Source organism: Chiloscyllium plagiosum, unplaced genomic scaffold (genome assembly GCF_037043375.1).
Source record: "Chiloscyllium plagiosum isolate Xiang-an unplaced genomic scaffold, Cpla_swu_hap1 HiC_scaffold_48, whole genome shotgun sequence".
NCBI classification, from domain to species: domain Eukaryota; kingdom Metazoa; phylum Chordata; class Chondrichthyes; order Orectolobiformes; family Hemiscylliidae; genus Chiloscyllium; species Chiloscyllium plagiosum.
Window position 1 is genome coordinate 27,687,421 of NW_028270186.1, and position 143,281 is coordinate 27,830,701.

Genomic DNA, 143,281 nt, shown 5'->3' on the forward strand with positions numbered 1-143,281 from the left:
CAGTTTTGGTCTCCTTACCTAATAAAGGACAAACCGGACATTGATGGAGAGCAGTGAAGGATGACCAGACTGATCTCTGGGATGACGGGCTTGTTGTGGGAGCAGAGTTTGGGGAGACTGGGCCTGTATTCCATGGGGTTTAGAAAAATGAGTGGAGATCTCAGTGAAATATATAAAACTCTGACAGGGTGAGACAGATTGGAATCAGGGATGATAATTCCCCTGGGACTTCTAAAACAAGGCCACAGTATTCGGTCCAGGCAGGCAACTCTGCATTGAGATGAGAATAAGTGTCTGCTCTCACTGACTGGTGAACCCGGGGAATTCGCTCGCACCTGGAAACCGAGACACTGATTATAAATAAGGATTTAGAGACAGTAAAGGGATGGTGGGAGAGCAGGAGTACGGTATGGAAATGAAGGGCCAACCATCATTATTTTGAATTGGTTAGCAAACTCGATGGACCAAACGTACGACTGCACTGCCTATTTTATAGCTTCCCAAGGTTACTAACATTAACGGATATGTATATCTGTGGGGTAAGTGTATTGAGAAGATTTTTTCCATGAACTAGAATGGGGAGGCGAAATGTGTTTTCCATTCCCGATGTTTCTGTGCAGTCCGTGGGAAAGCTCTGTAAATGTTGTCACAAGCTCTCAGATGTTAGGAATGAGGTTTCTGCAGGGTCGACAGGACTGTGTTCCCATTCCCTTTTCCGACATTGATTCTTGAGGCCGGGTGTTCTGTCCGGTTTCATCCTTTCAGACCTCGGAGTAGTTTGATACAAATGAGTGCCTTGCTTGGCAATTTCAGAGACCATTGAAATGTTTATCACATGTCAGGGTCTTTGGAGTCACTATTAGGCCAGCCCAGGAAATCACGGGAGATTCACTTCCTAAAAGTACATTGGAGAAGGAAATTTTGTTTATAATCCATATTGGCTTCAAGGTCTCTGTTACTGACCCCAGATTTTAGATCTCGATATTTTATTAATTGTCTTTAACTTCCACCCGCTGCCAGAGCATTAGCCTGGTCTGGATTAGTAATCCAGTGACATTTCCACAGCACCATCTCCACATGGGGACCTGTCAAAAATCACACTGAGCAGCTTATTTCTGTGCTGCTTGACAGCTCTGTCAAAAAGAACTCCCACCAATTTGACTGTCATAATGGGAATGAGGAGGTGGTAATTGGTCAGATTGTAATTATTCCCGTCTTAATGAACGGGACATAGCTGAGTAATTTTCCACATTGCCAGGGAGTTGTCAGAGTTTGAGCTGGAATGGAAAAGCTTCCCTAGGGACACGGCTTGTTGTGCAGCACAAGTCTGCAGTCCTATTGCAGGAATGGAGTCAGGACCCATTGTCTGTGTCGTATCTCCTGTGTTCAGCTGTTTCTTCATGTCACGGGCAGCGAATCAAATTGGTTGAAGACTGGCATCTGTGATTTTGTGGGCATCCTGATGAGGGTGAGGTGTATCATCGACTCAACACTTCTGGCAGAAGATGGTGCAGATAAAACATCTTTCTCTTTTACACTGATGTGCAGGTCTGTTCCAATATTTAGGATGGGGATGTTTGTGGAGCCCTCTCCTCCAGTCATTTGTTTAATCGTCCATCACCATTTATGACTGAATGTGGCAGAACTGCAGGGCTTCGATCAGATCTGTTGGTCATGTCTGGTAGCTTTAATGAGTTAGCATCAGTTGTTGTGGTTCTGTTCGCTGAGCTGGAAGTTTTTGTTGCAAACGTTTCGTCCCCTGTCTCGGTGACATCCTCAGTGCTTGGGTGTCTCCTGTGAAGCGGTTCTGTGGTGTTTCCTCCGGCATTTATAGTGGCCTGTCCCTGCCGCTTCTGGTTGTCAGTTTCAGCTGTCCGCTGTAGTGGTCCGTATATTGGGTCCAGGTCTATGTGTTTGTTGATGGAGTTTGTGGATGAGTGCCATGCTTCTAGGAATTCCCTGGCTGTTCTTTGTTTGGCTTGCCCTATAATGGTAGTGTTGTCCCAGTCGAATTCATGTTGCTTGTCGTCTGCGTGTGTGGCTCTTAAGGATAGCTGATCGTGTCGTTTCATGGCTAGTTGATGTTCATGGATGCGGATCGTTATCTGTCTTCCTGTTTGTCCTATATAGTGTTTTGTGCAGTCCTTGCATGGGATTTTGTACAAATCTTCACCCAAACATTGAGTTAGCATCAAATTAAGGTTCATGTGATTCTGACTCTGACATGTTCACCCACACTCGTCACTGAGCCATAGATGGTGTTGATGGTAATGACAGACTGAGGTGTTATCCTGGGCAAAACGTTACAGGTTGTGGTTGAATGCAGGTCTGCCTCTCCTGCTGCTGTGGTCTGCAGCACTACATGAATACGCAGTTTCGAGCTGAAATACCTGCAATGCAATTCTGCTGTCTGTTCCCCAATTCTCACTGACACCCATTCACCCATCAGCCCTGCAGTCAGTGACCTAACCTGGTTTCTGATTTGGAAATACTTCCATTTTCATACTCTCATCCTGCTGAGGGTCTGTCTCCCCGGGTCATGCTTCCAAACTGACACAATCCGCAAAAGCATTTAACTGATCTTAATTCAAATGTTTAATTCACCTGAATCTTTTTCCTTGAGATTTACCATCTTCTGTGTTTAAAGTCAATGTGTTTCCTCTGTTTCTTTCCCTGACCATGATTAAGAGCTTTGTAGTGTGAGTGATGCCAGCATTATTTAGTTGCAGAGCCAATAAATTCTCTGGATTCCCAATCATCTTCACCACATTGTATATTTTCTCGTTTGGTTTGATGCCTTATCACTCATGGCTGCCTTGTTCTCCCATGAGTATGTTTCAATTTCTTGGGGTTGTATTTCTTGTATTATCTTCCGAATTATCCCCCTAACCTCCTCTCATTGCTGCTCCATGGTCTTACCTGCTCAGCTCCCCTTCCAATTAACTCTGGCCAGCTCCACCCGCATGTCTTTGTAGTTACATTGCTTAATTATAACCACATTACATCTTGACGAGAGCATTAGATATAAACTGAAAGAAGCAGTTTTTGGAGATGGGACACGAAGAATAATTCGTGGATTTCTTAACTAGATACAAAGGGACAATGAGAGAGAGGATATAGATATGGAGATGTGGAAAATGAGAAAACTACATTATCGAAAGAAGTAGATGAACATCCCCCAATGTTTTGGCAATGCCTGTGTGCTGTGGTTCTTTGTACAGTGCATGTACAACAGAGTAATATGTTCAAATGCTGGGTCTGATGCCAGAATATTTATCTCCAATAATATGACAGACACTAGCTTTGGAAAGAACACAGCAGGCCAACATATTGAAATCCCGGAAGAAAGGGGATTAACTGAAATAAGTTGGGATACCAGAATCAAGAATTTGGAGCACACTTCCTGGTAAGAATGAGAGACTAGAATTGGGAGTCGCAGAAAAGGAGGGAACGTTGAGAGGATCAAATCATGTTTTAATATTTTATCAATTTTATACTTCATATGCATCATTTTTCGTTAACTGTGTCTCTGTTGTTCATTGAGAATGTGTTGTGCACATATGAAAAATGCGACTTATCTGCACACACACATTGATTAAACAGTGCATATAAAATCATTTTTCCACCATTGAAACTGTCCTGTTGTCGTGTTACGAGGATACATGAACACCAACTAGCCACCAAAAGACATGACGCACTATCACTATGGTCCATAAATACAGACAAAGAAGGGCACCACTTTGACTGAGACAAAGCACACACACATACTAAGACACGCAAGGACCTTCTTAAAGGAATGGTATTCTAACCAGAATTCTGACTCTGACATGTTCACCCACACTCGTCACTGAGCCATAGATGGTGTTGATGGTAATGACAGACTGAGGTGTTATCCTGGGCAAAACGTTACAGGTTGTGGTTGAATGCAGGTATGCATTCTCTTGTTAAAGTAACCCATTTTAAGAAACCAAGACCCAGAAATAGAGAGGCGGGACATACCACCAGAGCTTCAGCAGATACTCTCACTGATGATGTCACCTAGTCATGTGTACGAAACTTCTGAAAACAAACCTTGAAGCTCAGCGAGCTAACGTGCACACATATAAATTGTTATTTTTTGTTTATTAGTGGAATTTATGAGTTCTCTGTCTCTCACGTTTTGACAGATTATGATGTGAGGTGAGCTTTTCTGGGTGTGTGGTTTTAATTTACAGAGGGGTTCGACATTGATGTCATAACAGTTTGGGGCCTTGCCGTGTGGCACTTAGACCAACGTGAACAGATTTGAGATACAACAGGCCCCAGAAAATTCCAACTCATTGCAATTAGTGACTTTGATCTTCAAATAAAACCAGTGTGAAAATTGGTTTTATTTTGTTACTTGTGGTTGGTTAAATGAAAAGTGAGGGAAATGGCTTTAAACATTACTAAAGAGGTTCCCAAATTTTCCAAGGAAGTTTAGAAAGACAGAAGGAGGACATTTTTTAGAATTAGCAAATAGGTTGGAATTGTGTTTAACCAGGGATAAAAGAGAAGTTGAAATTGTATTGGAGTTGGTCAAGCAATTTGATTTATCAGAGAAATAGGCAACTGCAGTAGAGTTATAAAAACTTAAATTGCAAATGTGGCAACTGGAGTTAGAAGATAAATAAAGGGACGGAAACAGAGAGAGAGACGAAAGTGAAAGAGAGGAAAAAGAAAGAGAGAGGGGATTTGAAATTCAGAAGTTGGGAATTAGACAAGAAAGTTAAATTAACAGGATAGAGATGAAGGGAGAACGTAGGGATGAATACAACTAGGTTAGTAACTTGCCATATTTCGGTGAGAAAAATGTCAAAATCTTTTTTATTTCATTTGAAAAAATGGCTAGGCAGATGACGTGCCCAGTGAACTTGTGGGTAATGCTAGTTCAGACTAAGCTGGTGGGCACAGCTGGTGAGGTATGTGCAGCACTGTCAGATGGGGGGTCAAGAGATTATCAAGATGTCAACTTGGCAATTTTGATTGGTTATGAATTGGTACTAGAAGCATATAGACAGAAGTTCAGAAAAATAGAGACGGAACCAGGTCAGACTTATATTGAGTTTGAAAGAATTAACCAGTCATTTTGACAGGTGGGTACTGGCCTTAAAAATGGATAAGACCTGTGAGGCTTGAAGGGAGATTATTCTGCTGGAGAAGGTAAAAGACTCACTTCCAGAGATAGTAAGAATTCATGTGAATGAATAGAAAGTTCAAGTGAGAAGCGCGGCAGAAATGGCAGGTAAATATGCATTGTGGCATGTGATGAAATTTAGCATCTGGCAGGAATTTCATCCTGTGAGGGATAGACATTGGGAGAATGGACGATCACACACTACAAAGCGAACAGTAGCTCACAATAGTTTACCACAGGTGAAGAAAGAATCCCAAGAGGTTTGAAAGGTGGTGAAAGGCCTCCGGTGCTCTCACTACAACGGAGTGGAACACATAAACTTACAGTGCTGGTGGTTTAAAAAGGGCACAGGGAAAAAGTTGTTTTCACTGCAGTAAGTTGGGACACACCGTGCTGGGCGTTAAAGGAAGACACTTTGGGGAAAGATGCGGTAGAAGAGGCTAAGCCCAGTGGCATTAGTGAAACTGGTAAAGGAGACGCCAAGTGGAGCCGAGGAGCTGCAGGAAATTGCACAGCCTAGGCAAGGGCTGGGCATGGAGGCAGTGCCTGATCTCTCTAAAGAATTCACCTCTGTAGATAAAGTTTACACAGAAAGAACGGGGAAGTTGGACAAGAAGTTATAATTTTGAGAGATATGGGATCTACTCAGTCTCTAATAGTTGAGAAGTGAGACGCCGGAAAAGCACAACAGATCAGGCAGCATCCAAACAGCAGGACAATCGAATCTCAGGCAGAAACCCATCGTCAGGAACATGGTGGGGGGACAATGGGGCTGAAAGATAAATACGAGGGTAGTAGCTGAGCTGGTGCGAGGGTCACTGAGAAGGCAATAAGAAGATGTAGGTGGGAGTGATAGTGATATGTCGGAGAGTAAGGTGGAGTCGATAGGTGGAAAGGAAGATGGCTACTTAGGGCAGGTCAAGAGGGCAGTGCTAGGTTGAACGGTTGGATCTGGGAGAGGTTGGTGGAGGGGAAATTTGGAATTTGGCGAAGTTAACGTTGATGCAATACAGTTTGAGGGTTCCAGCTGTCCTATCACCCTCCTCTCCGACCTACCACTATCACACCCCACTTGCATCTATCTATCGCTTTCCAAGCTCCCTTCCACCCAGCTCCACCCCCACCATCCCATTTATTTCTCAACCTCCTTCCCCCTCCCTTACCCCCCTTTCCTGATGAAGGATTTATGCCTGCAACGTAACGCTCCTGCCCCTCGGATGCTGCCGACGTGCTGTGCTTTTCCAGCCCCACACTTTTCAACTCTCATCTCCAGCATCTGCAGCCCTCACTTTCTCTCACCCTCTAATAGTAAGAGATGAAAGTTTGTTTCACTCTTTCTGGCATGTTAATCAGGAGCGTGATAATTTGTAGAATGGGGACAGAAATTAAGCATTCCCTTGTGTAACATCAGGATGGAATGCCAAATCAATATTCGGGAAGTAACAGTGACAGTGAGTAACAGAGTGTCAGTTCCAGGAATACAGTTTGTTCTTGGCAACGATTTAGCAGGAGGCGAGGTGGAAGAGGCACCCCTTGTGGTGGAGAAGCCAAAGGAAGACGAGGGAATTGGTGAGTTAAAGAAAATTACCCAGGATTTTTTCCAGACTGTGTAGTAACAAGATCCCAGTGTCATAAGTTACAGCAGGAAGGAAAAACGAATGAAAAATACAAATGAATTGATGCTCAGTGAACTGACACCCTGTTTGATGTAACGTTGCAGGAAAACCCTGAACAAGCAGAGGATCAGGCAGAGGTGTTTAGTCCTGAAAGGCTAATGGACTTACATCAGATATATACACACACATACACATGCACACACACAGAAAAGGAATCAGAATATATTGTTGAACGTTATTAACTTAAAGATAGAATCATAAAATTAAAATGGAGACCCCGATAGGTTACTGCAGAAGGGAAATGGGCCGAAGTGCATCAGATTATGTTAGCAGTAATGTACAGTGTTACGGGTAGCTCATAAACTAACTGCAGGCGGCCACCTAGGTTTACAGAAGACTCAGGCTAAGGTACAGAAGCATTTCTAGTGGCCTGGAATGCACAAGGACGCTGTTAATTTTTGTTATACATGAAATACATACCAAATGGCAGGTAAGTAACAGGCAGTAATAAAACCAGCACCTTTGTTACCAATTCCTGCATTCGAAGAACCTTGCGCGTGGGTTATGATTAATTGTGGAGCTCCCCTTTCTAAAGTAAAAGTGGAAACCAATATTTGCTGATCATAATGGATGTGTCTACCAGATTTCGAGAGGCAATTCCATTATTGGAGTGTCAAGGCAAAAAGGGAGGTGGAGGAGTTGGTAGCTTTCTTTACTCGCTGTGGACTGCCCAGCGAGATTCAGTCAGACCAAGGGTCTCATTTTACCGCTCAGCTGTTTAAGGAAGTCATCGACGGCTTAGGCATACAGCACTTCAAATCAAGGGCGTTCCATCCTGAATCCCAGGGACCCTAGAAAGTTAGCATCAGACGCTGAAGACTATGTTAACAGCGTACTGTCAGGGTTGGCCAAATGATTGGGATAAAGGTGCCCCATTAAATTGTTTGCCATTAGAGATGCCCCAAATAAATCTACTCACTTTACTTCCTTTGAGTTAGTATCCGTGTACGAAGTGAGAGGTCCTTTGAAATTAATTAAATATAAATTGACAGGACCAAATTCGGAAATCTCACACCTGGATTATGTGTATGAGGTGAAGCAGAGAGTAGATGGAGTCGGTGAGTCTGATAAACAGTATCTGAAGAGCACAGCATGGAGTGAAGCAGGTGGCAGATAAAAACACTGAAACTTTGAAGATTTCCCGTGGGGATGACGTATTAGGATTGCCACTAGTGGTAAGAAATCTCTTCAAAGCCAGGTTTAGTGGCCCTTTTCAATTAAAAAAATGTGAAGTCAGTTAAACTATCTAGTAAAGATACCATAGATGACAAAAACCCTTATCAAGTATTTCATATGGATGAATAATGCACCAGCCACATTTAAGACTCAGAAACTGGGCTGAGGAGTGGCAGATGGAGTTCAACCCTGCCAAGTGTGAGGTTGTCCATTTTGGAAGAACAAATAAGAATGCGGAATACAGGGTTAATGGTAGGGTTCTTAGTCAGGTGGAGGAACAGAGGGATCTTGGGGTCTATGTACATAGATCTTTGAAGGTTGCCACTCAGGTGGATAGAGTTTGTAAGAAGGCCTATGGAGTATTATCGTTCATTAGCAGAGGGATTGAATTCAAGAGTCGTGAAGTGATGTTGCAGCTGTACAGGACTTTGGTTAGGCCACAGTTGGAGTACTGTGTGCAGTTCTGGTCGCCTCACTTTAGGAAAGATGTGGAAGCTTTGGAGAGGGTGCAGAGAAGATTTACCAGGATGTTGCCTGGAATGGAGAGGAAGTCGTACGAGGATAGGTTGAGAGTTCTCGGCCTTTTCTCGTTGGAACGGCGAAGGATGAGGGGTGACTTGATAGAGGTTTATAAGATGATCAGAGGAATAGATAGAGTAGACAGTCAGAAACTTTTTCCCCGGGTACAACAGAGTGTTACAAGGGGACATAAATTTAAGGTGAAGGGTGGAAGGTATAGGGGAGATGTCAGGGGTGGGTTCTTTACCCAGAGAGTGGTGGGGGCATGGAATGCGCTGCCCGTGGGTGTGGTAGAGTCGGAATCATTGGCGACCTTTAAGCGGCATTTGGATAGGTACATGGATGGGTACTTAATCTAGGTTAGAAGTTCGGCACAACATCGTGGGCCGAAGGGCCTGTTCTGTGCTGTATTGTTCTATGTTCTATGTTCTATGTTCTAAACAGAGTTGTGCCCATATGAACAAATTGTGCAGCTTATCTGTATGGTGTAGTGATCTGTAGCAAGTGATTGAAAGCTCCCATGTTACAGTTGGCAGAGCATGTTGAACGATTACAAGAAGCAAACTTGGTAATAAACTTAAAGAAAACAGAATTCGCAAAAGCAGAGGTGACGTTATTGGGACATTACATTGGACATGGAAGATTGACCCCATGGAACACAAAGACGAAGGGCTTTGAGGAATTTCCACGACCATCCTCGAAGAAAGAGGTGCTTCGATTTTTGGAACTGAGTGGATTCTATCAGAAGATTGTTCCAACCTTCAGCAGCGTGTTGGCACCACTGCTGGATTTATTATAGAAGGAAACAGAATTGTGGTGGACGGAACAATTCCAGGAAGCATTTGAGAATTTTAAAGCAGGATTAATCACCGCACCAGCTTTAGCTACACCAAATATTCTGAAACCCTTTGAAAATTGTGTTTGATGCTCGGGATATAGGGGACGGAGATGTATTGATACAGAAAGAGGATGATGGAATTGAATGGCTAATTGGCTACTTATCGAAAAAATCTCAATAACAACCAGAAAAAAAAAAACAAAATCTCCATTATTGAACAAGAATGATTAAGTTTCACACTGGCCTGACAATATTTTAATGTATATATGACAAACAATTGGCGGAGGTGGTTATGGACAACGACAAATCTCTCACATTTTTGGAATATTTAAAGACCAGAATATGAGACTATTTTATTGGAGTCTTATATTACCGACTTTAAACTCACAAAATGTACATGCTGTGACTCCTACAATGTGATAGCAGATGTGTTTTCGCTGATTTAAAGGAAAGCAGTGTAGATAAGATTTGACTTATTCCAGTGTTGCATTGGTGTGCAGAATTAATATGAATGATATAACCGAGATTAATACTTTTATATTTCATATAATTGGGATTAACAATTAGAGGAAAAGAAATGTAGCCATCTTTTCATTCTGCTAGTTCATTTCATTTTCTGAAGCAGGAAGATGTTATGAAGCCAAAAACATGTATGGACACTTCAAGACATATCGGGTTTTGTTGAATAGAAATTAAAGCCACAGATGCCAGCTAAAGGTCACACTGTTCCGCATGTCACCTTTAGCTGAGAAATGGATACCTGAGTTTTGGTTGCTGTTTTGACAGCCATTCAAATGCAACCAAAGAGTTTAAATAACGCTCAGGATACCAGAAACCAAAAGAATTTGAATATTATTGTTTGGACACCTGGACAGCAATCAAATTATGAGAATTATTTTATCATGGGGAGCATATAAACACAACATTTTGAACACTGGAGGAAGAGCTACTGCCATCCAACAGTAGAGCAACAGCTGTAGAGCAGGAGTGCTAACTGGCCATCTCAAATACACTCCATCAAAGACAAATGTTCATGTAAACCTACTTGCAATATAAAAAAAATGACCCAGGGAGATCAGCAGCTGAAAGAGTGAACACAGCGGGGAAAATAGAGACTGTTTGGTCTTGAGATTTTAATGTTTAATATGTGGATTGGTCGAACAGCATATTTTTACAGAGTTGGAGTCAGATAATAAGTAGCTAAGAAAAGAGGGGCTTGTATTTGTGAATAGTTGTTGTTTAGTGTTCACTACTAAAGTTAAGAAACTAACTTGATAACTTTTGTTTAAATCGTGGAATGTAGGAGATCTGTGTCGCTCATATTTTAACAGATTACAAGGTGGGGCGAGATTTTCTGGGTGTTTGGGTTTAATTAACAGAGGGGTTCGAGTCCACCTTGTAAATGTCCATCCACGCTAACCCCATTTCCCTGCAGTTGGCCCATATGCTTCCAGTCCTTTCCTATCCACATATTTATCCAAATGTTTTTGAAATGTTATTAATGTATCCCCTCAACCACTTCTGCTGGCAACTCATCCACGTACCAGCCCTCTGTATAAAGAAGTGGCCCCTCAGGTTCCCTTTTATTCCTTCCCCTTTAACCTTAACCTGATCCCCTCTAATCCTCGATTCTCTACACCTTGAAAAAAGACTGAGAGCATTAACCCTATCCATACCCCTCGTGATTTTATACAGCTCTTTAAGGACTCCCTCAGTCTCTTACACGCTAAAGAAAAGGTCCTAGCTTGTCCAACCTCTCCCTATAACTCAGACCATTGGGTCCTGGCAACATCTTTGTAAATTTCTTCTGCACTCTTTTTAATTTAATAACATCCTCCCCATAACAAGGTGACAAAATTGAACACAATACTCCAAGTGCGGCCTTACCAAAGCCCTGTGTAACTGCAACATAAGGTCCCAACTTCTATACTCAATATCCTGCCTGATGAAGGCCAATGTGCCAAAAGCCTTCTTCACTGCCCTGTCTACCTGTGACTCCACTCTTAGAGAACCATGCACCTGAACACCAAGGTCCCTCTGCCCACTGCACCCCTGAAGACCCTCCCATTCACCATGAAACTCCTATCTTGATTTGAGTTTCCAAAATGCAAGACCTCACGTTTCTATATTAAATTGTATTTGCCATTTCTTGGCCCATTTCCCACCTGATTAAGGTCCTGCTGCAATTTCTGATAAACTTCCTCACTGATCATGCTCCCACTTACATACTTTAATGTCCTCTGCAAGCTTACTAATCATACCTTGTACATTCTCAACCAAATCATCGATAACAAACAGCAATGGACCCAGCCTCCGGTCTGACAAGCATCCTTCCACTAAACCTTCTGCTTCCTACCATCAAGCCAACTGTGTATCCAATTGGCCAGTTCCCTCCGCATTCTACGAGGTGTAACCTTCCTGAGCAGCCTGCTACGTGGAACCTTATCAAAGGCTTTACTGATATCCATAGAGACTACGTCTATCAGTCTGCCCTCATCAAACGTCCTGGTAACTTCATCAAAGAACTCTAACAAATTTGGGAAGCATGATCTCCCACTCACAAGTCTATGCTGACTGCTCCGAATCAAACACTGTGTACGTAATGAGTGCAGTCAATGGGATGCTGTCCTTCATTGTAAGATGATTCGAGTACATATGTAAAGCCATTATCCTGCTGTTGTAGAGCCTGGCTGAGAGAGCATTTGGGGTACTCTGTACAGATTTGATGTCCTTTGTGAGGAATGATTCCCTTACCACAGAACCAGTGATGGTAACATGAAGGTAGAGTGAATAAGCTGAGTGTTTAATCTGTAGAGCTGTGAGAGACGAAGAAATTGTGATGCTGAAACACAAGGAGTAGCAGCAATCTCTTATTTCAAAAACAGACATCGACAGGGAGAGAAATTCCATACTGTATCCAGGATTGATTGGTTTGATTTATTGTCAAGTGTATCTCAGTACAGGGAAACACTTTATTTATGAGCAGTGGAGGCAGATCATAGTAAGCATGGCCAGACAGATCATAGGGTGGAAATAGACTTGGACAGAGTAAGGCATACAGGTTACACAGCATAGGACATGCACTCGACAAGGTCAACATGATCAAGATCACCATTATTCGAAATTAGAGAGTCAATTCATCAGTCTAACGTGACTTTCTTAATAGTTTATATGCCGAAATTAACTATCCCCATGTTATTGTGCAGTCGGCGTTTGAACCCTGTACTGAACGTTATGTTGTTCACAATCCCCAACAGCAGCCACAATACATTCCGTCTGAAACAGGTAGCCATTCCCACCAGCTTCCGCCTTACATAGAGAACACCAGGCTGTCTTCTTGGAAATGGAAGATGCCTTCTTGAGACTCCACACAAGACATATGGCTTCCCTGCTCACCACTAGAAAACCACATTAAAGTCCCACATGTGTATCATAAGCAACAGAGCCAAGAGTAACAACGAGAAACACTGTCTGTGCAGCCTCTGCTCCACTTGTTCATCATGTTAGAGCATCAATTAGGAGACACTTAAGACTGCCGATGCTGGAGATCAGAGTAGAGCATCAATTGCTGGAAAAGCACAGCGGGTCAGGCAGCATCCTTGAAGCAGGAGAATCGACGTTTCGGGCATTAGAAATTCATCAAGAATCAGCAAAAGTTACCTCATTCTGCCCCTGTGTCAGTGCATTGAGGTGGGAATGGCCTCCTGCTGTTCCTGTGTAAGTGACTCAAGGGACTGATTGGCTTCAACCTCGTCCGACTTGACAGGGCCAAGGGCCTGACTGGTTGCCCCTGGTTCCTGTTTGACAGCTCATTGTACTGACTAGTGTGAGGGTGCTGCAGCTTTAAGAGGTTATTTTTTCATGGTTTCTTTTAAGAGAGAGATTGGACGATCGTTACCAAGCTGGCTCGTTAAGACCACTTGAGTAACAGCTATGGAGGCCTTGTCTTTATGTTCGTGCAGCCAGATTAGGATCTCTGGGTTTTGGTTTCTCAGTAACATCAGAAACTATTGGGGTCTCCAGAGAGTTGGAAGCTTCAGTGGATGTTTCCTGGTTGATACCCTCTCTGAATTTTCTCATGGTGCTGTTTTTAAGCGTGTTCGGGGAGCTAGATGACTGAAAGTATTTGAAGAGGAAGTAGATGAAAATTGACCTGTCAGAGAGTTGAGGGCTATGAAGAATTGGATATGAAAGGATTTGAGACCAAGAGCAGAACAGTCATGATCTTAAAGAAGGGCAAGGCAGGCTTGGGGGTAAATGACCTGTCCCTGTTTCTGATGTACTCCCATTCTGTTATTAGAAAGTTAGTGTGTGTTATTTTCATGAATGTTCTGTTATTGAATGTTGCAGCCAGGGAGACCAGAGGATTTTGTGAGCCATCCCTGAGTGAGGTATGGGGGCTGTATTCGCACTGAATCTGGGTCTACAACATGACCAACAAATGAAGCACAAGTTGCAGAGAGCGGAAGCTCTGTGAAGAGAGATGAGGGGCCTCTTTCATACCCTGCCTGGGTTTTCCAATTACATTTCCCAATTCACTTCAAACCGTGTGGGACAGTACTGAGGGGCTGAATGGTCTCCTGTGTTTCTGTGCAACAGGTTATAGGAGTAGGTAGCCTCCAACTGTTCCTGTCTAGCAGGTTTGAGGGGCTGAATGGAACACAGGAACATGGGACTGAGGAGCAGGAGTGGGTCATTAGATACTTTGAGCCTTCTCCACCAGGCACTAAAATTGTAGCTGATCAGGTTGTGGTCTCAGCCCCACTTTCCTGTCTGCGTCCCATTGTGCATGACTCACTTCTTTGTCAAATATTTAACTAACGCAGCTTTCAATCAATGTGAACATAGAGACATGATAACCTTCCACTGAAGAGAATTCCGACTTCAAAGGTTCTTTCAGAACTATTCGTCATCCCTCTGATAGAATCAGAGAGTCACGCAGAACGGAAACAGACCCATTAGTCCAATCTGTTCACTCCGATCAGATATCGAATCTGATTTAGTCCCATTTGCCAGCATTTGGCCAATATTCCTCCTCTCCCCTTCAACCTATGCCCTCTTGTTCTGGACTCACCTATTCTAGGGAGCAGAACATGGCTGATCAGAATATCCATGCCCCTGATGATTTTATAAACTTCTATAATGTTGCCACTCAACCTCTGACACTCCAGGGGGAAACATCTCCACTAAATCGGCCTCTCCCTATAGCTCAAGCCTCCAGTACTGGAACATACGTGTAAGTCATTTTTGCAGAAAACCGAGTTGCATGCAGTATTCTTAAAGTGGCCTCACCAACATCCTGTACAGATGCAACATGCCACCACAACTCCTATACTCAATGCTCTGACTGATTAAGGTAAATGTGCCAAATGTGTTCTGCACCACTCTGTCTACCTGCGACTCACTGCTACAGGTAATCATGTAGGTAAACATCAGTAAGTTAACATGGTGGTAGTGCCTGCAGATAGGAGGACCAGTGATACATTGATCACTATTGAGATGAGATTGTGTTGGAACATGAGCTTAACATGTCAGGAAGTGAAATCAAATCAATGGGTTCAGGGTGGTTAATATACAAAATAACAGATAGCCCGGAGTGAGTTACAGAATGGAATCTAATCGAGGGGTGCGGGTGGTTAATATACAGAATACCAGATACCCCAGAGTGTGTTACAATCTGGAGTCTAATCAAGGGGTTCAGGGTGGTTCATATACGAATAACAGATACCCCGGAGTGAGTTACAGCCTAGAATCTAATCGAGGGGTTCAGGGTTGTTTATATACAGAATAACAGATAGCCCAGAGTGAGTTACGGCCTGGAATAAAATCGAGGGGTTCAGGGTTGTTTATATACAGAACAACAGATAGCCCAGAGTGAGTTACAACCTGGAATCTAATCGAGGGGTTCAGGGTTGTTTATATACAGAATAACAGATAGCCCAGAGTGAGTTACAGCCTGGAATCTAATCGAGGGGTTCAGGGTGGTTTATTTACAGAATAACAGATGGCCTGGAATGTGTTACAGGTTGGAACCTAATCGAGGGGTTTAGGATGGTTTATGTACATAATAACAGATGCCATGGAGTGAGTTACAGTCTGGAATCTAATCGAGGTGTTCAGGGTGGTTTATATACAGAATAACAGATAGCCTGGAGTGTGTTACAGATTGGAAACTAACCGAGGGGTTTAGAATGGTTTATGTACAGAATAACAGATACTCTGGAGTTAGTTAAAGCCTGGAATCCAATCGAGGGGTTCAGGGAGTTTTAGCTACAGATTAACAGATAGTCCGGAGTGAGTTACAGACTGGAATCTAATCGAGGAGTTCAGGGTCGTTTATATACAGAATAACAGATAGCCCGGAGTGAGTTACAGACTGGAATCTAATCGAGGGGTGCGGGTGGTTAATATACAGAATACCAGATACCCCAGAGTGTGTTACAATCTGGAGTCTAATCAAGGGGTTCAGGGTGGTTCATATACGAATAACAGATACCCCGGAGTGAGTTACAGCCGAGAATCTAATCGAGGGGTTCAGGGTTGTTTATATACAGAATAACAGATAGCCCAGAGTGAGTTACGGCCTGGAATAAAATCGAGGGGTTCAGGGTTGTTTATATACAGAACAACAGATAGCCCAGAGTGAGTTACAGCCTGGAATCTAATCGAGGGGTTCAGGGTGGTTTATTTACAGAATAACAGATGGCCTGGAATGTGTTACAGGTTGGAACCTAATCGAGGGGTTTAGGATGGTTTATGTACATAATAACAGATGCCATGGAGTGAGTTACAGTCTGGAATCTAATCGAGGTGTTCAGGGTGGTTTATATACAGAATAACAGATAGCCTGGAGTGTGTTACAGATTGGAAACTAACCGAGGGGTTTAGAATGGTTTATGTACAGAATAACAGATACTCTGGAGTTAGTTAAAGCCTGGAATCCAATCGAGGGGTTCAGGGAGTTTTAGCTACAGATTAACAGATAGTCCGGAGTGAGTTACAGACTGAAATCTAATCGAGGAGTTCAGGGTCGTTTATATACAGAATAACAGATAGCCCGGAGTGAGTTACAGCCTGGAATATAATCGAGGGATATGTTAACCTTTTTATATGAAATAACTTGTAACTGGGAGTGCTCACAAAGTGTACTATTGGCCGACTGGTTTCAAATCTTGACTCACATAAACATAATGCAGTCACAAACTACACAACTTTACTGACTCCCAACTTTCCTAGTTTGAGGACTATCCTCCTCTGTTTTCCCCTTTCACTCAAAGTATTAATATACCTTTTATACTGCACTGCCATTCTGGTTACAGTGCTACCTATCTCTCACTCTCTCATTTATCTTCAATCCTGTTGAAAGATACTTAAACCAACAGATACACAAAGTTCCAGAAAGAGTTTTGTTCAATTGCAGGTGCATTATTTTCTATTATTCGTGGACCACACACAATTTGAACCACAGAAGGTGAGTGTGGGATTTGAGAAACTCTTCACTTTGGGATAAGGCCTAGTCAGGCAGGATTCTGATCCAACGCTGCAAATCTACAATTCAGTGGCTGAGCTCTTTCAGGTTTTGTATATTATGTTTCTCTCATATATTAGGAGCTTGGAAAGTAAGGTAAGCCTTATTGGAATGTCACATTTTCTCTCCGCATTCACTGCAAACAGGTTCTGGGATTTGCATTTTAATCCCCTTCAAAGAGCTGTCTCCATTTCCTATCTCTGCGAGCATCAATGATTGGAAATGGCTTTTGACACATTGCCCCCTCTCCCTTCCTGAAAGTATTCCTGACACAAATCAGTCAGGCAGACATTTTAGATTTGTCCACAGCCACCATTTTATATCAACAAAACGATGACATTGAGTTTATAAATAAGGAAAAGCAAGAGAGACTGGTAACATCAATACAGTTCGAAATTATATGAAACATTGAACACGCACACAGAATCACACATAAACAGACATACACAGACAGACAGAATCACACACACAGATATACAGACACCTTCCATGAGCTGTCTCCATTTCCTATCTTGCATGGGAATTCATGTTTTGATGATGCATTCATGAAGGACAGTAAACAGCTTTTGAGACTTTCCCATTGTGACAGAAATTCAGGCCAAATCTGAAACTTGGAGATACGTAACAGGACAGAAATGAAACAGCAGCTTTCTGTGTTCCTGCTCCCAATGTAACATTTGACCATTTAGTTTATCTTGTCTTCAGTCTAACATCCAACAAGGATCACTTCACAGATCCAATAACACATCCCCAGGAGTGAGTTCCAGACTGGAATCTAATTGAGGGGGTTAGGGTTTACATACAGCATAATAGATACCCAGGAGTCAGGGACAGAGTGGAAACTAATCGAGAGGTTTGAGGTGGTTTACATACAGAATAACAGATAACAAGGAGTGTTGTCACAAGATCGCAGAGTCATACAGTCATAGAGATGTACAGCATGGAAACAGACCCTTTGGTCCAACCCGTCCATGCCGACCAGGTATCCTAACCTACTCTAGTCTCTTTTTTCAAGCACTTGGCCCATCTCCCTCCAAACCTTCCTGTTCATATACCCATCGAGCTGCATTTTAAATGTTGAATTGTACCAGCCTCCACCACTTCCTCTGACAGTTCATTCCATTCATGTACCACCCTCTGAGTGAACAAGTTGCCCCTTAGGTCTCTTTCATATTACCTCTCACAGTAAACCTATGCCCTCTAGTTCAGGACTCTCCACTCCAAGGAAAAGACTTTGTCTATTTATCCTATCCATGCCCGTCATGATTTTATAAACCTCGACAAGGTCATCCCTCAGCCTCTGATGCTCCAGGGAAAACAACCCCAGCTTATTTAGCCTCTCCCTGGAGCTCAAATCCTCTAACCCTGGCATCCTCCTTGTAAATCTTTTCTGAACCCTTCCAATTTACACAACATCCTTCCGACAGGAAGGAGACCAGAATTGCATGCCATATTCCAACAGTGGCCGAACCCATGTCCAGTCCAGCCACAACATGACCTCTCAATGCCTATACTCAAAACTCTGACCAATGAAGGAAAACATACCAAACGCTGCCTTCATTATCTTATCCACCTGCCACTCTACTTTCACGCAGCTACGAACCTGCACTTCAAAGTCTCTTTGTTCAGCAACTCTCTCTCGGACCTGACCATTAAGGTATTAGTCCTGCTCAAATTTGCTTTCCCAAAATGCAGCACCTCGTGTTTATCTAAGTGGAATAGAATTGAAGGTTTTGGGGTGTTTTTGAAACATGCGAGTGACACATACATGGAAGTGAGTTACACGTTGGAATCTAATAGAGAGGGTTCTGGGTGATTCATATAATCCCGACAGTGGGGAAACAAGCCCTTCAGCCCAACAAGACTACACTGACCCTCAGAAGAATAACCCATCCATTCCCATTTCCCCACATTTACCCCTGTCTAATGCACCTCGCCTACACATCCCTGAATACCATGGGCAATTTTAACAGGGTTTGGATTGGATGGTTAATATACAGAATAACATATACCCAGGAATGTGATACAGACTGGAATCTAATCAAACGCTTGAAGTGGCTAATTTACAGAGTCGCTTAAAATTGGAAGTCAGTTACAGTTGGAATTTTATCAAGGGGATTCGGGACGCTTATGTGTACAATAACAGATACCCAGGAGTGAGTTACAAACTGGAATCTAATCGAGGGTTTCAGGGTGATTTATATGCAGAATAACAGGTAGCCCGCAGTGAGTTATAGAGTCACAGAATCATAGAGATGTAAAGCATGGAAACAGACCCTTTGGTCCAACCTGTCAATGCCGACTAGAAATCCCAACCCAATCTAATTCCACCTGCCCGCACCCGGCCCATATCCCGCCAAAGCCTTCCTATTCATATACTCATCCAAATTGCTCTTAAATGTTGCAATTGTACCAGCCTCCACCACTTCCTCTGGCAGCTCACTCCATACACGTACCACCTTCTGCGTGAAAAAGTTGTCCCTTCGGTCTCTTTCATTTCTTTCCCCTCTCAAACTAAACCTATGCCCTCTGGTTCTGGACTGCCTTACCCCAGAGTAAACCTCGATAAGTTCACCCCTCAGCCTCCGACACTCCAGGGAAAACTGCCCCAGACTGTTCAGCCTCTGCCTGTAGCTCAAATCCTCCAACACTGGCAACATCCTTGTAAATCTTTTCTGAATCCTTTCAAGTTTCACAACATCTTTCCGATAGGAAGGAGACCAGAATTGCACGCAATATTCCAACTGTGGCCTAACCCATGTCCTGTATAGCCCCAACATGACCTCCCAACTCCTGTACTCAATACTCTGACCAATAAAGGAAAGCATACAAAACGCCTTCTTCGCTATCCTATCTACCTGCGACTCCACTTTCAAGGAGCTATGAACCTGCACTCCAAGGTCTCTTTGTTCAGCAACACACCCTAGGATCTTACCATTAAATGTAGAAGTCCTTCTAAGATTTGCTTTCCCAAAATGCAGCACCTCGCATTTATCTGAATTAAACTCCATCTGCCACTTCTCAGCCCATTGGCCCATCTGGTCCAGATCCTGTTGTAATCTGAGGAAACCCTCTTTGCTCTCCACTACACGTGCAATTTTGGTGTCATCTGCAAACTTACTAAGTGTCCCTCTTATGCTCGCATCCAAATCATTCATATAAATGACAAAAAGTAAAGGGCCCAACACTGATCCTTGTGGCACTCCGTTGGTCACAGGCCTCCAGTCTGAAAAACAACCCTCCACCACCACCCTCTGTCTTCTACCTTTGAGCCAGTTCTGTATCTAAATGGCTACTTCTTCCTGTATTCCATGAGAGCTAACCTTGCTAATCAGTCTCCTGTGGGGAACCTTGTCGAACGCCTTACTGAAGTTCATATGGATCACATCTACTGCTCTGCCCACATCAATGTTCTTTGTTACTTCTTCAAAAAACTCAGTCAAGTTTGTGAGATATGATTTCCCACGCACAAAGCCATGTTGACTATCCCGAATCAGTCCTTGCCTTTCCAACTTCATGTACATCCTGTCCCTCAGGATTCCCTCCAACAACTTGCCCACCGCCGAGGTCAGGCTCACCGGTATATAGTTCCCTGGCTTGTCTTTACCACCCTTCTTAAACATTGGCACCACATTTGCCAACCTCCAGTCTTCCAGCATCTCACCTGTGACTATCGATGATACAAATATCTCAGCAAGAGACCCAGCAATCACTTCTCTAGCTTCCCACAGAGTTCCCAGGTACACCTGATCAGGTCCTGGGAATTTATCCACCTTTAACCATTTCAAGACATCCAGCAATTCCTCCTTTGTATATCTGCAACATTTTGCAAGATGTCACCATCGATTTCCCTGCACTCTATATCTTCCATATCCTTTTCCACAGTAAATACTGATGCAAAATATTCATTTAATATCTCCCCCATTTTCTGTGGTTCCACACAAATGCCGCCTTGCTGATCTTTGAGGGACCCTATTCTCTCCCTAGTTACCCTTTGTCCTTAATATATTTGTAAATGCACTTTGGATTCTCCTTAATTCTATTTGCCAAAGCTATCTCATGTCCGCGTTTTGTCTTCCTGAATTCCTCTTAAGTATACTCCTACTTCCTTTATACTCTTCTAAGGATTCACTCGATCTATCCTGTCTTTTCCTGACATAGCTTCCTTCTTTCTTTCTGAACGAAACCCTCAATTTCTTTAGTCAGCCAGAATTCACTATAACTACTACTCTTCCCTTACAACACTGACAGGAAGTTACAGCCTGGAATCTAATCGCGGGGTTCAGGGTGGTTTATATACAGAATAACAGATAGCCCGGAGTGAGTTACAGCCTGGAATCGAATCGAGGTGTTCAGGGTGGGTTATATGGAGAATAACAGATAGCCCGGCGTGAGTTACAGCCTGGAATTGAATCGAGGGGTTCAGGGTATTTTATATACAGAATAACAGATAGCCCGCAGTGAGTTACAGCCCGGAATCGAATCGAGGTGTTCAGGGTGGGTTATATACAGAATAACAGATAGCCCGAAGTGAGTTGCAGGCTGGAATCTAATCGTGGGGTTCAGGGTGGTTTATATACAGAACAGCAGACACCCCGGTGTGAGTTACAGCCTGTTATCCAATCGAGGGGTTCAGGGTGGTGTATATACAGAATAAGAGATATTCTGGGGTGTGTTACAGCCTGGAATCTAACAGAGGGGTTCAGGGTTGTTTATATACAGAATAACGGATACCCTGGAGTGAGTTACAGCCTGGAATCGAATCGAGGTGTTCATGGTGGGTTATATACAGAATAACAGATAGCCCAGAATGAGTTACGGCCTGGAATCTAATCAAGGGATTCAAGGAGGTTAGTATACAGAATAACAGATAGGCCGGGGTGTGTTACTGCCTGGAATCTAATTAATGTCTGTTCACTTTAAGATAGGACGGGTTTTGCTGAATCGAAAGTACAGCCACAGATGCCAGCTAAAGGTCAGCCTGTTCCAAATGTAACAATTAGCTGGGAAATGGAAGCCTGAGTTTTGGTTGCTGTTTTGACTGCAATTCAAATGCAATCAAAGACTTTAAATAATGCTCAGGATACCAGAAGCTAATGGAATTTGAATATTTTTGTTCTTACACCTGGAAATCAATCAAAGTATGAGAATTATTGTATCATGGGAAGTAAATAAACCCAGCATTTTGAAAATAGAGGGAGAGCCACTGCCATCCAACAGCAGAGTAACTGCTGAAAGAGTGAACACAGCGGGGAAGATAGAGACTGTGTGGTCTTGAGATTGTAACGTTTAATATGTGGGTTGTTGGAATAGCATATTTTTTACAGAGTTGGAGTCAGATAGTAAGTAGCTAAGAAAAGGGGGGCTTGTATTTTTGAATAGTTGTTGTTTATTGTTCACTATTAAAGTTACGAAACTAACTTGCTAATTTTAGTTTAAATTGTCGAATGTAGGAGATCTGTGTCACTCATATGTTAACAGATTACGATGTGAGGGGAGCTTTTCTGGGTGTTTGGTTTTAATTAACAAAGGGGCTCGACTCCATTCACACTTCCCCATTTCTCTGCAGTTGGCCGATATCCTTCTGGTCCTTTCCTATCCACATATTTATCCAAATGCTTTTAAAATGTTGTTAATACACCATCCTCAGCCACATCTTCTGGTAGCTCATACACGTACCAGCCATTTATGTAAATAAGTGATCCCTCAGATTCCCTTTTATTCCTTCCCCTTTAACCTTAAACTGATCCCCTCTAGTCCTCGATTCTCTAAACTTTGGAAAAGACTGATAGCATTCACCCTATCCATATCCCTCATGATCTTATGCAGCTCTATAAGGGTCCCCCTCAGTCTCCTACACTCTAAAGAAAAGGTCCTAGCTTGTCCAACCTCTCCCTATAACTTAGACCATTGGGTCCTGACAACATCTTTGTAAATTTCTTCTGCACTCTTTCTAATTTCATTATATCCTCCCTATAACAAGTTGACAAAACTGAACACAATACTCCAAGTGCGGCCTTACCAAAGTCCTGTGTAACTGCAACATAAATTCCCAACTTCTATACTCAATGTCCTGCCTGACGAAGGCCAGTATGCCAAAAGCCTTCTTCACTGCCCTGCCTACCTGTGACTCCACTCTCAGGGAACCGTGCACCTGAATTCCAAGGTCTCTCTGCACACTACACCCCTTAAGGCCCGCCAATTCACCGTGAAACTCTTACCTTGATTTGAGATTCCAAAATGCAAGACCTCACACATCTATATTAAATTCCATTTGCCATTTCTCAGCCCACTTGCCCAACTGATTAAGGTCCTGCTGCAATTACTGATAAACCTCCTCATTGATCATGCTCCCACTTATTTTAGTGTCATCTGCAAACTTACTAATCATGCCTTGTACATTCTCAACCAAATCATAGGTAACAAAAAGCTATGGACCCAACCTCCAGTCTAACAAGCATCCTTCCACTAAACCCTCTGCTTCCTATCAACAAGCCAACTGTGTATCCAATTGGCCAGTTCCTCCAGTATCCTACGTCATGGAACCGTCCAGAGCAGCCTTCCGTGTGGAACCTTATCAAAGGCCTTACTGAAATCCATGGAGACTACGTTTACCGCTCTACCCTCTTCAACATTCTTGGTCATTTCACCAAAGGACTCTAAGAAATTTGGCAAGCATGATCTCCCCATCACAAGTCTATGCTGACCGGTCTGAATCAAACCCTGTGTAAGTAATGGGTGCAGTCTATGGTATGCTGCGCTTCATTGTAAGATGATTCGAGTACATAATAAAGCCATCTTCCTGATGATTCAGAGCCTTGCTGAGAGAGCATTTGGGGCACTCTCTACAGATTTGATCTCCTTTGTAAGGAATGTTTTCCTTACCACAGACACAGGTGATGTTAACATGAGGATAGAGTGAAGAAGCTGAGTGTTTAATCTGTAGAGCTGTGAGAGACGAAGAAATGGTGATGCTGAAACACGAGGAGTGGCAGCGAGCACTTATTTCCAAAAGAGACATTGACAGGGAGAGAAATTCCATACTTTACCCAGGATTGATTGGTTTGATTTATTGTCACGTGTATCACCGTACAGGGAAACACTTTATTTATGGGCAGTGGAGGCAGGTCATAGTAAGCATGGCCAGACAGATCATAGGGTGGAAATAGACTTGGACAGAGTAAGGCATACACGTTACACTGCACAGGACATGCACTAGACAAGATCAACATGAACAAGATCAGCTTTATTTTAAATTAGAGGGTCCATTCATCAGTCTAATGTGACTTTCCTCATAGTTTATATGCCTTAATTAACTCTCCCCACGTTATTGTGCAGTCGGCGTGTGAACCCTGTACTGAACGTCAGGTTATTCACAATCTCCAACAGCAGCCACAATACATTCCGTCTGAAACAGGTAGCCATTCCCACCAGCTTCCGATCTACATAGAGAACACCAGGCTGTCTTCTCAGAGATGAAAGATGCCTTCTTGAGACTTCACACAAGACATATCGCTTCCCTGCTCACCATTAGAAAACCACGTTAAAGTCCCACATGTGTATCATGAGCAACGGAGCCACGTTGAACAACGTCTGTCTGTGCAGCTTCTGCTCTACTTGTTCATCATGTTAGAGCATCAATTAGGAGACACTTAAGATTGGCGATGCTGGAGATCAGAGTAGAGAGTCGACTGCTGGAAAAGCACAGCAGGTCAGGCAGCATCCTTGAAGCAGGAGAATCGACGTTTTGGGCATAAGACATTCATCAGGAAGTGCATTCAGGAGGGAATGGTATCCTACTGTTCCTGTATAAGTGACTCAAGGGACTGACTGGCTTCTTCCTCGTCCTATTGGACAGGGCCAAGGGCCTGAATGGCTTACCCCTGGTTCCTGGTTGACAGCTCGATGTACTGACAAGCGTGATGGTGCTGCAGCTTTAAGAGGTTATTTTGTCCAGGTTTCTTTTATGGGAGAGATTGAACCATTGTTACCAAGCTGGTTGGGTGTGGCCAGCTCTCACAGATTAGGATATCTGATTACAATAGAGTGTGGAAACAGGCCCTTCAGCCCAACAAGTCCACACCGACCACTACGTTTACCCCTTAGCTAACACTACGGGCAATTTAGAATGTCCAATTCATCTAACCTGCACATCTTTGGACTGTGGGAGGAAACCGGAGCACCCGGAGGAAACCCACGCAGACACAGGGACAACATGCAAACTCCACACAGTCAGTCGCCTGTGGCAGGAATTGAACCCGGCTCTCAGGCGCTGTGAGGCAGCAGTGCTAACCACTGTGCCACCGTGCTGTCCACGGTGGTTTCTGAGTAACATCAGAAAATATTGGGGTCTCCACAGAGTTGGAAGCTTCAGTGGATGTCTCCTGGTTACTACTCTCTCTGAATTCTCTCTTGATGCTTTTTTTTAATTCCTGGATTGGAGAAATATTTGTGACATTCTGTGTCTGAATATTTCTTTTTGCCAAGGGCTGTGTTTATGGGATTTCCCTATATTGGAACAGTTCATTAGTAACAGTTACGTGATCTATTATTCTGTAAAGCTGTCCAATAGAATTACTTTATTCTAAATTTCTCTTTCTGTGGTGTTATTTCTTCTTTCGTGTTGAAATAGATGGTATTTTGCTTCACATCGAGTAGTTTGACCAGTCACATTGCATCTGGAACAGACACTACATTTCTTTTAAAATAAGAATACATTAGAGTTTAGGCTCCTGGTGTGGTCCATCACACTAGCCTCCTTCTTTTCCTGAATAATATGCTGGAGGCACTGAATGGGCTGTCCCTGTTCTTCTCCAATAGTGTCAATGGGCTGAACGACTTCCTCATATTGATGTGAAGCCAGCGTTAGGTGTTGAATGAACTCTTATTTTACTGTGGCAATGTGCAGTGTCAGGCAGTGCTGTTACATGAATGTTACTGATACTTTAACAGCACAAGACTTAATGGAGCCTGGGTCTGGCTGCACATGGACACAGACCAGTTCAGGAGCTGACGGGGGACAAAACGTTCTGAACATTGTGGAATCTTCAGCGACCATCACCACTCCTGATCTTATGGTGGGGAGGGGGTGAGGGTGGGGAGACATTGATGAAGCAGCTGAAGATGTTTGTGAAGAGGAAGCTACCCTGAGGATCTCCCAGAGGCGACCCAGGACTGAGATGATGAACATCTTCCTTTGTGCCATGTTTGACTCCAAACACTGGAGAGTTTACTCTGATTCCCATTAAGTCCAGCTCCTTGAGGTCAACAGAAGTCAACCACTGCCTTGATATCGGGGCCAGTCATTTTTACCTGAACCCTTGTCTCAACCTCTTTTGTTCACATCAATAGGCCATGATATAGGAGCAGCAAGTGTTTTCTTCAAACAGGCGGTATTGAATGTCAAGATTTCTCTCCTCAAGGGTGTTCGGGGAGCTAGACGACTGAAAGTATTTGAAGAGGAGGTAGATGGAAATTGACCTGTCGGAGAGTTGAGGGCTATGTAGAATTGGATATGAAAGAGGATTTGAGACGAAGAGCAGATCAGTCATGATCTTAAAGAAGGGCAAGGCAGGCTTGGGGGAGAACAACATGCCCCTGTTTTTGATGTTCTCCCATTCTGTTATGAGAAAGTTAGTGCGTGTATTTTCACAAATGTTATGTTATTGAATGTTGCAGCCAGGGAGACCAGAGAATCTTGTGAGCCATCCCTGAGTGAGGTATGGCGGCTGTATTCACAGTGAATCTGGGTCTACAACATGACCAACAAATGAAGGACAAGTTGAAGAGAGGGGACTCTCTGTGAAGAGAGATGAGAGGCCTCTTTCGTACCCAGCCTGGGTTTTCCAATTACATTTCCCAAATCACTTCAAACCGTGTGGGACATTACTGAGGGGCTGAATGGTCTCCTGTGTTTCTGTGCAACAGGTTATAGGAGTAAGTAGCCTCTAACTGCTCCTGTCTAGCCGGTTTGAGGGGCTGAATGGAACACAGGAACATGGGACAGAGGAGCAGGAGTGGGTCATTAGATACTTTGAGCCTTCTCCACCAGGCACTAAAATTGTAGCTGATCAGGTTGTGGTCTCAGTTGAAACTTTATTGCTGGAACAGCACAGCAGGTCAGGCAGCATCCAGGGAACAGGAGATTCGACGTTTCGGGCACAGGCCCTTCTTCAGGAATGAGCAGAGAGTGTTCAGCAGGAGAAGATAAAAGGTAGGGAGGAGGGACTTGGAGGAGGGGAGTTGGAAATGTGATAGGTGGAAAGAGGTCAAGGTGAGGGTGATAGGTCGGAGTAGGGTGGAGGCGGAGAGGTCAAGAAGAAGACTGCAGGTCAGGAAGGCGGTGCCGGGCTGGAAGGATCCGGCTGAGACAAGGTGGGGGGAGGGGGGATGAAGAAACTGGTGAAGTCCAAGTTCATCCCCTGCGGTTGGAGGGTTCCCAGTCGGAAGATAAGACGCTCCTCCTCCGACCGTCGGGTTGTTGTGGTTTGGCGGTGGATGAGTCCAATGACCTGCATATCCTCGGTGGAGTGGGAGGGGGAGTTGAAATGCTGTGCCACAGGTTGGTTGGGGTCCAAGGATATATTTCCCTCCCCTCCCCTCCCCTCCCCTATCAGCTTTCCGTAGAGACCACTCTCTCCGCGACTCCCTTGTCAGATCCACACCCCCCACCGACCCAACCACCACTCCCGGCACCTTCCCTTGCAACCGCAGGAGGTGCAACACTTGCGCCCACACCTCCCCCCTCACTTCTCTCCAAGGCCCCAAGGGAAACTTCCATATCCGCCACAGATTCACCTGCACCTCCACCCACATCATCTACTGCATCCGCTGCAGCCGGTGTGGCCTCCTCTATATTGGGGAGACAGGCCGCCTACTTGCGGAGCGATTCAGAGAGCACCTCTGGGCCACCCGGACGAACCAACCCAACCAACCTGTGGCACAGCATTTCAACTCCCCCTCCCACTCCACCGAGGATATGCAGGTCATTGGACTCATCCACCGCCAAACCACAACAACCCGACGGTCGGAGGAGGAGCGTCTTATCTTCCGACTGGGAACCCTCCAACCGCAGGGGATGAACTTGGACTTCACCAGTTTCTTCATCCCCCCTCCCCCCACCTTGTCTCAGCCGGATCCTTCCAGCCCGGCACCGCCTTCCTGACCTGCAGTCTTCTTCTTGACCTCTCCGCCCCCACCCTACTCCGACCTATCACCCTCACCTTGACCTCTTTCCACCTAACACATTTCCAACTCCCCTCCTCCAAGTCCCTCCTCCCTACCTTTTATCTTCTCCTGCTGAACACTCTCTGCTCATTCCTGAAGAAGGGCCTGTGCCCGAAACGTCGAATCTCCTGTTCCCTGGATGCTGCCTGACCTGCTGTGCTGTTCCAGCAATAAAGTTTCAACTTTGATCTCCAGCATCTGCAGACCTCACTTTCTCCAGGTTGTGGTCTCAGCCCCACTTTCCTGTCTGCGTCCCATTGTGCATGACTCACTTCTTTGTCAAATATTTAACTATCGCAGCTTTCAATCAATGTGAACATAGAGACACGATAACCTTCCACTGAAGAGAATTCCGATTTGAAAGGTCCTTTCAGAATTATTCATCATCCCTCTGATAGAATCAGAGAGTCACCCAGAACTGAAACAGACCCATTAGTCCAATCTGTTCACTCCGATCAGATATCAAATCTGATCCAGTCCCATTTGCCAGCATTTGGCCAATATCCCTCCTCTTTCAGATACTTTTCAAATGTGCGATTGTAACCGCCTTCACCACATCCTCTGACAGCACTTTCTGTACACACACCACTCTCTGTGTGAAACATTTATCTTCAGGACCCTTCTAAATCAATCCCCCTCGCCTTCAACCTATACCCTATTGTTCTGGACTCCCCTATCCTGGGGAGCAGAACGTGGCTGTTCAGAATATCCATGCCTCTGCTGGTTTTATAAACCCCTATAATGTCACCCTTCAGCCTCTGACACTCCAGGGGGAAACACCTCAACCTAATCAACCTCTCCCTAAAGCTCAAACTTCCAGTCCTGCAACTCTGTGTAAGTCAGTTCTGCAGAAAACCGAGTTGTACGCAGTATTGTTAAAATAGCCTCACCAACGTCCTGTACAGATACAACATGCCACCACAACTCCTATACTCAATGCTCTGACTGATTAAGGCAAGTGTGCCAAATGTGTTCTGCACCACACTGTCGACCTGCGACTCCACTTTCAAGGAACAATGCACCTGCAGCCCTATGCCCCCTTGTTTCACAACATGCCCCAGGACCTGACCATGAAGTATATAATGTTTGCCCTGATTTGCCTTCCCAAAATGAAAAGCTTCATATTTATCTAAATTAAACTTCATCTGTCACTCCTTGGCTCTTTGTCCCATCTAATTGCGGTCTTGTTTTACTCTGAGATAATCTACTACACCACCTTTCTGATGTCATCTGTATACTTACTAACTATTGCCCCTATATTCACATCTAAATCCTTTACATAAATGATGAAATACAGTGAACTCAGTACTGTACTGATTCTTACAGCACACTGCTGCTCACAAGCCTCCAGTCTGAAAAATATCCCTCTTCCTTCAAGCCAATTGTGACTAGCTTCTTCTGTATCTTATGTGATTGAAACTTACTAATCTGTCTACCAATCAGAATGAAATACTAGCTCTGAAGACAGGCTGAGTAGGTTAGATTTATTTTCACTAGATAAAAGGAGATTGAAGGGGGACCTGATTACGGTTTGCAAAATCATGAAGGGTATAGACAGGGTGCATAGAGACAAGCTTTTTCCCAGGGTGAAGGATTCAATAACGAGAGGTCGTGCTTTCAAAGTGAGAGATGGAAAGTTTAAGGGGGATACACACGGTAAGTACTTCACACAGAGGGTGGTGGGCGTTTGGAACGCGTTGCCAGCAGAGGTGGTAGAGGCAGGCAGGGAGATTCATTTAAGATGCGTCTGGACAGATGCATGAGTAGGTGGGGAGCAGAGGGAGACAGATGCTTCGGAATTGACCGACAGATTTAGATAGTACATTTGGATCGACTCAGGCTTGGAGGGCGAAGGGCCTGTTCCTGGGTTGTAAATTTTCTTTGGTCTTTGTTCTTTAAATGAACACCTTGCTGAAGTCCATATAGACAATGTCTACCAAACTGCCTTCATCGATCTTCTTTGTCACCTCTTCAAAAAACTCAACCAAATTAATGAGACATGATTTCCCATGCAGAAAGCTACGTTGTCTACTCCGATCGGCCCTTGCCTTCCCAAATGTATGTAAATGCTATCTCTGAGAATCCCCTCCAACACCTTACCCACCACCAACAGCAGGCTCACCGGTCTATAGTTCCCCGGCTGTTTGGGTCTCTGTTTCCTTTTCTAGTCCCACTCCTCCACTGCTCACAACAAATGCTAAATGTAACCAGGTTGATGATATGGCCGATCATATCGGTCTCAGACTGGGTCAGGGTTAGTTTTAGGAACAAGTCAGGCTATTTTGTTTAATCTGCTAAAACAACACGTTTATGATCCAGAGCAATGGTACTCAAACTGTGATCGAAAGATGAATGGCAAACTGTTTGGGTATTGCGATTATATAATCAATATTTCCCTTTCTAAAAATGCTGACACACACACACACACAAAATCTCTGCAGTTTTAACTTGAAAGAACTTGGTCCAAATATTATTGGAACTCATGACAAAGGAAAATTTGTGAGATTGTCCAAAACGTTATTCTGCTTCTGAAGATATTGTACTCACACAAGCTGCTAGCAATAGGATTTCATCCTGGGAGAGTTTGAATTTGGCTGAATTCCGTTTGCTTTAGGCAGTGAGTAGATTCCAGTGAATTCTGGTTAGGGATCATCCAAAGGGTAGCACGGTGGTTAGCACTGCTGCCTCACAGCACCAGGGACTTGGGATCGATTCCAGCCTCGGGTGACTGTCTGTGTGGAGTTTGCACATTCTCCCCTTGTCTGTGTGTGCTTCTAATGGGTGATCCAGTTTCCTACCACAAACTGTGTAGGTTACGTGGATTGGTCATGCTAAATTGTCTGTAGTGTTCAGGAATTTCTAGGTTATGTGCAATAGTTAGGGGTAAATATAGGGAAATGAGTTGGGAAGGTTGTATGGACTTGTTGGGTCGAAGGGCCTGTTTCAACACTGCAGGGATTCCATAAAACTAAGAATGGTAACGATGACTGTAGAGGTTTGTTTTAGCTCGCACACATTGCTGTGATGAGGAATAATGAAGGAGAGAGAGTGCAATAGGACATTCCTTCTCGGGCAGATTACATTTTCTCCCTCTCTGAGTTGAATCACATAGTAATGTCATCCTCTCCCAAACTGGATCATTTGAGGTCTCCTTGTACATTGTCCAAACTATGTCTCCATCACATTCCCTATTCCATGCAGGTGCATCATTGCTGCTGTCATACACAGAGCCATACCCTTCGCAGAAAATGGTCTCGGTCAATTTGAAGATATGTTTATATGTCCCTGAGACATTGAAAAATATAAATGTTTAATTTATTCAGAATACCTGTGTTAAACTGAATGCACTCTTTAATTAAATACAGAAATTGCTGGAAAAGCTCGCCAGGTCTCTCAGTACCCAGATGCTGTAGTTGTACCAGCCTCCACCACTTCCTCTGGCAGCTCATTCCATATGCACACCACCCTCTGTGTGAAATGGTGCCCTTCAGGCCTCCTCAAAAGCTTGCCCCTCTCACTTTCCACCAATGCCCTCTAGTTTTGGACGCCCCTAACCTGGGGAAAGACCCCTGACTACTCACCCTATCCATGGCCATTTTGATTTCATAAACCGCTACTGCTGCAAAATGTGACCCCAATCAACATGAATGGCTGTACTTTCAGTCATCCTGGGCCTAAATTCTGAAATGCAATACTGACACCTCTTCCTTCTCCATCAAGTCACAATTCTAAATCCATTTTAATCAGTTTGTTCAGATGTATCCTGAGACACTTCTGTGGGCTTTACGCCAAGACCTTTGTGCCCGGAGGTAGGGATACTCGCATCACTCAGCAATACCCATAAAGCTGTAACAGTATTCTCCTGTGTGTTTGTTCATCAGACTGTCCTGACATGCTGGGTCATACCTCTGCAACCGGCAGGACTTGAATTCAGGCCTTCTATCCCAGAGCTGGGAACACTACCACACAAGTTCAGGAATTGGAATCAAATCCAGAGCTCTGGCTCAGAGACAGGGACACTACCCACCACACTACCATACCCAGATTGTGGGTCATAGTTTAGTGCCCACTTTCAGCTTGGTGTGGTTTTATTATAATCAGGTTACCATTATTGAACTACAAACAACACTTTGTATTATTAAACAAATACAAGATATTTGTCTCAACTGTAGGATATTGAGTGTACGTGCTGTGCCATTGAAATTAACTATAAACATCTTTAATTGCTATTATCTGTAGTCTGCAATATTAAGGAAAGAAATCCTGCAGACACACTCTGCCCAATGAAGGGTCTCAAATAGATATTTATTACTGAACACCAGAGACGATGGAAGACTTAATTTCTGACCCCAAAACACGGATCACTCTTACCCAAATCTCACGTGCGACTCTCCTTTTCCAAAAACCATGAAATGACACCAGGCCGCTGATTAATGTCCAGCCTCTCCTCCCCACTGACTGTGTCTGCAATCTGTCCCTCCTCCCCCTAGCCACACAAGGCAAACCAAGCTCAGGGCCTTTGTGAAAATCAACGCCGGAGTGTGCACGCATGCTGGAGACGGATGGGCGTTTTAAAAATGAAGGGGGAGGGGGAGGTGAAAGTAATATCACTCACTGGGCTGAGTGGTGGCTGATGGAGTTTAGTTTGGATTAATGCGAGGTATTGGGTTTGGTAAAGCAAACAACAGCAGGACCTATACAATTAAAAGTAGAGCCTTTGGCAGTGCTGTATAACAGAAACCTAGGCCGTCAGGTATAATTCTTTAAAATTTGCATCTCATATAGATAGTATGGTTAAGAAGGTGTTTAACACACATGTCTTCATCGGACAGACCTTTGACATCGGAATTGGGATGTCATGTTGTGGTTGTACAGGATATTGGTGAGACCTCTTCTGGAATACTGTGTTCAGTCTGGTCACCCTGCCCGCTCATTCCATAGGCACACCACCTTCTGGGTGAAAAGGCTGCCCCTTAGGTCACTTTTAAATGTTTTCCCTCTCACCTTAAGCCTATGTCCTCTAGTTTTGGACTCCCCATACCCTTAGAAAATACCTTGACTATTCACTTTGATATTACTGACCTTGATATTATTAAGCTGGAGAGGATTGAGAAGAGATTAACCTGGATATTACTGGGAAAGGAGGGACTGAGCTATAAGGAGAGGCTGGATAGGCTGGGACTTTTTTCACTGAAGAATATGAGATTAAGCAGTAACTTTACAGAGGTTTATAAAATAATGAGGGTTACAGAGAAGCTGAAGGGCTGATGTCTTTTCTCTAGAGTTGGGAATTCAAAACTGAGGGATTTTTAAGGTGCGAGGAAAAAAGATTTACAAAAGTCATGAGAGGTAATTATGTTCGACAGAAGCTGGCATGTGTGTGGAATGAACTTCCAGAGGAAGTGGTGAAAGCAGGGACAGTTACAACGTTTACAGGACATTTAAATCAGTCCATGGATAAGACATCAGTTTGGATGGTGCTGTGAGCAGCTGCCCTCTCCCTCCCCCTCTCTGAATGAATCCCTGTTGGTCTTCACACTCTGCCAATGCCTGTGCAGTGGCGTGTGGAGGCCAGCAGAGGGTGGCATTGCATCACTTTAAGCACCACAAAGACTGCCTGACCTGCCCCACACAGAGACACACAGATACACACATGGGAATGGTGAGGACACGGCGTGAAGCTCATCTGGTAACTTAAATGTAACATAAAGAAATGCATAATTCCCCTTGTAAACTGTAAAAATATGAGGGACAGATCTGCCAAAATCCACTGTTTAAATAAAAACATCAATTTATTTTTTCACTCTTAAAGTGAACATTTTACATCAACTATGCACAACTCTGGGACCCTCTTTCTCTTAACTGCTTATTACCCGACTCCAGCTCTATAGCAATATACTATATCTGGGTCTGCCATCCTCTCATACCACAGGTGCTTGTAAGCTCTCAGTTCAGACCAGCATTCGCTCTCTCTTAAAGCTATAGCACACACTTTTAACTTCATCACATTATACCCTGATGAATATCGATAAGTGGGACCTATCCGGGTTTCTTTTGCTCTGTTGTTTGTCAATATATCATTTGCTCTGTCTGGTGTGTGTTTGAATGGTGCTGTAAGCAGCTGCCCTCTCCCTCCCCATCTCTGAATGAATCCCTGTTGGTTTTCACCCTCTGCCAATGCCTGTGCAGTGTCGTGTGGAGGCCAGCAGAGGGTGACATTGCATCACTTTAAGCACCACAGAGACTGCCACACCTGCCCCACACAGAGACTCACAGATACACACACAGCAATTGTTAGGACACAACATTGAGCTCATCTGGCAATTTAAACTAAACATAGCAGTATTGGGAATATAGCAGTATTTCACTTGCTCACACTCATGAGTGGGGCAGGATTTCAGTTGTTTCATGGGAACTGTGAAGCTATGGCAATCTCAATGTTTGTAGATGGCACCAAACCTGGAAGAATTGTGAAGTCTATGGAGGACAGTGTGGAACTCTAACAGGACAGTGACACGTTGGTGTAGTGTTCAGGTGTAAGGCAGATGGGGATCAGAGCAGAGCAGAGAATACGGTTACACGTATCCTGAAAGAGCGGGGAAGGTTATTGATGTTGTCCTGTATTGTTGCGGCATTTCTTCAGACCGCAGATACTGCACTCAGCTGGGTGGGGAGCTCAGACTATGCTCGGTGGGTCTGGTGGTGTCGCCCTCTCTGGGAAGAGAATGGTCCCCCTCTGTACTAGCCCATCCACCAGGACCTCCGTGCCCCTGTTGACAAACCGTGGTGTAATTGTCTCTTATCTGCCATGCTCGGGGTAAACTGTGCAGGGTAGCTCCAAATAGAGAAAACTTAATCGTTGCCCATTGGGCTTTTAAAGATGACATCAGTGTCAGGGATCACGGAATATCCAGGGGCATCTGGGTGATGGTGTGTAGCTCCAGCCATGAAGGACTCATTTTACAAAGCTGTAGAACAAATGCTCATCCAAAACTCTCCATCATCTGACCTCACACCAATATCACTTTTTCCCATCTTTCCTGGGAAGACAGGCTCATGTTACAGGATGTTATCGAAGTGTCTACTTTTCAGCATTCTGAAACCTGGGATCACATCCTTCCAAGACACTGTCTCTCAGTCTCCCCGTCTCTGTCTATTTCCCAAACCCCTCCCATGTGGTCATATTTAAACTGATTCCCCCGCCATCTCTCTCTGGCAGTGATGTTCACATCAACAGCACCCCCTTGTCAGGGCAACAATGGAGAGATGGAGCTGTAAATGGATAGGAGCTGCACATCCTGTCACTTCCAGCCCGGGCTGCAAGTTTCCCCACGCTGGGCAGTGATCTAACACAGTGTTACTGAGCATTGCACTGGGGTGGCGTACACAGTCCTGCATGCAAGAAGGGTAACTGCTCCTGGTTTACAGATCAATGCACTGGGGTGAGGTACACAGTCCTACATGCTGGGAGGGTAACCGCTCATGGTTTACAGATCAATGTCCTGGTTTGGTGTACACAGCCCTACATGCTGGGAGTGTAACTGCTCCTGGTTTACAGATCAATGCACTGGGGTGGGGTACGCAGCCCTACATGCTGGGAGGGTAACTGCTCCTGGTTTACAGATTAATTCCCAGGTGATCACTGCACAGGTCACTGTGCTGGTCAGTCATTCTGGTTGAGGTTTATAGATACTGCAATGATATGGTCTGTGCAGCTCCCCGTGCTGGATGGACATTTGTTTCAGGTTCACACATTGGTGCCCTGCTGTGGTCTGCACAGCTCCCAGTGCTGGACAGATATCTAGTCCGGGTTTATAGATCAATGCACTGATGTGGTCTGCACAGCTCCCAGTGCTGGACAGATACATGGTCTGGGTTTATAGATCAAATCACTGCTGTATACTGCACAGTACTCCACTCTGGATGATCGCTGGATTGCATTGATCAGTGTAATGGATGAATCTGGACAGATTGCTGGGTTGTACTGAGCAGGACACTGGCCTGATCTACACAGTGTTCCACGGTGAACAGATATCTCCTCTGGGTTGATGGTGTCTGGGCTGGTTCGGTGAGGTGGATTGATAATGTGGTATATCTAACACTTTCAGCTGATCTGGCAATGCCTTTAGTTCCCATTCCTGTGATCGGACCCTCCGTCTCTCACCCCATTAATGTTACAGTGTTCCCAGGCACAGAACATCATGTTGGTGGGGTTGGTAGGGGGAAAGGTGATGGACAGGTCAAGGAGTTCCACGGCATGTTCTGTCCCTGAAATTCTACAACTGACATTCCCCGGAATGTTCTGTCCCCAACATTCTATAACTGACATTCCCCGGAACGTTCTGTCCCTGACATTCTATAACTGACATTCCCTGGAACGTTCTGTCCCTGACATTCTATAACTGACATTCCCCGGAACGTTCTGTCCCTGACATTGTTTGTGAACGGCCGGACGTCAGTGAATTGAACAAACGATAAGATCCCGAGGGAAGAGATCCCGTTCCAGGGAGAAGGAGACACTGTTCCGAAAGCCCCTCAGGCAGTTAAAGGGGTGAACACGTTTTCCCTGCGTTTACATTTCTCCACGACACAGGATCGACCACAATTTAGACCAAAATACAGGAATTCCCAAACTCCGTTTGTCTTCAGGAAACTGGGAGAGAATCCTTCAGGACAGCAACGTTCCCACCCTCCGTATTAGGAACTAGGAAGGAGTGACCTGTGTCTGCTCTCGACTGATCGAGTGTGTGGGAATGTTCTAGAAACCATCTGTCCTTATGGATGTCTCTCTGTGTGTTTGGTGAGGGAGGGATTCTTGTGGTTTATGACCCATTTTTGTCAGTAATTCAGATCTTCCCAGTTGTTATTCCAGCTCCAATTATTTTAATAAATCCCTGAATACAGGGACACATTTGAAAATTTCACTGGGTCCCCGATCAAACGGGTCCCTTTGCCTCCAGGCTGATGGATAATGGGTTTGTTTTCTGTTAGAAACGAAAATCGCTTCTCAATAATCGCTCTAGACAAATTCACGAAAACGAAGTTTTATTAACAAGTCAAGTCTGCAGAGTCGGGCACCCTTAAAGAAAAGGCGCGCTGAGGCTTACAAAGTCTCCATTATATATAGGACAAGTCCCTCCTATCCATGGCTCCAACAAGCCATGAGGTTCACATTCTTAAAAACATCATTATTTTTATCACAAAGTCTGCAACAAAAGGCTCCAGAGTCTCCAAAGTTTGTTGTTTTTCTCACCCTGTAGTCTTATCAGTCAAAGGCTTTAATCTGAAACAGATGTCTCAAGTCGTCCTCCCATCCTGGAGTCTTATCAGCCAAGGACTCATCCTTCTCTGCTATGTGAATGGCTTCATTAATCAAGAGCCTGTTTGTTTTTACTATCGCTCACAAATTGTCAGCATTCTGCACAATTTAAACTACTCTACTTTTGAGTATATAAAATGGTTGTTAGAAAAGAAACAAAGGTTTTGTCTTTTATTATAGATCTGTCTGTGGTCCAGGCACATCTTAAAGTTTAAACCGAAATTACCTCTCACAATTCCACCCTTTTCTTTCTTTAAGATGTGCCTGACCAAGATAAGCCCCCCCTTCCCTCAAGGGCCCGGGAAATCCTTGGTCTTTCGCAGCAACATCACTTTAAGTTCCCGTGTCCCATGTTGTGGAACCACCACTGCCTGGAGTCGGGAAATATTTTTCTGAATTAAAAACTGAATACAGGGAGTTAAGCAGGGTAATACGAGAAGAAGAATCATGCCGTCTCCAACCACCAGCAACGCCGTGCGCCACCAGCTACCACCTAGGAGACCATCCCACCATCCGATGCCACTAAGAGGACGCCAAGATTGTACTGGCACATGGGCCAATCTCCGAATTTCATCGGAAATTTTCAAAACCGCTTTACCATTATCGTCAATTTCTAGACAGCAGTTTGTCAGGTTAAATTACCCGCACACACCCCCCTCCGAGGCCAACAGATAATCCAAGGCAAGTCGGTTTTGATATATAGCAGCCCTCATCTGATCCTGCTGCTGAGCCAACAGCTCTAGGGCCAGGGCAGTCCGGTTAGTAATGACCTCTACGACTGCTTGGAGCCTGATAATTCGATTTAGCATATAGATAGGAGTGCGATATCCCCATGATCCGTCCTGTGCCCAAGTAGCCGGCCCATAGTATTCAATAATCCGGGCCGGTGGCCACTCATCCCCCCAATCACCGACTTGGATATCCCTTGGCGACCTACGCAGGGAGTCAAAGAGTTTAACTCCCAAATCATCGCCTTCCTCCCGGGGTAATAGGAAGAACGCAGGTCGTATTAGACCCAGGAAGCATACCCCAGCCCATCCCATGGGCAGTTTGGAGTATGCCTGATTACCGCATATCCAAAATAGGCCATCTGGAGCAGGCCCTCCCTGCCTCACAACGTCATCCCACAACTCCTTTACCCCAGGGACGCCCTCATAAGGACCAGGACCACTGCAATTCCAGTATTCGGATTTTTGACCCCGTGGCAGAGTCTGGACAGGATTATTCCAGCATTGATTCCCCTGACAACCACCGCTCCACACTCTTTTCATGCCATCGGAAGGGTCAGCACTTAGCTCGTAAGAGGAGGAATCAGAACGTAACCGAATGCAATTTTGATGATCTCGGTTTGCAATGTACCAAGTAATATCCTCAGGCCACCATACTCGCGTGGTTGCATCCAATGTATTCTGACAGGGGCTAATCCCTACCTTCACGGTCCCCTTGCCTTCAATACAGAACTGGCCCTCAGGGCTGTTTGTCAGTCTCCACCCCTGGCTTTTTCTGTCGTTGTCATGAGTCCAAGTGGTTTGCAGCAATTCCCCTATGTCTAAGCTTTGACCAGTCCACGGCCATTGTTCCGACATATGCGGTCCCCCACAGACCCAGCAATTGCTAACATTTAAAACAGTGGCTATTCTAGAGGTGAGATCAATAAACAGGTTTTGTGTAACATCAGGGAGTTCAATCTGTCCTTCTACCTCTTCGTATGCAGATGGCACTTTAGGGAGCACGACCGTTCCCTGACGGTCTTGCTCTTTCCCCAACCCCCGATCAGGGATCTGTATCTTGGTCTCCTTGACTCTGTCAACCTGCTCCCTGAGCAACACGGAGGATAGGTCCCACCTCCCAGTTTTGCTAATACACACCCAGCGGTCATTTATAGGGCATCCATGGATTTTGCCACCGTATCCTTTATTATATACCTGATAATAGGGTCTCCCATCCTCCCAACATTCATGGCGTGCACTCACATCGTAACACCTATCGTCCACATAGGAATGGGACACAAATGATCCCGAATAGATTCGAATCCCAAGTCTTACTGTAGTGCGACATTTGTCACATCTCCCCTCACCCTCCTCCACATACAGGAGTAAACTGATCAATATCCCCACCAATACAGTCCAAGTAGAGTTCATTATTGCTGTCTTTTCAGTTTTACCGACAACGGCTTGTCCCCTTGCTCGCATGTCCAGGTGCTTTCTTCTTCAGGCGGAACGGGCCCCTTTATCCTTGATGCGTGGACCCACCCTTTTTCTTTCGTTCGAACAGCTGCCTCAGTTGTTAACAGAACCAGGAACGGTCCTTCCCACCGCGGCTGGAGCTTTTCGGCCTTCCAGGTCTTAACAAGTATCCAATCTCCGGGCTCCACCTTATGCAGGAGGAAGTCGAGCGGCGGAGTCTGAGCCAGGAGACCTTTCCTTCGGAGTTCTGCAAAAGAACGGGATAAGGCCAGTAAATAGGTTCGGATAAATACATCCCCCCCCTTGTAGAGTGGGACATCCATCAACCTTACTCCAATACGGTAATCCGAAGAGCATTTCATAGGGGGAAACCCCGACATCTCGGCGAGGTGCCGTACGTATCCTCATTAGGGCAATGGGCAGGCACTTTGGCCAGGGTAACTTAGTTTCTAACATCAGCTTAGTCAATTGGGTCTTGAGCGTGCCATTCATTCTCTCAACTCGACCCGAACTCTGAGGATGCCAGGGTGTGTAGAATTTCCATTGGATACCCAGGGCAGTACAGATCAAATGGTGTAGCTTAGAAATAAAATGCGTCCCGCAATCGGAGTCAATAGATTCCATTATGCCATATCTCGGGATTATGTTCTCTAACAACAGTCGGGCCACGGTTGGTGCATCGTCTTTGGCAGTTGGGAAAGCCTCTACCCAGTGAGTGAAATGGTCTACTATTACTAGCAGATATTTCCATCTCTGTACTGGGGGTAATTCTGTAAAGTCGACTTGGATCCTCTGAAATGGCCTAATCGCTAGGGGCTGACCACCAGCTGGCATAGAACGCATGGCTTTCTGATTAATACGCCGGCAAGTGGGGCATCCGACTACCTCTTGTTGGGCTAATGTGTATATCCCCCTGCATACATAGTCTCTCAGGATTGTGTCACACATGGCTTGCACCCCCCAGTGGGTCTGATGGTGTAATCGGTGCAGAATACCCCGGGTGATCTGTTTGTTCAGTACTTGTCTCCCATCAGGAACCGTCCACTCCCGTTAGTATCTAGCCGGGCACCCAATTGATCCATTTTATCAATCTCCCCCTGGGTGAAGACGGGTTGTTTAGCGAGGCCTTCCCTCAACGGTATTAACGTTAACAATTGGACGGATTTTTCGACCGCTGCCCGCTTGGCTTCCTCGTCTGCCAGCCGGTTTCCCACCGCTTCCGGTGTCGACCCCTTCTGGTGACCGGGTACATGGACTACTGCAAGTTCCGTAGGTAACGCCAGGGCTTCCAACGTTAGGCTGATCATTTGTTCGTGAGCTAATTCTTTTCCCCGGGAAGTTATCAATCCTCGCTCTTTCCAGATTTTCCCGAAAGTATGAACGACTCCGTATGCATACTTTGAGTCAGTCACTTTCCCTTCCAACAGCTTCAGGGCCCTCTGGAGGGCGTACAACTCACAGGATTGGGCTGACCACTTCCCGGGCAGTCGTCCAGACTCAATCGTCCGTTTCGTTGCACCATCTATAACAGCATAGCCACTGTATCGCACTCCACTGATGCACCGGGAGGACCCGTCGATATACAGTTCATGTCCCTCACCCAGCGGGGCTTCTTGCAGGTCCTCTCGGCTTTTGGTCTGCAAGTCCACAAATTCCACACAATCATGCTCCTGTTCCCCGTCTGCAGGACGTCCGTACAGAAACTGGGCTGGGTTGCAACTGAGATCTTTTGCAAAATTGAGATCGTTCCCGGTCATCAAAATCGTCTCATACTTTAGGATGCGAGAGTCTGTTAACCAGCGGTGAGCCTTCTGAGCCAGTATGGCACTAACCGAATGTGGGGAGTATACTGTGATCCGTCCTCCAAAGGTAAGTTTTCGGGCCTCTTCTACTAACATTGCCGTAGCTGCCACTGCCTGTATACAGGTCGGCCATCCACATGACACAGGGTCTAACATTTTTGACAAAAATGCAACCGGCTGACGTTTCCCTGCCCGCAGCTGAGTGAGCACACCCTGGGCAATTCCGCCGGCGCTATTAACATATAACTGGAACGGTTCCTTCAGGGTGGGTAAAGCCAATACCGGAGCTCGAATCAGTTTATTTTTAATAATATTAAATCGCTGCTCCTCCTCATCTGACCAGTCCACCTTTTGTCCTCCTTGTCCCAGTTTGTCGTACAAAAATTTTACTAAAGTGGTGTAACTTTTAATCCATATCCGGCAATACCCTACTAGTCCCAGGAATTGTCTGACTTCCTTCTTCGTCCTGGGTATTGGCATACCCGTAATTCCGGATATTCGTTCTGGCGTGATACGGCGGTGCCCCTTACTGACTTGATGGCCCAGATATCTTACTTCTCGCTCCACAAACTGGAGTTTTGTCCTGGAGACGCGTAGACCCTGTTTCCCCAGGAAGTTCAACAGGGCAACGGTGTCTGCTCGTACCTCCTCTTCTCTTGGTCCTGAGAGTAAGAGATCATCGACATATTGGAGCAATTGATTCTCCGCGTTACACTGAAATTCTTCTAAGATCTGCTCCAGTATTTGTCCAAACAAATTGGGTGACTCCGTGAATCCCTGCGGCAAGACCGTCCATCTTAACTGTCGCTTTCGTCCTGTGAAGGGATTCTCCCATTCAAAGGCAAAAAGGTTCCGACTTTCTTCGTCAAGGGGGCAACTCCAGAAAGCATCCTTCAGATCTATTACGCTGAACCATTCATGTTCGGGGGGAATTTTACTCATTAACGTGTAGGGATTAGGTACCACCGGGTATCTAGCCTGGACTACTTCATTCAACCCCCGCAAGTCTTGCACCAGCCTATATGTCCCGTCCGGCTTCCTCACAGGGAGTATTGGAGTATTGAAAGGGGACATGCATTCCTCCAGTAGTCCATCTGTGATTAATCTTTCTATCACAGGTTGTAACCCCTCCCGTCCTTCCATGGCAATCGGGTATTGTTTCCTTCTTACCGGGCCTCTTCCTGGTAACATGGTGATTTGGAGAGGTTTGATGTTTAGACTCCCTCTGTTCCCCTCTCGGTACCAAACTTCCGGGTCTATTTGTTGATCATCTTCTTCGGTGAGGGCGAACAACCTTACCACCATTTCCCCGTTACTTGGTACCGTTCCGATCCCTAGTTTGACCTGCAAGTCTCTTCCTAACAAATTAAACCCCGCCGATGGCAGTAGAAGGAGGTCTCGTTTAGTAGTTCTGTTTTCATATCCAATTTCTGTCCTCCAATTCCAGATACCACCATAACTTTTCCTCCTGCTCGGGTGCCGGGGGGTATTTGGATTATACTTGATCTTTCGGCTCCCGAGTCCACCATAAATGTGATCTCCGATCCTTGGGGCCCTACTTTCAAGTTTACCAGGGGTTCCTGTCGATAGTCCTTTTGCCCCAAGGGTAGGAACCCCCGACCTCCCTAATCTTCCTCCATCAGGGCGTACGACCTCACCTCCCGCTTGTAGCGGGAGCACTCCCGTTTAAAATGTCCCTCTTCATTACAATAGTAACATCTGAGTGTCCTCTTCATTTCCCTGTCGCGGTCTCGCGTTCCTCCACTCTTCCTTTGTTCCGGCCATGGTTCTCTTTTCCTCTGCTCTTGCCACGACTCTCCCCTTTCCTGTTTCTGCCACGGCTCTCCCTTTTCCTTTCTTCCAGCTGTCATTTGTTGCACCGTTTGCATCATTATCTTTGTCGCCTTCCTTTGCTTCTCATCGTCCCTTCTCACAAACACCTTTTGCGCCTCTCGTAGTAATTCATTTAAAGATTTACTATCCCAATCATCCATTTTCTCTAACTTCTTTCGTATGTCCGGCCAGGCCTTTGATACAAACTCTACCCGTATGAGTTGTTGCCCCACGTCCGTCTCAGGGTCCACCCCAGCAAACTGCTGCAAATTCTTCCTAATCCTGTCTAGGAAGTCTGTAGGGGTTTCCTCCGGGTTTTGATGATTACCAAAGGCCTTGGTAAAATTGTGCCCCTTCGGGGCTGCGTGTCTTATTCCTTTTATCCAATATTCCCGCATGTCTCTCATGTTGCGCCGTCCTCCCTCCGTGTTCTTATCCCACTCGGGGTTGGTGAGGGGAAACTTCTGCTCCCCTCCTTCTCCCCCCTCTCTCTCCCAGACCAAGAGCGCAGCTTGTCGTATCATCTGACGCTCCTGGCTAGAGAACAATGTTTTCATGATGGAACACATCTCTTCCCACGTGTAAGTATTCGGACCCAGGAACTGATCCAATTGTTCAGCAAGTCCCATGGGGTCCTCTAGTAGACCCTTCATCTCCCTCCTGAAATTCCGTACTTCAGTACTCGTCAAGGGAACGTTCACATATCCCGTCCTTCCTTCCTCGCCCCCCATGGTCACTTCCCGGAGTGGATTCATTCTTACAATCGAGACAGGGTTTTGTCTGTGACCCTTTTCAGCTTGAGATCTGGTCTGTACCCCTGAGGTAGTTTGTGATTCCTCCCCATGTTCTTCCCCTTCCCCCGAATCGTCATCACCCGAAGGAACATTCTGTGGGGCAGACGGGGTCACGTAGGGCGGCGGTAAGTGATCTGAAGGGTCCCATTCTTTCTGCCCTTTCGAGTCTTTATTAGTTACCTGCATTTGGCAAGATATCGTAACCGGCAGCCAACAAAGGGCATAAATCACTTTCTTCCAGATTAACATCAGGTTTTGAATTGACATATAAAATGAGGGCTTGCCGGACCCAGTCTTCGTCAGTACCGAATCTAGGCCACCACACTGAGTCGCCCTGAATAGGTTTCTGGGACCACTTTTGACAGTATTTTACCATCTTCCTTTTAGATTTTCCCTTTCTTCCACCCTGATCCCAATTATTTAGCATTTTCCCTAACGGACTATCGTCAGGTACCCCGGGGTATGTGTCATTGTCCCTGTTTAAGCCTACCTTTCCCTTAATCACCTTAGATCCCTTATTTCCCATTTCCGAGGACTTCGTATTTTTCCCGTGATAATCTATCACAATGCAGTCAATTCCCGGACCTTCAGTCCCGTGATCGCCCAGGTTCCTTTGCAGGCACCCACGGTCTTTGGATTCCTGTGTCCTACGTCTCTGTGACACAAATCACAGGCACCCCGTAGGTACACGTTCCTCCTCAAACACTGTCTCTGCAAAATCCCTCACAGGCGAGCCCCGGTCTCCAGATTCCTGAGTCCCACGTCTCTGTAGAAAAAAATCCACAGGCACCCCGTAGGTACCCAGTCCTCCGGAAACACGGTCCCCGCAAGTTTTTTTCTTACCTGGGTTCGGTGCACCGAAATTACTCGATCGTTAACCGTCCCCACTGCCTCGGGTACACCCCTCCTTTGTTTTCCTGAGCCTCCCGGATATCACTCGCTCAAGCCGCGCGGGGCGACAAGCAAGGAATCAGGGACTGCTGAACTCAGCAGGGTGCACCTTCTCCGATATCCCTCCTCAACTCCCCTTGCGGCCGGAGTGTTGATCCCGGACGAGCCCCCAAGTTGTTAGAAACGAAAATCGCTTCTCAATAATCGCTCTAGACAAATTCAGGAAAACAAAGTTTTATTAACAAGTCAAGTCTGCAGAGTCGGGCACCCTTAAAGAAAAGGCGCGCTGAGGCTTACAAAGTCTCCATTATATATAGGACAAGTCCCTCCTCTCCTTGGCTCCAACAAGCCATGAGGTTCACATTCTTAAAAACATCATTATTTTTATCACAAAGTCTGCAACAAAAGGCTCCAGAGTCTCCAAAGTTTGTTGTTTTTCTCACCCTGTAGTCTTATCAGTCAAAGGCTTTAATCTGAAACAGATGTCTCAAGTCGTCCTCCCATCCTGGAGTCTTATCAGCCAAGGACTCATCCTTCTCTGCTGTGTGAATGGCTTCATTAATGAAGAGCCTGCTTGTTTTTACTATCGCTCACAAATTGTCAGCATTCTGCACAATTTAAACTACTCTACTTTTGAGTATATAAAATGGTTGTTAGAAAAGAAACAAAGGTTTTGTCTTTTATTATAGATCAGTCTGTGGTCCAGGCACATCTTAAAGTTTAAACCGAAATTACCTCTCACATTTTCCTACCTCACAGTTAACGTAGTGACCATCTACGTCCTGCTTTATAAAGATTGTGGATTGTCTCCATGTGTCAGACGTTACCTGGGGGCCATGGCAGCGGCGGATCTCCTGGTCATTATCCTCGACCTGATCCTGAGACACATTCCCATTGTTTATGATGAACAGTTTTATTTCCTGAGGGACTCCGTCCCCGTGTGTAATATCCACGCCGTCCTGCTTTATGCAGCCACTGACTGCTCTGTCTGGTTCACCGTCACTTTCACCTTTGATCGGTTTGTGGCCATTTGTTGCCAGAAGCTGAAAAGTAAATATTGCAGTGAGAAAACGGCGGCTGTGGTTCTGGGAGCAGTGACTGTGCTGAGCTGTTTAAAAAACATTTTCTGGTATTTTATGCTCACGGCTCGGTATCGGCTGGGGAACCTCCCCTGGTTTTGTGATGTAACAGACGCTGTTCGATCCTCCATTGTCTGGGTCACAATCGAGTCCCTCCACCACATTCTAACCACGTGTGTCCCATTTCTCCTGATTCTGCTGCTCAATGTTCTCACCGTCAGACACATTTTAGTGACCAGCAGAGCCCGCAGGAGACTCCGCGCTCACACCAATGGGGACGCTCAGTCTGACACTGAAATGAGAAACCGAAAAAAATCCATCATTTTACTGTGTGAGATCTCGGCCAATATCATCCTGTTATGGTCAATGTTAATGCTGTATTCTTTATGGAGACGGATGTGGTGGATTGGGTATGACTCTGTGTATCTCCATCCCTTTGTGCGGGAATTGGGCTTCATGCTGCAGCTCCTCAGTTGCTGCACAAACACCGCGATTTATGCCGTGACCCAGACTAAGTTCAGGCAGCAGCTGAAGAATGTGCTGAAATATCCCTTCACCCATATACATCCATCCATCAAATTCCCTCATTAATCAATCCATCCGGGATTTTCTCATTTCAGTTCAGTGTTTCAGCGATGGGGCAGCCTGTCGCTATGGTAACAGACTGAGGGTAGCGCTGGGTTGTCCATCCTTATCCCACAGGGAGGTTACAGGGAAACATTTCAATGCTTCTCACAACTCAGGGGCCAGTGAGAAAAGGCACTATCCCACTGACTGTATTCATCACTTCCATTTGTAACCAATAAAAATGTTGATTAAAGCGTGCCGAGCAGCAGAGTGACCGATGTTGTTGTGTGTCTTTGTGTTGGAGAAGCTGAGATGGTGAGAGACAGACTCAGCCCCAAGTCCTGGTCCTCAGGGAAGTGGAGGGCACTGGGCCCTGAGCTCAGGAGCTGGGTTTAACTCCCTCTGTCCCCACCGCCCTACTCCAACCTGGCCGCCCCATTTCCTCTCCCCCACTCTTCCTCCTCAATTCTCTCCCTCTCTTTCTCTTTCTGCACACTGTGTCTCTCTCACCTCCTCTCCCTTTTACTCTCTCTGGTCCCCTCTCAGACACCGCCCCCAACCCCGGATTCTCCACCGGCCTCCACTATTCTTTCTGCCTCACTCTCCCCCCCTCACACCCCCAACATGAGTTTCTCCACCTGCCTCCATTCTTCTCTCTCCCCCTCACCCTCACTCTCCTGCTGTCTCTGTCTCCCTCCCGCAATGTCGTCTCTACCCCATTTTCCCCACCTCCCACATCTCTCAATCATCTCACCCCCACCCCCCACACGCAGCCTCACCACAAACACCCAGTCTCTAGGTCAGAGGGAGAGGGAAGGACCAGGGAGACAGAGTGTGTCAGAGAGAGAGGAAGGGCAGGACAGGAGGGAGAGAGATTGAGTCAGAGAGAAACGGAGGGAGGTGGGGAGAGAGAGAGACACCGAGGGAGGGGGATCGAGAGTGAGAGAAGATGGAGAGAGAGAAATGGGGGAGGACATAATGAGGGCCGGGGGGAGACCGGGGGCCGGGGGGAGACCGGGGGCCGGGGGGAGACCGGGGGCCGACCGGGGGCCGGGGGGAGACCGGGGGCGGGAGAGACTGGGGGCGGGGGAGACCGGGGGCGGGGGAGACAGGGGCGGGGGAGACAGGGGCGGGGGAGACAGGGGGCGGGGGAGACAGGGGGCGGGGGAGACAGGGGGCGGGGGAGACCGGGGGCGGGGGAGACAGAGCGGGGGAGACAGAGCGGGTCAGAGAGAGAGGGGGTCAGAGAGAGAGGGGGACAGAGAGAGAGGGGGACAGAGAGAGAGAGGGTGACAGAGAGAGAGAGGGGGACAGAGAGAGAGAGGGGGACAGAGAGAGACGGGGGGACAGAGAGAGACGGGGGGACAGAGAGAGGGGGGACAGAGAGAGGGGGGACAGAGAGGGGGGGAACAGAGAAACGTGGGACAGAGAGAAGGGGGGATAGTGAGACGGTGACAGAGAGAGGGGGCAGAGGGAGAGAGAGAGAGAGAGGGGTACAGTGTGGGGGAGAGAGGGGGGTCAGAGATAGGGGGACAGAGAGTGGGGGATAGAGAGAGTGTGGGGGATAGAGAGAGAGTGGGGGATAGAGAGAGAGTGGGGGATAGAGAGAGAGTGGGGGATAGAGAGAGAGTGGGGGCGGCAGAGAGAGAGAGGCGGCAGAGAGAGAGAGGGGCGGCAGAGTGTGGGCGAGAGAGAGAGAGGGGCGGCAGAGTGTGGGCGAGAGAGAGAGAGGGGCGGCAGAGTGTGGGCGAGAGAGAGAGGGGCGGCAGAGTGTGGGCGAGAGAGAGAGGGGCGGCAGAGAGTGGGCGAGAGAGAGAGAGGGGCGGCAGAGTGTGGGCGAGAGAGAGAGAGGGGCGGCAGAGTGGGGGCGGCAGAGAGAGAGAGGCGGCAGAGAGAGAGAGGGGCGGCAGAGTGTGGGCGAGAGAGAGAGAGGGGCGGCAGAGTGTGGGCGAGAGAGAGAGAGGGGCGGCAGAGTGTGGGCGAGAGAGAGAGAGGGGCGGCAGAGAGTGGGCGAGAGAGAGAGAGGGGCGGCAGAGTGTGGGCGAGAGAGAGAGAGAGGGGCGGCAGAGAGGGGCGGCAGAGGGGGGGCGGCAGAGAGAGTGAGGCGGCAGAGAGAGAGAGGGGCGGCAGAGTGTGGGCGAGAGAGAGAGAGGGGCGGCAGAGTGTGGGCGAGAGAGAGAGAGGGGCGGCAGAGTGTGGGCGAGAGAGAGAGAGGGGCGGCAGAGTGTGGGCGAGAGAGAGAGAGGGGCGGCAGAGAGTGGGCGAGAGAGAGAGAGGGGCGGCAGAGAGGGGCGGCAGAGGGGGGGGCGGCAGAGAGAGAGAGGCGGCAGAGAGAGAGAGGGGCGGCAGAGTGTGGGCGAGAGAGACAGAGGGGCGGCAGAGTGTGGGCGAGAGAGAGAGAGGGGCGGCAGAGGGGGGCGAGAGAGAGAGAGGGGCGGCAGAGGGGGGGCGAGAGAGAGAGAGAGGGGCGGCAGAGGGGGGGCGGCAGAGAGAGAGAGGGGCGGTAGAGAGAGAGAGAGAGAGAGGGGCGGCAGAGGGGGGGCGAGAGAGAGAGAGGGGCGGCAGAGGGGGGGCGAGAGAGAGAGAGCGGCGGCAGAGGGGGGGCGGCAGAGAGAGAGAGAGAGAGAGAGAGAGGGGCGGCAGAGAGAGAGAGAGAGAGGGGCGGCAGAGAGAGAGAGAGAGGCGGCAGAGAGAGAGCGAGAGAGGGGCGGCAGAGAGAGAGAGAGGGGCGGCAGAGAGAGAGAGAGAGAGAGGGGCGGCAGAGTTTGGGCGAGAGAGAGAGAGGGGCGGCAGAGTGTGGGCGAGAGAGAGAGAGGGGCGGCAGGGGGGGCGAGAGAGAGAGAGAGGGGCGGCAGAGGGGGGGCGAGAGAGAGAGAGAGGGTCGGCAGAGGGGTGGCGAGAGAGAGAGAGGTGCGGCAGAGGGGGGGCGAGAGAGAGAGAGAGGGGCGGCAGAGGGGGGGCGGCAGAGAGAGAGAGAGAGAGAGAGGGGCGGCAGAGAGAGAGAGAGAGAGAGAGAGGGGCGGCAGAGAGAGAGAGAGAGGGGCGGCAGAGAGAGAGAGAGAGAGAGAGGGGCGGCAGAGAGAGAGAGAGAGAGAGAGGCGCGGCAGAGAGAGAGAGAGAGAGAGAGAGGGGCGGCAGAGAGAGAGAGAGAGAGAGAGGGGCGGCAGAGAGAGAGAGAGAGAGAGAGGGGCGGCAGAGAGAGAGAGAGAGAGAGAGAGAGGGGCGGCAGAAAGAGAGAGAGAGAGAGAGGGGCGGCAGAGAGAGAGAGAGAGAGAGGGGCGGCTGAGAGAGAGAGAGAGAGAGGGGCGGCAGAGAGAGAGAGGGGCGGCAGAGAGAGAGAGAGAGGGGCGGCAGAGAGAGAGAGAGAGGGGGGCGGCAGAGAGAGAGAGAGAGAGGGGCGGCAGAGAGAGAGAGAGGGGCGGCAGAGAGAGAGAGAGAGGGGCGGCAGAGAGAGAGAGAGAGAGGGGCGGCAGAGAGAGAGAGAGAGAGAGGGGCGGCAGAGAGAGAGAGAGAGGGGCGGCAGAGAGAGAGAGAGAGAGAGAGAGGGGCGGCAGAGAGAGAGAGAGAGAGGGGCGGCAGAGAGAGAGAGAGAGAGGGGCGGCAGAGAGAGAGAGAGAGAGGGGCGGCAGAGAGAGAGAGAGAGAGGGGCGGCAGAGAGAGAGAGAGAGAGGCGGCAGAGAGAGAGAGAGAGGGGCGGCAGAGAGAGAGAGAGAGAGGGGCGGCAGAGAAAGAGAGGGGCGGCAGAGAGAGAGAGAGGGGCGGCAGAGAGAGAGAGAGAAGGGCGGCAGAGAGAGAGAGAGGGGCGGCAGAGAGAGAGAGAGGGGCGGCAGAGAGAGAGAGAGGGGCGGCAGAGAGAGAGAGAGGGGCGGCAGAGAGAGAGGGGCGACAGAGAGAGAGGGGCGACAGAGAGAGAGGGGCGACAGAGAGCGCGGGCGACAGAGAGCGCGGGCGACAGAGAGAGGGGGGGACAGAGAGGAGGGGCAGAGAGAGAGGGGGGGACAGAGAGAGAGGGGGGGACAGAGAGAGAGGGGGGGGGACAGAGAGAGAGGGGGGGGACAGAGAGAGAGGGGGGACAGAGAGAGGGGGTGGACAGAGAGAGGGGGGGGACAGAGAGAGGGGGGGACAGAGAGAGGGGGGGGACAGAGAGAGAGGGGGGGACAGAGAGAGAGGGGGGGGACAGAGAGAGGGGGGGGACAGAGAGAGAGGGGGGGACAGAGAGAGAGGGGGGACAGTGAGAGAGGGGGGGACAGAGAGAGAGGGGGGGACAGAGAGAGAGGGGGGGACAGAGAGAGAGGGGGGGACAGAGAGAGGGGGGACAGAGAGAGGGGGGGGGGACAGAGAGAGAGGGGGGGGCAGAGAGAGAGGGGGGGACAGAGAGAGAGGGGGGACAGAGAGAGAGGGGGGGACAGAGAGAGAGGGGGGACAGAGAGAGAGGGGGGGAACAGAGAGAGAGGGGGGAACAGAGAGAGAGGGGGGGAACAGAGAGAGAGGGGGGGAAACAGAGAGAGAGGGGGGGAACAGAGAGAGGGGGGGAACAGAGAGAGAGGGGGAACAGAGAGAGAGGGGGGGAACAGAGAGAGAGGGGGGGAACAGAGAGAGAGGGGGGAACAGAGAGAGAGGGGGAACAGAGAGAGAGGGGGGGAACAGAGAGAGAGGGGGGGAACAGAGAGAGAGGGGGGAACAGAGAGAGAGGGGGGGAACAGAGAGAGAGGGGGGGAACAGAGAGAGAGGGGGGGAACAGAGAGAGAGGGGGGAACAGAGGGGGGGGGGAACAGAGAGAGAGGGGGGGAAGAGAGAGAGAGGGGGGAACAGAGAGAGAGGGGGGGAACAGAGAGAGGGGGGGAACAGAGAGAGAGGGGGGGAACAGAGAGAGAGGGGGGTAACAGAGAGAGAGGGGGGTAACAGAGAGAGGGGGGGAACAGAGAGAGAGGGGGGGAACAGAGAGAGAGGGGGGGAACAGAGAGAGAGGGAACAGAGAGAGAGGGGGAACAGAGAGAGAGGGGGAACAGAGAGATGGTGACTAGGAACTGTAGACCTCAGTGGTGGGTAAGCCGTTGGAGGCGATTCAGAAGGATAGGATTTGCATGTATTTGGAGAGTTAAGGAATGATTAGGGACACTCACCATGGTTACTTAACAGGGTGTCTCACAGACTTGATTGAGATTTTTAAGGTAGTCACCAAGAAGATCGATGAGGGCAGAGTGGCAGACATTGTTTATTTGGACTTTAGTAAAGCCTTTAAAAAGGTTGTGCAGGGGAGACGAAGTTGTAAAGTTCGATCCCATCGGATTCAGCAAGAGCTTGCCAACTGGATACAAAATTAGCTTAACAATAGTAGACAGTAATAGTGGAGGGTTGTTTTTCACACTGGAGGCCCGTGACCAGCAGTGTTCTCTAGGAATCGGTGCTGGGTCCATTTTTGTTTGTCATGTGTGTAGATGGTTTGAATTAGAATATACAAAGCATGGTTTGTTTGTGGGTGATATCAAAAACTGTTAAGGTAGACAGTAACAAAAGGTTATCCACGAATACATGATTAGATTAGATTAGATTACATTACAGTGTGGAAACAGGCCCTTCGGCCCAACAAGTCCACACCGACCCGCCGAAGCGTAACCCACCCATAGCCCTACATCTACCCCTTACCTAACACTACAGGCAATTTAGCAAGGCCAATTCACCTGACCTGCACATCTTTGGACTGTGGGAGGAAACCGGAGCACCCGGAGGAAACCCACGCAGACATGGGGAGAACGTGCAAACTCCACAATTGATCAGTCCTGAGGGATCCTGATCAATTGGGTGAATGGGCTGAAATGTGGCAGATGGAATTTAATTTGAATAAATGTAAGATATTATATTTTAATAAAACAAACATCTCCTTTAGCCTCATTAATTAATTACACTATTTAAAAGTAAGGCCTTGAGTCGTGATGTGGAACAAAGAGACCGAGGGGTTCAGGTCTTTGCAGTTTGTGTCACATGTAGACAGGGTGGTTAAGTGGGTGTTTAGCACGCTTACCTTCATTGCTCAGACCTTGAGGTATAGGAGTTGGGACACTGTCATGAGGTTATACATGATGTTGGTGAGGCCTCTTCACTGTGTTCAGTTCTGGTCCCCCGTGAGAGGAAGGATGTTATTAAATTGGAGAAGGTTCAGAAGATGTTTCCCAGGATGTTGCCATGAATGGAGGGATTGTTTTAGAAGGAGAGGATGGATAGGCTGGGATGTCTGTCACTGGAGAGCAGGAGGTTGAGAGGTGGCCTTATTAGAGGTTTATAAAATCATGGAGTGTGAGCAGCAGCTAAGGTAAGACAGTTTGTTTTAAAATTACTTACCGGTAGCGGACAGCGGTGTTTTTTTCTCTAATTACAGAAAGAGCGGGAGCAGCAGGGGGAAGTGACGAAGACCGGAGGGGCAGTCGGGTAGGTTTTTTTTCCCTTTAAAAGCGCGCAGGAGAAGAACCCGAGGCACTACAGAGGTAGTGTCTCCCACCCGCCCTCCTCCTCTAACCTAAATAATAAGACCCGTTGTGCTAAGTAGGTAAGTGCTGCATTTTGCTTGTTCTATTCTTTAGACCTAGTTTTTTTTTTACAAAAGGTTACTTTCAGAGGGATGGAAGTGAAGGCAGTGCAATGTTCCTCTTGCAACAAGTTTGAGGTGAGGGATGCCATGGACATCCCTGCTGAAAACACTTGCTGGAAGTGCACCCATCTCCAGCTCCTCCAAGACCGTGTTAGGGAACTGGAGCTGGAGTTGGATGAACTTAGGATCATTCGGGAGGCAGAGGGGGTCATAGATCGGAGCTTTAGGGAAGTAGTAACTCCAAAGATGGCAGATAGATGGGTGACAGTGAGGGGGACTGGGAGGAAGCAGCCAGTGCAGGGACCCCCTGCGGCCGTTCCCCTCAAGAACAAGTATACCGTTTTGGATACTTGTGGGGGGGGGGGGGGGGACTTACCAGGGGTAAGTAACGGGGCTCAGGTCTCTGGCACGGAGCCTGTCCCCGTTACTCAGAAGGGAAGGGTGGAGAAGAGCAGAGCAGTAGTAATTGGGGACTCGCTAGTTCGGGGCACAGATAGGAGGTTTTGTGGGAACAAGAGAGACTCACGTTTGGTATGTTGCCTCCCAGGTGCAAGGGTACGTGATGTCTCTGATCGTGTTTTCCGGGTCCTTAAGGGGGAGGGGGAGCAGCCCGAAGTCGTGGTCCACATTGGCACCAATGACATAGGTAGGAGGAGTGCTGAGGATGTTAGACAGGCTTTCAGGGAGCTAGGTTGGAAGCTCAGAGTTAGAACGAACAGAGTTGTTGTCTCTGGTTTGTTACCCGTGCCACGTGATAGAGATTCGAGGAATAGGGAAAGAGAACACTTAAATGCGTGGCTACAGGGATGGTGCAGGAGGGAGGGATTCCGGTATTTGGATAACTGGGGTTCTTTCTGGGAAAGGTGGGACCTCTATAAACAGGATGGTCTGCACCTGAACCTGAGGGGCACCAGTATCCTTGGTGGGAGGTTTGCCAGTGCTCTTGGGGGGGGCTTTAAACTAACTCTGCAGGGGCATGGCAACCCAGACTGTAGCTTTAGGGTGCAGGACCTGGAGTGTAGGGAGGTTAGGAACATGGCATCAATTTCAAAGGAGGGTGCCTGTAAACAGGAAAGTGGTTTGAAGTGTGTATACTTCAATGCAAGACGTATACGAAATAAGGTAGGTGAACTTGCAGCGTGGGTTGGTACCTGGGACTTCGATGTTGTGGCTATTACGGAGACATGGGTAGAACAGGGACAGGATTGGCTGTTGCAGGTTCCAGGGTTTAAATGTTTTAGTAGGGTCAGAGGTGGGGGTAAAAGAGGGGGAGGTGTGGCATTGCTTGTCAAAGACAGTATTACAGCTGTGGAAAGGACGATGGATGAAGACTCGCCATCTGAGGTAGTTTGGGCTGAGGTTAGGAATAGGAAAGGTGAGCTCACCCTGTTAGGAGTTTTTTACAGGCCTCCTAATAGTCCTAGAAACGTAGAAGAAAGGATTGCGAGGATGATTCAAGAGAAGAGTGAAAGTAATAGGGTGGTTGTTATGGGGGACTTTAACTTTCCTGATATTGATTGGGAAAGCTATAGCTCAAGTTTGTTAGATGGGTCAGTGTTTGTCCAATGTGTGCAGGAGGGTTTCCTGACACAATATGTAGATAGGCCAACAAGAGGTGAGGCCATACTGGATTTGGTTCTGGGTAACGAACCAGGCCAGGTGTTAGAATTAGAGGTAGGTGAGCACTTTGGGGACAGTGACCACAATTCGGTGACCTTTACTCTCGTGATGGAGAGGGATAAGTGTGTACTACAGGGCAAGAGTTATAGCTGGGGGCAGGGAAATTATGATGCTGTGAGGCATGACTTAGGATGTGTGGCCTGGAAAAGTAAGCTTCAAGGCAAGGGCGTAATTGATATGTGGAGCTTGTTCAAGGAGCAACTATTGAGTGTCCTTGATAAGTATGTACCTGTCAGGCAGGGAGGAAAGGGTCGTGTGAGGGAGCCGTGGTTTAATAAGGAATTGGAATCCCTTGTTAAATGGAAGAGGGCGGCCTATGTAAAGATGAGGCGTGAAGGTTCAATTGGGACGATTGAGAGTTATAAGGTAGCCAGGAAGGACCTGAAGAGAGAGCTAAGAGCAGCAAGGAGGGGACATGAAAGGTCCTTAGTTGGTAGTATTAGGGAAAACCCTAAGGCTTTCTATAGGTATGTCAGGAATAAAAGAATGACTAGGGTAGGAATAGGTCCAGTCAAGAATAGTATGGGAAGTTGCGTGTGGAGGCTGAAGAGATTGGGGAGACACTGAATGAATACTTTTCGTCAGTATTCAATCAGGAACAGGACATTGTTGTCAATGTGAGTACTGAGTCACAATTAAGTAGAATGGATGGCTTTGAGGTATGTAGAGAAGAGGTGTTGGAAATTCTGGAAAGGGTGAAAATAGATAAGTCCCCTTGGCCTGATGGCATTTATCCTAGGATTCTCTGGGAAGCAAGGGAGGAGATTGCAGAGCCATTGGCCTTGATTTTTATGTCCTCGTTGTCTACAGGAGTAGTGCCAGAAGATTGGAGGCTAGCAAATGTGGTTCCCTTGTTCAAGAAGGGGAGTAGGGATAACCCTAGTAACTATAGGCCGGTGAGTCTCACTTCTGTTGTGGGCAAAATCTTAGAGAGAATTGTAAGGGATAGGATTTATGCACATCTGGATAGGAATAATGTGATCAAGGATAGTCAGCATGGTTTTGTGAAGGGCAGGTCGTGCCTCACAAACCTTATTGAATTCTTTGAGAAGGTGACTAAGGAGGTGGACGAGGGGAAAGCAGTAGATGTGGTGTATATGGATTTTAGTGAGGCGTTTGATAAGGTTCCCCATGGTAGACTACTGCAAACAATACGGAGATATGGCATTGAGGGTGAGTTGGAGGTTTGGATTAGGAGTTGGCTGGCTGGAAGAAGACAGAGGGTAGTAGTTGATGGCAAAGGTTCATCTTGGAGTGCCGTCGCTAGCGGTGTTCCGCAAGGATCTGTTTTGGGACCATTGCTCTTTGTCATTTTTATAAATGACCTGGAGGAGGGGTTAGAAGGTTGGGTGAGCAAGTTTGCGGATGATACGAAAGTCAGAGGAGTTGTAGACAGTGAGGAAGGATGTGGCAGGTTACAGCAGGATATAGATAAGCTGCAGAACTGGGCAGAAAGGTGGCAAATGGAGTTCAATGTAGCTAAGTGTGAGGTGATTCACTTTGGTAAGAGTAATAAAAAGATGGGGTACTGGGCTCACGGTCGGATACTTGGTAGTGTGGATGAGCAGAGGGATCTTGGTGTCCATGTACACAAATCTTTGAAAGTTGCCACCCAGGTAAATAGTGCGGTGAAGAAGGCATATGGCGTACTGGCTTTTGTTCGTAGAGGAATTGAGTTCCGGAGTACTGAGGTCATGTTGCAGTTGTATAGGACTCTGGTGCGGCCACATCTGGAATATTGTGTGCAGTCTTGGTCGCCATACTATAGGAAGGATGTGGAGGCACTGGAACGGGTGCAGAGGAGGTTTACCAGGATGTTGCCTGGTATGGTAGAAAGATCGTATGAGGAAAGGCTGAGGCACTTGGGGTTGTTTTCATTGGAGAAAAGAAGGTTTAGGGGTGACTTGATAGAGGTGTATAAGATGATTAGGGGTTTCGATAGGGTCGACAGTGAGAATCTTTTTCCTCGTATGGAGTCAGCTATTACAAGGGGGCATAGCTTTAAATTAAGGGGGGGGGGGGGGTAGGTATAGGACAGATGTTATGGGTAGGTTCATTACTCAGCGAGTCGTGAGTTCATGGAATGCCCGGCCAGTAGCAGTGGTGGAGTCTCCTTCATTATGGGCATTTAAGCGGGCATTGGATAGGCATATGGAGGATAGTGGGCTAGTGCAGGTTAGGTGGGCTTGGATCGGCGCAACATCGAGGGCCGAAGGGCCTGTACTGCGCTGTATTCTTCTATGTTCTATGTTCTATGTAGATAAGATGAATGGCTGCATGGGAGGGGGATTCAAGACACCGGTGCATACATTTTGAGAAGAGATGACAAAGATTTTAAAAAGACATGAGTTTTTCTATTTTTGCACTTATGGGTTGAACTTCCAGAGGAAGTGGTAGCTGTGAATACAATTACAATACTTAAAAGATATTTGGATAAGTACATAAATAGGAGATATTTGGAGGGATATAGGCCAAGCAGAGGCAGGTGTGATTAGTTTAGGTGGAATTATAGTCGACATGGATTGGTTAGACCACAGGATCCATTTCCATGATACAAAACTTTGAAACTCTTAACTCTCGGTGTCTTCGTGTTCACAACTCTCCCTATCACTGTCACCTCATGAAGCTTCACAACTCTTCCTTATCTCTGCTATCATAAGCATCTCTGTAACATCCTCCAATCACACAATCCTCCCTATCTCTGTAATCTCGATCCCCACAAATCTCTCTGCTAAGTGCCTTTCTGTAATTCCAGCCTTGAGGATAGCCCATTTTTAACTCAGATTCCTGCACCCTGAGCTCCAGAATTTCCTACTAAACCTCTCTGCTCATTTGACTTCCCAAAACATTAACCAATCATCTATCATCTATTCTAATATCAAAAAGGTATGAGATGATCGCAGCGGGCCTGTGTGCTTGATGACCAATATGGAGAAGATGGGGGCATTGTGTTCAACAGTTTAATACCAGAGACTCTGACCCCATTTTATTCCGTGTTTCTCAGTGATTCCCTCTTTTTGAAGCAGACATGAGTGAGAAGCAGTGGAGAATGTAAATGATACACAGTCTGCATAGTGAGAGGATTCCACCACCACTGGCTGTTTACCCTCCAGCTCCACAATGTCCAATAACCTATCCATGCTATCGCGGATCCTGGCACCAGGGAGGTAACATACTATCCTCGATTCATGTCTGTGGCCACAGAAGTGCCTGTCTGTACCCCTGACTATTGAATCCCCGTCACTCTCTTTCCTCCTGTTCTTTGCAGAATCCGAAGCTGGATACAGTATCTGTTTGATAACGGGATGATCACTGGAAACTCCTGCATTTCCTTCCTGAGCCTTTTACTTGATCTGATAGTCATCCATTCCCTTTCCTAACTCACTGAACGTGCTGTCCATAACATCCTCAGTATTGCTGATGAGCTACAGTGAGTCCACTCACAGCTTCAGATCTGAAAAGCAGTTTCCCAGTAACTGCAGATGGGCACACTTCCTGCACATATTGTCGCCAGGGACACTGGAAGCATCCCATATTTCCCACATTGTGCAAGAGGAGAACACTGCGGATCTGAGGTCTCCTGTAACAATGTCTCTCTAGATTCAGCTAGTTCTCCTATCGCGAGAGAACTTAAATGAGCTAGCAACCTTTCTTCACTTCAAGCATGTCCATTATAATCTAAATCCCCGACCTTTACTTAAGCTGACATGTTATACTTTAAAATCTGTTACAAAATATTCAGCAGGTATCTCATAGAAATTGGCTATTCCCATTGGGGCCATGTGAATTTCTGAATGGCCTGAACTAAACCTGAGTTTCAGCATCACCTTCTCCCTGTCTCACCTCATTGTTTTCACCCAACTCCAAAACACACTCACTGAGCCAAGCAGCATTCTCAGTACAGCTCTGTCATTTTCAGTTGTCAGAATCTGGAACATTCCACCTGAAAAGATGCTGGAATTTTAGTCCATAAGGAATTTTAATGGGTAGCTTGCAGAGAATCGAAAATAAGGAGTTTACAGGTTAACATTACGAAGTGGGTGATTGGGGACTAAATCTGACAGTTCCTGCAAAGAGATGAGGTGCAATTTGGATAAATCTGTGCTCCCTCTCAGGCCAATATCTCCTTCCTCAGCTGCAGGGCCCAGAACAGAGCACACACCCAAAGGGTGATCCAGCCACAAATTTGTCCATCTCTCTGATTTTTGCTTTACAAAAGTATTGACGATTAGATTTAGATTACTTTACAGTGTGGAAACAGGCCCTTCGGCCCAACAAGTCCACACCGACCCGCCGAAGCGAAACCCACCCATACCCCTACATTTACCCCTTACCTAACACTACGGGCAATTTAGTATGGCCAATTCACCTGACACTGCACATCTTTGGACTGTGGGAGGAAACCGGAGCACCCGGAGGAAACCCACGCAGACACGGGGAGAACGTGCAAACTCCACACAGTCAGTCGCCTGAGGCAGGAATTGAACCCAGGTCTCAGGCACTGTGAGGCAGCAGTGCTAACCACTGTGCCACCGTGCCGCCCACTAAATGATATTTTCTCTCAGACAGAACAGAAAAACCTTTCTGTTTCCACAGTTAAATGCCAATTATATTCAGGTCCTGATGTCTCTGCGGACTGTAAAAACCTGTTTTTGAGATCCAAGTCTCAATTAATATCCCATAAAATGAATTCACACAACAACACTCACAGTCAGTGCAGGATGAATAGTAAAGACAAATATTTATCTTGCACCTAACCTACACATCTCTGAAAACTATGGGCAATTTAGCTCCCAGTGCAATGGCAAAGGAGACAGGGGTTAAAGAGTGAATAATAGGTGGGGACAGAGCCCAAAGGAACATTTGGAAAGAAAAAGGACTGGATAGCGATCTGGCTGGGAGAGTGCATAGCTGTTAATGGAGGGAACAGGAACCGGTGTCTGGCAGCATCTCAGTGGATGTGATGGAAATGGTGGCTGATGTACGTTCTGCCGCAAAAAAGACCCTGAGCTTCCAGTTGCCTGCCACTTCAACACACGAGCCTGTTCCCTAGCCAACATCCCTGTCTCATGCTTACTGAAATGTTCCAGTGAAGCTTGATACAAACTGGCAGAACACTCCAGAACATACCAAATTGCTCCGTATTTCAATTACAGCAATTTCCCCTCCCATGTGGTCAACAATACCCTCCACCGTATCTCCTCTACTTCCCACACCTCCACCCTTGAACCCAACTCCTTCAACTGCAACAAGGATAGAATCCCCCAAGTCCTCACATTCCACCCAGGTACAACACATCATCCTCCACCATTTCCACCACCTACAATCAGACCCCATCAGAGATATATTTCCCTCCCTAGTCCTTTCAGCATTCCTCAGAGACCATTCTCTCTGACTTCCTTGTTAGATCCACGCTCCCCACCAACCCATCCTCTACTCCCAGCACCTTCGCTCGCCATTGCAAGAAGTGGAAAACCTGTGCCCACACCTTCCCCTCACCTCCATCCAAGACACCAAAGGATCCTTCCACATTCAGCAGAGATAGTTCTTACATTCAAACACCTCACCTATTGAGTCCTTTGCTCTCGATGTGGTCTCCTCTACAGTGGGGAGACAGGATGCCAACTTGTGGAATATTTCAGGGAACATTTCTGGAACACATGTACCAACCAACCCCACTGCCCTGTGGCCGACACATTCAACGGCCCCTCCCACTCCGCCAAGGACATGCAGGTTCTGGGCTGCCTCCATCGCCAAATCAAGCCACCCGAAGCTTGGAGGAATAACACCTCATCGTCCGCCTTGGGACCCTTCAACCACACAGCATCAATGTTTCCTCATCTCCCCTCACCCCACCTTATCCTAGCTCCAACCCTCCAACTCGGCACTGGCCTCTTAAACTGACCCACCTGTCCATCTTCCTTCCCCATTATCCACTCCACCGTCTCACCATTACCTCCCACCTGCATCTACCTATTGCCTTCCTAGATCCCTTCCCCCCCAGCCCTACACACCCCCTCCTATTTATCTCTCAGCACTCTTTCCCACACCGCACATTCCTGATGAAGGGCATATACCTAAAACGGCAATTCTCCAGCTACTTGGATGCTGCCTGACCTGCTGTGCGTTTCCAGTGCCACATGTTAACGAAGCTGGAAGAACAAAACCTCATCACCCACTCGGGGACCCTTCAGCCCTTTGGCCTCAATATCAAATTCAATAATTTTAGATCCTGAACTCTCCCACGTCCTAGCATCCTAGCCCCCTACACCCCACACACCAGGCCTTGTTATTACATAGCCTGCTATTACACACTATCTGTGATTAGCCACTAACAGTCCCCATGAACAGCTATTCACTCTCCCCCAGCCAGATCGATATACACTCCTTTGTCCAATTTCTCCTATCTCTCTCTTTGCACTCTATTCCCAATCATTTACTCTTTTACCTATACCTTCTGCATGTAAACCAACATTTTTCCCTCAGTCACATCAGTTCTGAGGAAGGTTCATAGGTTCAGAAATGTTAACTCTGACTTGTCTTCACAGATGCTGCCAGACCTGCTGAGCTTTTCCAGCACTTTCTGGTTGTTGTTTATCATTTCCATCATCCACAATTTTTTCTGGTTTTTATTTAGCGGGAGCTTGTAATTCATGTCAAGCAGCCTACACCGTGTGTTTATAAACCGCCCCAGTACCCACAAACTCCATTTTTCTCCCAGTCTATGCCACTCCCTTCACACTCACTGAGTCCCCCCTCACAGTGACACTGCGCCTGCACAGCTCATGGTCACGTGCTGGCCTGCTGGCCACACCCCTCATTCACTTCTATTGGCTGGAGGATCACGCCAACTCTCCTATTGGTCTGCAGCTGCTGTCAATCACCTGGGCCCCATTGTGTCATGTTGGTGGGATCCTCCCATAAGTGTTGGAGGCTGAAGGGTGACCTCATTGAGTTTTATAAAATCATGAGGGGCATGAATGGGATAAATAGACAGGTCCAGAACGAGAGGTTTAAGTTGACAGGGAAAATATTTAAAAGGGACCTAAGGGCCTTCTGTCAATCAGAGGTTGCGACATGCATTGAATTTTCGGTCAGGACACGTGGTGGAGCCTGGTACAATTACCCCATCTGAATGGGTATATGAATAGAAAGGATATAGAGGGATATATGCCAAGTGCTGGCAAATAGGACTTGATTAGGTTAAGACATCTGGTCAGCATGGACGAGTTTGACCGAAGGGTCTGTTTCTGTGCAGTACATCTCTATGGCTCGATGGCTCTGCGGAGGGAGGAGCTTCATCATTCACAGCGAATGGGGCATTATCACAGAGCATAGGGGCTGGGGGCTAGTCAGCCCATTGGGGCTGTACTCTCTCCCTCTGCAGATGCTGCAAATCTGTCCCAACTCCCCTCCCAACTGTCCATAGCCTTCCAAATCTTTCCTTAAAAAGTTGAATTCCACATTTGTTTTGACACTAACTGTTGAATCTGCATTCAGCTCTTGTTCAAACTGTTCCAGATGCTCAGAACTGACTCAGTAAAATAATCTTCTCATTTTTACCTTGCATTATTTGCCAGTTACATGAATGCAGTTACTAAAAATTGTGACAAACTTTCTACTTTCCCTCTCTGTCAACTAAATATCCTGGAGACAAATCTGCTCCTGGTCGAAATCACAACAGGGGGAGGTTGAATAGGCTGGGGCTGTTTTCCCTGGCGTGTCGGAGACTGAGGAGTGACCTCACAGAGAAACATAAAATCATGAACGGCATGGACAGCATAAATAAGATAAATAGACAAAGTCTCCTCCCTGGAGTTGGGGCTTCCAGAACTAGAGGGCATAGGTTTAGGGTGGAGGGGAAAGATATAAAAGAGACCTGAGGGGCAACGTTTACACACAGAGGGTGGTACGTGTGTGGAATGAGTGGCCAGAGGAAGTGGTGGAGGCGAGTACAATTGAAACATTCATAGGTATATGAATAGGAAAGATTTGGGGGGATATGGGCCAGGTGCTGGCAGGTGGGACTAGATTGGGCTGGAATATCTGGTTGGCATGGATGGGTTGGACCGAATGGTCTGTTTCTGTGCTGTATGTCTCTGTGATGAATTTTATCCAAATAGCTAGTTCTCCTCGTATTCTATGATGTTGAACTTGCTAACCAGTCTGTTGTTATGTAGAACATTGTGTCTTCCTGAAGTCCGAGTTAACGATGTCCATGCACAAAGCCATGCTGATTCTCCCCAATTATTTGCCTTTCCAATTACATGCAAATCCTGTCCCTTAGAATCCCTTCCAACAACTTGCCTGCCACTGACTACAGGCTCACCGGTCTATAGTTCCCTGGCTTTTCCTTACCACCTTTCTCAAATAATGGCACACATCTTCCAGCACCTCACCTGTGGTTATTGATGACACAAATATCTCAGGGAGGGGCCCAACAATCACTTCCCTAGCTTCCCACAAATTTCTGGGATACATCTGATCAGGTCCCAGGGATTTATCCACCTTTATCCATTTTAAGACATTCAGGGTATCCTCCTCTGTAACATGGACACTTGCCAAGTTATCACTATTTATTTGTGCAAATTCTCTAGCTTCCACATCGTTTTTCAGTAAAAACCAATGTGTAATATTCATATAGAATCTTTCCAAACTCCTGGGGTTCCATAGTCAGTCTTGTTGGTCTTTGAGGGTCCCTATTCTCTGCCTGGTCACTCTTTGTCCTTAGTGTATTTCTAGAATCTATTTGGATTCTCCTTAAATCTATTTCCCAAAGCCATCGCTTGTCCCCTTTTTGCCCTCCTGGTTTCCCTCAAGTATTCTCCTACTGTCTCTATACTCCTCCAGGGATCCACTCAAACCCAGCTGTCTGTACCTGCCATATCCCTCCTTCATTTTCTTGACCAGAGCCTCAATTTCTCTCGACAGGCAGCATTCTCTACGCCTCCCAGCCTTGGCCTTAACAGGAATATACTGTCTGTGTACTCTCATTGTCTCATTTTTACAGGTCTATGGAGGCAATGGCAGATGTGGACAGAGAATCAATCATTCTCAGTAAAGAGAAAGTGTTGGGAAAGGTAACAGCCTAAAGGTAAAAGGGGCGCCTGGCCGTGATGGAATGCATCCCAGGGGCAAAAAGAGATGGCCGGGAAAATAGCAAATATGTTCATGATAATTCGCGAAAATTTGCTGGACTCTGGGACGTATCTGACAGATTGGAAAGCTGCAAATGTGATGCCACTATTTAAAAAAAAAACACCCATGAGTTTAACTTCTGTAGTGGGGAAAATGCTTGAACCTCTCAAGGAAGTAGTAGCGAGTTATCTGGGCAGAAACTATCCCATTGAGCAGACACAGCATGGATTCATGAAAGGCAGCTCATGTTTAACGCATTTACTTGAACTATTTGAGGACATCACAAATGCGTTGGACAAGGGGGACCCAGTGGATGTGGTGTATCTGAATTTCCAGAAAGTAATCGACAAGTTGCCACATGAAAGGCTGTATAAGATAAAGGCTGCACGGCGTTATGGGTAATGTATTAGCATGGATACAGGATGGGTTAACCAACAAAAAGTAAAGAATGGGGATAAATGGGTGTTTGGATTTGTGTTGGCACTACAACTGTTTACAATTTACACAAATGTTTTGGAGTTGAGGACCAAGTGTACGGTGTCAGAGTTCACATTTGATACAAAGATGAGGTAGAGCAATGTGTGCAGAGGCCACCGTACGTCTGCACAGGGATACAGATAGGTTACGCGAGTGGGTAAGGATCTGGCAGATGGAGGACAATGTTGGGAAATGTGGGGTCATCCATTTTGGTCGAACTAACAGCAAACTGGATGATGAAATGGTGAAAACTTGCAGCATGCTGCTGTGCAGAGGGAGCTGGGTGTCCTTGTGCATGAATCACAGGAAGTTGGTTTGCAGGTGCAGCAGGTAATTAAGGCAGTGAACGGAATATTGAGCTTCCTTGCTAGAGGGATGGTTATGCTGCAGCTGTACAGGCCACACCTGGATTACTGTGTACAGGTTTGGTCTCCTTACTTCAGCAAGGATGTACTAGCACTGGATGGGGTGCAGAGGAGGGTCACTAGTTTGGGCCTGGAGTTGAGAGGGTTGGTGTATGTGGAGAGATTGAGAAAACTGATTCTATACTCATTGTAATTTAGAAGAATGGGAGGTTGGATGGGGAAAAAAAACAAAATTATGAAGGGAGTAAGTAAGATAGAAGCAGGGAGTTTATTTTCACCAGGGATGGGTGAAACTAGAGAACACAGCGTCAAAATAAGGTGGAGCAGATTTAGGACTGAGTTCAGGAGTAACTTCTTCAGTTAAAGGGTTGTGAATCTGTGGAATTCCCTGCTGAGTGAAGCAGTTGAGCTATCAATTTTATTTGCCTTTAAGGCAAAAGGTATATTTGTGAACAAGAAAGGAATTAAGGGTTATGGTGAGAGCAGGAATGTGGAGCTGAGGCCATGAAAAGATCAGCCCTGATCTTATTGAATGGCAGAGCAGGTTTGAGGGGTCAGATGAAGGTTTTTGCCTTGTGCCATCAAAATTGACCCTTGAAAAGTTAAGTTTCTAAATTGGACAATCTGGTCTATTATTTTCTGTAACTATTTTAAAACTAATAGAATTATCAGAGAATCCCAGAATCCCAACAGTGTGGAATGAGACCATTCGGCCCATCACATCGATACTGACGCTCAGAGTCTCCTAACCTCCCCCTGTAACGTTGCATTTTCCAGGGCCACCCAACCTACACATCCCTGAGCACTCCGGGCAATTCAGCCTGGATAATCCAATCAACCCTGCACATCTTTGGACTGTGGGAGGAAACCAGAGAACCCGGATGAAATCCACGCAGACAACCCCAATAAGGTGATCATCTCTTTCTTATTTCCCAGTTCCACCCAAATAACTTCACTGGGTGGACTCCCATGAATATCCTCCCTAAGCACAAACATAATGCTATCCCTAATCAAAAACACTACTCCCCCTCCTCTCTTGGCCCCGTTTCTATTCTTCCTATAGCATCTATACTCTGAAACATTAAGCTGCCAGTCCTATCCATCCCTGAGCCACGTTTCTGTAATACCCATGATATCCCAGTGCCATGTTCAAAACCATACCCTAAGCCCATCTGCCTTCCCTGTCAGGCCTCTTGCATTGAAATAAATGCAGTGTAACTGCTCAGTCTGACCTCATTCTCTGCTTTGCCCTTGCCTGCCTTGACTATTTGACCTCAGAACTGTACCAGCCTCAGACATACCTCTTTTCTCACTATCTATTTGCAATCACACCCACTCCCTCACTGGTTTAATGCCTCCTGAGTAGCATTAACAAATCTCCCTGCCCAGATATTAGACACCTTCCAAATCAGGTACAATCCATCCTTCTTATGCAGGTCAACTCTACTCCAGAGGAGATCACAATGATGCAAAAATGTGAATCATTTTCCCCTGCACCAGCTCCTTCCAGCACCTCCTCCTCCTCTGTAATATGGACATTTTTCAAGATATCACCATTTATTTCACCACATTCTATATCTCCCATGTACTTCTTCACAGTAAACACTGATGCAAAGTACTTGTTTCCCTATCTCGCCCATCGCCTGAAGCCCCACACAAAGACTGCCTTGCTGATCTCTATTTTCTCCTAGTTAGCCTTTTGTTCTTAATGTATTTACAAAAGCCCTTTGGATTATCCTTAACCCTATTCGCCAAAGCTATCTCACGTCCCCTTTTTGCCTCCTGATTTCCCTCTTAATTATACTCTTACTGCCTTTATACTTGAAAATGTTTTGGATTGGAATAAATGCAAAATATTACATCTTGATAAAACAAACCAGGGTAGGACTGACACTCAATAAAAGTAGGACCTTGAGTAGTGATATGGGAACAAAGAGACAGAGGGCTTCACGTCTTTGACGTTTGTGTCACATGTAGACAGGGTGGTTAAGAAGGTGCTTAGCACACTTACCGTCATTGTTCAGACCTTTGAATACAGGAGTTGGGACGTTATGTTGAGGATGTACAGGATGTTGGAGAGGCCTTTTCTGGAATACTCTGTCCAGTTCTGGTTGTGCTGTTATAGGAAGGATATTATTAAATTGGAGCAGGTTCAGAAGAGATTTACCAGCATGTTGCCATGAATGGAGGGATTGTGTTCTAAGGAGAGGCTGGATAGGCTGGGAATGTTTTCCACTGCAGTGCATGAGGTTGAGGGGTGACCTTATTAGAGGTTTATAAAATCAGAAAAAGAGTGCAGATAAGGTGAATAGCCGGGGGAGAGGGGGATTCAAAACTTGGGTGCATTCATTTTGAGAAGAAATGAGAAAGGTTTGAGAAAAGACATAAGGGTTTTAAAAAAAAACATACGTGTGGCATGAATTTCCAGAGGAATGAATACAATTACAATATTTAAAATACATTCAGATAAGTACATAAATAGGAAATATTTGGATGGATGTGGACCAAGCGGAGGCACGTACACTTAGTTCAGTTTGGAATTATGGTTGGCATGGACTGGTTGCACCACAGGGCCTGTTTCCTTGCTGTATAACATTATGACTCTAATCCTCACTAACTCTAAATTCCTCCATCCTCAACTCTCCTGATCACTGTCACCTCATCCAGCCTCACAACTCTTCCTTATTTATATAATTCCTCACCAGCCACAGAACGCTCCCTATCTCATGTCCTCCAGTTTCTCAAATCTCTGCGATATGTGCCTTTCTTTAGTTCCAGCCTTGAGGATGCCCTCATTCACTCCGATTGGTTGGAAGACAAACTGGTACGACCTGGTCCTCTAGTACTGCCCTCTGCCCCCTATTGGCCTGCGCTGACATCAATCACACGAGACCCATTGTGAGGTGAGTGGTGGGATCCTCCCTCTCTCTGCCCTGGAATGAGCTTCATCATTCACAGTGAATGGGGCAGTATCTCAGAGCACAGGGGCTGGGGGCTATTCAGCCCATTGGGACTGTACTCTCTCCCTCTGGAGATGCTGCACATCTGTCCCAATTCCCTTCCCATTTGCCCATAGCCCCCCAAATCTTCCCCTAAAAAGTAAAATTCCAAATCTGTTTATGAATAACTGCTGAGTCTGTGTCCAGCTGCCAATCAGACAGTTCCAGATGCTCAGACTTTACTGAATAAAATAATGTTCACATGTTCACATATTATTTGCCAATTACCTGAAAATAGTTACTAAAATTGTGGCATTGTTCACAATTCCCTTCTCTCTGCAAATTAAATATCCAAGACACAAATTTGCAACTGGTCAAACTCACTGCTTAACCGTCTCAGCTCCAAGGATAATTATCTGTGCTTCTGCTAGCTCTCCACAAAAGAGGAACACATCTTATTTTCATTTATTCGTGTCATAGAGATGTACAGCACAGAATCAGACCTTTGGTCCAATTTGTCCATGCCAACTAGGAATCCTAATCTAATGGAATCCTATTCCCAGCTATTGATCCGTATCCCTCGAAACCCTTCCTATTCATGTACCCAATCAGATGCCTTTCAAATGTTGTAATTGTATCAGCCTCCACTACTTCATCTGGCGGCTCATCCAATACACACACCACACACAGCTTGAAAACTTTGCTTCTCAGATCCCTTTTAAATCTTTGCTCTCTTGACTTAAGCCCATGTGATCTTGTTTTGGAACCACCTAACCTGGGGGGTAAAGACCCTGGCTGTTCACCTTATCCATGCCCCTCATGATTTTACAAATCTACATGAAGTCACCTCTCAATCTTTGACTCTCCAGGGAAATTACCACCAGCCTCTCCGTCGCCCAAATCCTCCAACCCTGGCAAAGTCTTTGTCAATCTTGTCTGAACTCTTTCAAGATTCAGAACATCCTTCCCAGAACAGGGGATTTTGAACTTAAAACAGAATTCCTGAAATGGCTTAATCAATTTCCTGTCCAGCCACAATATGATGTCCCAGCTTCTGTATTCAATGCATCGACCAATAAATATAAGCATACCAAACACCACCTTCACTAGTCCGCCTATCTGCGACTCTACTTGCAACGAACAATGAATCTGAACTCCATGGTCTCTTTGTTCAGCAACACTCCGAAGGACTTTACCATTAAGTGTATAAATCCTGCCCTGATTTGCCTTTCCAAAATGCAGCACCTCGCATTTGTCTAAATTGAACACCGTCTGCCATTCTTTGCTCCAATGGCCCATCTGATCAAGATCCTGTTGTATTCTGAACTAACCTTCTTCGCTGTCCACTACACCTCCAATTTTGGTGTCTTCTGTAAACCCACTGACTATATCTCATATTTACATCCAAGTCATTTATTTGAGGACTGAATATCCATTCCTGCAGCACACTGCTGCTCACACGCCTCCAGTCCGCAAAGCAACCCTCCATCACCACCCTCTGCCTCCTACCTTCAAGCCAATTTTGTATCCAAATGGCTAGTTCTCCCAACATTCCATGTTATCTAACCTTGCTAACCAGTCTGCTTTGTGGAACATCGTTCAGTGTCCATATAGACAACGTCCACAGTCTGCCTTCATCAATCATCTTTGTCACATCTTCAAAAAAACTCAATCAAGTTAGAAAGAGAGAATTACTCACACAAAGTCATGTTGACTATCCTTAATCTTTCCTGGTCTTACCAAATACATGTAAATCCTATCCCTCAGAATCCCTTCCAACATCTTGCCTACCACTGACTTCAGGCTGCCTGTTCTCTTGTTCCCTGGCCTTTCCTTACCACCTTTTTAAAATAACAACACCTGTCTTCCAGCACCTCACCTGTCACAAACGATGATATAAATACTTCAGGGAGGGGCACTGCTTTCCTAGCTTTCCACAAATTTCTGGGATACACCTGATCAGGACCCAGGGATTTATCCACCTTGATGCCATTTCTAACATCCAGTACCACCTCCTCTGTAACATGGACACTTTTCAAGTTATCACTGTTGTTAACTATCAAGTTCTAAAAACTCTCCAGAAAAGAGTAGCATAGTATCTCTCCCATCTCCTGTTGTTCCACAGATGGCCTTCTTGATCTTTGAGAAGTTGTATTCTTTGTCTGTTTTTTCTTTTATCCTTGATATATTTATAGAATCGCTTTGGATTCTACTTAAACCATTTCCTAGAGATATTTCATGTTCCCTTTTTGCTCATCTGATTTCCCTTGAGTATATTCCTGTAAAAACATGAACCTGTACTCCCAATTCCTCCGCCTCTGCCATATCTGCTTCCAGGAGAAGCAATTCCACTCCAGGACATCCCAGAAAGGATTCCTATTTCAAGGACTGCATTTCCCTCCCACGTGATCAAAAATTCCCTCCAATGCATATCCTCCACTTCCCGTACCTCCACCTTCCCCCCACCCCTCCAACCACAATAAGAATATAATCCACCGGTCCTCACCTGCCACCCCACGAATCTCCAGATACAGCGCATTAACCTCTGCAATTTCCGCTACCTACAGTCAGACCCCACCAACAGGGATATATTTCCCTCCCCAGCCCTTTCTATGTTCCACAGAGACCATGGGATATTTGGTGCTGATGTGCTGCCCCACTGACACCTCAGTCACTCACCCTGCCCAATGGTCTAGTGATACTATCGCTAGATGGATAATCCAGACACCCAGATAACGTTCTGGGGCCTAGAGTTTGGATCCCGTCACAGCAGACAGTGGAATGTGAATTCAATAAAAATTTGGAAGTAAGAATCTATTAAAGACCATAAATCCATTGTTGATTGTTGCAAAAAAAAAAACATGAGATTCAATAATATCCTTCAGGGAAGGAATCTGCCATCCTTACCTGGTCTGGTCTACATGTGACTCCAGACCCACAGCAACGTGGTTGAATCTTAACTGCCCTTGAGGCCCAGCCAGTGACACCCTCATCCTGTGAATGAATTAAAAAAGGTCAAGTCTTGTATACAATCATACTATTCTTACAGATAAGTGATCTGTTAGTAAATTTGCTTCTCAATTCCCGGCTGACTATTTATTCCTCAGTTCCACCTGTACAACTTGCCTGGATGTACTTCCAGGATTATCCTCCTGAAGCCCAGCCATAATGTTATCCCTTATCAAAACCACCTCACCCCCCTAGTCTGTTGACCCCTTTCTATCCTTGCTATAGCATCTATACATTGGAACATTAAGCTGCTGGTCCTAACCATTCCTAAGTCATACCTCTGTAATTGCTGTAATATCCCAATGCCATGTTCAAAACCATACCCTGAGCTCCTCTGCCCGACCTATCGGGCCTCCTGCATTGAAATAAATGCAGTGTAACTGCTCAGTCCGACCTCATTCTGTGCCTTGCCCTTGCCTGCCTTGACTGTTTGACGTCTGAACTGTACCAGCCTCAGACTTGGCTCTTTCCTCACTCTCTCTTTGAGTTTACCTCCATTCCTTCACTGGTTTAATGCCTCCTGAATAGCACTAGCAACTCTTCCCTTTCAGTGCAGGTACAATCCATCCTTCTGAGGGAGGTCAATTCTACCCCACAAGAGATTTGAATGATCCAATAATGTGAACTCTTCTATTCCTATGTCATTGATACCAATAAACAACAGCCTCCCCTCAAAATGGTTATTCTCCCCTTTAAGAATATTCTGCTCCCTCTCTGAGACATCCTTATACAAAAAATACACATTCGAATAATAAACCTTACACTCATCACATCATTATAAAGGATTACATAACACATGATGCTTTGGGGAGACCTTTTGAGAGAATGTGATGATTCAAAGGAGAATTTTTAAGCAGCAAATGGGATTGATCTGGAACGCAATATTCACAATGCGAATATCCAGGTCCTGATGTACTGAGTAATTCAGAGTTAGGCAGAACATTTACTGAGATTACCATGTGAATGTCCCCCTGTAATATCCTGTAATATAAGTTTATAAAATCTGTCACTCTCAGTTCAAGTGAGAAACTCACACCATCCCCTCCTCCTGGCGCAGGATTACTGTACATAGTTACAACAGGTCATCAGGAAGGGGAATGGAATGTTTTGTTTAGAGGGTTTTCAGTATGAGAGTTTGGAGTATATACTTGAGAGTGTGCAAGATAGGGGACTCTGCGAACCCCCATCAGGCACTCTGCTTCCCTTCCCAAGAACAAAGACACGGAGGAGTTCGTCCAAAACTATTTATTCAACTCTGCAGAACCGGGTGTTACCTCAATGGCTTCCCACGAGGCACACACAGAGATTGTAATCCCCGCACGTTATATACATGTAGGAGTGGGCTGGGCCTTCTACTGTCTCAGCCAATGAGTGTTAAAGTTCCCCACTGTCCTCCTGATGTATGAGATTATTTGGTTATTCACCCAACCAATCAGTGTTCGAGTTCCCCGCTTCTCCCTTATATGGATGATGACGTACAGCCGTGGTTGTGGGCGTTCCCTCAGCCACGAGGAAAGCTGTTTCCATTGTTCCATTCATGAAAATCTGGGGGAGTGTCTGCTCGTGCTTACTACAAGGTAGAGAAGACTAAAATGGTGGCTTTGTACTTACTATGTGCTTACTACAACAGTTAATGATTTAAAAATTACACCACCCCCTACAAATCCCCCGTGTCTTTTCTTACGGTTTGTAATTTTTAAACTGGGAGTTTCTTCTCCAGGGCGTCCAATAGCTCCCGAGCTTGTTTATCAAGCTGCCCGTCTCTAATGCTACCCCCGCCCAAGAGGGATTCAGACTGTTCTATCTCGAGGTTCATCCTTTCGACCTGCCCATAAGGAACATCCCTCTTAGTAAGGGCGGTTTCGATCAGTCGCTGAGTTAACCCCCTGGCGCAGGGAATGATGCAACACCCGAGGGCAGTTAGTACCCCTGCCACCACTATACATGAGACGAGAAAGGAAACGACCACCCCCTTCCATTTACCGAACCAAGCTTCCAACCAACCCGTGAGGCAAGAATCGATGCCCGAGTTTTCGGCGAGTTCATCCGCCAATGTGGTGAGCCCATCCAGGGCGCGGGTGATGGACCCATCAGGGGCTGTGTTGTTGGGGATGAAAGTGCAGCACTGAGTGCCTATCATGACACAAACACCCCCCTTCTCTGCTAACATCATGTCCAGGGCCAACCTATTTTCCCACGCCATTCTGCTAGTGGTGCCTAGTTGTTCTGCTATTCCCTTCACTGCATCCCGAGTATAATTAATGAACCTCTGCTGATTGTAGTAAATATAATTAATCCAATCCACGTTCTTATTGATGGTAACCCACCAGAACAGTGACGACTCAAAACCCGCCGCTATCTGGTTCCTAGCCTTGTATTCATCAGGAACACCCCTGGGGACCCCTATGACATCTAAATATATATTATCATCAAAGAGGTCTCCAAAGCCCTCTTAGTTCTTCTACTGGAACGGGGTTGCTCTTGTTTTTCGAATGCCACGGTGAATGGGATGGCCAATTGAACGATTGCACAAGTGCCCGCCCATTTTTGGGGCAGGGTCGGTCGCAGAATCCTCCCACCACAGTACCACCAGAGGTCTGCCCTGGGTACATGAATGTGGGAGTAATTCCTGCCCCCGGTAGTTTCGTTGACCCGCCGAATTGATCCGCTGCACTTGTCAAATGTCCCCACATCATTGTCCCATTGCGGTCCCGTCCGAGAGACGCAGGCTTGGTGCGTACCCGTTACCCCTGTGAATGACGGAGGGCGGGGCGCCCCTTTAGACCTGACGGGAGGAAACTTCAAACTTAAGGGTCGACAAGTGGGGTCGTTCCAGGCCTCTCGGTCCTGGTACAGCCTTACCATGCAGTCCAAGGCTTGTGGATGTTTCTCCCATCCCAGCGGGAATGGGACCACCTGAGGGTTAGGACGGGCACCCGTGCACGCGTAGCAATCACTCTTTTTCATGCTCCTTACCGTATATTTGACCCATTCCATCCAGGCATTCGCCTCCCCGTATCCCGTTTCTATTTCAAAGGTCCTTTCCAAGTCCATCACCTCAATTATCCTAACCTTTTCCTGCCCATCGGGGTTGGATGAGGCCCCAGACCCAGCTTCAATGACCGTGATGGTTGTGCAGCACAGCTGCAACCCCTTCTGTCCTGCCTGGCCCCCAACCCTAATACCCAGGATCGTTCCATTAAGGCTCGTCCCGTTGTTCCCCAAGGTCTTTATGGTCAGATAGAGTGGATTGCACTGATTCTGCTCACAATTCCGCCCAGGGGTGATGGGATCACGACAATTGACACCATAGCCTGGACCCCGGGGGCCGGAGGCCTATTGATGCCTTCTTTGCCATGCAACTGTAATACTAACGTCTGACCCTGGAATCCCCTTTCTCTCTCTAGGTTACGCTTAGTCTGATTCAGTTCACTTTTAGTCGCACATGGCACCAACCCACATAGGTCTAAACTAAGTGTCTGTGTTGGCTTGTTGGCAGGAACGGAGATGGAGAGCCACCGACGGTCCTCTGCCTGTTTTTTTTCCAGAGGCCGAATTGGGTACCACGCACACTATGACCCAGCCGAAGGATAATGGCAAAGCAAGTTAACAATACGATTGACTGCATTTTGTTGCAACACTCGTGTCCGGCCGGAGGACACAGTCCTTTAAACTCGCCAAAGTCCAATTAGTCTGTTCTCAGGGTCTCTGTTCCTTAGATGCCTCTGTCAGAGAGGTTTGTTCGTCCTCCGTCGGTTGTGGCACCGGTCCCTTGATCCGAGTATAATGTGTCCAGCCCTTTTCGGCTGTGCGGACAGCCGTTTCGGTAGTCAAAAGTACTAGGAAGGGACCGTCCCAAGTTGGTTCGAGGGTGCGTTGCTTCCAGCTTTTAATCAGGACCCACTGACCCGGCATGATGGTGTGCACCGCGAACTCGAAGGGCGGCGTCTGTGCCAAAAGTCCCTGTTGGCGTAAACGAGATAGAGCAGACCCCAGATCCACCACATATTTTTGCACAAACATGTCCCGAGACTCGAATAAGGGAGGTTCTCCCTTCGGCCCATGGAACGGGAGGCCAAACGGCATTTCGTAAGGGGAGACGCCCAAATCCCGTCTTGGCTGGGTGCGAATTTGCAACAGGGCGAGGGGTAGGCATTTGGTCCAAGGCAGGCCGATTTCACTAGTGAGTTTGGTTAGCTGCTTTTTGATGGTTTGGTTCATTCTTTCGACCTTGCCTGAGGAAGAGGGATGCCAGGGGGTATGCAAATCCCAGTCAATCCCCACCGCTTGCACCATATTCTGGAGGACGTTCGAGGTGAAGTGACTCCCCTGGTCAGAGTCAATAGCGCGGGGTAGCCCAAATCGTGGGATGATTTGTTCGAGTAGAATTTTGCTAACCTGGGTTGCCGTTGCCGTGGCAGTGGGGAAAGCTTCCACCCATCCTGTCAGGTGATCTACTATCACTAATAGATACTTCAGGCGACCTATGGGGGGGAGCTCAGTGCAATCTACCTGGACATACTCAAACGGCCTATAGGCCGGACTCCTACCTCCTTGTCTTGCATGCTGCTGCAGCCCCCTTTTGTTAATTTTTCGGCACGTTATGCAATCTCCCGTGACCTGCTTGGCTACTGTGTACAGACCAGGGTGAGCATATCGGCGTAGGAAGGCATCGCACAGTGCCTGGGCGCCCCAGTGACCCCCTTGGTGTAGACGGGCAATAATGTCCCGCGTCAACGGTCGATTTAGTAGCTGGCGGCCATCGGGTAAGGTCCACTTCCCTTCCCTATCTTTTGTACCCCCTAGAGACGCGAGGAGAGTTTCCTCTTTGTCAGTAAACGTGGGCACTTCGGTAATTTCGGCTATCTGGGGAATCCTTACCAGGCAGTTTATTACTTCCTTCCCCATCCCGGCCAATTTTGCCTGTTCATCCGCCAATTGATTCCCCAGGGTCTCCGTTTTATTGTCTTTCTGGTGCCCTTTCACATGTACTACAGCAATCTCTTGTGGTAGCAACAAATCCTCCAAGATCATGGCTACCAGTTCCTCGTGGACCAACTCCTTTCCCCTACTATTTATCATTCCCCTTTCCTTCCAGATCTTCCCAAAGGTGTGTACTACCCCAAAGACATACTTAGAGTCAGTGTAGATTGTCCCGGCTACTCCCTTTAAATTCCTCAGAGCCCGGTGCAAGGCGTACAACTCGCACGTTTGTGCGGCCAGGCATTCGGTAGCCGTCCACTTTCCACTAATTCCCAGCCAGTCTCACTAATGACTGCATAACCGTTGTGCCTTTTCCCATCTATCACCCGAGAGGACCCGTCAATATACCACTGCCTTCCTGCATGCAAGGGGGTATCCCTCAGATCTTCCCTCACTTTACTCTGGTACTCTATTATGTCTGAACAGCAATGTTCCAGTTCCTCCTCCCCTTCCCCTTTCCAAAGGAAGTCCGCCGGGTTCTGGCAGTTCCCGACCTCTATTCGGAGGTCTTCTCGGTCTAACAATATAGCTTCATATTTTAGAATCCTCGAGTCAGTCAGCCACCTTCCGGCCTTCTGATTCAAGATAGTCCTAACCTGGTGGGGAGTAGTGACTGTCAAGGGGGCCCCGAAAGTTAACTTCCTGCTTTCCTCTACCAGCTTTGCCGTGGCTGGCACCGCTTGGACGCACTCCGGCCACCCTCGGGAGACCGGATCCAGAATTTTGGACAGGAAAGCCACGGGCTTCCTTTTTCCCCCACAATCCTGGGTCAATACTCCAAGAGCAGTCCCTTTTCTGGAGTTCACAAAGAGACGAAACATCTTACTAAAATCCTGCAAGCTTAAAACAGGTGCTGACATCAATTTTTCTTTTAGGATTCCAATTAGCTTCTTCTCCTCCTCCTCCCATTTTATTTTGTTGGGCGCCCCCTCAATAAGTTTTAGGTACAAGTCTTTAGTAAGGGGAGTGTAGTCGTCTATCCATAACCGACAATAGCCTAAAAGTCCTAGGAACTTCCGTAATTCCCTCTTGGTCATTGGGAGGCCTAGTTCGATGATTGCCCGCACCCTTTCTGGACTTATTCGTTTCTGTCCCTGGCTTATCAAGTGTCCCAGATACTTAACCTCCTTCTCGACATACTGGAGCTTCTTCTGACTCACTCTTAACCCCTTCTCAGCTAGGTAATTTAACAGGGCATTAGTCCCAAGCAGGACGTCCTCCTCAGTGGGTCCGGATAAAAGGAGATCGTCCACGTATTGTATAAGCTTAAGGGCCGGGGACAAGGTTAGTCCCTCCAATAATTGTTCCAGAATCTGCCCGAACAGAGTCGGGGACTCAGTGAATCCTTGGGGGAGCACGGTCCACCTGTACTGCTGTTTTCTGCCAGTATCAGGATCCTCCCATTCAAAAGCAAAAAGATCCCTACTGTCCTTGTCCAGGGGACACGCCCAGAAGGCATCCTTTAAGTCTGTAACACTAAACCAGCCATGGTCCGGGGGTATTCGCCCCAGAATAGTGTATGGGTTCGGTACCACAGGGTGCCGTACTTGGACAATTTTATTTACTTCCCTTAGGTCTTGGACCATCCGGTAGCTCCCGTCCGACTTCCGGACCGGCAGGATGGGGGAATTGTATCGTGACATACAGGGCTCGACCAATCCATCTTTTCTTCGGTCTTCCATAACTGTCTTCAGGCCCTGCCTCCCTTCCCAAGAGATGGCGTATTGGCGCACTCTGACGTCGGGGCTCTGGGGCTTTAATTTTACCTCCACAGGTCGAATTGCGAGCCCCCCCCGGTTCCCTTTGGCGACCCAAACCCTAGGGTCTATCTCTGTCAATCGGGACTCACTAAGGTATGACATGGTAATGGCTAATTCTTCCTCTTCTCCCACTTCTATTCGTAGTCCGAAACGGACTATTAAATCCCGTCCCAACAACCCATAGGGAAGGTGCGGGAGGTGAAGGAGTTCCACTTGGAGCTCCTCCTCCTCCAGCCGCAAGGGTTGTGGTTCAAATATTCTTGCACTGAAAACCCCACCCTTTACTCCTGAAATGTTTAATGTTTTAGCCTGGAAGCCAACCCCCCTAGGATGGAGGGGGATTGAGGATCTGCCGGAGCCTGTGTCAACTAAGAAAGTAACATCTTGTCTAAATGGGCCCACCCGTAAATTTACCAGGGGTTCTTGGTAGGCCCGTGTTCCGACCCTCCCCTGACTTCCCTAATCCATTTGTTCGCGCTCCATTTCATACATCCCTTCTCGCTCCCTTTTAAAATCGGGACAATCCCTCTTGAAGTGTCCCAGTTTCCCGCAATGGTAACATCCGGCCGCCTGAGGCCGTTCGATTCCATAAGATCCTCCTCTCCCACTTCTGTGCTTCCCGTAATAATTCTGCAACATCTTTTTCAGCCCAATCCTCCACTTTCTGTAATTTCTTCTGAATGTCAGGCCATGACTTAGTCACAAAGTGCACCTTAAGCATGCCCTTGCCTATTTCCCCATCGGGGTCTAAACCTGAATACTTTCGCATGGACTCCCGCAAACGGTCTAAAACCTCACTCGGGGATTCATCCTTTTTCTGTCCAACTTCGAATGCTTTCGCTAAATTCCGCTGTTTAGGCACGCAGGTTTTGATTCCCCTGATTATAAGGTTTCTGAGGTCTGTCATATTAGCCCGACCCCCCTCGTCATTATGATCCCACCGGGGGTCCTCTAAGGGGTACTTCTGCTCTCCACGCTGAGGGCCGTCCTGATACTCCCTATCCCAAATGGCCATTGCACTATTCCAGATCATGACAATTTCATCGTAATTAAATAGTATTCTCATCATGGCCTGCAATTCGGCCCATGTGTATATACTGGGCCCCAGAAATTGATCGAATTGTGTTCCCACACTGACGGGGTCGTCCAGTAGACGGGGTAGTTCATTACGGAGTTGTCGGATATCCCCAGAATTTAAAGGTTGTACTACGAATCCGGTCCGTTCGTTCCCAAACGGCACCTCTCGTAAAGGGTTAATCTGTTCAACATTGTTAACCCTCTCAGCACCCAATCTCTCTTCTTGATCTCTCCGCATCTCAATTCGGGCTGATCTCCTAATGCCTGGGGTGGGCTCTTCTTCCCCTCCTGTGTCCCCCCCAGCAGGCTCTCCCTCACTGAGCATGACCTGCCGGGAACCGGGATTATCCGACGCAGGAGGGAGGTCCGCGCTGGACGCCTGGCCGTGCGCGGGTTGTACATATGGGGGCGGGGCAGAAGGGGGCAAACCGTCGGTGAGGACGTCCCAAGACTTCTGGGGCTTTCTTGGGTCTGTTTGGGCAAATCAGAGGATAGAGACTCGTGGGGTCCCCGCAGTCACTCGCCAACCAGGCGGCAGCGTATTTGCTCTCTTCTGGGTCAAACAGTTGTTTTCTGTTAACATATATATTTAGGAGTTGACACACCCAGTCTTCATCAGACCCATACTCGGGCCAAACTACCGAGGGGGCGCGGATAGGTTCTTTGGTCCACATAAAACAACAATATTTTATCATAGTCTCTTTCTTTAAGTCCTTTGTCCGACTGCTTTCCGTCCATAAACTCAATTTCCGACCTAGTGGACTATCGGGGGGTATTTCTTTTCCATTTACAGTCCTCCCTGACTTGTCCTTAGTGGACCTAAAAGTCTGATTTCCCATGGTCTATCTTCAGTCCTGGTCTTAAACGCCTAAAGCATTTTCACAGATAACCGTCAAAACCACAATTTCCCATGGTCTATCTTCGGTCCTGGTCTTAAACGCTTAAAGCGTTCTCACAGATGACCGTCAAAACCACGCGGCCAACAAGGAAGAACAAAAAGAAACTCTCTCACCTTGATTCGTGCACGAAGTTGTCTGGCCTTTTTAAATGTGTGTACCCCCGCGTATAGTCACTAACCGGTCGTCCCAGCACTCGTCCGTGTGTTCCTTTTCTCGGGATCCAAAATTATTTTAATGAGCCGGGTCACTCTCTTGGCCGACGGCTGACGGACCAAGCCGATCCAGTGAGCAGTATAAATATATACCAGACGCGTCTTTTTGTGTCAGACTTGATCCACGAGCCGAAGAGAGCCCCGGCAATAATTATTGCATCCCGGAAGAGCCCCCAATTGTGCAAGATAGGGGACTCTGCGACCCCCCATCAGGCACTCTGCTTCCCTTCCCAAGAACAAAGACACGGAGGAGTTCGTCCAAAACTATTCATTCAACTCTGCAGAACCGGGTGTTACCTCAATGGCTTCCCACGAGGCACACACACAGATTGTAATCCCCGCACGTTATATACATGTAGGAGTGGGCTGGGCCTTCTACTGTCTCAGCCAATGAGTGTTAAAGTTCCCCACTGTCCTCCTGATGGATTCGATTATTTGGTTATTCACCCAGCCAATCAGTGTTCGAGTTCCCCGCTTCTCCCTTATATGGATGATGACGTACAGCCGTGGTTGTGGGCGGTCCCTCAGCCACGAGGAAAGCTGTTTCCATTGTTCCATTCATGAAAATCTGGGGGAGTGTCTGCTCGTGCTTACTACAGGGTAGAGAAGACTAAAATGGTGGCTTTGTACTTACTATGTGCTTACTACAACAGTTAATGATTTAAAAATTACACCACCCCCTACATTTCTGTCCCCCCTCTCTGTCCCCCTCTCTCTCTGTCCCCCTCTCTCTCTGTCCCCCTCTCTCTCTGTCCCCCTCTCTCTGTCCGCCTCTCTCTCTGTCCCCCTCTCTCTCTGTCCCCCTCTCTCTGTCCCCCTCTCTCTGTCCACGTCTCTCTGTCCCTCTCTCTCTCTGCCCCTCTCTCCCTGCCCCCCTCGCTCTCTGTCCCCTCTCTCTGTCCCACTCTCTCTGTTCACTCTCTCTCTCTGTCCCCTCTCTCTCTGCCCCATCTCTTTCTGTACCCCCTCTCTATCCCTCCTCTCTCTGTCCACTCCCTCTCCGTCCACCCCTCCCCCCCGTTCCCCACTCAGTCCATCCCCCTCTCTCTGTCCCCCAGTCTCTGTCCCCGGCTCACTGTCCCCCTCTCTCTGACGGACTCTCTCTCCCCAACTCTGTACCCCTCTCTCTGCCCCATCTCTCTCTGTCCCCCCTCTCTGTCCCACTCTCTCTGCCCCCTCTCTGTCACCGTCTCTCTGTCCCTGCTCACTCTGTCCCCCTCTTTCTGTCCCACTCTCTCTGTCCCACTCTCTCTGTCCCACTCTCTCTGTCCCCCCTCTCTGTCCCCCTCTCTCTGTCCCCCTCTCTCTCTGTCCCCCTCTCTCTCTGTCCCCCTCTCTCTCTGTCCCCCTCTCTCTCTGTCCCTCTCTCTCTGTCCCCCTCTTTCTGCCACCTCTCTCTGTCCCCCCTCTCTCTGTCCCCCCTCTCTCTGCCCACCTCTCTCTGCCCCCTCTCTCTGTCCCCTCTCTCTCTGTCCCCCTCTCTCTGTCCCCCCTCTCTGTCCCCCCCTCTCTGCCCCCCCTCTCTGTCCCCCCCCTCTGTCCCCTCTCTCTGTCCCACTCTCTCTGTAGCCCTCTCTCTCCCCCTCCCTCTCCCCCACTCTGTCTCCCACTCTCTGTGCCCCCGCTCTCTTTCCCCCCTCCCTATGTCCCCCTCTGTCTCCCGCTCTCTCTTTCCGCCCTCCCTCTGTCCCCCTCTTTCTGCCCCCCTGTCCCCGTCTCTCTATCCCCATGCTCTCTCTGTCCCCCTCTCTCTGTCCCCATGCTCTCTCTGTCCCCATCTCTTTCTGTCCCCCCTCTCCCTCCACTCTCTTTCCTCTCCCCCTCTGTACCGCACGACCACATCTGTCCCCCTCTCTCTGCCCCCCTCTCTCTGTACCCCTCTCTCTGTTCCCCTCTCTCTGTCCTCCTCTCTCTGTCCCCCTCTCTCTGACGGACTCTCTCCCCAACTCTGTACCCCTCTCTCTGTCCCCCACTCTCTGTCCCCCCTCCCACTGTCCCGCTCTCTCTGTCCCCCCTCTCTCTGCCCCATCTCTCTCTGTCCCCCCTCTCTGTCCCACTCTCTCTGCCCCCACTCTGTCACCGTCTCTCTGTCCCTGCTCACTCTGTCCCCCTCTTTCTGTCCCCCTCTTTCTGTCCCCCTCTTTCTGTCCCCCTCTTTCTGTCCCCCTCTTTCTGTCCGCCTCTTTCTGTCCCCCTCTCTCTGTCCCCCTCTCTCTGTCCCACTCTCTCTGTCCCCCTCTCTCTGCCCCCTCTCTCTGTCCCCCTCTTTCTGCCACCTCTTTCTGCCCCCCTCTCTCTGTCCCCCCTCTCTCTGTCCCCCTCTCTCTGTCTCCCTCTCTCTGTCCCCCTCTCTCTGTCCCCCTCTCTCTGTCCCCCTCTCTCTGCCCCCCTCTCTCTGTCCCCCCCTCTCTGTCCCCTCTCTCTGTCCCACTCTCTCTGTAGCCCTCTCTCTCCCCCTCCCTCTCCCCCACTCTGTCCCCCACTCTCTGTGCCCCCGCTCTCTTTCCCCCCTCCCTATGTCCCCCTCTGTCTCCCGCTCTCTCTTTCCGCCCTCCCTCTGTCCCCCTCTTTCTGCCCCCCTGTCCCCGTCTTTCTATCCCCATGCTCTCTCTGTCCCCCTCTCTCTGTCCCCATGCTCTCTCTGTCCCCATCTCTTTCTGTCCCCCCTCTCCCTCCACTCTCTGCCCTCTCCCCCTCTGTACCGCATGACCGCATCTGTCCCCCTCTCTCTGACCCTCTCTCTGTTCCCCCTCTCTCTGTTCCCCCTCTCTCTGTCCCCCTCTCTCTCTGTCCCCCCCTCTCTGTCCCCCCTCTCTGTCCCCCTCTCTCTCTGTCCCCCTCTCTCTCTGTCCCCCTCTCTCTGTCCGCCTCTCTCTCTGTCCGCCTCTCTCTCTGTCCCCCTCTCTCTCTCTGTCCCCCTCTCTCTCTGTCCCCGTCTCTCTGTCCCTCCTTCTCGCTGTCCTCCTCTCTCTGTCCCCTCTGTCTGTCCCCCTCTCTCTGTCCCCCTCTCTCTGTCCCCCTCTCTCTGTCCCACTCTCTCTGTCCCCCTCTGTCTGTCCACGTCTCTCTGTCCCTCTCTCTCTCTGCCCCTCTCTTCCTGCCCCCCTCTCTCTCTGTCCCCTCTCTCTGTCCCACTCTCTCTGTTCACTCTCTCTCTCTGTCCCCTCTCTCTCTGCCCCATCTCTTTCTGTACTCCCTCTCTATCCCTCCTCTCTCTGTCCACTCCCTCTCCGTCCACCCCTCCCCCCCGTTCCCCACTCAGTCCATCCCCCTCTCTCTGTCCCCCAGTCACTGTCCCCGGCTCACTGTCCCCCTCTCTCTGACGGACTCTCTCTCCCCAACTCTGTACCCCTCTCTCAGTCCCCCACTCTCTGTCCCCCCTCCCACTGTCCCGCTCTCTCTGTCCCCCCTCTCTCTGCCCCATCTCTCTCTGTCCCCCCTCTCTGTCCCACTCTCTCTGCCCCCACTCTGTCACCGTCTCTCTGTCCCTGCTCACTCTGTCCCCCTCTTTCTGTCCCACTCTCTCTGTCCCCCCTCTCTGTCCTCCTCTCTCTGTCCCCCTCTCTCTGTCCCCCCCTCTCTCTGTCCCCCCCCTCTCTCTGTCCCCCCCTCTCTCTGTCCCCCTCTCTCTCTGTCCCCCTCTCTCTGTCCCCCTCTCTCTGTCCCCCTCTTTCTGCCACCTCTCTCTGTCCCCCCTCTCTCTGTCCCCCCTCTCTCTGTCCCCCTCTCTCTGTCCCCCTCTCTCTGTCCCCCTCTCTTTGTCCCCCTCTCTCTGTCCCCCCTCTCTCTGCCCACCTCTCTCTGCCCCCCTCTCTCTGTCCCCTCTCTCTCTGTCCCCCCCCTCTCTGTCCCCTCTCTCTGTCCCACTCTCTCTGTAGCCCTCTCTCTCCCCCTCCCTCTCCCCCACTCTGTCTCCCACTCTCTCTGCCCCCACTCTGTCACCGTCTCTCTGTCCCTGCTCACTCTGTCCCCCTCTTTCTGTCCCACTCTCTCTGTCCCCCTCTCTCTCTGTCCCCCTCTCTCTCTGTCCCCCTCTCTCTCTGTCCCCCTCTCTCTCTGTCCCCCTCTCTCTCTGTCCCTCTCTCTCTGTCCCCCTCTTTCTGCCACCTCTCTCTGTCCCCCCTCTCTCTGTCCCCCCTCTCTCTGCCCACCTCTCTCTGCCCCCCTCTCTCTGTCCCCTCTCTCTCTGTCCCCCTCTCTCTGTCCCCCCCCCTCTGTCCCCCCCTCTCTGTCCCCCCCCCTGTCCCCTCTCTCTGTCCCACTCTCTCTGTAGCCCTCTCTCTCCCCCTCCCTCTCCCCCACTCTGTCTCCCACTCTCTGTGCCCCCGCTCGCTTTCCCCCCTCCCTATGTCCCCCTCTGTCTCCCGCTCTCTCTTTCCGCCCTCCCTCTGTCCCCCTCCTTCTGCCCCCCTGTCCCCGTCTCTCTATCCCCATGCTCTCTCTGTCCCCCTCTCTCTGTCCCCATGCTCTCTCTGTCCCCATCTCTTTCTGTCCCCCCTCTCCCTCCACTCTCTGTCCTCTCCCCCTCTGTACCGCACGACCGCATCTGTCCCCCTCTCTCTGACCCTCTCTCTGCCCCCCCCTCTCTGTCCCCCTCTCTCTCTGTCCCCCTCTCTCTGTCCCCCTCTCTCTGTCCCCCTCTCTCTGTCCCCCGCTCTCTGTCCCCCCCTCTCTGTCCCCCCTCTCTCTGTCCCCCCTCTCTCTGTCCCCCCTCTCTCTGTCCCCCCTCTCTCTGTCCCCCCTCTCTCTGTCCCCCTCTCTCTGTCCCCCTCGCTCTTTCCCCCCCCTCTCTGTCCCCCTCTCTCTGCCCCCTCCCAGTCACCATCTCTCTGTCCCCCTCTCTCTGAACCTCCCTCTCGGTCCCCCCCCCTCTCTCTGTAGCCCCTCTCTCTTTCCCCCTCTCTCTGACCCCCTCTCTCTGTCCCCCTCTCTCTGACCCCACTCTCTGTCCCATCTCTCTGTCCCCATCTCTCTGTTGCCATATCTGTCACTGTCTCTCTGTCGCGCTCTCACTGTCCACCTCTCTCTCTGTTCCCATCTCTCTCTGTCTTCCCTCTCTGTCCCCGTACACTCTGTCCCCCTCTTTCTGTTCCCCCTCTTTCTGTTCCCCCTCTCTCTGTCCCCCTCTCTCTTTCCCCCTTCTCTGTCCCCCTCTCTCTCTGTCCCCCTCTCTCTCTGTCCCCCTCTCTCTCTGTCCCCCTCTCTCTCTGTCCCGCTCTCTCTCTGTCCCGCTCTCTCTCTGTCCCCCTCTCTCTCTGTCCCCCTCTCTCTCTGTCCCCCTCTCTCTGTCGCGCTCTCTCTGTCCACCACTCTCTCTGTTCCCATCTGTCTCTGTCCCTCTCTCTCTGTCCCCCCCCTCTATCCCACCTCTCTGCCCCCCTCTCTCTGTCCCCCCTCTCTCTGCCCCATCTCTCTCTATCCCCCCTCTCTGTCCCACTCTCTCTGCCCCCTCTCTGTCACCGTCTCTCTGTCCCCACTCACTCTGTCCCCTTCTCTCTGTCTCCGCGTCCCGCTGACCCCCACTTTCTGTCCCACTCTCTCTGTCCCCCCTCTCTATCCCTCCTCTCTCTGTCCACTCCCTCTCCGTCCACCCCTCCCCCCCCCCGTTCCCCACTCAGTCCATCCCCCTCTCTCTGTCCCCCAGTCTCTGTCCCCGGCTCACTGTCCCCCTCTCTCTGACGGACTCTCTCCCCCCAACTCTGTACCCCTCTCTCTGTCCCCCACTCTCTGTCCCCCCTCCCACTGTCCCGCTCTCTCTGTCCCCCCTCTCTCTGCTCCATCTCTCTCTATCCCCCCTCTCTGTCCCACTCTCTCTGCCCCCTCTCTGTCACCGTCTCTCTGTCCCTGCTCACTCTGTCCCCCTCTTTCTGGCCCACTCTCTCTATCCCCCTCTCTCTGTCCCCCTCTCTCTGTCCCCGCTCACTCTGTCCCCTTCTCTCTGTCCCCGCGTCCCTCTGTCCCCCTCTTTCGGTCCCACTCTCTCTGACCCCTCTCTCTCTGTCCCCATCTCTCTCTGTCCCCATCTCTCTCTGTCCCCCTCTTTCTGCCCGCTCTCTCTGCCCCCTCTCTCTGTCCCCCTCTCTCTGTCCCCCCCTCTCTCTGTCCCCCCCTCTCTCTGTCCCCCCCTCTCTCTGTCCCCCCCTCTCTCTGTCCCCCCTCTCTCTGTCCCCCTCTCTCTGTCGCCATATCTGTCACTGTCTCTCTGTCGCGCTCTCACTGTCCACCTCTCTCTCTGTTCCCATCTCTCTCTGTCTTCCCTCTCTGTCCCCGTACACTCTGTCCCCCTCTTTCTGTTCCCCCTCTTTCTGTTCCCCCTCTCTCTGTCCCCCTCTCTCTTTCCCCCTTCTCTGTCCCCCTCTCTCTCTGTCCCCCTCTCTGTCTGTCCCCCTCTCTCTCTGTCCCCCTCTCTCTCTGTCCCGCTCTCTCTCTGTCCCGCTCTCTCTCTGTCCCCCTCTCTCTCTGTCCCCCTCTCTCTCTGTCCCCCTCTCTCTGTCGCGCTCTCTCTGTCCACCACTCTCTCTGTTCCCATCTGTCTCTGTCCCTCTCTCTCTGTCCCCCCCCTCTATCCCACCTCTCTGCCCCCCTCTCTCTGTCCCCCCTCTCTCTGCCCCATCTCTCTCTATCCCCCCTCTCTGTCCCACTCTCTCTGCCCCCTCTCTGTCACCGTCTCTCTGTCCCCACTCACTCTGTCCCCTTCTCTCTGTCCCCGCGTCCCGCTGACCCCCACTTTCTGTCCCACTCTCTCTGTCCCCCCTCTCTATCCCTCCTCTCTCTGTCCACTCCCTCTCCGTCCACCCCTCCCCCCCCCCGTTCCCCACTCAGTCCATCCCCCTCTCTCTGTCCCCCAGTCTCTGTCCCCGGCTCACTGTCCCCCTCTCTCTGACGGACTCTCTCCCCCCAACTCTGTACCCCTCTCTCTGTCCCCCACTCTCTGTCCCCCCTCCCACTGTCCCGCTCTCTCTGTCCCCCCTCTCTCTGCTCCATCTCTCTCTATCCCCCCTCTCTGTCCCACTCTCTCTGCCCCCTCTCTGTCACCGTCTCTCTGTCCCTGCTCACTCTGTCCCCCTCTTTCTGGCCCACTCTCTCTATCCCCCTCTCTCTGTCCCCCTCTCTCTGTCCCCGCTCACTCTGTCCCCTTCTCTCTGTCCCCGCGTCCCTCTGTCCCCCTCTTTCGGTCCCACTCTCTCTGACCCCTCTCTCTCTGTCCCCATCTCTCTCTGTCCCCATCTCTCTCTGTCCCCCTCTTTCTGCCCGCTCTCTCTGCCCCCTCTCTCTGTCCCCCTCTCTCTGTCCCCCCCTCTCTCTGTCCCCCCCTCTCTCTGTCCCCCCCTCTCTCTGTCCCCCCCTCTCTCTGTCCCCCCTCTCTCTGTCCCCCTCTCTCTCTGTCCCCCTCTCTCTCTGTCCCTGCTCACTCTGTCCCCCTCTTTCTGGCCCCCTCTCTCTATCCCCATCTCTCTGTCCCCCTCTCTCTGTCCCTCGCTCTCTCTGTCCCACTCTCTCTTTCTCCGCTCACTCTGTCCCCTTCTTTCTGTCCCCGCGTGCCTCTGTCCCCTCTTTCTGTCCCACTCTCTCTGTCCCACTCTCACTCTGTCCCCCTCTCTCTGTCCCCCTCTCTCTCTGTCCCCCTCTCTCTCTGTCCCCCTCTCTCTCTGTCCCCCTCTCTCTGTCCCCCTCTCTCTGTCCCTGCTCACTCTGTCCCCCTCTTTCTGGCCCCCTATCTCTATCTCCCTCTCTCTGTCCCCCTCTCTCTGTCCCTCTCTCTCTCTGTCCCCCTCTCCCTTTCTCCGCTCACTCTGTCCCCTTCTCTCTGTCCCCGCGTGCCTCTGTCCCCTCTCTCTGTCCCCCCCTCTCTGTCCCCCCCTCTCTCTCCCACTCTCTCTCTGTCCCCTCTCTCTCTGTCCCCCCTCTCTCTGTACCCCCTCTCTCTGTCCCCCCTCTCTCTGTCCCCCTCTCTCTGTCCCCCTCTCTCTGTCCCCCCTCTCTCTGTCCCCCCTCTCTCTGTCCCCCCTCTCTCTCTGTCCCCTTCTCTCTGTCCCCCTCTCTCTGTCCCCTCTCTCTATCCCACTCTCTCTGTAGCCATCCCTTTCCCCCTCCCTCTCCCCCAGTCTATCCCCCACTCTCTGTGCCCCCACTCTCTGACCCCCCTCCCTATGACCCCCTCGATCTCCCGCTCTCTCGGTCCACCCCTCCCTCTGTCCCCCTCTTTCTGCTCCCTTTCTGCCCCTCCTGTCCCCGTCTTTCTGTCCCCATGCTCTCTCTGTCCCCATCTCTTACTGTCCCCCCTCTCCCACCACTCTCTTTCCTCTCCCCCTCTGTACCGCACGACCCCATCTGTTCCCCTCTCTCTGACTCTCTCTCTGTCCCCATCTCTCTGTCCCCCACTCTCTGTCCCCCGCTCTCTGTCCCCCTCTCTCTGTCCCCCCTCTCTCTCTGTCTCCCCCCTCTCTCTGTCCCCCTTTCTCTTTCACCATCTCTCTTTCATCCTATCTCTGTCCCCCTCTCTCTGCCCCCCTTTGTCTGACACAGGCTCTTTCCCCACTCTGTAACCCTCTCTCTGCCACCCCCCCTCCCCCACCCTGGCCGCCTCTCTCATTGTCCACCTCTCAATGTCCCACTCTCTCTCTGTACTACCTCTCTCTGCCCCCCTCTCTCTGTCCCCGTCTCTCTGTCCCTCCTCTCTCTGTCCCTCCTCTCTCTGTCCCCGTCTCTCTGTCCCCTCTCTCTGTCCCTCCTCTCTTTCCTCCTGTCTCTGTCCCCCTCTCTCTGTACCCCTCTCTCTGTCCCTCCTCTCTCTGTCCCTCCTCTCTCTTTCCCCCTCTCTCTGTCCCCCTCTCTCTGTACCCCCTCTCTCTGACCCCCTCTCTCTCCCCGTCTCTCCGTCCCTCCTCTCTCCGTCCCTCCTCTCTCTGCCCCCCTCTCTCTGCCCCCCTCTCTCTGCCCCCCTCTCTCTCTGTCCCCCCCTCTCTCTGTCCCCCCCTCTCTCTGTCCCTCCTCTCTCTGTCCCCCTCTCTCTCTGTTCCCCTCTCTCTCTCTGTCCCCTCTCTCTGTCCCCCCCCTCTGTCCCCCCTCTCTGTCCCCCTCTCTCTGCCCCCCCCCACTCTGGTCCCCCCCGTCCCCCCTCTGTCCTCTCTCTCTCTGTCCCCCCTCTCTCTGTCCCCTCTCTCTCTAACCCTCTCTCTCTCTGACCCCCTCTCTCTGCCCTCTCGCTCTGTTCCCCGCTCTCTGTTCCCACATCTCTATCGCCCGCTCTCTGCCCACTCTTTGTCACTGTCTCTCTGCCCCCCCTCTCTGTAGCCCTCTCTCTGTCCCCTCTCAGTCACCATCTCTCTGTTCCCCTCCCCCGTCCACGCCTCTCTGTTGCCCACTCTCTGCCCCCTCTCTGTCATATTCTCTCTGTCCCCCTTCTCTCTGTCCCCCTTCTCTCTGTCCCCCCTCTCTGTCCCCCCTCTCTGTCCCCCCTCTCTGTCCCCCCTCTCTGTCCCCCCTCTCTGTCCCCCCTCTCTGTCTCCCCTTCTCTGTCCCGCCCTCTCTGTAGCCCTCTCTCTGCCCCCTCTCAGTCACCATCGCTTTGTTCCCAACGTCCACCCCTCTCTGCCCCCCTCTCTCTGTCGCCCTCTCTGTCCCCCTCTCTTTGTCCCCCCCTCCCTCTGTCCCCCTCCTTCTGTCCCCCACTCTCTGTCGCCCTCTTGCTGACCCCCTCTCTCTGTTCCCCTCTCTCTGTCCCCCCTTTCTCTGTCGCCCTCTGTCTGACCCCCTCTCTCTCTGTCCCCCCGCTCTGTCCCCTCCCAGTCACCATCTCTCCGTCCGCCCTCCCTCTGTCCCCCTCCCTCGGTCTCCCTCTCTCTGTCCCCCTCTCTCTCTGTCCCCCTCTCTTTCTGTCCCCTATCTCTCTGTTCTCCCTCTCTCTGTCCCTCCTCTCTCTGTTCCCTCTCGCTCTGTCCCACTCTCTCTGCCCCCCCCCCCCACTCTGGTACCCCCCGTCCCCCCTCTGTCCTCTCTCTCTCTGTCCCCCCTCTCTCTGTCCCCTCTCTCTCTAACCCTCTCTCTCTCTGACCCCCTCTCTCTGCCCCCTCGCTCTGTTCCCCGCTCTCTGTTCCCACATCTCTATCGCCCGCTCTCTGCCCACTCTTTGTCACTGTCTCTCTGCCCCCCCCTCTCTGTCTCCATCTCTCTGCCCTCTCTCAGTCACCGTCTCTCTGTTCGCCCCGCCGTCCACCCCTCTCTGTCGCCCGCTCTCTGCCCCCCTCTGTCACAGTTTCTCTGTCCTCCCTCTCTCTGTCCCCCTTGTCCCCCCCTCTCTGTTCCCCCCTCAGTCCCCTCTCTGTCCCCCTCTCTCTGTCCCCCCCTCACTGTCCCCTATCAGTCTCCGTCTCTCTGTTCGCCCCCCGCCCCCCCTCTCTCTGTCCCCCCCTCACTGTCCCCTCCCTTTGTTTGCCTCTCTCTGGCCCTCTCTGTCACCGTCTCTCTGCCCCTTCTCTCTCTGCCCCCCCCCTCTCTCTCTGTCCCCTCTCTCTCTCTGTCCCCACTCTTTCTGCCCACTCTCTCTATCCCCATCTCTCTGTTCCCTCTCTGCCCCCCCTCTATGCCCCCTCTCTGTTCACCTCTCTCTCTGTTCACCTCTCTCTCTGTACCCCCTCTCTCTCTGACCCCCTCTCTCTCTGACACCCTCTCTCCCTGACCCCCTCTCTATCTGTCCCGCCCTCTCTCTCTGTACCCCCCCTCTCTCTGACCACCTCTCTCTCTGTACCCCCTCTCTCTCTGTCCCCCTCTCTCTCTCTGACCCCCCTCTCTGTCCCTCTCTCTCTCTCTGACCACCTCTCTCTCTGACCCTCTCTGTCTCTGTACCCCCTCTCTCTCTGTCCCCCTCTCTCTCTGATCCCCCCTCTCTCTGTCCCTCTCTCTCTCTGCCCCCTCGCTCTGTTCCCCGCTCTCTGTCCCCCCGTCTCTACCGTTCTCTCTCTGCCCCCTCTCTGACACTGTCTCTCTGTCCCCTCTCTCTCTGTCCCCGTCTCTCTGCCCCCTCTCTCAGTCCATCCTCTCTGTCCCAAACCTCTGTCCCCCCCTCTCTGTAGCCCTCTCTCTGTCCCCTCTCAGTCACCATCTCTCTGTTCCCCTCCCCCGTCCACGCCTCTCTGTTGCCCACTCTCTGCCCCCTCTCTGTCATATTCTCTCTGTCCCCCTTCTCTCTGTCCCCCTTCTCTCTGTCCCCCCTCTCTGTCCTCCCTCTCTGTCCCCCCTCTCTGTCCCCCCTCTCTGCCCCCCTTCTCTGTCTCCCCTTCTCTGTCCCGCCCTCTCTGTATCCCTCTCTCTGCCCCCTCTCAGTCACCATCGCTTTGTTCCCCCCGTCCACCCCTCTCTGTCCCCCTCTCTCTGTCGCCCTCTCTGTCCCCCTCTCTTTGTCCCCCCCCTCCCTCTGTCCCCCTCCTTCTGTCCCCCACTCTCTGTCGCCCTCTTGCTGACACCCTCTCTCTGTTCCCCTCTCTCTGTCCCCCCTCACTCTGTCGCCCTCTTTCTGACCCGCTCTCTCTCTGTCCCCCCGCTCTGTCCCCTCCCAGTCACCATCTCTCCGTCCGCCCTCCCTTTGTCCCCCTCCCTCGGTCTCCCTCTCTCTGTCCCCCTCTCTCTCTCCCCCTCTCTCTCTGTCCCCATCTCTCTCTGTCCCCCTCTCTCTCTGTCCCACCCAGTCTGTCCCCCTCTCTCTGTCCCCCTCTCTCTGTCCCCCTCTCTCTGTCCCCCTCTCTCTCTGTCCCCCTCTCTCTCTGTCCCCCTCTCTCTCTCTGTCCCTCTCTCTCTCTGTCCCTCTCTCTCTCTCTGTCCCTCTCTCTCTCTCTCTGTCCCCCTCTCTGTCCCCCTCTCTGTCCCTCTCTCTCTGTCCCTCTTTCTCTGTCCTTCTCTCTCTGTCCCCCTCTCTGTCCCCCTCTCTCTCCCACCTGCCTCTCTCTGTCCTCCTCTCTCTGCCCCCCTTTCTCTGACACCTTCTCTTTCCCCCACTCTGTAACCCTCTCTCTGTCCCCACTACCTATGACCCCCTCTATCTTCCCCACTCTCTGTGCCCCACTCTCTGTCCCCCACTCTCTGCCCCCCTCTCTCTGTCCCGCGCTCTCTGTCCCGCGCTCTCTGTTCCTCGCTCTCTGTCCCCCACTCTCTGTCCCCCTCTCTCTGTCCCCCAGCTCTCTCTCTCTCTCTCTCTCTCTTTCCAGCCCTCTCTCTGACCCCCTCTCTTTCCCCCTCTCTCTCTGTCCCGCTCTCTCTCTGTCCCCCTCTCTCTGTCCCCTTCGCTCTCTGTCCCCCCTCTCTGTCCCCTCTCTCTCTCTCTCTCTCTTTCCCGCCCTCTCTCTGTCCCCCCTCTCTATCCCCCTCTCTTTCTTTCCCCCTCTCTCTCTGCCCCCCTCTCTCTCTCTGTCCCCCTCTCTCTGTCCCCCTCTCTCTGTTCCCCCTCTCTGTCCCCTCTCTCTCTCTGTCCCCCTCGCTCTGCCTCCTCTCTCTGCCCCGGTCTCTGTCCCCCTCTCTCTGCCCCCCTCACTCTCTCCCACTCTGTACCCCTCTCTCTGTCCCCCACTCTCTGTCCCCCACTCGATGTCCCCCTCTCTCTGTCCCCCTCTCTCTGTCCCCCTCTCTCTGTCCCCCTCTCTCTCTGTCCCTAGTCTCTCTGCCCCCCCTCTCTGTCCCCCTCTCTCTGTCCCCACCTCTCTCTGTCCCCCCCTCTCTCTGTCCCCCTCTCTCTCTGTCCCCCTCTCTCTGTGCCCCCCTCTCTCTGTGTCCCCCTCTCTCTGTGTCCCCCTCTCTCTGTCCCCACATCTCTATCGCCCTCTCTCTGCCCCCTCTTTGTAACCGTCCCTCTGTCCCCCCTCTCTCTGTCCCCATCTCTCTGCCCCCTCTCAGTCACCATCTCTCTGTTCGCCCCGCCGTCCACCCCTCTCTGTCCCCCGCTCTCTGACCCCCTCTCTGTCAGAGTTTCTCTGTCCCCCCTCTCTCTGTCCCCCTCGTCCCTCTCTCTCTCTGTCCCCCCCTCACTGTCCCCTCTCTGTCCCCCCTCTCTCTGTCCCCCACTTTCTGTCCCCCTTCTCTCTGACCCCCTCTATCTCCCTCACTCTCTGTGGCCCTCTCTCTGTCGCCAACTCTCTGCCCCCCTCTCCCTCCCCGCCTCTCTCTGTCCCCCTCTATGTCCCCCTTTCTTTCTGTCCCCATCTCTCTCTGTCCCCTCTCTCTCTGTCCCACCCACTCTGTACCCCTTCTCTGTCCCCCTCTCTCTATGTCCCCCTCTCTCTGTCCCCCTCTCTCTGTCCCCCCTCTCTCTGTCCCCCCTCTCTCTGTCCCCCCTCTCTCTGTCCCACCTCTCCCTGACCCCCCTCTCTCTGTCCCACTCTCTCTCTGTCACCCCTCTCTGTCCCCTCTCTCTCTGTCCCCCTCTCTCTGCCCCCTCTCTCTGCACCGGTCTCTGTCCCCCTCTCTCTGTTGCCCTCTATCTGTCCCCCTCTCTCTCTGTCCCCCTCTCTCTCTGTCCCCCTCTCTCTCTGGCCCCCTCTCTCACTGCCCCCCTCTCTCTCTAACCCTCTCTGTCTCTGACCCCCTCTCTCTGCCCCTCGCTCTGTTCCCCGCTCTCTGTTCCCACATCTCTATCACCCTCTCTCTGCCCCCTCTTTGTCACCGTCTCTCTGTCCCCCCTCTCTCTGCCCCCATCTCTCTGCCCCCTCTCAGTCACCATCTCTCTGTTCGCCCCGCCGTCCACCCCTCTATGTCCCCGCTCTCTGACCCCCTCTCTGTCAGAGTTTCTCTGTCCCCCCTCTCTCTGTCCCCCTCGTCCCCCTCTCTCTCTGTCTCCCCCTCACTGTCCCCTCTCTGTCCCCCCTCTCTCTGTCTCCCACTCTCTGTCCCCCTTCTCTCTGACCCCCTCTATCTCCCTCACTCTCTGTGGCCCTCTCTCTGTCGCCATCTCTCTGCCCCCCTCTCCCTCCCCTCTCTCTCTGTCCCCCTCTCTCTCTGTCCCCCTCTCTCTCTGTCCCCCTCTCTCTGTACCCCTTCTCTGTCCCCCTCTCTCTCTGTCCCCCTCTCTCTCTGTCCCTCTCTCTCTGTCCTCCTCTCTGTCCCCCTCTCTCTTTCCCCCTCTCTGTCCCCCTCTCTCTCTGTCCCCCTCTCTCTCTGTCCCACGCACTCTGTCCCCCTCTCTTTGTCCCGCGCTCGCTGTCCCTCGCTCTCTGTCCCCCTCTCTCTGTCCCCCAGCTCTCTGTCTCCCCCGCTCTCTTTGCCCTCTCTCTCTCTCTTTCCCGCCGTCTCTCTGTCCCCCCCTCTCATTCCCCCTTCTCTCTGTCCCGCTCTCTCTCTGTTCCCCTCTCTCTGTCCCCCTCGCTCTCTGTTCCCCCCTCTCTGTCCCCCTCTCTCTCTGCCCCCTCTCTCTCTGTCCCCCTCTCTCTCTATCCCCTCTCTCTCTGCCCCCTCTCTCTATTTCCCCCCTCTCTCTGTCCCCCAGCTGTCTGTCTCCCCCGTTCTCTGTCCCCTCTCTCTCTCTTTCCTGCCCTCTCTCTGCCCCCCCCTCTCTTTCCCCCTCCCTCTCTGTCCCGCTCTCTCTATGTCCCCCTCTCTCGGTCCCCCTCTCTCTCTCTCTGTCCCCCTCTCTCTGTCCCCTCTCTCTGTCCCCCCTCTCTCTGTCCCACTCTCTCTCTCTGTCCCCCTCTCTCTGTCCCCCCTCTCTGTCCCCCCTCTCTCTCTGTCTCCCCCTCTCTCTCTGTCCCCCTCTCTCTGCCCCCTCTCTCTGCACCGGTCTCTGTCCCCTCTCTCTGTTGCCCTCTAATTGTGCCCCTCTCTCTCTGTACCCCTCTCTCTGTCCCCCTCTCTCTCTGTCCCCCTGTCTCTCTGTCCCCCTGTCTCTCTGTCCCCCTCTCTCTCTGTCCCCCCCTCTCTCTGTCCCCCTCTCTCTCTGTTCTCCCTCTCTCTGTCCCTCCTCTCTCTGCCCCCACTCTGTCACCATCTCTCTGTTCCCTCTCCCTCTGTTTCCTCTCGTTCTGCCCCCCTCTCTCTGCACCCCCACTCTGGTCCTCCCCCCCCCCCCCGTCCTCTCTCTCTGTCCCCTCTCTCTCTTTCCCCCCTCTCTCTCTGTTCCCCCCTCTGTTCCCCCTCTCTGTCCCCCCTCTCTGTCTGCCTCTCTCTGCCCCCTCTCTCTGTCACCGTCTCTCTATTCTCCCCGTCACTCTGTCCCATCTTTCTCTGTTCCCCCTCTCTCGGTCCCTCCCTCTCTCTGTCCCCCTCTCTCTCTGTCCCCCCCTCTGTTGCCCCCTCTCTGTCCTCCCTATCTGACTTCCGCTTTCTGCCCCCTCTCTCTGTCACCGTCTCTCTATCCCCCCTTCTCTCTGTCCCACCTTTCTCTGTCCCCCTCTCTCTCTGTCCCCCTCTCTCTGTTGCCTCTTTCTGCCCCCTTTCTCTCTGACCCCCTCTATCTCCCCCGCTCTCTGTCCTCCTCTCTCTATTGCCCTCTCTCGCTGTCGCCCCTCTCTCTGTCCCACTTTCTCTGTCCCACTCTCTCTGCCCCCCCGACCCCTCTCTCTTTCCCCTCTCTCTCTGTTCCCCTCTCTCTATCCCCCTCTCTCTGACCCCTCTCTCTCTCCCCTGCTCTTTGACCCCCATCTGTCTCCCTCTCTCTCTGTCCCCTCTCTCTGTCCCCCTCTCTCTATCCCCATCTCACTGTCCCCTCTCTCTCTCCCGCTCTCTGACCCCCTCTCTGTCATCCTCTCTCTCTCTGTCCCCCACTCTCTCCCCTGCTCTTTCACCCCCATCTGTCTCCCCTCTCTCTGTCTCCCCTCTCTCTGTCTCCCCTCTCTCTGTCTCCCCTCTCTCTGTCTCCCCTCTCTCTGTCTCCCCCGCTCTCTGTCTCCCCCGCTCTCTGTCTCCCCCGCTCTCTGTCTCCCCCGCTCTCTGTCTCCCCCGCTCTCTGTCTCCCCAGCTCTCTGTCTCCCCAGCTCTCTGTCTCCCCAGCTCTCTGTCTCCCCCGCTCTCTGTCTCCCCCGCTCTCTGTCTCCCCCACTCTCTGTCTCCCCCACTCTCTGTCCCACGCACTCTGTCCCCCCTCTCTCTGTCCCCCCTCTCTCTGTCCCTCTCTCTCTGTCCTCCTCTCTGTCCCCCATTTCTCTGTCCCCCTCTCTCTCCCACCTGCCTCTCTCTGTCCTCCTCTCTCTGCTCCCCTTTCTCTGACACCCTCTCTTTCCCACACTCTGTAACCCTCTCTCTGTCCCCACTCCCTCTGACCCCCTCTATCTTCCCCACTCTCGGTGCCCCACTCTCTGTGCCCAGCTCTCTGTTCCCCGCTCTCTGTCCCCCGCTCTCTGTACCCCGCTCTCTGTCCCCCTCTCTTTGTCCCGCGTTCGCTGTCCCTCGCTCTCTGTCCCCCTCTCTCTGTCCCCCAGCTCTCTGTCTCCCCCGCTCTCTGTCCCCTCTCTCTCTCTCTTTCCCGCCGTCTCTCTGTCCCCCCTCTCTTTCCCCCTTCTCTCTGTCCCGCTCTCTCTCTGTTCCCCTCTCTCTGTCCCCCTCGCTCTCTGTTCCCCCCTCTCTGTCCCCCTCTCTCTCTGTCCCCTCTCTCTCTGTCCCCCTCTCTCTCTATCCCCTCTCTCTCTGCCCCCTCTCTCTATTTCCCCCCTCTCTCTGTCCCCCAGTTGTCTGTCTCCCCCGTTCTCTGTCCCCTCTCTCTCTCTCTTTCCCGCCCTCTCTCTGCCCCCCCTCTCTTTCCCCCTCCCTCTCTGTCCCGCTCTCTCTATGTCCCCCTCTCTCGGCCCCCCCCTCTCTCTGTCCCCCTCTCTCTGTCCCCTCTCTCTGTCCCCCCTCTCTCTCTCCCACTCTCTCTCTGTCCCCCTCTCTCTGTCCCCCCTCTCTGTCCCCTCTCTCTCTGTCCCCCCCCTCTCTCTCTGTCCCCCTCTCTCTCTGTTCTCCCTCTCTCTGTCCCTCCTCTCTCTGCCCCCACTCTGTCACCATCTCTCTGTCCCCTCTCCCTCTGTTTCCTCTCGTTCTGCCCCCTTCTCTCTGCACCCCCACTCTGGTCCTCCCCCCACCCCCCCGTCCTCTCTCTCTGTCCCCTCTCTCTCTTTCCCCCCTCTCTCTCTGTTCCCCCCTCTGTCCCCCCTCTCTGTCCCCCCTCTCTGTCTGCCTCGCTCTGCCCCCTCTCTCCGTCACCGTCTCTCTATTCCCCCCGTCACTCTGTCCCATCTTTCTCTGTTCCCCCTCTCTCTGTCCCTCCCTCTCTCTGTCCCCCTCTCTCTCTGTCCCCCCCTCTGTTGCCCCCTCTCTGTCCTCCCTATCTGTCTTCCGCTTTCTGCCCCCTCTCTCTGTCACCGTCTCTCTATCCCCCCTTCTCTCTGTCCCACCTTTCTCTGTCCCCCTCTCTCTCTGTCCCTCTCTCTCTGTTGCCTCTTTCTGCCCCCTCTCTCTCTGACCCCCTCTATCTCCCCCGCTCTCTGTCCTCCTCTCTCTATTGCCCTCTCTCGCTGTCGCCCCTCTCTCTGTCCCACTTTCTCTGTCCCACTCTCTCTGCCCCCCCGACCCCTCTCTCTTTCCCCTCTCTCTCTGTTCCCCTCTCTCTATCCCCCTCTCTCTGACCCCTCTCTCTCTCCCCTGCTCTTTGACCCCCATCTGTCTCCCTCTCTCTCTGTCCCCTCTCTCTGTCCCCCTCTCTCTATCCCCATCTCACTGTCCCCTCTCTCTCTCTCCCGCTCTCTGACCCCCTCTCTGTCATCCTCTCTCTCTCTGTCCCCCACTCTCTCCCCTGCTCTTTGACTCCCATCTGTCTCCCCTCTCTCTGTCTCCCCTCTCTCTGTCTCTCCTCTCTCTGTCTCCCCCGCTTTCTGTCTCCCCCGCTTTCTGTCTCCCCCGCTCTCTGTCTCCCCCGATCTCTGTCTCCCCCGATCTCTGTCTCCCCCGCTCTCTGTCTCCCCCGCTCTCTGTCTCCCCCGCTCTCTGTCTCCCCCGCTCTCTGTCCCACGCACTCTGTTCCCCCTCTCTCTGTCCCCCCTCTCTCTGTCCCTCTCTCTCTGTCCTCCTCTCTGTCCCCCATTTCTCTGTCCCCCTCTCTCTCCCACCTGCCTCTCTCTGTCCTCCTCTCTCTGCTCCCCTTTCTCTGACACCCTCTCTTTCCCACACTCTGTAACCCTCTCTCTGTCCCCACTCCCTCTGACCCCCTCTATCTTCCCCACTCTCTGTGCCCCGCTCTCTGTGCCCCGCTCTCTGTCCCCCGCTCTCTGTCCCCCGCTCTCTGTCCCCCGCTCTCTGTCCCCCTCTCTTTGTCCCGCGCTCGCTGTCCCTCGCTCTCTGTCCCCCTCTCTCTGTCCCCCAACTCTCTGTCTCCCCCGCTCTCTGTCCCCTCTCTCTCTCTCTTTCACGCCGTCTCTCTGTCCCCCCTCTCTTTCCCCCTTCTCTCTGTCCCGCTCTCTCTCTGTTCCCCTCTCTCTGTCCCCCTCGCTCTCTGTTCCCCCCTCTCTGTCCCCCTCTCTCTCTGTCCCCCTCTCTCTCTGTCCCCCTCTCTCTCTATCCCCTCTCTCTCTGCCCCCTCTCTCTATTTCCCCCTCCCTCTCTGTCCCGCTCTCTCTATGTCCCCCTCTCTCGGTCCCCCTCTCTCTCTGTCCCCCTCTCTCTCTGTCCCCTCTCTCTGTCCCCCCTCTCTCTGTCCCACTCTCTCTCTCTGTCCCCCTCTCTCTGTCCCCCTCTCTCTGTCCCCCCTCTCTGTCCCCTCTCTCTCTGTCCCCCCCTCTCTCTCTGTCCCCCTCTCTCTGCCCCCTCTCTCTGCACCGGTCTCTGTCCCCTCTCTCTGTTGCCCTCTATCTGTCCCCCTCTCTCTCTGTACCCCTCTCTCTGTCCCCCTCTCTCTCTGTCCCCCTCTCTCTCTGTCCCCCTCTCTCTCTGTCCCCCTCTCTCTATGTTCTCCCTCTCTCTGTCCCTCCTCTCTCTGCCCCCACTCTGTCACCATCTCTCTGTCCCCTCTCCCTCTGTTTCCTCTCGTTCTGCCCCCCTCTCTCTGCACCCCCACTCTGGTCCTACCCCCCCCCCCCCGTCCTCTCTCTCTGTCCCCTCTCTCTCTTTCCCCCCTCTCTCTCTGTTCCCCCTCTCTGTCCCCCCTCTCTGTCCCCCCTCTCTGTCTGCCTCTCTCTGCCCCCTCTCTCTGTCACCGTCTCTCTATTCCCCCGTCACTCTGTCCCATCTTTCTCTGTTCCCCCTCTTTCTGTCCCTCCCTCTCTCTGTCCCCCTCTCTCTCTGTCCCCCCCTCTGTTGCCCCCTCTCTGTCCTCCCTATCTGACTTCCGCTTTCTGCCCCCTCTCTCTGTCACCGTCTCTCTATCCCCCCTTCTCTCTGTCCCACCTTTCTCTGTCCCCCACTCTCTCTGTCCCCCTCTCTCTGTTGCCTCTTTCTGCCCCCTCTCTCTCTGACCCCCTCTATCTCCCCCGCTCTCTGTCCTCCTCTCTCTATTGCCCTCTCTCGCTGTCGCCCCTCTCTCGTCCCACTTTCTCTGTCCCACTCTCTCTGCCCCCCCGACCCCTCTCTCTTTCCCCTCTCTCTCTGTTCCCCTCTCTCTATCCCCCTCTCTCTGACCCCCTCTCTCTCCCCTGCTCTTTGACCCCCATCTGTCTCCCTCTCTCTCTGTCCCCTCTCTCTGTCCCCCTCTCTCTATCCCCATCTCACTGTCCCCTCTCTCTCTCCCGCTCTCTGACCCCCTCTCTGTCATCCTCTCTCTCTCTGTCCCCCACTCTCTCCCCTGCTCTTTGACCCCCATCTGTCTCCCCTCTCTCTGTCTCCCCTCTCTCTGTCTCCCCTCTCTCTGTCTCCCCCGCTCTCTGTCTCCCCCGCTCTCTGTCTCCCCCGCTCTCTGTCTCCCCCACTCTGTCACCCTCTTTCTGCCCCCTCTCTCTTTGTCCCACTCACTCTCTCTATCCCCCTCTCACAGTCCCCCGTCTCTCCCGCTGTCTGACCACCTCTCTGTCACCCCCTCTCTCTGCCCCCGCTCTCTCTGCCCCCCTCTCTCTGTCACCCTCTCTCTGTCCCCTCTCTCTCTCCCCCGCTCTCTGACCCCCTCTCTGTTGCCCTCTTTCTGCCCCCATCTCTCTGTCCCCCTCTCTCTGTCCCCCTCTCTCTCTCTGTCCCCCTCTCTCTCTCTGTCCCCCTCTCTCTATCCCCTTCTCACTGTCCCCTCTCTCCCGCTCTGTTCCCCCTCTCTCTGTCCCCCATCTCTCTGCCCCCCTCTCTGTCCCCCTCTCTCTGTCCCCCTCTCTCTGTGTACTCTCTCTCTCCCCGCTCTCTGATCCCCTCTCTGTCGCCCGCGCTCTCTGTCCCCCCTCTCTCTGTCGCCGTCTCTCTGTCCCCCTCTCTCTGCCCCCTCTCTCTCTGTCCCCCTCTCTCTCTGCCCCCCATCTCTCTGCCCCCATCTCTCTGCCCCACATCTCTCTGTCCCCCTCACTCTCTGTCCCCCTCTCTCTGTCCCCCTCTCTCTGTCCCCCTCTCTCTGTCCGCCCTCTCTGTCCCCCTCTCTCTGTCCCCTCTCTCTCTGTCCCCCCTCTCTCTGTCCCCCCTCTCTCTGTCCCCCCCCTGTCCCCTCTCTCTCTCTGTCCCCTCTCTCTGTCCCCTCTCTCTCTGTCCCCCCCTCTCTCTCTGTCCCCCTCTCTCTGCCCCCTCTCTCTGCACCCCTCTCTCTGCACCCCTCTCTCTGTCCCCCTCTCTCTCTGTCCCCCTCTCTCTCTGTCCCCCCCTCTCTCTGTCCCCCTCTCTCTCTGTCCCCCTCTCTCTCTAACCCTCTCTGTCTCTGACCCCCTCTCTCTGCCCCTCGCTCTGTTCCCCGCTCTCTGTTCCCACATCTCTATCGCCCTCTCTCTGCCCCCTCTTTGTCACCGTCTCTCTGTCCCCCCTCTCTCTGCCCCCATCTCTCTGCCCCCTCTCAGTCACCATCTCTCTGTTCGCCCCGCCGTCCACTCTGTCCCCGCTCTCTGACCCCCTCTCTGTCAGAGTTTCTCTGTCCCCCCTCTCTCTGTCCCCCTCGTCCCCCTCTCTCTCTGTCCCCCCCTCACTGTCCCTTCTCTGTCCCCCCTCTCTCTGTCTCCCACTCTCTGTCCCCCTTCTCTCTGACCCCCTCTATCTCCCTCACTCTCTGTGGCCCTCTCTCTGTCGCCAACTCTCTGCCCCCCTCTCCCTCCCCGCCTCTCTGTCCCCCTCTATGTCCCACTTTCTCTCTGTCACCATCTCTCTCTGTCCCCTCTCTCTCTGTCCCCTCTCTCTCTGTCCCCCTCTCTCTCTGTCCCCCCTCTCTCTCTGTCCCCCTCTCTCTGTCCCCCCCTCTCTGTACCCCTTCTCTGTCCCCCTCTCTCTCTGTCCCTCTCTCTCTCTGTCCCTCTCTCTCTGTTCTCCTCTCTCTGTCCCCCTCTCTCTGTCCCCCTCTCTCTGTTCCCCTCTCTCTCTGTCCCACCCACTCTGCCCCCCCCCCCTCTCTGCCCCCCTCTCTGTCCCGCTCTCTCTCTGTCCCTCTCTCTCTCTGTCCCTCTCTCTCTGTCCTCCTCTCTGTCCCCCATTTCTCTGTCCCCCTCTCTCTCCCACCTGCCTCTCTCTGTCCTCCTCTCTCTGCTCCCCTTTCTCTGACACCCTCTCTTTCCCACACTCTGTAACCCTCTCTCTGTCCCCACTCCCTCTGACCCCCTCTATCTTCCCCACGCTCTGTGCCCCACTCTCTGTGCCCCACTCTCTGTCCCGCGCCCTCTGTCCCCCGCCCTCTGTCCCCCGCCCTCTGTCCCCCGCCCTCTGTCCCCCGCTCTCTGTCCCCCGCTCTCTGTCCCCCTCTCTTTGTCCCGCGGTCGCTGTCCCTCGCTCTCTGTCCCCCACTCTCTGTCCCCCTCTCTCTGTCCCCCAGCTCTCTGTCTCCCCCGCTCTCTGTCCCCCTCTCTCTCTCTCTTTCCCGCCGTCTCTCTGTCCCCCCTCTCTTTCCCCCTTCTCTCTGTCCCGCTCTCTCTCTGTTCCCCTCTCTCTGTCCCCCTCGCTCTCTGTTCCCCCATCTCTGTTCCCCCCTCTCTGTCCCCCTCTCTCTCTGTCCCCCTCTCTCTCTATCCCCTCTCTCTCTGCCCCCTCTCTCTATTTCCCCCCTCTCTCTGTCCCCCAGCTGTCTGTCTCCCCCGTTCTCTGTCCCCTCTCTCTCTCTTTCCCGCCCTCTCTCTGTCCCCCCTCTCTTTCCCCCTCCCTCTCTGTCCCGCTCTCTCTATGTCCCCCTCTCTCGGTCCCCCTCTCTCTCTCTCTGTCCCCCTCTCTCTGTCCCCCTCTCTCTGTCCCCTCTGTCTGTCCCCCCTCTCTCTATCCCAATCTCTCTCTCTGTCCCCCTCTCCTTGTCCCCTCTCTCTCTGTCCCCCCCTCTCTCTCTGTCCCCCTCTCTCTGCCCCCTCTCTCTGCACCGTTCTCTGTCCCCTCTCTCTGTTGCCCTCTATCTGTCCCCCTCTCTCTCTGTCCCCCTCTCTCTCTGTCCCCCTCTCTCTCTGTCCCCCTCTCTCTCTGTCCCCCACTCTCTCTGTCCCCCTCTCTCTGTCCCTCCTCTCTCTGCCCCCACTCTGTCACCATCTCTCTGTCCCCTCTCCCTCTGTTTCCTCTCGTTCTGCCCCCCTCTCTCTGCACCCCCACTCTGGTCCCCCCCCCCGTCCTCTCTCTCTGTCCCCTCTCTCTCTTTCCCCCCTCTCTCTCTGTCCCCCTCTCTGCCCCCCCTCTCTGTCCCCCCTCTCTGTCCCCCCTCTCTGTCTGCCTCTCTCTGCCCCCTCTCTCTGTCACCGTCTCTCTATCCCCCCGTCACTCTGTCCCATCTTTCTCTGTTCCCCCTCTCTCTGTCCCTCCCTCTCTCTGTCCCCCTCTCTCTCTGTCCCGCCCTCTGTTCCCCCTCTCTGTCCTCCCTATCTGTCTTCCGCTTTCTGCCCCCTCTCTCTGTCACCGTCTCTCTATCCCCCCTTCTCTCTGTCCCACCTTTCTCTGTCCCCCTCTCTCTCTGTCCCCCTCTCTCTGTTGCCTCTTTCTGCCCCCTCTCTCTCTGACCCCCTCTATCTCCCCCGCTCTCTGTCCTCCTCTCTCTATTGCCCTCTCTCGCTGTCGCCCCTCTCTCTGTCCCACTTTCTCTGTCCCACTCTCTCTGCCCCCCGACCCCTCTCTCTTTCCCCTCTCTCTCTGTTCCCCTCTCTCTATCCCCCTCTCTCTGACCCCTCTCTCTCTCCCCTGCTCTTTGACCCCCATCTGTCTCCCTCTCTCTCTGTCCCCTCTCTCTGTCCCCCTCTCTCTATCCCCATCTCACTGTCCCCTCTCTCTCTCTCCCGCTCTCTGACCCCCTCTCTGTCATCCTCTCTCTCTGTCCCCCACGCTCTCCCCTGCTCTTTGACCCCCATCTGTCTCCCCTCTCTCTGTCTCCCCTCTCTCTCCCCCTCTCTCTGACCCCTCTCTCTCTCCCCTGCTCTTTGACCCCCATCTGTCTCCCCTCTCTCTGTCTCCCCTCTCTCTGTCTCCCCTCTCTCTGTCTCCCCTCTCTCTGTCTCCCCTCTCTCTGTCTCCCTCTCTCTCTGTCTCCCCTCTCTCTGTCTCCCCTCTCTCTGTCTCCCCTCTCTCTGTCTCCCTCGCTCTCTGTCTCCCCCACTCTGTCCCGCTCTCTCTGTCACCCTCTTTCTGCCCCTCTCTCTTTGTCCCACTCACTCTCTCTATCCCCCTCTCACAGTCCCCCGTCTCTCCCGCTGTCTGACCACCTCTCTGTCACCCCCTCTCTCTGCCCCCGCTCTCTCTGCCCCCCTCTCTCTGTCACCCTCTCTCTGTCCCCTCTCTCTCTCCCCCGCTCTCTGACCCCCTCTCTGTTGCCCTCTCTCTGCCCCCCTCTCTCTGTCCCCCTCTCTCTCTCTGTCCCCCTCTCTCTCTCTGTCCCCCTCTCTCTATCCCCTTCTCACTGTCCCCTCTCTCCCGCTCTGTTCCCCCTCTCTCTGTCCCCCATCTCTCTGTCCCCCTCTCTCTGTCCCCCTCTCTCTGTCCCCCTCTCTCTGTGTACTCTCTCTCTCCCCGCTCTCTGATCCACTCTCTGTCGCCCGCGCTCTCTGTCCCCCCTCTCTCTGTCGCCGTCTCTCTGTCCCCCTCTCTCTGCCCCCTCTCTCTCTGTCCCCATCTCTCTCTGTCCCCCTCTCTCTCTGTCCCCCTCTCTCTCTGTCCCCATCTCTCTGCCCTCCATCTCTCTGCCCTCCATCTCTCTGCCCCCATCTCTCTGCCCCCATCTCTCTGCCCCCCATCTCTCTGTCCCCCTCTCTCTCTGCCCCCCATCTCTCTGTCCCCCTCTCTCTCTGTGCCCCTCTCTCTGTCCCCCTCTCTCTGTCTCCTCTCTCTGTCCCCCTCTCTGACCCCCTCTCTGTCGCCCTCTCTCTCTGCCCCCCTCTCTGTCCCCCACTCTCTCTGTCCCCCTCTCTCTCTCTCTCTATCCCCCACTCTCTCCCTCCGCCCACTCTCTGTCCCCCTCTCTCTGACTCCCCCTCTCTCCCCCACACTGTACCCCTCTCTCTCTCTCTCTCTCTCCCTCTGCCCCCTCTCTCTGTCACCGTCTCTCTATCCCCCTTCTCTCTGTCCCACCTTTCTCTGTTCCCCCTCTCTTTGCCCCCCTCTCTCTGTCCCCCCTCTCTCTGCCCCCCCTCTCTGAACGCTTCTCTCTCTGTCCCCCTCTCTCTGTCTCCTCTTTCTGCCCCCTTCTCTCTCTGTCCCCCACTCTCTCACTGATCCCCTCTCTCTGACCCCTCTATCTCCCCCACTCTCTGTCCCCCTCTCTCTGTCGCCGTCTATCTGTCCCCTCTCTCCCACGCTCTCTGACCCCCTCTCTCCCCTGCTCTCTGACCCCTCTCTGTTGCCCTCTCTCTGCCCCCGCTCTCTCTGCGCCCCCGACCCCTCTCTGTTTCCCTCTCTCTGTTCTCCTCTCTCTGTCCCTCTGTCTCTGTCCCCCTCACTGCTGCCCCTCTCACTCTGTCCCCTCTCTCTCTCCCCCGCTCTTTGACCCCCTCTCTGTCGCCCTCTCTCTCTGTCCCCTCTCTCTCTGCCCCCTCTCTCTGTCCCCATCTCTCTCTATTCCCCTCTCACTGCCCCCTCTCTCTCTCCCGCTCTCTGACCCCCTCTCTGTCACCCTTTCTCTCTGCCCACTCTCTCTCTCTGCCCCCCACTCTCTCTCCCCCTCTCTCTGACCCCCTCTCTCTCCCCCACTCTCTCTGTCCCCCTCTCTCTGTCCCCACTCTCTCCCCCCCGCTCTCTGACCACCTCTCTGTTGCCCTCTCTCTGCCCCCCTCTCTCTCTGCCCCCGACCCCTCTCTCTGACCCCCTCTCTCTCTCTTTCCCCTCTCTCTGTCCCCCCTCTCTCTGTCTCCCTCTCTCTCTGTCTCCCTCTCTCTGTCCCCTCTCTCTCTCCCACACTCTCTGACCTCCTCTCTGTTGCCCTCTCTCTGCCCCCACTCTCTCTGCCACCCGACCCCTCTCTCTGTCCCACTCTCTCTTTCTGTCCCCCTCTCTCTGTCTCCCTCTCTCTGCCCCCCTCTCTGTCCCCCTCTCTCTCTGTCTCCCTCTCTCTGTCCACTCTCTCTCCCCCGCTCTCTAACCTCCTCTCTGTTGCCCTCTCTCTGCCACCCGACCCCGCTCTCTGTCTCCCTCTCTCTCTCTATCCCCCCTTCTCTCTGTTCCTCCTTTCTCTGTTCCCCCTCCACTCTGTCCCCCTCTCTCTGTCCCCCTCTCTCTCTATCCCCTCTTCTCTCTGTTCCTCCTTTCTCTGTTCCCCCTCTCTCTCTGTCCCCCTCTCTCTGTTGCCTCTTTCTGCCCCCTCTCTCTCTGCCCCCCCCTCTCTGTTCCGCCCCTCTGCCCCCCTCTCTCTCTGCTCCCTTCTCTCTGCCCACCTCTCTGTCCCCCTCTCTCTCTCTGTCCCCCTCTCTCTCTCTGTCCCCCTCTCTCTGTCCCCCTCTCTCTCTCTGTCCCCCTCTCTCTCTCTGTCCCCCTCTCTCTCTCTGTCCCCCACTCTCTCCATCCCCCCACTCTCTGTCCCCCTCTCCCCCCCCCCACTCTGTACCCCTCTCATTCCCCCACTCTCTGTCCCCCTCTCTCTGTCCCCTCTATCTCCCCCTCTCTCTGTACTCCTCTCTCTGTCCCCTATCTCTCTCCCCTGCTCTCTGTCCCCTCTATCTCCTCCTCTCTCTGTCCTCCTCTCTGTCCCCTATCTCTCTCCCCTGCTCTCTGACCCCCTCTCTGTTACACTCTCTCTGCCCCCTTCTCTCTGCCCCCCTCTCTGTCCCCCTCTCTCTCTGTCTCCCACTCTCTCCATCCCCACACTCTCTGTCCCCCTCTCTCTGACCCTCTCTCTCCCCCCCACTCTGTACCCTCTCTGTCCCCCCCTCTCTGTCCCCCTCTCTCTGTCCCTTCTATCTTCCCCTCTCTCAGTCCCCCTCTCTCTGTCCCCTCTATCTCCCCCTCTCTCTCTGTCCCCCTCTCTCTGTCCCCTCTCTCTCTCCCCGCCGCTGTCTGACCCCCACTCTGTCGCCCTCTCTCTGCCCCCTCTCTCTGTCCCCCTCTCTCTGTCCCCCACTCTCTCCATCCCCCCACTCTCTGTCCCCCTCTCTCTGACCCCCTCTCTCTCCCACTCTGTCCCCCTCTCTCTGTCCCCTTCTCTCTGTCCCCTTCTCTCTGTCCCCTTCTCTCTGTCCCCTTCTCTCTGTCCCCCTCTCTCTGTTGCCCTCTCTCTGCCCCCTTTCTCTGACCCCCTCTCTCTGTCCACTCTCTGCCCCCTCTATCTGTCCCCTTCTCTCTGTCACCATCTCTCTGTCCTCCCTGCTCTCTGTCCCCTCTCTCTCTCTCTCCCCCCCACTCTTTCTGTCCCCCTCTCTCTGTCCCGTCGATCTCTCCCCCGCTCTCTGCCCCTCTCTGTCGCCCTCTCCCTGCTCCCTCTCTCTCTGCCCCCCCATCTCTGTCCCCCTCTCTCTCTGTCCCTCACTCTCTCCATCTCTCACTCTCTGTCCCCTCTCTCTGACCCCCCTCTCTACCCCCCCCCACTCTGCACCCCCTCTCTGTCTCCCTCTATATCCCCTCTCTCTGTGCCCCTCTCTCTGTCAGGAGAAAGTGAGGTCTGCAGATTCTGGAGATCAGAGATGGAAATGTGTTGCTGGAAAAGCGCAGCAGATCAGGCAGCATCTAGGGAACAGGAGAATCGACGTTTCGGGCATTAGCCGATCTTCAGGAATGAGGAAAGTTGGTCCAGCAGGCTAAGATAAAAGATAGGGAGGAGGGACTTGGGGGAGGGGCGTCGGAAATGTGATAGGTGGAAAGAGATCAAGGTGAGGGTGATAGGTCAGACTGGGGTGGGGGCGGAGAGGTCGGGAAGAAGATTGCAGGTTAGGAAGGCGGTGCTGAATTTGATGGATTTGACTGAGACAGGCTGGGGCGAGGGGAAATGAGGAAACTGGTGAAATCCGAGTTCATCCCTTGTGGTTGGAGGGTTCCTAGCTGGAAGATGAGGCGTTCTTCCTCCAACCGTCTTTTTGCTGTGGTCTGACGATGGAGGAGTCCAAAGACCTGCATATCCTTGGTGGAGTGGGAGGGAGAATTGAAATGTTGAGCTACAGGGTGGTTGGGTTGGTTGGTCCGGGTGTCCCAGAGGTGTTCCCTGAAACGCTCCGCAAGTAGGCGGCCCGTCTCCCCAATATAGAGGAGGCCACATCGGGTGCAAAGGATGCAATAGATGATATGTGTGGAGGTACAGGTGAATCTGTGGCGCATATGGAAGTTTCCTTTGGGGCCTTGGAGGGAGGTGAGGGGGGAGGTGTGGGCGCAAGTCTTGCACCTCTTGCGGTTGCAGGGGAAGGTGCCGGGAGTGGAGGTTGGGTTTGTGGGGGGTGTGGATCTGACGAGGGAGTCACGGAGGGAGTGGTCTTTACGGAATGCTGATAGGGGAGGGGAGGGAAATATATCCTTTGTGGTGGAGTCCGTTTGGAGGTGGCGGAAATGGCGGCGGATGATGCGCTGTACATGGAGGTTAGTGGGGTGGTAGGTGAGGACCAGTGGGGTTCTGTCCTGGTGGCGGTTAGAGGGGCGGGGTTCAAGGGCGGAGGATCGGGAAGTGGAAGAGATGCGGTGGAGGGCATCGTCGACCACGTCGGGGGGGAAATTGCGGTTCTTGAAGAAGGAGGCCATCTGGGATGTGCGTTTTTGGAACTGGTCCTCCTGGCAGCAGATGCGGCGGAGTCGAAGGAATTGGGAGAATGGGATGGCGTTTTTACAGGGGGCAGGATGGGAGGAGGTGTAGTCCAGGTAGCTGTGGGAGTCGGTTGGATTGTAGTAGATGTCCGTGTTGATTCGGTCGCCTGAGATAGAAATAGAAAGGTCGAGGAAGGGGAGGGAGGAATCTGAGACTGTCCAGGTGAATTTGAGGTCGGGGTGGAAGGTGTTGGTGAAGTGGATGAACTGTTCAACCTCCTCGTGGGAGCACGAGGCTGCGCCGATACAGTCATCGATGTAGCGGAGGAAAAGGTGGGGGGTAGGGCCACTGTTGTTGCGGAAGATGGATTGTTCCACATATCCTACGAAGAGGCAGGCATAGCTGGGGCCCATGCGGGTGCCCATGGCTACTCCTTTCGTTTGGAGGAAGTGGGAGGATTGGAAAGAGAAGTTGTTCAGGGTGAGGACCAGTTCAGTCAGTCGAAGGAGGGTGTCTGTGGAAGGGTACTGGTCGGTACGGCGGGAAAGAAAGAAGCGGAGGGCTTTGAATCCTTCGTGATGGGGGATGGAGGTGTACAGGGACTGGATGTCCATGGTGAAAATAAGGCGTTGGGGACCGGGGAAGCGAAAATCATGGAGCAGGTGGAGGGCATGGGTGGTGTCCCGAACGTAGGTGGGGAGTTCTTGGACTAAGGGGGACAGGACGGTGTCAAGTTATGCGGAGATGAGTTCGGTGGGGCAGGAGCAGGCGGAGACAATGGGTCGGCCGGGGCAGTCAGGTTTGTGGATTTTGGGCAGGAGGTAGAAGCGGGAGGTGCGGGGTTGTGGGACTATGAGGTTGGAGGCGGTGGATGGGAGGTCCCCTGAGGTGATGAGGTTATGGACGGTCTGGGAGATGGTGGTTTGGTGGTGGGGGGTGGGGTCATGGTCAAGGGGGCAGTAGGAGGAGGTATCTGCGAGCTGGCATTTGGCCCCAGCGGTGTAGAGGTCGGTGCGCCAAACTACTACCGCGCCTCTCTTGTCTGCTGGTTTGATAGTGAGGTTGGGGTTGGAACGGAGGGAGTGGAGGGCTGCGCGTTCCGAGGGTGAGAGGTTGGAGTGGGTGAGAGGGGTGGGGGAGTTCAGGTGGCGGTTAATATCGCGGCGGCAGTTGGCTATGCAGAGGTCGAGGGCAGGTAGGAGGCCAGCACGGGGTGTCCAGGTGGATGGGGTGTGTTGGAGGCGGGAGAAGGGGTCGTCAGAGGGTGGGTGGGAGTCTTGGTTAAAGAAGTAGGCACGGAGGCGAAGGCGGCGGAAGAATTGTTCGACGTCACGCCGCGTGTTGAATTCATCAATCCGGGAGCGTAGGGGAATGAGGGTGAGGCCTCTGCTGAGGACTGATCTTTCATCCTCAGAGAGGGGCAGGTCTGGAGGGATGGTGAAAACACGGCAGGGCTGGGAGCGAGGACCTGGTGTGGGGCTGGAGCTGAGTGTGGGGGCGGGGTTAGGCCTGGGGGCGGGGACGGAGATCGGCGTGGGGGCGGGGTTGGGCGTGGTGACGGCGATAGGCGAAGGGGCGGGGTTAGACGTGGTGACGGAGATGGGCGTGGGGTCGGGGTTAGGCATGAAGTCGGAGATCGGCGAAGGGGCGGGGTTAGGCGAGGTGACAGAACTCGCCAGGTGGGCGGGGTTAGGTGTGGAGATCGGCGTGGGGGCGGAGACACATGCGGCGTTTGTGACGTCAGTGGGGGCGGAAGTGGCTGGGGCGACCGCAGAGACCGAAGAGACGCCCACACCTCCCCCCTCACCTCCCTCCAAGGCCCCAAAGGAAACTTCCATATCCGCCACAGATTCACCTGTACCTCCACACACATCATCTATTGCATCCTTTGCACCCGATGTGGCCTCCTCTATATTGGGGAGACGGGCCGCCTACTTGCGGAGCGTTTCAGGGAACACCTCTGGGACACCCGGACCAACCAACCCAACCACCCTGTAGCTCAACATTTCAATTCCCCCTCCCACTCCACCAAGGATATGCAGGTCTTTGGACTCCTCCATCGTCAGACCACAGCGAAATGACGGTTGGAGGAAGAACGCCTCATCTTCCAGCTAGGAACCCTCCAACCACAAGGGATGAACTCGGATTTCACCAGTTTCCTCATTTCCCCTCGCCCCAGCCTGTCTCAGTCAAATCCATCAAATTCAGCACCGCCTTCCTAACCTGCAATCTTCTTCCCGACCTCTCCGCCCCCACCCCAGTCTGACCTATCACCCTCACCTTGACCTCTTTCCAACTATCACATTTCCGACGCCCCTCCCCCAAGTCCCTCCTCCCTATCTTTTATCTTAGCCTGCTGGACCAACTTTCCTCATTCCTGAAGATCGGCTAATGCCCGAAACGTCGATTCTCCTGTTCCCTAGATGCTGCCTGACCTGCTGCGCTTTTCCAGCAACACATTTCCATCCCCTCTCTCTGTCACCCTCTCTCTGCCCCTTCACCCTCCCACCCGCCTCTCTCTTCCCCCCTCTCACTGTCCCCCTCTCTCTCTGTCCCCCTCTATCTTCCCCACACTCTGCCCCCCCTCTCTCTGTCCTCCTCTGTCTCTGTCCCCCTCTCTCTCTGTCCCCCTCTCTCTCTGTCACCCTCTCTCTGTCACCCTCTCTCTGTCACCCTCTCTCTGTCACCATCTCTCTGTCCCCCTCTCTCTCTGTCCCCCTCTCTCTCTGTCCCCCTCTCTCTCTGACCCCCTCTCTCCTTGACCCCCCTCTATCTCCCCCACTCTCGGTGTCCCTCTCTCTGTCCCCCTCTCTCTGACACCCTCTATCTCCCCCACTCTCTGTGCCCCTCTCTCTGTCGCCCTTTCTATCTCACCCCTTTCTCTGTCCACCCTCTCTCTGTCCCCCTCTCTCTGACCCCTCTCTCATTATGTCCTCCCCTATTTCTCTCTCTCCCTTCCTCACCTTATCTCACCCTTCCCTCTCTCTCTCTCCCTCTGTCTCTCCCTGCTCCTTCGCTCTCTCTCCATCTTCTCTCACTGTCGATCCCCCTCCCTCGGTGTCTCTCTCTCTCCCCACCTCCCTCCGTTTCTCTCTGACTCAATCTCTCTCCCTCCTGTCCTGTCCTTCTTCTCTCTCTGACACACTCTGTCTCCCTGGTACTTCCCTCTCCCTCTGACCTAGAGACTGGGTGTTTGTGGTGAGGCTGCGTGTGGGGGGTGGGGGTGAGATGATTGAGAGATGTGGGAAGTGCGGAAATTGGGGTAGAGACGGAATTGTGGGAGGGAGACAGATGGCAGGAGAGAGAGAGTGAGGGTGAGGGGGAGAGAGAAGAATGGAGGCAGGTGGAGAAACTCATGTTGGGGGTGTGAGGGGGGAGAGTGAGGCAGAAAGAATAGTGGAGGCAGGTGGAGAAACCGGGGTCGGGGGTGGGGTGTCTGAGAGGGGACCAGAGAGAGTGAAAGGGAGAGGAGGTGAGAGAGAGAGACAGTGTGCAGAAAGAGAGAGAGAGGGAGGGAGAGAATTGAGGAGGAAGAGTCGGGGAGAGGAAATGGGGAGGCCAGGTTGGAGTGGCGGGGTGTCAGAGGGAGTTAAACCCAGCTCCTGAGCTCAGGGCCCGGTGCCCTCCCCTTCCCTGAGGACCAGGACTTGGGGCTGAGTCGGTCTCTCTCCAGCTCAGCTTCTCCAACACAAAGACACACAACAGCATCGGTCACTCTGCTGCTCGGCACGCTTTAATCAACATTTTTATTGGTTACAAATGGAAGTGATGGATACAGTCAGTGGGATGGTGCCTTTTCTCACTGGCCCCTGAGTTGTGAGAAACATTGAAATGTTTCCCTGTAACCCGCCTGTGGGATACGGATGGAAAAACCAGCGCTACCCTCAGTCTGTTACCATAGCGACAGGCTGCTCCATCGCTAAAAAACTGAACTGAAATGAGAAAATCCCGGATGGATTGATTAATGCGGGAATTTGATGGATGGATGGATTTGGGTGAAGGGATATTTCAGCACATTCTTCAGCTGCTGCCTGAACTTAGTCTGGGTCACGGCATAAATCGCGGTGTTTGTGCAGCAACTGAGGAGCTGCAGCATGAAGCCCAATTCCAACACAAAGTTATCGAGATACACAGAGTAATACCCAATCCAATACATCCGGTACCATATAGAAAACAGCATTAACGTTGACCATAACAGGATAAAATTGGCCGAGATCACAAACAGTAAAATGATGGATTTTTTTCGGTTTCTCATTTCAGTGTCAGACTGAGCGTCCCCATTGGTGTGAGCACGGAGTCTCCTGCGGGCTCTGCTGGTCACTAAAATGTGTCTGATGGTGAGAACATTGAGCAGCAGAATCAGGAGAAATGGGACACCCGGGGTTAGAATGTGGTGGAGGAACTCGATTGTGACCCAGACAATGGAGGATTGAACAGCGTCTGTTACCTCACAAAACCAGGGGGCGTTCCCCAGCCAATACCAAGCCGTGAGCATAAAATACCAGGAAATGTTCTTTAAACAGCTCAGCACAGTCACTGCTCCCAGAACCACAGCCGCCGTTTTCTCACTGCAATATTTACTTTTCAGCTTCTGGCAACAAATGGCCACAAACCGATCAAAGGTGAAAGTGACGGTGAACCAGACAGAGCAGTCAGTGGCTGCATAAAGCAGGACGGCGTGGATATTACACACGGGGACGGAGACCCTCAGGAAATCAAAGTGTTCCCGATAAACAATGGGAATGTGTCTCAGGATCAGGTCGAGGATAATGACCAGGAGATCCGCCGCTGCCATGGCCCCCAGGTAACGTCTGACACATGGAGACAATCCACAATCTTTATAAAGCAGGACGTAGATGGTCACTACATTAACTGTGAGGAAGGGAAACAAACCCATTATCCATCAGCCTGGAGGGAAAGGGACCCGTTTGATCGGGGACCCAGTGAGATTTTCAAATGTGTCCCTGTATTCAGGGATTTATTAAAATAATTGGAGCTGGAATAATAAATGGGAAGGTCGGAATTACTGACAAAAATGTGACATAAACCACAAGAAACCCTCCCTCCCCAAACACACAGAGACACATCCATAAGGATAGATGGTTTCTAGAACATTCCCACACACTCGATCACTCGAGAGCAGACACAGGTCACTCCTTCCCAGTTCCTAATACGGAGGGTGGAAACGTTGCTGGCCTGAAGGATTCTCTCCCAGATTCCTGAAGACAAATGGAGTTTGGGAATTCCTGTCTTTTGGTCTAAATTGTGGTCGATCCTGTGTCGTGGAGAAATGTAAACGCAGGGAAAACGTATTCACCCCTTTAACTGCCTGAGAGGCCTTCGGAACAGTGTTTCCTTCTCCCTGGAACGGGATCTCTCCCCTTGGGATCTTATCGTTTGTTCAATTCACTGACGTCCGGCCGTTCTCAAACAATGTCAGAGACAGAACGTTCCGGGGAATGTCAGTTATAGAATTTCAGGGACAGAACGTTCCGGGGAATGTCAGTTATAGAATGTTGGGGACAGAACGTTCCGGGGAATGTCATTTATAGAATGTCGGGGACAGAACGTTCTGGGGGATGTCAGTTATAGAATGTCGGCGACAGAACGTTCCGGGGAATGTCATTTATAGAATGTCAGGGACAGAACGTTCCGGGGAATGTCATTTATAGAATGTCAGTGACAGAACATTCCGGAGAATGTCAGTTATAGAATGTCGGGGACAGAACGTTCCGGGGAATGTCAGATATAGAATGTCGGGGACAGAACGTTCTGGGGGATGTCAGTTATCGAATGTCGGGGACAGAACGTTCCGGGGGATGTCAGTAATAGAATGTCGGGGACAGAACGTTCCGGAGAATGTCAGATATAGAATGTTGGGACAAAACGTTCCGGGGAATGTCAGTTTTAGAATGTTGGGGACAGAACGTTCCGGGGAATGTCAGTTATAGAATGTCGGGGACAGAACGTTCCGGGGAATGTCAGATATAGAATGTTGGGGACAGAACGTTCCGGGGAATGTCAGTTTTAGAATGTCGGGGACAGAACGTTCCCGGGAATGTCAGTTATAGAATGTCGGGGACAGAACGTTCCGGGGAATGTCAGATATAGAATGTCGGGGACAGAACGTTCTGGGGGATGTCAGTTATCGAATGTCGGGGACAGAACGTTCCGGGGGATGTCAGTAATAGAATGTCGGGGACAGAACGTTCCCGGGAATGTCAGTTATAGAATGTCGGGGACAGAACGTTCCGGGGAATGTCAGTTTTAGAATGTTGGGGACAGAACGTTCCGGGGAATGTCAGTTATAGAATGTCGGGGACAGAACGTTCCGGGGAATGTCAGATATAGATTGTTGGGGACAGAACGTTCCGGGGAATGTCAGTTTTAGAATGTTGGGGACAGAACGTTCCAGGGAATGTCAGTTATAGAATGTCGGGGACAGAACGTTCCGGGGGATGTCAGATATAGAATGTCGGGGACAGAACGTTCCGGGGAATGTCAGTTATAGAATGTTGGGGACAGAACGTTCCGGGGAATGTCAGTTATAGAATGTTGGGGACGGAACGTTCCGGGGAATGACTGTCAGTTATAGAATGTCAGGGACAGAACTTTCCGGGGAATGTCAGATATAGAATGTCGGGGACAGAACGTTCCGGGGAATGTCAGTTATAGAATGTCGGGGACAGAACGTTCCGGGGAATGGCAGTTGTAGAATGTCAGGGACAGAACGTTCCGGGGAATGTCAGTTATAGAATGTCAGGGACAGAACTTTCCGGGGAATGTCAGTTATAGAATGTTGGGGACAGAACGTTCCGGGGAATGTCAGTTATAGAATGTTGGGGACAGAACGTTCCGGGGAATGTCAGATATAGAATGTCGGGGACAGAACGTTCTGGGGGATGTCAGTTGTAGAATGTCGGGGACAGAACGTTCCGGGGAATGTCAGTTATAGAATGTCAGGGACAGAACGTTCCGGGGAATGTCAGTTATAGAATGTCAGTGACAGAACGTTCCGGGGAATGTCAGTTATAGAATGTCGGGGACAGAACGTTCCGGGGAATGTCAGATATAGAATGTCGGGGACAGAACGTTCTGGGGGATGTCAGTTATCGAATGTCGGGGACAGAACGTTCCGGGGGATGTCAGTAATAGAATGTCGGGGACAGAACGTTCCGGGGAATGTCAGATATAGAATGTTGGGACAAAACGTTCCGGGGAATGTCAGTTTTAGAATGTTGGGGACAGAACGTTCCGGGGAATGTCAGTTATAGAATGTCGGGGACAGAACGTTCCGGGGAATGTCAGATATAGAATGTTGGGGACAGAACGTTCCGGGGAATATCAGTTTTAGAATGTTGGGGACAGAACGTTCCGGGGAATGTCAGTTTTAAAATGTTGGGGACAGAACGTTCCGGGGAATGTCAGTTATAGAATGTCGGGGACAGAACGTTCCGGGGAATGTCAGATATAGAATGTCGGGGACAGAACGTTCCGGGGAATGTCAGTTATAGAATGTCGGGGACAGAACGTTCCGGGGAATGTCAGTTATAGAATGTCGGGGACAGAACGTTCCGGGGAATGTCAGATATATAATGTTGGGGACAGAACGTTCCGGGGAATATCAGTTTTAGAATGTTGGGGACAGAACGTTCCGGGGAATGTCAGTTATAGAATGTCGGGGACAGAACGTTCCGGGCAATGTCAGATATAGAATGTTGGGGACAGAACGTTCCTGGGAATGTCAGTTTTAGAATGTTGGGGACAGAACTTTCCGGGGAATGTCAGTTTTAGAATGTTGGGGACAGAACGTTCCGGGGAATGTCAGTTTTAGAAGTTTGGGGACAGAACGTTCCTGGGAATGTCAGTTATAGAATGTCGGGGACAGAACGTTCCGGGGAATGTCAGATATAGAATGTTGGGGACAGAACGTTCCGGGGAATGTCAGTTTTAGAATGTCGGGGACAGAACGTTCCCGGGAATGTCAGTTATAGAATGTCGGGGACAGAACGTTCCCGGGAGTGTCAGTTATAGAATGTTGGGGACAGAACGTTCCGGGGAATGTCAGTTATAGAATGTCGGGGACAGAACGTTCCGGGGAATGTCAGATATAGAATGTCAGGGACAGAACGTTCCGGGGAATGTCAGTTATAGAATGTCGGGGACAGAACGTTCCGGGGAATGGCAGTTGTAGAATGTCAGGGACAGAACGTTCCGGGGAACTCCTTGACCTGTCCATCACCTTTCCCCCCTACCCACCCCACCAACATGATGTACTGTACCTGGACACACTGTAACATTAATGGGGTGAGAGACTGAGGGTCCAATCACAGGAATGGGAATGAAAGGCATTGCCAGATCAGCTGAAAGGGTTAGATGTACCACATTCTCAATCCACCTCAAAGAACCAGCCCAGACACCATACACCCAGAGGGGATATCTGTTCACCGTGGAACACTGTGCAGACCAGGCTAGTGTCCTGCTCAGTACAACCCAGCAATCTGTCCAGAGTGGAGCACTGCACAGATCAGATCAGTGCATTGATCTATAACCCCGGAGTAGATATCTGTCCAGCAGCGGGAGAAGTGCAGACCACATCATGGCATTATCTATAAACCTCAACCAGATAGTCTGACCAGCACAGCGACCTGTGCAGTGGTCACCTGTGAATTAATCTGTAAACCAGGAGAAGTTACCCTCCCAGCATGTGGGACTGTGTACCCCACCCCAGTGCACTATCTGTAAACTAGGAGCAGTTACCCTCCCAGCATGTAGGTCTGTGTACATCACCCCAGTGCATTGATCTGTAACACTGTGATAGATCACTGCCCAGCGTGGCGAAACTTGCAGCCCGGGCTGGAAGTGACAGGATGTGCAGCTCACGTCCATTTACAGCTCCATCTCTCCATTGTGCCCTGACAAGGGGATGCTGTGGGTGTGAACATCACTGCCACAAAGATACAGAGATGGAGGGGGAATCAGTTTAAACAATAACAAATGGTAGGGGTATGGGAAATAGACAGAGAGGGGGAGACTGAGAGACAGTGTTATGGAAGGATGTGTTTCCAGGTTTCAGAATGCAGAAATGAAAACATTTTAACAGCATCCTGTAACATAAGTGTTTCCAGGAATTGTAGGTGAACATGATATTGGTGAGAGTTCAGGTGATGCAGAGTTTTAGATGAGTATTTGTTCTGCAGCTTTGTATCTGGATGTAGGGTCAGCAGAGTCTTTGGCTCATTGAGCTAAATCTAACAATAATTTGTCTCAGTGCCATTTCCATTGACTGTGACGGAGGGATCATCCATACGAGAACAAGATAGTTTCCTGGTGCTATCTTATCGAACTCACCTCATTAACCACCCACCCCATGGTGTCCCTCTCATTCAATACCAGCCCGATTCTCCAACCCAATATGGCTGGAGGTACTCACCATCGCCCGGGTGTCCCTGGATATTCCATGATCCATGACACTGGCGCCATCTTTAAAAGGCCACTGAGCACACGGTTGAGCTTTCTCCGTTTGGAGCTGCCCTGCACAGTTTACCCCGAGCATGGCAGATAAGGAGTAATTACACCACGGTTTGTCGACAGGAGCACGGAGGTCCTGGTGAATGGGCTAGTACAGAGGGGGACCATTCTCTTCCCAGAGTGAGCTACACGACCAGACCCATCGAGCATGGTCTGAGCTCACCACCCAGCTCAGTGCAGTATCTCAGTCTGAAGAAATGTCCAGCAATACAGGACAAGTATCAATAACCTTCCCCGCTCTGTTAGGATAAGGGTCACGGCATTGTGTCTGCTCCCTCACACTCACTGTATATCTGTTACAGCACCGACCCCCGAACATGGCTCATGGTCAACCGCATGCAGCACCTTCTCTCTCTCTCTCTGTCTCTGTCTCTCTCTGTCTCTGTCTGTCTCTTTCTCTCTCTCTCTCTCTCCCTCCACTTTACCCCCCCCCCCCCCATTAATAACACTGCATGGATACAACACTGTGGACTGACTCCCTCCGGACACCTCACCATGACCATGTCCCCCACCTACACATCGTCACCACCACCTCCCAGGAAGGGAGCATGGAGACTCCCTCCTACACCTCCCCCTGTAAACAGCTCAGATACTGAAACTAATCTGTGATAGTTACTGCTCTCCCCACCTGTCCTGACATCTTCAACAATCTGTGCTCATATACACGCAGCGCTCTCTGCTCCTGCAGCTCCATTGTAATGGCACAGCCTGTTTTAAACTGTCTTTCATTGTCTTTCACCTCACACTGTGTATCACCTCAACTGCTCTGCATTAATTCCCATCTGCCATCAACCTGAACACTACACCAACGTGTGATTGTACGGTTAGAGTTCCACACTGTCCTCCATAGACTTCAGAGTTCTTCCAGTTTCGGTGCCATCTACAAACATTGAGATTGTTATAGCGTCACAGTCCCCATGAAACAACTGAAATCCTGCCCCACATACACAAGTGAAATACTGATATATTCCTATGGACAAAGTCGAATAATGACATGCTGTCAATGGAGCAACAAAAGTCCTGACACACACCAGACGGAGCAAATGAAATATTGACAAACCACAGAGCAAGAGAAATCCGGATAGGTTCCACTTATCAATATTCATCAGGGTATAATGTGATGAAGTTGAAAGCGTGTACTGTACCTTTTAGCGAGGGTGAATTCTGTTCTGAACTGAGAGCTTACAAACACCTGTGGTATGAGAGGATGGCAGACCCAGACACAGTATATTGCTATAGAGCTGGAGTCGGGTAATAAGCAGTTAAGAGAAAGGGAGTCCCAGAGTTGTGAATAGTTAATGTAAAATGTTCACTTTCAGAGTTAAAAAATAAATTGATGTTTTTATTTAAACAGTGGGATTTGGTAGATCTGACACTCATATTTTAACAGTTTACGAGGCGAATTGAGCATTTCTTTATGCTTCATTTAAGTTACCAGATGAGCTTCACGTAGTGCCCTAACCATCCCCGTGTGTCTCTGTGTGGGGCAGGTCTGGCAGTCACTGTGGTGCTTAAAGTGATGCAATGTCACCCTCTGCTGGCCTCCACACGCCACTGCACAGATATTGGCAGAGGGTGAAAACCAACAGGGATTCATTCAGAGAGGGGGAGGGAGAGGGCAGCTGCTCACAGCACCATCCAAACTGATGTCTTATCCATGGAGTGATCTAAATGTCCTTTAAACGTTGTAACTGTCCCTGCTTTCACCACTTCCTCTGGAAGTTCATTCCACACACAATCAAGATTCTATTTCAAATAATTACCTCTCCTGACTTATGTAAATCTTTTTCCTCGCACCTTAAAATATCCCTCAGTTTTGAATCCCCACCTTGAGGGAAAAGACATCAGCCCTTCAGCTTATCTGTACCCCTCATGATTTTATAAACCTCTGTAAAGTTGCCCCTTAATCTCATACTCTGCAGTGAAAAAAGTCCCGGCCTACCAGCCTCTACTTATTGCTCACTCCTTCCATTCCCAGAAACATCCAGGTTAATCTGTTCTCAACCCTCTCCATCTTAATTATATCAAGGTCAATAATATCAAAGTGAACAGTCAAGGTGTTTTAGAAGGGTACAGGGAGACCAAAGCTGGAGGACATAGGCTTAAGGTGAGAGGGGAAACATTTAAAAGTGACCTAAGGGGCAGCTTTTTCACCCAGAGGGTGGTGTGCCTATGGAATGAGCGGGCAGGATGACCAGGCTGGACACAGTATTCCAGAAGAGGTCTCACCAATGTCCTGTACAACCACAACATGACATCCCAATTCCGATACTCAAAGGTCTGACCAATGAAGACAAGTGTGTTAAACACCTTCTTAACCACACTATCTGTGTGAGATGCAAATTTTAAAGAATTATACCTGACGGCCTAGGTCTCTGTTCTCCAACACTGCCAAAGGCCCTGCTTTTAATTGTATAGATCCTGCTCTTGTTTGATTTACCAAATCCAATACCTCGCATTAATCCAAACTAAACTCCATCTGCCACCCCTCAGTCCAGTGTGTGATATTATTGCCCCCTCACCCACCCCCTTCAGTTTTAAAATGCCCATCCCTCTCCAGGAGGCCTGCACACTCCGGCCTTGATTTACACAAAGACCCCGAGCTTGGGTTGCCTTGTGTGGATAGGGTGAGGTGGGACAGATTGAAGACACAGTCAGTGAGGAGGAGAGGCTGGACAGTAATAACCGGCCTGGTATCATTTCATTGGTTTAGGAAGCGGGCAGTCGCACGTTAGAGTTGGTTAAGAGTGATCGGTGTTTTGGGACCAGAAATTAAGCTCTTCCTTCGTCTCTGCTGTTCAGTAATAAATATCAATTTGAGACCCTTTATTGGGCAGAGTGTGTCTGCAGGATTTCTTTCCCTAATATTGCAGACTACAGATAATAGCGATTAAAGATGGTCATAGTTAATTTCGATGGCATAGCACGTACCCTCAATATCCTACAGTTGAGACAAATATCATGCATTTGATTAATAATACAAATTGTTTTATGTAATTCAGTAATGGTAACCTGATTGTAATACATCCACACCGAGCTGAAAGTGGGCTCTAAAATCTGACTCAAAATCTGGGTATGGTAGTGTGCTGGGTAGTGTCCCTGCCTCTGAGCCAGATCTCTGGATTTGATTCCAATTCCTGAACTTATGTGGTAGTGCTCCAAGCTCTGGACTAGAAGGACTGGATTCAAGTCCTGCCTGTTGCAGAGGTATGTCCCAGCATGTTAGAACAGGCTGATGAACAAACACACAGGAGAATAATGTTAAAGCTTTATGGGTATTGCCGAGTGATGCTAGTGTCCCTACCTCCGGGCACAAAGGTCCAGGTGCAAATCCCACAGAAGTGTCTCAGGATACATCTGAACAAACTGATTAAAATGGATTTAGAATTGTGACTTGATGGAGAAGGAAGAGGTGTCAGTATTGCATTTCAGAATTTAGGCCCAGGATGACTGAAAGTCCAGCCATTCGTGTTGATTGGAGTCACATTTCGCAGCAGTAAAGGTTTATAAAATCAGAATGGTCATGGATAGGGTGAGTAGTCAGGGTTTTTCCCCAGGTTAGGGGCGTCCAATACGAGAAGGCATTGTTTGAAAGTGAGAGGGGAAAAGTTTTGATGAGGCCTAAAGGGCACCTTTTCACACAAAGGGTGGTGTGCGTATGGAATGAGCTGCCAGAGGATGTGGTGGAGGCTGGTACAACTACAGCATCTGGGAACTGAGAGACCTGGCGAGCTTTTACAGCAATTTCTGTATTTGTTTAAAAAATGCGTCCATTTTAACACAGGCATTATGAATAAATAAAACATATTATTTTTTTAATGACGCAGGGACATGTAAACATATTTCAAAATGACCGAGACCATTTTCTGCTAAGGGTATGGCTCTGTGTATGTATGACAGCAGCAATGATGCACCTACATGGAACAGGGAATGTGATGGGGACATAGTTTGGACAATGTACAAGGAAACCTCACATGGTACAGTTTGGGAGAGGATGGCATTACTGTGTGATTCAGCTCAGAGTGGGAGAAAATGTAATCTGCCTGAGAAGGAACGACCTCTTGCACTCTCACTCCTTCATTGTTCCTCATCACAGCAATGTGTGCGAGCTAAAAAAAAACTCTAAAGTCATCGTTACCATTCTTATTTTAATGGAATCCCTGCAGTGTGGAAACAGGCCTTTTGGGCCAACAAGTCCATATCCACCTTCCCAATCCATTTCCCTATATTTACCTCTGACGAATGTACGTAATCTAGATATCCCTGAACACTACAGATAATTTAGCATGACCAATCCACTGAACCTACACAGTTTGAGCTGTGATAGGAAACTGGATCACCCATTAGAAGCTCACACAGACAAGGGGCGAATGTGCAAACTCCACATAGACAGTCACCCAAGGCTGGAATCAAACCCAATTCCCTGGTGCTGTCAGGCAGCAGTGCTAACCACCGTGCTACCCTTTGGGTGATCCCTAACCAGAATTCACTGGAATCTCCTCACTGTCTAAAGCAAAGGGAATTCAGCCAAATCCAACTCTCCCAGGATGTTGGTGAGGCCACTTTAAGAATACTGCGTACAACTCGGTTGTCTGCAGAAAAGATTTAGTCAGATGACCCAGGACTGGAGGTTTGAGCTTCGAGGAGAGGTTGATTAGGTTGAGGTGTTTCCCCCTGGAGTGTAAGAGGCTGAGGGGTGACATTATAGAGGTGTATAAAATCATCAGGGGCATGGATATTCTGAATAGCCACGTTCTGATCCCAGTATAGGGGAGTCCAGAACAAGAGAGCATAGGTTGAAGGCGAGAGGGCGAATGATTTAGAAAGGACCTGAAGATAAACGTTTCACACAGAGAGTGTTGTGTGTACAGAAATTGCTATCAGAGGAAGTGGTCAAGGCGGGTACAACCACAGGAGGAATATTGGCCAAATGCTGGAAAATGGGACTAAATCAGATTTGATATCTGACCGGAGTGAACAGATGGACTAACGGGTCTGTTTCCGTTCTGCAGGACTCTCTGATTCTATAAGAAGAATGACGAAAAATTCTTAAAGGACCTTTCAAGTGGGAAATCTCTTCACTAGAAGTTTTTATTGTGCCTCGATGTTCACATGGACTGAAAACTCCGTTAGTTAAATATTTGACAGGCAAGTGAGTCACGGATAATGGAATACAGTCAGGAAAGTGGGGCTGAGACCACAACCTGATCAGCCACAATTTTAGTGTCTGATGGAGATGGCTCAAAGTATCTAATGACTCTCTCCTGCTCCTCAGTCCCATGTTTCTGTGTTCCATTCAGCCCCTCAAACCTGCTAGACAGGAGCGGTTGGAGGATACTTACATCTATAACCTGATGCACAGAAACAGAGGAGACCATTCAGCCCTTCAAGACAGTCCCACATGCTTTGAGGTGATTTGGGAAATGTAATTGGAAAACCCAGGCTGGGTATGAAAGAGGCCCCTCATCTCGCTTTACAAAACTTCCCCTCTCTGCAACTTGTGCTTTATTTGTTGGTCATGTTGTAGACCCAGATTCACTGAGAATATAGACAACTTACCTCACCCACAGATGACTCACAAAATCCTCTGGTCTCCCTGGCTGCAATATTCAGTAATTGCACATTCATGAAAATAACACCCACTAACTTTTCAATCACAGAATGTGAGTACATCAGAAACAGGGCAGGTCGTTCACTCCCCAAGCCTGCCTTGCCCTTCCCTAAGATCGTGGCTGATCTGCTCTTGGTGTCAAATCCTCTTTCATTCCCAATTCTTCGTAGCCCTCAATTCTCTGGCAGGTCAATATCCATCGACCTTGTCTTGAAACACTTTCAGTCACCTAGCTCCCCGAACAGTGTTGAGAACAGAAATCCTGACATTCAATCCCACCTGTTTGAAGAAAGCACTCGCTGCTCCTATATCATGGATTCTTGATATGAACAAAAGAGGCTGACACAAGGGTTCAGACAAAAATGACTGGCCCTGATATCAAGGCAGTGGTTAACTTCTGAAGCATCAAGGAACTTAACAAAACTGGACTTAATGGGAATCAGAGTAAACTCTCCAGTGTTTGGGATCAAACATGGCACAAAGGAAGATGTTCATCATCTCAGTCATGTGGTCAGCTCTGTGGGAGATCCTCAGGGTAGCTTCCTCTTCACAAACATCTTCAGCTTCTTCATCAATGTCTCCCCGCCCTCACCCTCCCCACCATAAGATCAGAAGTGGGGATGGTCACTGAAGATTCCACAATGTTCAGAACATTTTGTCCCCCGTCAGCTCCTGAACTGGTCTCTGTCCATGTGCAGCAAGACCCGGACACCAATCAGGTTTTTTCTGTTAAAGTGTCTGTAACATTCATGTAACAGCACTGCCTGACACTGCACATTGCCACAGTAAAACATGAGTTCATTCAGCAGCTCACGCTGGTTTCACAGGAATATGAGGAAGTCATTCAGCCCATTGACAGTATTGGAGAAGAACAGGGACAGCCCATTCAGTGCCTCCAGCCTATAACTCAGGAAGAGAAGGAGTCTAGTGTGATGGACCACACCAGAGCCCCTCAAAAATATTTGAGGGCGGTAACCTAGACTCTAATATTTTCATATTTTAAATGAAATGTAAACTGTCTGTCCCAGATGCAATGTGACTGGTCAAACTACTCGTTGTGAAGCAAAACACCATTTATTTAAACACGGAAGATAAAATGAATCCAAGGAAAGGGAAATTTAGAATAACTTAATTCTATTGGCCAAGTTAACAGAATAATAGATCGTGGAGCTATTACTAATGAACTGTTCCAATACAGGAAAATCGCATAACCACAGCCCTTGGCAAAAAGGAATATTCAGACACAGAATGTCACAAATATAACTCCAATCCAGGAATTAAAAACAGCATCAAGAGAAAATTAAGAGAGCGTAGCAGCCAGGAGACATTCACTGAAGCTTCCAACTCTGTGGAGACCCCAATAGTTTCTGTTATTACTGAGAAAGCAAAACCTAGAGATCCTAATCTATGAGAGCTGGCCACACCCATTCAGTCTTCATTAAAATAAACCCAAGGCCTCCCTCGCTGTTTACTCAAGTGATCTTAACTAGCCAGCTTGGTAACGATCATTCAATCTCTCTCTTAAAAGAAACCAGGACAAAATAACCTCTTAAAGCTGCAACATCATCACACTTGTCAGTACATCGAGCTGTCAAACAGGAACCAGGGGTAACCCAATCATGCTCTTGGCCCTGTCCAATCGACGATGAAGAAGCCATTCAATCCCTTGAGTCACTTACACAGGAACAGCAGGAGGCCATTCCCACCTCAATGCACTTACACGGGGACAGAATGAGATAATTGATGCTGATCCTGATGAATGGCTTATGCCCAAAACGTTGACTCTCCTGCTGTGCTTTTCCAGCAAACCACTGTCTACTCTGATCTCCAGCACCCACAGTCCTCACTATCTCCTTATGATGCTCTAATATGATGACCAAGTGGAGCAGAGGCTGGACAGACAGATTGCTCCACGTTGTTCCTTGTGGCGCCGTCGCTCATGATACACACGTAACGTGGTTTTCTAGTGGTGAGGAGGAAAGCCATATGTCTTGTGTGAAGTCTCAAGAAGGCATCTTTCATCTCCGAGAAGACAGCCTGGTGTTTCTCTGTAGGGCGGATGCTGGTGGGAATGGCTACCTGTTTCAGATGGAAGGTTAGACTGTTGAATGGACTCTCTAAGTTGAAATAATGATGGCATTATTCATGTTGATCTTGTCTAGTGCACGTCCTGTTCAGTGTAACCTGAACGCCTTCTTCTGTCCAAGCCTATTTCCACCCTATGATCTGCCAGTTCATCCTTACTATGACCTGCCTCCACTGCTCATAAATAAAGTGTTTCCCTGTACTGAGGTACACGTGACAATAAATCAAATCAATCAATCCTGGGTAAAGTATGGAATTTCTCACCCCATCAATGTCTCTTTTGGAAATAAGTGATCGCTGCCACTCCTCGCGTTTCAGCATCACCATTTCTTCATCTCTCACAGTTCTACAGATTAAACACTCAGCGTCTTCACTCTATCCTCATGTTACCATCACCCGTATCTGTGGTAAGGAGATAATTCCTTACAAAGGAGATCAACTCTGTAGAGAGTGTCCCTAATGCTCTCTCAGCAAGGCTCTATAACAGCAGGAAGATGGCTTTACTTATGTACTCGAATCATCGTGCAATGAAGGACATCACACTATTGTCTGCACCCATTACATACACAGGGTTTGATTCGGAGCAGTCAACAAAGACTTGTGAGTGGGAGATCATGCTTCTCAAATTTGTTAGAGTTCTTTGATGAAGTGACCAAGAAAGTTGACGAAGGCAGAGCAGCAGCCATAGTCTCTATGGATTTCAGCAAGACCTTTGATAAGTTTCCACATGGTCGGCTGTTCAGGAAGGTTACATCACATGGAATGCTGGGGGAACTGGCCAATTGGATACACAGTTGGCTTGATGGTAGGAAGCAGAGGGTTTAGTGGAAGGGTGCTTGTCAGACTGGAGGCTAGGTCCATTGCTGTGTGTTATCTATGATTTGGTTGAGAATGTACAAGATATGATTAGTAAGTTTGCAGATGACACTAAAGTGAGTGGGAGCATGTTCAGTGAGGAGGTTTATCAGAAATTGCAGCAGGACAGTAATCAGGTAGGGAAGTGGGCCGGGAAATGGCAAATGGAAATGAATATAGAAGTGTGAGGTCTTGCATTATGGAAAATCAAATCAAGGTAGGAGTTTCACGGTGAATGAGAGGGCCTTAAGGGGTGTAATGGGCAGAGAGACCTTGGTGTTCAGGTGCACTGTTCTCCCAGAGTGGAGTCGCATGTAGAGAGGGCAGTGAAGAAGGCTGTTGGCACACTGGCCTTCATCAGGCAGGATATTGAGTATAGAAGTTGGGAATTTATGTTGCAGTTACACAGGACTTTAGTAAGGCCGCACTTGGAGTATTGTGTTCAGTTTTGTCACCTTTGTTATCAGGCGGATGTTATTAAACTAGAAATAGTGCAGAAGAAATTCACAAAGACGTTGCCAGGACCCGATGGTTTGAGTTATAGGGAGATGTTGGACGAGCTAGGACATTTTCCTTAGCGTGTAGGGTGTCCTAATAGAGCTATCTAAGATCACGAGGGATATGAATAGGGTCAATGCTCTCAGTCTTCTTCCAAGGTGAAGAGAATTAAGGACTGGATGGGATCAGTTTAAGGTTAAAGTGGAAGGAATAAAAGGGAACCTGGGGGGTCACTTCTTTACCCAGAGATGGTACGTGGTTGAGCTGCCAGCAGATGGGGCTGAGGGGGTACATTAACAATATTTCAAAAGCATTTGGATAAATATGTGGATAGGAAAGGACTAGAAGGATATGGGCCAACTGCAGGGAAATGGGGTGAGCGTGGGTGGACATTTACAAAGTAGAGTAGAACCCCTCTGTTAATTAAAGCCAAACACCCAGAAAAGCTCGTAATCTTTTAAAATATGAGCAACACAGATCTCCTACATTCCACTATTTAAACAAAAAATAACAAGTTAGTTTCTTGTCTTTAATAGTGAATACTAAACAACAACTATTCACAAATACACGCCCCTCTTTTCTTAGCTACTTACTATCTGACTCCAACTCTGTAAAAATATGCTGTTCCAACAACCCACATATTAAACATTACAATCTCAAGACCACACAGAATCCATCTTCCCCGCTGTGTTCACTCTTCCAGCTGCTGATCTCCCTGGGTCATGTTTTTTTTATATATTGCAAGTAGCTTTTAAATGGACATGTATATTTGATAGAAAGTGTTTGAGATGACCAGTTAGCACTCCTGCTCTACAGCAGTTACACTGCTGTTGGATGGCAGTGGCTCTCCCTCTAGAGTTCAAAATGCTGGGTTTATATACTCCCCATGATACAATAATTTTCATAATTTGATTGATTTCCAGGTGTCCAAACAATAATATTCAAATTCCGTTGGCTTCTGGTATCCTGAGCGTTATTTAAACTCTTTGGTTTTATTTGAATTGTTGTCAAAACAGAAACCAAAACTCAGGTATCCATTTCCCAGCTAATGGTGACATGTGGAACAGAGTGAACTTTAGCTGGCATCTGTGGCTGTACTTTCTATTCAGCAAAACCCGTTCTGTCTGAAAGTGACCGGACATGCTTTCGGCTTCATAACACCTCCCCACTTCAGAAAAAAAAACACATGAACCAGCAGAATGAAAAAATGGTTTCATTTCTTTTCCTCTAATTCTTAATCCCAATATTATGAATTCCAAAAGTATTAATCTCAGCCATACCATACATATTAATTCTGCACACATATATAACACTGCAATAGGTCAAATCTTATCGAAACTTTTTCCTTTAAATCTGGGATAACACATCTGCTATTGCATTTTAGGACCCACTGCATGTACGTTTTGTAAGGTTAAAGTCGGTAACATAAAACTCCAATGAAATAGTCTCATATTCTGTTCTTTAAATATTAAAAAAAAGCGAGAGGGTTGTCGTTGTCCACAACCATCTCTGACAATTTGTTTGTCATATAAACATCAAAATATTGAGGTAAAAACAATGACTGCAGATGCTGGAAATCAGATTCTGGATTAGTGGTGCTGGAAGAGCACAGCAATTCAGGCAGCATCCGAGGACAGGCAAAATCCTCGGACTGCCTGAATTGCTGTGCTCTTCCAGCACCACTAATACAAACATCAAAATATTGTCAGTCCCGTGCGAAACTTAATCATTCTTTTACAATAAGGGAGATTTTGTATTTTTTTTCTGGTGGATATTGTTTTTTTCGACAAGTAGCTAATTGGCCATTCAATTCCAACATCATCTTGCTGTATCAATACTTCTCCGACACCTATACCCCTAGCATCAAATACAATTTTCAAATTTTTCAAAATATTTGGTGCAGCTAAAACTGGTGCGATGTTTCATCCGGCTTTAAAATTCTCGAATGCCTCCTGGCATTGTTCTGTCCACCACAATTCTGTGTTCTTCTTTAATAAATCCATCAGGGGTGCCAATACGCTGCTGAAGTTTGCAACAAACTTCCAATAGAATCCACTCAGTTCCAAAAATCGAAGCACCTCTTTCTTCGAGGATGGTCGTGGAAATTCCTCAAAGCCCTTCGTCTTTGTGTTCCGTGGGGTCAACCTTCCATGTCCAATGTAATGTCCCAAGAACATCACCTCTGCCTTCGTGAATTCTGTTTTCTTTAAGTTTATTACCAAGTTTGCTTCTTGCAATCATTCAACATGTTCTGTCAACTGTAACATATGAACTTTCAATCACTTGCTTAAGACCACTACATCATACAGATAAACTGCACAATTTATTCAGCTGGCCACAACTCTGTTCCGGAGTCTTCAATGTATCTGGAGCATTATTCATTCACATGACATTCTCTAGCATTTTTTGTCATATCCAGTACCTTTACCAGATAGTTTAACTGACTCAACATTTTTTTAATTTGAAAGGAACCACTAAACCTGGCTTTGAAGGGATTTCCTACCACTGCTGGCAATACTAATATGTCATCCCACGGGAAATCGTCAAAGTTTCAGTGTTTTTATCTGCCACCTGCTTCATTCCATGCTGTGCCCTCTTCAGGTGTTGTTTAGCTAACTCACCTACTCCATCTAATTTCTCCCTTACCTCAGATACATCATCCAAGTGTGAGATCTCCGACTTCGGTCTGTCAATTTAAATTTAATTAATTTCAAAGGACCTCTCACTTCATATATGAATATTAACTCAAAGGATGTAAAGTGAGCAGATTTATTTGGGGCATCTCCAATAGCAAACAAGATAATGAGACGCCTTTATTCGAATCATTCAGGTAATTCTGACAGTACGCTGTTAATATTGTCTTCAGCTTCTGATGCCAACTTTCCAAGGCCCCCTGGGATTCGGGATGCGATGCACTTGATTTAAACTGCTGCGTGCCGAAGCTATCCATGACGTCCTTAAACAGCTGAGCGGTAAAATGAGACTCTTGGTCTGTCTGAATCACACTGCGTAGCTCAGTGAGTAAAGTTACCAATAACTCCTCTACCTCCCTTTTTGCCTTAACACCCCATAATGGAATTATCCATGGAAATCTGGTAGACACATCCATTATGATCAGCAAATATTGGTTTCCACTTTTACTTTAGAAAGGGGAGCTCCACAATTAATCATAAGCCGCGTGAAAGGTTCTATGAATACAGGAATTTGCAAGAAAGATTCTGGTTTTATTACAACCTGTTACTTACCTACCTCTTTCAGTCTCTCTCTTTATCTTCTAACTCCAATTGCCCCACTTGCAATTTAAGTTTTTTTCCAACTCGACTGCAGTTTCCTGCTTCTCTGATACACCAAAGTGCTTGACCAACTCCATTATGGTGACAGCTTTCCTTTTGTCCCTGGTGAAACCCAATTCTAATCTACATGTTAATTCTAAAAGTATGCCCTTCCTTTGTCTTCTACACTTTGTCGGCAAACTTGTGAATCATCTTCAAATCTCAGAACCTCTTTAGTAATGTTGAAAGCCATTTCTTATAATTTCACCAACCACAAGGAAACAAAATTAAATGAATTTTGTCACCTGTTTTATTTGAAGATCTAGGTCACTAACTGCCAAGTGATGGAATCTGCTGGGACCTTTTGTATCCCAAATCTGTTCAAATCCCATACGACAAGCCCTCAAACCGTTATGATGTCGATGTCTAACCCCTCTGTTAATTAAAACCACCCACCCAGAAAAGCTCACCTCGCCTCGTAATCTGTTAAAAGATGAATGACAGAGAAGTCCCAAATTCCACTATTAAGAGAAAGATAGCCATTTACAAGTACGTAAGTGAGCTCGCTGAGCTTGAAGGTTTGTTTTCAGATGTTTCGTCACCATGACTAGGTAACATCATCAGGGAGAGTCTCTGATGACACACTGTTGGTATGTCCTGTCTTTCTATTTATAGGTCTTGGTTTCTTAAGGTGCATGATGTTGTTTCCAGTTTTTTTCAAGGGAAGGTAGATAGGATCTAAATTGATATGTTTATTGATGTACGTCTGGCTAGAATGTCATGCCTCTCAGAAGTTTCGTGCGTGGCTTTGTCCTAGGAAGTGTGTGTTGTCACAGTCAATGTGGTGTCCTTCTTTATGATAGTGGGTCATGTCTTTTGATGGCCAGTTGGTGTTCACATGTCCTGCTAGCACGACAACAGGATAGTTTGAAATGGAGGAAAAATGATTTTATATGCACTGTTTAATCAGTGTGTGTTCAGATAAATAAAACTTTTCATATGTGTACATCACATTCTGAATGAAAAACGGAGGTACAGTTAACGATAAATGATGCACACGATATTAACATTTATAAAGCATTAAAACATTATTTGATCCTCATCTGAAGTGATAACTTCCCTTTCTCTCAACTTTCCCCCTTTTCTGATATTCCCAACTCTAGTCTCATTCTTATCATGATGTGTGTTATAAATTCTTGCTTCTCGTGTCCCAACTTATTTTAGTTAATCCCCTTTCTTCCGGGAATTCAAGATATTGGCCTGCTGGGTTATTTCCAAAGTTAGTGTCTATCATATTATTGGAAAGAAAAGTTCTGGCATCAGACCCAACATTTGAACATATTGTATGTGCACTGTACAAAGGACCACAGCACACAGGAATTGCCAAACATTGAGGGACAAGGCAGCCATGAGTGATAAGGCCTCAGACCAAAAGAGGAAACATACAACGTGGTGAAGATGATTGAGAATCCAGAGAATTCAATGGCTCTGAAACTACATAAGGCTGGCATCACTGACACTACAGGGTCCAAGGAAGTTCCTGTGGAGTGAAGAGTGAAGCTTTTGCTCAGAAATCTTTGACAAGGAGGTTGAGTGAAATGATTGCGCCACAGTTGAAGAGGGTGAAGACATGACTGCCCAGCTGGTTCAGTGTGCTAAGTGCTTGATGTGGGAGGTCAACGACTCTGGTGTGTCTGGCTCGTATATGTGTGGAAAGTGTGTGCACGTTCAGCTACTGACCGAGCATGTTTCAGCGCTGATGAAAGAACTCGAGGACCTTAGGCTCATCCGAGAGAACGATATCTTTCTGGGCAAGACCTTCAGTGAGGTTATTACACCGACCATACCAGAAGAGAGCAGAAGAGAGCAGACGATGTGGAAGGCAGAGAGGAGACAGGTGCAAGAGACTCCGGGGGAAGTACCTGTCAGGAACAAGTTGAATCTTTTGGAAACAGTAGAGACAGATGACACTGCCAGTCCGCCAGGCGGCCAGGTCTGTCAATCAAAAGTTGGCGTGGAGACAGAGCGGTAGAGTCGGACATCGCACAGAGCTGTGGTAATAGGGACTCCACAGGGAGAGGAACTGACGGGGTTTTGTGGCAGTAGGCGGGACTTAAGGATAGTGTGTTGCCTTCCTGGTGCCAGGGTTAAAGACATCACAGACAGAGTGCAGGAAATCCTCAAGGATGAAGGTGAAGAACCAAAGGTGGTGGTACATGTCGGCACAAATGATGTCGGGAAGAAGAGGAGGAACATACTACAGCGGGACTTCGGGGATCTAGGAAGAAGGCTGAAAAGCAGGATGTCCAGGGTGGTTATCTCCGAATTGTTTCCAGTTCCTCAGTCTGATGAGGCCAGAAGCAGGGAGATAATGGACTTGAACGTGTGGCTGGGGAACTGGTGCAGGAAGCAAAGATTTAAATTCTTGGATCACTGGAGTATGTTTTGTGGTAAGCATAAATTCTACAAGAGAGACAGTTTGCACCTTAATAGGTTAGAGACCAGCATTTTGACAGGCAGGTTTGCTACTGCAACACAGCTGCGTTTAAACTAAGTGGGGCGGGGGGAGGGTGGAGGGGTCAAATTGGATGTTGAAGAAGGAAATTGAAGGGAAAGTTAGAACAAGGGAAGTCAAGAAAGACAACTGTATCAATGAAGCAGAAAACGCAAAAAGGGATCATTCTGTCAGGTTGCGTGAAATAGGAGTTGATGAGAAGAGTGAGGGCAGTAACAAATTAAAAAAAATACTTTAAATATGAATGCACGAAGCATGATAAATAAGATGGATGAGCTTGAGGCTCTTTTGAAAATTGGCAGATACCATATTCTAGTGATAACTGAGACGTGGCTTCAAGTGGACAGTGCTTGCAAAATGAATATTCAAGGCTACACGTGCTATCGTAAGGACAGACTGACGGGCAGAGGGGGTGGGATGGTCCTGTTGGTAAGAGGTGATATTTAGTCCCTTGTGCGGGGGTACCCTAGAGTCAGGATATGTAGTCAGTGTGGATAGAGCTGAGAAATTCTAAGCGTAAAAAGACCCTCTTGGGAGTTATCTACAGGCCCCCAAACAGTAGTCTGGATATCGGATATAAGTGAAATCAGGAGCTGAAATTGGCCTGTCACAAAGATATTACTACAGTTGTTATTGGGGATTTCAACATGCAGGTAGACTGGGAGAATCAGGATTGTATTGGACCCCAAGAAAGAGACTTTGTGGAGTGCCTCAGAGATGGATTCTTAGAACAGCTGGTGCTGGAGCCGACCAGGGAGAAGGCAATGCTGGATCTGGTATTGTGCAACGAACCAGAATTGATCAGGAACTTCGAAGTGAAGGAGCCATTGGGAAGTAGTGACCATAATCCAATAAGTTTCAATCTGCAATTTGAGAGGGAGAGAGTACAATCGGAAGTGATAATATTTCTGTTGAATAAAGGGAATAATGGAGCTATGAGGGAGGAGCTGACCAAAGTTCAATGGTGCAATAACTTAGCAGGGATGACAGTGGAAGAACAATGGCAGATACTTCAGTGTATAATGCAGAAGATGCTGGATCAGTTCATTCCAAAAAGGAAGAAAGATCCTAGGAGGAGTCATGGGTGGCCGTGGCTGACGAGGGAAGTTAAGAAACATATAAAGTTAAAACAGAAAAAGTATAACTCAGCAAAGATAAGTGGGAAAACTGAGGACTCGGAAGCTTTTAAAGAACAAAAGAGGATTACTAAGAAGGAAATATGCAGAAAAAAAAGAGGTACGAAGTTAACTGACCAAAAATATAAAGGGGGATAGTAAAAGCTTTTTTAGGTATGTGAAAGGCAAAAAACAAAATGGTTAAGACTAAAATTGGTCCATTGAAAACAGAAACAGGGGAATATATTACGGGGAACAAAGAAATGGCAGAAGAATTGAATTGGTACTTCGGATCTGTGTTCACTGGGCAAGACACAAACAATCCCTGAGGAAACAGTGGCTGAAGGACCTGAACTGAAGGGAATTTATATTTGCCAGGATTTGGTGTTGGAGAGACTGTTAGGTCTGAAGGTTGATAAGTCCCCGGGGCCTGATGGTCTAGAACCCGGGTACTGAAGGAGGTGGCTCGAGAAATCGTGGATGCGTTGGTAATTGTTTTCCAGAGTTCGATAGATTAGGGATCAGTTCCTGCGGATTGAAGGGTGACTAATGTTGGACCACTTTTTAAGAAAGGTGGGAGAGAGAAAGCAGGAAATTATAAACCAGTCAGTTTGACATCAGTGGTGGGAAAGATGCTGGAGTCGATTATAAAGGATGAAATTACGACACATCTGGATAGTAGTAACAGGATAGGTCAGAGTCAGCATGGATTTATGAAGGGGACATCATGCTTGACTAATCTTCTGGATTTCTTTGAGGATGTAACTCTGAAGATGGACATGGGAGATCCAGTAGATGTAGTGTACCTGGACTTTCAGAAAGCTTTTGATGAAGTCCCACATAGGAGGTTAGTGAGCAAAATTAGGGCGCATGGTATTGGGGGCAAAGTACTAACTTGGACTGAAAGTTGGTTGGCTGACAGGAAACAAAGAGTAGTAATGAACAGCTCTAGTTTGGAATGGCAGGCAGTGACCAGTGGGTATCGCAGGGATCAGTGCTGGGACCGCAGCTTTTTACAATACATATTAATAATATAGAAGATGGTATTAGTAATAACATTAGCAAATTTGCTGATGATACGAAGCTGGGTGGCAGGGTGAAATGTGAGGAGGATGTTAGGAGATTACAAGGTGACCTGAACAGGTTAGTTGAGTGGGCAGATGCATGGCAGATGCAGTTTAATTTGGATAAATGTATGGTTATCCACTTGGGTGGCAAGAACAGGAAGGCAGATTACCTACCAAAATGGAATCAACTTAGGTAAAGGGGCAGTACAAAGAGACCTGGATGTTCTTGTACACCAATCAATGAAGGTAAGCATGCAGGTACAGCAGGTAGTGAAGAAGGCTAATACATTGCTGGCCTTCATAACAAGAGGTATTGAGTATAAAAGCAAAGAGGTCCTTCTGCAGCTGTACAGGGCCCTGGTGAGACCACACCTGGAGTATTGTGTGCAGTCCTGGTCTCCAAATTTGAGGAAATACATTCTGGCGATTGAGGGAGTGCAGCGTAGGTTCACAAGGTCAATTCCTGGAATGCAGGACTACCTTACGCTGAAAGACTGGAGCGACTGGGCTTGTATACTCTTGAATTTAGAAGACTGAGAGGGGATCTGATTGAGACATGTAAGATTATTAAAGGATTGGACACTCTGGAGGCAGGACACAGCTTAAAAATATGGGGTAGACCATTTAGGACAGAGATGAGGAGAAACGTCTTCACCCAGAGAGTGGTGGCTGTGTGAAATGCTCTGCCCCAGAGGGCAGTGGCGGCCCAGTCTCCAGATTCATTTAAGAAAGAGTTGGATAGAGCTCTTAGGGATAGTGCAATCAAGGGTTATGGAAATAAGGCAGGAACAGGATACTGATTAAGGATGATCAGCCAGCATCATATTGAATGGTGGTGCAGGCTCGAAGGGCAGAATGGCCTACTCCTGCACCTATGGTCTATTGTCTACAGAGATGTTAATCATGGTCAGGGAGAGAAACAGAGGAAACACATTCACTTTAAACACAGAAGATGGCATTTCCCAAGGAAAAAGATTCAGCTGAATTAAACATTTGAATTAAACTTTTAAATTTAGATCAGTTTGTGGAAAATGTCAGATTGGAAGCAAGACCCGGGGAGACAGACCCTCAGCAGGATAAGAATTTGAAAATGGAAGTATTTCCACATCAGAAACCAGGTTAGGTCACTGAGTTCAGGGCTGATGGGTGAATGGGTCTCTGAGAATTGGGGAACAGACAGCAGAATTGCATTGCAGATGTTGCAGCTCGAAGCTGCGTATTCATGTAGTGCTGTAAACCACAGCAGCAGGAGAAGCAGAACAGCATTCAACCACAACCTGTAACCTTTTGCCAGTTTGACACCTCAGTCTGTCATTACCATCAACACCATCTATGGCTCGGTGACGAGTGTGGGTGAACATGTCAGAGTCAGAATCACATGAACCTTAACCTGATGCTAACTCATTAAAGCTACAGGACTTGACCAACAGATCTGAACAAAGCCCTGCAGTTCTGCCACAGTCAGTCATAAATGGTGATGGACGATTAAACAAATGACTGGAGGAGAGGGCTCCACAAACATCCCCATCCTAAATAATAGAACAGACCTGCACATCAGTGTAAAAGAGAAGGATGTTTTATCTGCACCATCCTCTGCCATAAGTGTTGAGTCGATGATACACCTCACTCTCATCATGATGCCAACAAAATCACAGATGGCAGTCTTCAGCCAATTTGATTCGCTGCATGTGACATGAAGAAACAGCTGAACACAGTCGATACGACACAGACAATGGGTCCTGACTCCATTCCTGCAATAGGACTGAAGACTTGTGCTGTATAACAAGCCGTGTCCCTGGGGAAGCTGTTTCATTCCAGCTCCAACTCTGACATCTCCTTGGCAATGTGAAAAATTATTCAGCTGTGTCCTGTCCACTAAGACGGGAAATATTACAAACTGACCAATTGCTACCCCCTCAGTCCCATCATAACAGCCAAATTGGTGGGACTGAGTGTCAAGCAGCACAGAAGTAACCAGTTCAGTGTGGTTTCCGATAGATCCCCATGTGGAGATGGTGCTGTGGAAATGTCACTGGATTACTAATCCAGACCAGGCTAATACTCTGGAAGCGGGTGGAAGTTAAAAGCAATTAATAAAATAACGAGATCTAAAATCTGGGGTCAGTAACAGTGACCTTGAAGCCAATATGGATTATAAACAGAATTTCCTTCTCCAATGTACTTTTAGAAAGTGAATCTCCCGTGATTTTCTGGGCTGGCCTAAAACTGACTCCAAAGACCCTGACATGTGATAAACATTTCAATGGTCTCTGAAACGGTCAATCAAGGCACTCATTTGTATCAAACTACTCCGAGGTCTGAAAGGATGAAACCGGACAGAACACCCGGCCTCAGCATCAGTGTCGGAAAAGGGAATGGGAACACAGTCCTGTCGACCCTGCAAATTCGCCCTTCCTAACATCTGAGAGCTTGTGACAACATTTACTGAGCTTTCCCACAGACTGCACAGAAACATTGGGAAAGGAGTAGATCATACAACACATTGAGCCTCCCCCATTCTAGTTCATGAAAAAAATCTCCGCAGTGCACTTACCCCACACGATATACATATCCGTTAATGTGAGTAACCTTGGGAAGCTATAAAATAGGCGGTGCAGTGCGCAGAGAGTGTTGAGGCAGAGAGCTTCTTCAAGGAAGGCATCCTTGTAAGAGGATTCGCAGTAGGTTGAAATCTTCGAGGAGAAAGTGAGGTCTGCAGATGCTGGAGATCAAAGTTGAAACTTTATTGCTGGAACAGCACAGCAGGTCAGGCAGCATCCAGAGAACAGGAGATGACACTCTCTGCTCATTCCTGAAGAAGGGCCTGTGCCCGAAACGTCGAATCTCCTGTTCCCTGGATGCTGCCTGACCTGCTGTGCTGTTCCAGCAATAAAGTTTCAACTTTGATCTCCAGATATACAGGTACTGAGTTTGGTGATGTCGCTGTGGTAAGCAAGAGATTAAATTACCAAGAGAGGGTGGAAAGTCTGCAAGTAGATTCAGAGGGGTAAAGATAATAGATAATAGTTTGGCTGGTGGAATTTAACATGATATAACCTGTCATTTCATTTACAGGAAAAATGGAAAGCAATATGTTACTAAAATGGAGAGAGATTACAGGACTTAATGATACTGTGTCCTGGGGGGTCCACTCAGATCCGTTCAGACATGGGAGGTTTTGCTCCATCCCTGATCCTCAGCTCCCAGACACTCCAAGTGACCCCATTGCTCTCCGAACACATGGAATACTTTGATGTGGTTGATTGATGGTGGGGATGGTGTATTGAAACGTGCATCAAGGAGACGGCCTTTATCCAAGATATATTCATTTCCTTCTACGTGGAGACCCGATGACGATGGGAAAGGCTGACTGCTTCTGAATGAAGAGGCCATGACTGCTGCCAGGACAGTGGGTATTCACCAATATGATGCACTGTGATGGGCACACTGTAACATTAATAGAGAGAGAACTCCTTCAGTTCCTCTACCTCTCCCCATTGACATGGATACCCTGCAGATGCCATGTACACCATCGGCAAACCCACGAAACTGAATACACCCGGCAGCTCCCTCCTGAGGGAGAAACAATCTATATACCTCATCCACCATATATATGCTCCTTCACCGAATGGTGACATTGATGTTGAGATACTGGGAGATGATGGATATGTCACCTCGTCCTGCCTGGAAAGTTCTGGATTATAGAAGCTGAATGAAACAGTGACCCTCACAGTCACTGGCAGCATTCTCCTCCACCTGGTGTGAAGCTGCAGGTCGTGTTGAAGGAGGTGACACCAGCTCCTAGTTCAGTCAGGGCCCCTCACACTCTGCTCCTTGGTTAAGTGGAGCTTGGGAAGCTGTTCCTGGAAAACCCGGGGTGGAAATAGCAGATCCCTTTCCCCGCACATACACTGACGCCGTGGTTTCAGAGCTTCCCCTCTCTGCAGCCTCTGCTCCATTTGTTGTTCGTGTTGCAGACCCAGATGTTGTTATTACAGTCCCCATGCTCCATCCAGAGTTGTGTCACCAAATCCTCAGGTCTCCCTGAATGTCGGAAGTAGCTCACAGCACAACCTCCAGCAAACCATCTCCAGCTGCTGGACTAACTTTTCAATTACAGGAGCCAGTCAGAAACCACTTGGTACACGTGTTGTGGACCAGTCCATATCCCCGCAAAATATTGAAAGAAGGCCGTTTAGATCCAAACCTTTCCTTATTTTGAATATAGATGTGAAGTGTGCCTTACAGATATGTTGCAACTGGTCAAACCACTCGACATTAAGCAAAATATAATCTATTCAAATGCTTTAGTTAAAATACAATCAAAGAAAAGAAAATTTCGGGATGGCTTATATGTTGGAACACTTACACAAACAATAGATACCATACCTACTTGGTTTACACCGCTTGGCACAAAGATATATTCAAATACAGATCCTTACAGCAGTTTTCCAATCCAGGAGGAAACAACATGAACAGAGATCTCAGAGAGAAAAGCAGCTGGGGATCATGTATTGAAACTTCCAACCGTTCTGGGATCCTCAACAGCTTCTGAATGCTGCAGCTAAAAATAAAATGAGGAAACCTGGTCTGGGAGAGCTGGCCACTGCCCTTCCATTGTTACCACCGCTTTAATGAAACCTAAAGGCTTTCTCAGTTATTTGCTTTAACCGTTTTCAGATAGCAGTTCCGCACCTCTGCATTTAAAACCTCTATTCAAAAAAAATCCAAAAGAAAATAACCTTTTTACAGTGATAGTATCCTCACGACTCCACCTTTAATAAAATAATCGATCAATATACAAACATGGATTCATTGACTCTGGCCATACAAATGTTCATAACTAGATTAGATTTCAATCATTTTACTCCTGCCACAGATTGCCTTTGTCTTTCTTCATCCAAGTCTCCACAACGTGTCAAAATTTAGGTTTCCTCGCCCTGTCACCTGTATAATTCCAAATTGAATGGCAGCAATAACAAGCTCAATCGAAACAGACTGGTATTTCCTTCCCTAAACTTCTCCAAAATTTTAAGGGTTCACGATCATTGATAAGGATTTGGCTCATGTATGTTATTCGCGATTTAAATGCTGAAACGTTGTAACGCCAACAAAAAGCTCAAGACCTTCTTCCCCATTGTGGAATAAATCTGTTGATGATTCCACTGGACACTCCAACCACACGTTACATAATGGAGCACTTCTCATCTCTCCAACAGTCCTTCTGAGTGACATAGCTCCTCATGTCTCAGCATAAAACAGTTACATGCTTCTGTACCTCTTAATGCTGTAACCTCTTTCCCTGCTACTCCTGACCTATGCCAGTAAAGCTTACTTTCACAGGTATATATTTTAAGATCTCGCACATTCTTCTCCATGCCTCACAGAAACCAAACTTTGATTTCTGAACCAAATCATCATCATCAGCCATTTCAGCTTCTAATCTTGCCGTTGTAACTGCTCTTCCACACGAGTTCTCACGATTGCAGGAAGTGAATTGTTGAACTTCTCCAACATAAGAATCTCTCTAACAATGTCATAGCTTTGCCCTGTTTTTAATACCCTTACCCACTATTCAAAATTACTTTGTTTTATCCTTTCAAACTCAATGTGAGTTTAACCAGGGACCGCCTTCTATATTCCTGAAACTCTGACTGTCGGCTTCTCGCACAAGCTCATATGCACTTCAGATGGCTTTCTTCACCACCCATACTGGCCACATACCTCCTCCGATACGGATGCAAATACCTATCAGCTTTGTTTGGATCAACTAAATCCACATGGTCACTGGCCACTGCATTAGTTTAGCCACTTTCTCAAATGAAATTCAAAAGGCTTCCCCATCCTTCTCATCAAATTTAGATAATGCCTGGGTGTATTTAAACAGAACCTCATTAGGCCATTGGCTATTACAGGGTTGCTCAACCTCACAATCCTCCTCATCCAGCCTACCATCTATCTTGATCACCGCCTTCTATGTCAACTTTCCTCTCTAATTGCTAACCGTTTAAGTTGAAACTCTCTGCTTTTCTTCTCTCCTTTTCTCTCTTACTTCTTCATTTCCTTTTCTTTTATTTCTACTTTTCATCATAATTCAAACTGTTTCAATTCCTTCTCATGTTCAAAGTGCCTCATTTGAAATTGAATTCTAGCCATTTCGAAAGCGTCTGATGGCGGTTCCGTCCAATGTAATTCCGGAACTATAGCTGTAATTATCTCTCATTTTCGCACAGACAAAAGCAAACGCAACTCCAGCTTGTCTGTCAATTCCTACAGCTTTGCCTTCATTACCTTTTGTAAAACACCCAAGTTTACTTCTTCCACACCCAGAGAATTCTTAGTGACTGAAAGAATCTTTATACACAAAACACTGTTTAAACCAACCGAATTCAACATCCGGAACAAAAGACACTAACAACTACCATATGCGACCTTTGTACGGAATAATCTCCCGGTGCATAATCTCCAATGTCTGCATGAGTTTATTCTGGATGCTCTGGTTTCCTCACACAATCCAAAGATGTGCATATCAGATGAATAGGCCATGCTAAATTGTTCATAGTTTTCAGGGATGTATGTGGGTTAGGATCCTTTTCGGGGTAAATATTAGGGTAGAGGGATGGGTCTAGGTAGGTTACTCCTCGGAGGGTCGGTGTGGACTTGTTGGGTCGAATGGCCTGTTTGCAGACTGTAGGGATTGTAATTCTAAACCCAATTTGGTGTTACCGATTTAGAACCAGACAAGAGTCCCCAGTTTGCTATAGACCAACTAGACTGCCTCAAACTATTTGAAGAGGGTAACTTGGATGCCACCCTTTTCTTATTTTAAAGGTAGATGTGAGTTGGGTGTTCCAGATGTGATGCTACTAGTCAAACCCACCCACCATTAAGCAAAACACAATATATTTAAACACTCTAATGAAAATCAATTCAAAATGACGAGGAATTTAGAATAATTTAACTAATGGAAACCTTAACCGAATAATGAATATAATACCTTCTACAGATGAACTGTTCCAATATACCAACATTCCATAAACACACCCCTTGGTAAAAAGGAACATTCAGACATACATACTTCATACAGTTCTCCAATTCAGGAGGAAACAGCATCAAGTCAGTTTTCAGAGAGAGTAGCAGCTTGGGATAAGTTACGAGGCCGTTGTTACTGCTATTTATTATAAACCCTAAAAGCGTCGTAAGTTATTTACTTGAGCCGTTTTCAGCAGGCAGTTTGGCCTTTAAGATCTCTTATTTTAAAAAGAAGAAAATAATCTTTTTTTTAAAAAAAAGTGACAGCATTGTCACACAATTTAGATGCCTGGTCCTTTACTTAAGGGACTTCCTCGTGTTACTAATCGCAAGGTCACCGGAGAGGGACAAATTCAGGTACAGACCAAGTTACAAGGATGTGTCTCATAACTTCTAAAACACCCCTGTCCATGGACCATCACATGGGACATACCGCGAAGTGAACAACAGCCTGAGACACACCATTTCACTCTTTCTGAACTACACAATGCCAGCACTTGATACACTAGGGAGCCAAAAGCTAAACCCAGGGAAAGATACAGAGGGAGACAAAGATTCACATTAAAGACAGAAACAAACAGTTAATTAACGGAAAAGATGTTGTGGAAATATGGGGAATCAGACAGGGCAGTGGGACTAACTGGAGAAGTGAGATCTTCGAGAGTAAAATGACAAGAATGAGAACATCGAATAAAGGCATTGTCAGATCAGCTGGAATGGTTTGTTACATCAAATTCTCAATCTGCTTCACAGAACACCACAAACAACATAAACTGGGACAAGATGACAGCCCAGCATGGAGAGCTGTGCAGACCATGCTAGTGTGTTGCTCAGTAAACTGCACTATATGCCCAGCATAGAGAGTATTGCAAACTTCACTATCGTACGCTAACTATACTCGCATCAGGTTACTGCCGACAATGGGAAGGTTTGCTGCGATTATGTGTGTGCTCATCAGAAACTGAGAGAGAGTGCGTGTGTGCGCGTGCACGATTGGCGTGGTTGAATGCGAAACTCATTGTTTGAGAAGGAACACACATGGAGGAAACTATTTTAAATACGAACAACTGGCAGGCTTTTTGTTAATCAACAGAAAGGGAACGAGAGAAGTTTCATGGACAGATGAGGTAAAGTGTTTGAGAATGTTAAAATAAAGTCATTGCCAGTCACAATAGCAATATACATCGGCATACACATGAATGACAGATGGATGGGAGTTTGGCGTGAGTTCGAAGCAGATTTGCTTTGGCAGGTTTGAAGCTGGGAGCGGCAGCAGCAGATTATTGGCTTCATTAAGACTGTATTTCATAGCTCAAGATTCAAACAGCAGATGGAATAAACCAGTGCGATATATTCTGGAGTGGTGAGTATTTCCAGTTAGAAAAGGCCAGGGAATGGTGTGAAGAATGAGCTCATAGTCAAAGGGATCACACACAGTTGTGACTTGTCTGCTACAGCTGCAGATGTTGGCCAGGGATGGGATGGAAACAGTGGAAGGAAGTGGAGTTTGTAACCAGAACAGGAGAGAGTGACCTCCATGCTGTTAATATTTAAATAACAAAGGCCATGATACAATAAATTAGAACATAGAACATAGAACAATACAGCACAGAACAGGCCCTTCGGCCCACGATGCTGTGCCGAACTTCTAACCTAGATTAAGTACCCATCCATGTACCTATCCAAATGCCGCTTAAAGGTCGCCAATGATTCCGACTCTACCACTCCCACGGGCAGCGCATTCCATGCCCCCACCACTCTCTGGGTAAAGAACCCACCCCTGACATCTCCCCTATACCTTCCACCCTTCACCTTAAATTTATGTCC

At 49.5% G+C, this 143,281-nt stretch overlaps 2 protein-coding genes across 9 annotated transcripts; both read right to left on the minus strand.

Annotated features, from left to right (window-relative positions):
- Positions 1-37,270: 37,270 nt before the first annotated feature.
- LOC148135770 (endogenous retrovirus group 3 member 1 Env polyprotein-like) lies at positions 37,271-79,999 on the minus strand. 8 transcript variants are annotated; one of them, XM_087984296.1, is made up of 8 exons: positions 79,616-79,999; positions 71,673-71,764; positions 70,682-70,768; positions 66,847-66,951; positions 46,088-46,314; positions 45,771-45,986; positions 44,896-45,152; positions 37,271-39,870 (listed from the first exon to the last, which is right to left on the minus strand). In XM_087984296.1, exon 8 carries the CDS (start codon positions 39,627-39,629, stop codon positions 38,076-38,078), a length of 1,554 nt encoding a protein of 517 aa, XP_087840422.1. In that variant the 5' UTR covers positions 39,630-39,870; positions 44,896-45,152; positions 45,771-45,986; positions 46,088-46,314; positions 66,847-66,951; positions 70,682-70,768; positions 71,673-71,764; positions 79,616-79,999; the 3' UTR covers positions 37,271-38,075. The 8 variants fall into 7 exon arrangements, with proteins under 8 accessions (XP_087840422.1, XP_087840421.1, XP_087840424.1 ...); XM_087984295.1 differs by lacking the exon at positions 44,896-45,152; XM_087984294.1 differs by lacking the exon at positions 79,616-79,999 and adding an exon at positions 73,760-74,042 and having other exon boundaries at positions 44,896-45,986.
- Positions 80,000-111,834: 31,835 nt separating this feature from the next.
- Positions 111,835-112,770, minus strand: LOC148135771 (putative G protein-coupled receptor 139). Its single transcript, XM_087984352.1, has one exon. It carries the CDS (start codon positions 112,768-112,770, stop codon positions 111,835-111,837), a length of 936 nt encoding a protein of 311 aa, XP_087840478.1.
- Between the last annotated feature and the right edge of the window lie 30,511 nt (positions 112,771-143,281).

Excerpts from the sequence above, each read along its gene's own strand:
- LOC148135771 (XM_087984352.1), bottom strand. The coding sequence starts at position 112,770 with ATGGGTTTGTTTCCCTTCCTCACAGTTAATGTAGTGACCATCTACGTC.
- LOC148135770 (XM_087984297.1), bottom strand. The coding sequence starts at position 39,629 with ATGCGAGCAAGGGGACAAGCCGTTGTCGGTAAAACTGAAAAGACAGCA.